This window comes from Falco punctatus, assembly GCF_963210335.1.
Source record: "Falco punctatus genome assembly, chromosome: Z".
NCBI classification, from domain to species: domain Eukaryota; kingdom Metazoa; phylum Chordata; class Aves; order Falconiformes; family Falconidae; genus Falco; species Falco punctatus.
This window is the reverse complement of record NC_137586.1, coordinates 29,918,336-30,044,176: the sequence shown is the minus strand read 5'-3', so window position 1 is coordinate 30,044,176 and position 125,841 is coordinate 29,918,336. Positions and strand designations below refer to the sequence as shown.

Genomic DNA, 125,841 nt, shown 5'->3' with positions numbered 1-125,841 from the left:
TTCCACCTTAAAAACCAACAATAACAAAAAAACCCAGTGGAAGAAGTATTTAGGGATTCAGCATTGTATGTTATCTCTAGTTTGAAGTGAATACTATGCATTCTTGTTGCAGATGTGACAGTCTGGGAGCTGGTTACTCATATAAGCAATACAAACAGGATCCAAAGACTCGTACATGCTGACGATAATGACTGACAAACCAAGAGGTGGTTTTATGGTGGTGTTTTTTCCTTTTGTTGTGACTGGATGCCATGGCAATTGGAGGTATAAATAGGCAGATAGTTTAGATGGATAGAAACATTGGCTCTTTATGGTGTAAAATGTCAGTTCAGCTGAAGAATTTTCTGCACTTCAGCATAATGCTTGCATAACACATTTATCTACCCATGAGATCAACACTTTATTTTTAATGAACCAGACTTGGTCTCCTGAGGAGGAGCAATTCCTCGTGGTTTTTAGAATGTTTCCAGGGACAACCCCATAATGTCAGAACCCCAATATATTTTATGAGGGAAGAAGCTCCCAGTAAGACCCTTGAAAGAGAAAAGCTCCCTCAGAGTAGGTTGGAACTGTCAGGTTTGAGGATTTGCTGACAGAATTTCAGCAAAGTGCTAGATAGAAATATTAAACCTGTCGTTTTTCATCAGTAATGTCCTAAAGGGAAATTCCATCTATGAGGCCTGTTCACAGGAGAGTTTACGTCCTGTCTAATGAACTGAAAAAAATGGATTTGTTTCTGTATTTTAATTTGTTGTGTTAGCTGTAAAGTTAAATCATATTAATCGTTTACTGTGTTTGTGAGAGCTGTAGTACCTTAGGTAATTAATCACCCTGGAGTTATTGCTACTCTCTGTGCAATAAGTGCAATATTTAACACGTTGATGAGACCAGACACAGCCTTGCTCCCTGCCTTAGTGAATTCAGCAAAATGGTTAAAAAACATGACCTTGCAGTTTACGCAGCTGCAAGTGGTATGTGAAAACAGGAGTGTACCTGTGGGTAGGCAGGGAACAGCCAGCTTTGGACATGACTTGGCATGGCTGAGCTGTGGGGCAGATCTGCATCTTGGTGATGTAGCTGAGCAAAGGCTTAGTTAGGTTCCCAGGTGTGAGGCTGAGTGTGTCCTGGCACACTGAGCTGAGCAATTCAAATTGCCCTTTTGCTAACCCTTTTCACTCAGCTTCTCTAGAGAAATTCGCTTCAGTTCCAGACTAAAAGCCCACATCTGACCCCAAACCCCTGTTGTCCATTGAGTGTTGATGCAGCTCTGGGTTGAGCTGCCAGTCACCATGAATGGGCTTGATTGGGAAGGTCTTGCCCCTGCCCATAGCTGCCATCACCTGCCTTGTGTATTATCCCCTGGAGGAAAATCTGCCCTGAGTGTAAGGTCCATTTTAAGGAATATTGGACTGAAGGAATGGTAACTTCTCCAGTCAGACAGGTTGATTGGCCAAGTACGAATGACCCAGTTATAATGTACAAACAAGATTGTACTGCTGAAGAGAGGGATCAATGGGAGAAATGGGGAGCAAAGCAGGATAATGATGGAAAATGGAGACATGGAGGTAAGCCACTTTTCCCGAAAAGGTATCTGATAACGTTGCTTGATGATTCCATGATAAAGATCATGGAGAAGCAGAAGCAGTAGCAAACATGGTGCAAAAATTTCAAGGTGCACCAGAGATTTATCCAGCCAGAAAAAGAATGCAAGCTGCAGAACATGTCAAAAATATGCTAATAACGAATCTAATCCTGAGCTAGGAAGTTGACTGTGGGGATATTTTCCATTTCAAAGACTCCAGATAGATTATGCTGCTACAGCACTGAGCGACAGATGCAAACATCTGCTAATGATAGCAGACCATCTCTCAGGTTAGGTGGAGACCTTTCCAACCAGGAAAGCTGACACTGGAGGAGTAGTCAAAACACTGTTAAAAGAAATTGTACCCAGATAGGGAGTCCCCGAGGCAATAGATTGAGAGAGGGACACATTTTACTTCTAGGTTGATTGGCTAACTGTATAAAACATGGAATCTCTGTACCTCATACCATGCCCAGTCATCAGGACAAGTAGAACTTACTCTATGGGATGTCTGAAATGCTCCACAACAACCCCTAGGGATAACTTCTGCAGAAATTCTCTTTGGAAATCTTTTGGCTGTACTAGGAACTTCTATTCCTCCAAAGACCAGTCTGTTGCATGGAGATGAACAGGTAACACGCTATGTGCTACATTGCAGACCGTTTGAGAAGCATAGAAAGAGAGCTCAATGGTATCAGCCTACCCTGCCCAAAATACAGGTACATAATATACAACCACGAGACAATGTATTAATAAAGATTATATGCCACAACACCAAATCGGAACCCAGATGAGAGGGCCCACATACTATACTGTTATGTTGCTATTTTGCTGTTAAACTTGCAGGTAAATAAAACTGAATCCATCATCCCCAGGTTAAGCATGTAATAGATTGAAGTACAACATGGCAGAACATGGAACTCCAGCAGGAAGATAAAGGGTACCACATGGTTGTTTCTGAGGGTTGCTTTTACAAGTGAATGCTTGGCCACAAGTAACTGAAACTCCTGCTAAAAGACAATGGTAGGGGTATAAGAACTCTGACTGAAAAAAACATGCAGTGGCCATTGTCTCAAGCTTGTGTTAAGTATACTAGAATTGTGGGAACATACTCTAACAGAAGAAATTTGAATCTTTCCACCATGGTCATGCACAGAAATAAAGTATACTTGGGTAATGAATGGAGCTGGGTTAGAAATGATACATGTTAATAAAGTTCTCTGACTTTGGGGAGCGGCATGAGAAGAGACTAAAATAGGATGTCAAATCATCAATAGCTCTACCCATGAGAAAGCAACTGAGATTTCTGATGTAACATTACATCAAACACTGAAGATACAAAATGTTGTGAATCTACTACCGACTTATATAGGTATGAATCATACGATACTACAGAAACTATTACAACATTAAAAATTACAAGAATTGTTAGAAAAAGTTTGAGAAAATGGAATGAAAACTGGTTACACTACACCATGATACCGAAGTAATCCACCATGTAATAGAAAGGGTATAAAAGGAAAGGGAGCATCACTGGTGGGAAGCCCTTTTTGGTTGGTTCCCCATAGCAACTGGAATACGTAATCACGTTAGATCCCACAGTGTTAGTGTTAGGATTAACCTTGTTACTCTTAATTTTAGTGATCATACTCTGTGTAAAGCTTCTGAAATTAATGTTGAAATTAGAAAGATTATACCAACTGTGTTTGAATTATTAGCAGAGAAGCTTAATAAAAACAGGGAGGAGACTTAAGGAATCTTGGACCGAAACTCTGGAGTTAACTGCTCAGCATTAATAGCTAAATTTACTGAAGCCTTAGGCCACAAGGTGTGAACTTTCACCCAGATAAACTGAAACTTTTGCCTACTTAAGTAAAAGAAGTCCCCAGAGCTGTTTCATGCTAGGAGATAAGCAAGCAAGGGAGGCCACTACCCCTGTCAGCAGAAGCTGCAACCTTAGTGATAAGAGAAGGAATGGCCTAGAGACAATGATGAGACCCAATGAAGAACAAGGAGACCCCAGACCCTAATATTATTATTGGACCAAACTGTTGCGTGAGGGGTGGGGAAACTTAGATTGTAAGGGTATAACTGCCCAGGGATGTCTTTGTTGGGGTTCCCTACCTGCAGGCACCCAGTTTAAGCTGCATCTTGCTGCTGTACCAAATTACTAAATTAATTAAGACTCCTCCTGAGTCTGTGTTATGGGATACCTAGAGTGGAGAAACTTCTCTAACAGCAGCCTGCTGCTGTCTTCATGGAGCAGCTGCTTCCTGCTGTGCATGCAACTGCATGCGAGTGCACACATCTGGGTGTGTAATGGATGGGGACAGGCAGAGCTGAGGGCTCACATATGCCCTGACTGCTGGTCTGTGCAGGCCTGAAGTAAATCAACCTATCATTTCTCAGACACTCTAAGCTAGGGGTGAGGCAGCTGATGTGCTCTCATGTGGACCATAATGTCCACATGAAGGAATTCTGCATTTCTTGTTCGTTAGGAGTGGCTAAATAGGTGATGGCTTTCAGCCTAGGGAGGAGATGTCTGAGGTGGTGGGGTGATGATAAGATTGTGCGTGGTGCAGTGACAGTAAGTGTGGGATGCTCAGAGATTTTTCCAGAGTTATGGGCAGCAAATGAAACTGCAGAAATTCCCCTTTGCACAACAGCTTGTAAGGCTTGTTGTGGTTTAACCCCAGCCAGCAACTAAGCACCACACAGCTGTTTGCTCACTAATCCCCCCAGCAGGATGGGGGGAAGAGAACTGGAAGGGTCGGAAGGTTAAAAGTGAGAAAAGCCATGGGTTGAGATAAGAACAGTTTAATAATAATAATAATAATAATAATAATAATAATAATAATAATAATAATAATGGTAGTAATAGTAATTATAGTAACTATAGTAATAACAATAATAATAAAATTATAACAAGAATAAAAATATGAAAAGGAAAATAACAATGAGAGAGAAATTAAACCCAAGAAAGAGAAGCGATGCAAATGAAAACAATTGCTCACCACCAACAGACTAATGCCCAGCCAGTTCCAAAGCAGCAAGGCCCCCAGCCAACCTTCCCTCTAGTTTTATTGCTGAGCATGCTGATGTCACCTGGTACAGCATATCCCTTTCGCCAGTTGGGGACAGCTGTCCTGGCTGTGCCCCATCCCAGCTTCTTGTGTACCCCCAGCCCACTTGCTCGTGGGGTGGGGTGAAGAGAAGAAAAGGCCTTGACACTGCATAAGTCCTGCTCAGCATGAACTAAACCATCTCTGTATTATCAACTCTTTCCAGTACAAATCTGAAACATAGCCCCGTACTAGCTACTATGAAGAAAATCAACTCTACCCCAGCCAAAAGCAGCACAGCTGTGAAGCCCCAAAGATGCTGCGGATGCTAAAGTTTTCATGGCTTACAAATGGGACTAGATGAATTCTTAGAATAAAACATGAAAGATGTTATAAAGGAAGACACTGTATTTGAGTGAGAAAGTCCTTGACTTATCAATCTGTAAAGATTAGTTGAGTATTCTGGCAAAGTATGGCTACATGATGACCTTAAATTCTCCCTAGACACCCACTGGTGGCTGCTGCCAGGGACCAAACAGTGGGTTAGGTGGATCTCTGGTGTGCCCTGGTACAACCAATGTTGTGTGAAGACGTTGTCTGTCTGCTACACAGCTTGCTTGTGATCTGCTCATAGACAGGTGGTTATGAGGGCAGAAACAGTCTTGCTGTTCTGTATTGATAAAATCAAGGGGATTTGGGTAAATGTTTGGAGTTCTTAGGTGTGACACAATACAAATAACAATGTTCAGAGAAACAATAAGTAGCTGAGAGCTGCAGCACATGCATTCTTCTGTAGTTGGTACTCATGCAATAGTGCCAGCTTCATTTCTGTTCTGATGACTTTTGAATATACAGTATGCTGTGATCCCATGCTCAGCAACAGCATCATGTGAAGGGTTATAAAGAGTTAGTTTAAACAGAAAATAGCACATATTTCTCTGCTAAGAAAGCATTTTATGGCCTGCACAAGTTAAAATTGTCCTAAGGCTGGTAGCCTGCAGCTGCTATGGGCTGAGAAATGGGAAGGTAAGGGAACCCCTTTGCCTTTGCCTTTGCCTTTGCCTTTGCCTTTGCCTTTGCCTTTGCCTTTGCCTTTGCCTTTGCCTTTGCCTTTGCCTTTGCCTTTGCCTTTGCCTGGTAAAACTGATTTTACACCTGAGGATTGCTCCCTGGGTCAGAAATGATGTTTTACAGGCATGTCTGGAATAGGAACTACAGAACGTAATTGTGAGAATGCAACTTGTACTTGTTACAGCATTTATCAGTTGTTGCACTGAGAACAGTTCTCCCAAATGGTTTTAAAACACACCATTAGGTAAAACATCTGCAGATGTGTAAAACCTAAGCTATGCAGCAGTCCAGAAAAATGAAGCACAATGTCTTGCATTATCCTAGTGTGCCATCTTGTCAGTTACTGTGCGTACCTGTGATTCAACAGCCAAGATGGGTTACTCTCACAGGAGCTGGCTATCATGAGACTCCAGATGGCCCTTCCTCCTTCTTGCAGCCTATGACCTAAATATGTAACAACTCATTCACCATCACACTGAGAATCTGTTACTAGAATGACACAATGAAATGAACTGCTGGAGAAACAAAAGACAGTTTGGGGACTTTTGCATAATGTTCCCCTCTGAATTTCAGTTTTTAAAAAAAGAAGAGGTATTTTTCAGCACACTTCATGGTAAGAAATAAGTAATTGACAAGAGGGTGTGCCTTCATCACTCTACACCTGAAAAATAGCAGTGGCTGTTGTCCAGGAATGAAATTCACTCTTGAGCAAAGAGCCAGTTTATCAGCCTGCACTCCCACCATAAAGTAATTTTTATCCAGCTCACTCTATCCAAATTATGGCTTAAAGAGCAAAATAAGTGTTGGATTTTTTGACTGATGAGATATGGGAGAAAAGGCAGAAAATATTTCAAAAAGCAAAATTGAAAAAAGTAGAGTGTTCAGTGCCTGCCCTCGCAGGTGCACGCTTGTCATTTGTGTGCCTCAGGGTGAGAAGGAATCAGAAGTGCTTTTGATTTACTGTATTTGATTTTACTTCTGAGAGTAGCAATCTGTTCAGGGACTCAAACTGTGGTGGTGGAAGTATGCCTGACTTTGGTTTTACATTCATGAAGGATTCAGAGAAGAGAACAATACAATACTCATCCTAGCAGTCCCACTCACAATGTCCTCCTACAATTATCTGCTTGGTACAGGATTGCAAATGCAGTAATTCTTGAGCTAAAATGTTTCTCAATCATAACTAATGCCTTCTTGGGCCAAAATATTAAATTCTTCCATGTAATATGTAATCAGGAGAGTGAATACTGACAGGGAATGTAGGGCATAGGATAAGCTGAAGAACTTTTGTGACTGATGTAGTGCTCAGCAATCTTTGGATAAATCATTAAAAATGAATAATAAAGTAGTTGAAGAGAATAAGGGTTCCAATAAATGTTGATGTATCAGTTGGAGGAGCTCAGCTCTGACATCTTTTCCTCAACTCTCCTTTCCTCTGAGAAAGGATTTTTTTGGCTGTGAATAGTGTGGTGGAAAGTCTTTGAATGTCTGCACATTTTTTTAGCTCCCTTGAGAACTGCGTGGATGTGCAAAATTTGACATTATCAGGCTTTTGTCATTTCAGCATCCAAGTTTGAATCAACAGTTCCATAAATGAGAGGTTAGTACAGGAATTATGGCACACTTTATAGCCCTTTTTCTCTCAGGGCAGCTAAATGACTGCGAGTCGTTCAAATCTGGTTTCTGTGAAGTATAAAAATATGATGCCATTAAACCTCATTAATGAACTGCTGAGAACCACACTCCACAGTAACCAACATCTCCATTTTTCCAGGCAGTAAATCAGCACTACTCCATTAAGTGTAATGGGATCAAGCTAATTTACACCAACTGAGGATATCATCCAGTAAACTTGGGCTCCCACAGTCTATGGATTGCTTCATTCATCACAGAATCACAGCTGTCTCCAGGTGGCAGAGAGCACCTATTCAGCTCCTTCAGCTGCACAATAAAGCCAAGTAAAGCAGGAAATGAATAAGAACATGAGGCTCTTGTGGGACTGTACAGCACGTGTACCTTTTCTGAGCATCGTATGAAGTCTGGCCAGGGTGCTCATGATCCAGCCACTGCTCTTGGGGGTGGGGGGAAACAGTTCAAAATCTCTGTAGGATCTTAAGTTATATATAATGCAATTGTATATCTAACAATTACAGAACAACATAGGTACTGGATTAGGCTACTTGTGTAGTTTTTGAAATCTGACAGAAATTGAGCATAGAATATAAGAGATTTTTAAATGCGTTATTTCAACTTTTCTCCCAGTTATAAACCTGAAACAAAGGATAGAGTTAAAACTCCAGCTGAATGAAGCAGGCATTTCTCATTGGGCTTTTTGTTCCGTTGTAATTTATTAATACTCAGAAGAGAAACAAAGAGTAGTACACAATTGATATAAATAGCAATTACTTCTGCTGAATTAGGGTACTTTGTACGTTAGACAGTATTTCTACTTCTGGCCCTATAGTGGGGCTTCTGCTTTAAAGATCAGCAGCACTGCCCTGAAGGAGGAAGCCTTAATGGAATTCAGAGGCCTTTGTATAGACCATCTAAACATCTGTGAAAAACTAAAAATACAAACATTTGCCAACGAAAAATTTGCCTTTTTCTTCCACTCTCTGTTAAGTTCCAGAAACCAGATCTTAACAGAGCTGTTGACACCCCTGTGCCCACTCTCACCTTTATGGGACAGCTGGTACCCACTGCTTTGCACATTCAGGGTAATAGGAGATACCACCTGAGCTGTAGGCACCATAAGTAAGCAAAAATGAGCAAACTGAGCATTCTCAGGCCATGTATTTGGTATTGGTTTCATAGAATGGTGATAACCATTGGGAAGGTAGTTAACAGAATGAGGAGAGGTCCAGGCTGTGGGGAGAAAAAAAGTGTTTTCTTTCTTTCCCTCATTTTTCAAAAAATATCAAGGTGTCTAATGTTGGAAGAGTTTTGAAGGTTGAGATTTTCAAGCAGAAGGAAAAGAATCCTGAGAAAAGGATGGGGTGGGCATAAGATGTCCATCTGTGCGGATTTCGACTAGGCAGTTCTTGGGTCAAAGAATGAAGAGGTGGAGCAGTTGGTACCTACAAAATCAAGCTTGTCCAAGGAGGGTCTAAAAGAACTTTACAGACAACAGTAGCAGGGGAAACAGAAAACAAGTAAGGAACAATGCAATAAAAATAAGCCATTAAGAAAATACTATGTGGCATACAGCGTCTGTGACCTTAGTATATCCCCAGAAAGCTTAACAAATCTTATGTTCTTAAGCCTACGTAAGCAAATCTACTCTAAGCTCCAGGCACTCCATCACAAAAGGGAAAAGAGGATCTTGCTGTACCCGCAGGTAGGAGTCTTGGTTAAACAGCAGATGACTGGAAGACACATTCTCAAACAAGTACCCAGATATTAGCTTATTACCAGTTCTGCTCATTAAAATTAGCTGCATAAATCCAAATATGGAAAATCCATTGTATGATTGTGCTCTGGACTTATTTGGCCTGGAGCTGAAAAATGTTTTTCCAACTTCTATTTCTCTTGCTTCCTTCTATACCATGGCTGCTTTCGTTGCCATTTCCCCTGTTACTTTTTGACCAAACATACACTGACTTAGGCCTATATACTCTTTAAAAATTACCAGAAGTCTGCAAAACTTCAGGGGCACTATAGTCATCATCATGTTTTTGTTGGGGGAAGGCAGGTAAGGGAAATCCTAACACAAATGCCCAGCTCTCCACCTCTCCCCCTGCTTTGGGAGTCCTTTAGTACTGTTCAGGTCTCTGGCTCTTGGAACAATGTCTGAAGGCTTAGGTCTGTGGCTCTAAGGATTGTGATATGCAGTCCAGTTAATAGATCTAGTCCTGTGTATGGAAAGCATAGCTGTTACGATAATAAACCAAGATTTTTCTTCAAGAGTGTTATGACTGTTTTGCCTGAATGTTATTTATTACATTACACTGTTCCCAGTGGACTGGAAATTTTTTAGTGTAGAATAACTTGTCTTCTTCCTATCCATTATTTAGTACAATGCAGCCCTTAGTTTTATGGCAGCTTTGGGCTATGCTAAAATATCAGTAACATCAAAATAAAGATGACATTCTCATATTCCCTTTCTCTGCTAATGTGCAATAGATACTACGTTGTCAGCCTGCCCTAACTACCTAATTATTGTTTTCTGCCTTTGAAAGAGACCCTTCAAACTTACAGACTTCAGACATGCCCCAAATAAAATCATACAGTGGCGACACAAGCCACACAACATTAAAGTGGCAGGATGTGACTATAGCCAGTTGAATACCAATCATTTTTATCAAGGAGGATTGTAATGATTCATGCTGAATTGGATAGGAAAAGCATCTGTGCCCTCCTACAAGGTGTCTAGGGATATAATATCATTTTCTATTAACAGGAATTCCAGTGTGATTTCTGAGCTCAGGCTGAAATTTCCTCTACTTGCTGTGGGTGTAAAAGTTGAATTCTGACCCTGGTCGCTGGGACAGGAGTTTCCTGCTGGCTTGCCTTCTGCATACCTTTCTCAGATGTGCATTTCTCATGTGAGATCTTCCATTCAATGGCTGTTCGGACATATTATTTAAACTAATTAAAGCATAAAACGACTGGCAAGACAGGGACATGTGGAAGAGAGGAAAATGTACATCCTGTGTGTTCCAGTTCTCTGTTAGTTGCTAGTGGGAATAGAAATGACCAACAGCTGCTCAGTGATTAGCCGGTACCCTAAAGCAACAGACTTTTCAGCCCACAAGTTCTGTTTTAGGTTTTATCACTAGAGCAGATCTAGCCTGAACTCATGACATTAGCACCTAAGGTTTCATGCAGCCACTGGTGCTCAGATTCTCACTACCATTTCCACCAGTTTGAACTACAACAGTTCAACCACCACTTCTGGTACCCAGCTCTACTGCCCTTACTGACAGTCACCAGTGTGTGAAGACTACCCTCTGTGAGGCTAGACACACTGGAGATGTGGTGCAGGTTTACAATCATTATTTATTTTTATTTTTACACAGCAGTTACAAAGAAAGTCCAATAGATACATAGATAAATCGGACTGATTGATCGATTTTGGCAAGAAAGATAGGTATTGACTTCAGTAGCTGTATAGGTATGTGGTAAGCAAAGCTGCTCAATAACTTTAAAAACAGATCTATACAAATGCTGTATGGTATTTGTTTTCTTCGGCAGCCAAAGGCTGTGACCTTAGACTAGAGTCAGCCATAACATTCATTAGGACCCTAGACAGCCTTGCAGGCGATGCATCCATAAAACTATGTTTCAAGATCAGAAGTGTTGTTAATCATCAGCTTTTATACTGTGATAGCACCTAGAAGAAACTCAGCTAAGCAGTAGGTGTTCTCTGTACTTTTACATTGGTAAATTATCTAGGGATATATCAACATATTTAAACTCTGTATGTAAATAGCTGTAAAACTATGCTCTACAGAGGATGAATGGTTTAGATGACTCACTATAAGCTCTGGAAATCTCTGTTGCTTTTTTGTGCTTCGGTTTTTACTGTGGTCAGTGGTGGAGAAAAAATATTATTATTATTGCTACTTTTGTGGTTTGGCCATCACTGTGACAAATAAGTTAGCAGTCTTATTTCTTTTGTCTGTGAATGTGCTTCAACACTCCAGCATTCAACAGAAGGTGCACTAATGGGCACTCCCAGCAGAGATCCCAAAGATCTGGCTGCCAAAGCACATCATTAGAGCAACGAGATGAAGTTTGTGACACAGGAAATGACTAGTTTTTTCAGCTACAACTTGATTTTTTTACCAGCCTTAAATTCTCTTTGAAGGAAAATGTCTTCTTAGACAAGAAATTACAGCCTGCAGAAAACACCTACTCGCAAGTTGATTTTTTAATTAAAGGCTACATTCCCTGAAAGCCACTGTCATGTTGGTCAGACTGGAAATGAGAGAACATGGAAAGTATGGCTGAAAGGCTGGGGAAGAGTAGAAGTAATTAACGGTAATAAAGGTTTCTGAAAGGCCTGGAATTACATGGACAAGCCATGGTTTAGCAATAGGCCAAAAAAGTCAGAGGTTCATCATTTGTAGGAATGATGAAAACCTGAGGAAGTTTAATTCATTAAGACAACCACCTTAAAAGCTGTCCTGGGTGTACAAGCATGTCAGACTGTGTGTAATTTTCCCCAGTCAACTACCTGCCAGACAGAAAGGCAGAAGACCAAACCGCCACCAAGGGCAGGGTTATTACTTCCTTGCCTGCTAAAGGTAATAATGTTCCTTGCGTCTAATTGAAAGAGATGTGGCAGAGGTTTGAAATCTCACCGCTTGCACTGTGCTTTCTCAGGTAATCCATGGGGATCACTGGATTTCCCTGAGCAGCTGTGGGAAACAGATGTGCGTCTCCTAGGTCCCCTGCCTGCAGGTGGAAACAGCATGGAGAGCCCTAAGACCTACAGGTGTGCCTGCAGGGGGGTCACCCAGGTGGTGTTATATCCTGCCTCTGCCTAGTGGTGTGCCAGGCTCCAAGCCCTTCATTTCATCTCTGTGACTTTCCAGGGTCATTTTAAATGAACCTAATGAAATCGCCTGAAATTACACTGGCTGTGTGGAGTCACTCATGGGAATTTATATTTCATACCCTGTTGGGCGCCACATCACTGAGTGTGGTGCTAACACAACCAATGCTGCCATCATGTTTGTGTCTTTAATGGCATGCTTGGCTGGTTGTTCGGTAATTGGTCTTTTTCACCAGATATCATAGTAATTAAAAAATAATAATGCTGGAAGATTTATGGCTCATGTGGTCAATAATAGTTGCATTCACAGATTCAGACCTCTCCCACACTGCTGCTGAAGGGCTGAGGGCCACTGAAGCCCCAAAGCTGAGATTGTGTGTAAGAGTACTGTGATGAACCAAAGATCTACATATTCTCTCTAATCGTTCCCTCATGATGGGTTTATTTGATTCTTTTTCCTGTCATGTAATTAAGTGGATAAATCAGTCTGGACCCCTGTATTTCAGGCTTATTTTCGTTGAACATATTTATTAATTTGGCCAGTTCAGGGCAGGATTAATAAAACACAACTGAACTAAACAGCAACTCCAGGGACCACAAATAGTTTTGCACCAGTTTAGCTGAACTGGCATGTTTTTGTATGTGGAAACCCATCACACACACTTCCCCACCTGTCAAGGGACACCCACCCTGCTCTGTGAGGAGGAGAGCAGAACCAAGGCCTGCCTGAGGGATTCAGATTTGCAGTATTAAAACAACTCATAGACTTTCTGCTTCAATGTCCTCTTTGCAATCTTTGAATTATTGAGCAGGAAACTACCTGGAGAGTCTGGTTTTTATTCAGCTTTGTGGCACAGTGCTTGGCCTCAATCATCAACAGTTACAGGACCCAAAAACTTTCTGTCACACAAGTGAAATCTCAGTTTAGTGACATGGGGCCTTTTCAGTTTGTCTTAAGACAGACATACAATGACAAGAGAATTGTACTGGTATAGAATAAGCACATGAATAAAAATCTATGAGTATAGGAACAATGATCCTGTTCTAATTAGATAAAACAATAATTGAATACGTTTAAAACACATCCTATAATTAAAATAGTAGAAAGTGAAATAAGATTGCTTCCTTATTGCAGTTAGCTGTTGGGGATTCCTATGCCATAGAAACAGAAACAATTTTTTTTTTTCGGTCATGGGAAAGAAACCCTATATGTTAATTTCTATATAGATAAAATATTTTTGAACACATGGTCTGTGGTGGAAAAGGAGGTGAAAAAACTCTGATAAGGATCTATCCTCTGACGCAGAATTAAGCCTACAGCTTAATACTCAAGTGTAAGAGCTAGTTGTTCAGAGGAATTATTATAGGCTGCCCGGTAGCATTAGGTGCCACTATGAGCCTGGGAAAAGTCATAACCTGAAAGACAGCAGAAATGCTAAACTGGAAACTTACTGTCGTGTCCTGATTTTCTTTCCCCTCTTTCTTAAGGAGGAAAAGAGGACATTAATGTAATATAAAAGAGCAAATTAAAAAGGGCCAGATTGAGAAAAACCTAGTTCCAGCTGGTCTAACAACACTAATCCACTCGTGTATTTGGCTCCCCTTAAATGGAGAACTCAGCCTTGCTTCTGAGTGTGACATAATCACTCTGTGTGGGTGCACATGGAGAGGGCACACAGTTAACATTTTGGAAGCGATATCAAGCTGCAATGTCTTGATTTTTTTCGACAGCTGGAACATAACATTGCCTTTTAGGTAGATTTTCTTGCATTTAATTTGTTGGATTAACATAACTAAAATGGTGGTCATAGGCCAGAGGAACATTGTCTCTTTGTCTTTATGTCTTTATTGGCTTGCCCTCTGACAATATGCTATTTCACTGTCTGCCAGCTGGGTGACAGGCTGCCAGATTGAGCTTTGTCATGTTGTCCTCTATGGTAGACACAATGATGTGTCATAAGCAAACCATCCATGATGTCATGGTTTTACCCTCTGGTGGGTGTATGGCACAGAAAATAAAAGCTGTAAACCAGCTATTTTTCTGTGCAAATTTCCTTGCTCCTGCTGGTGGCTTATGCTCTTATATTTATTATTTTTCTTCCATTAGGTGTTTAAACTCTGTTACATGACAAAAATCAAATCATATCCTTTTCTTAAATCAATCACATGCTGTTCTGTTTCACCAGTCTTGATATTCAGGTATAAGATTTTTTTGGAAGCCCTGAACTAACGTGGCCCTTCCTGCTTGTTTAGCTGACATAGCCTCAAAATCAGCTCATGTCTCACAATAATACTAGAAAGACAACAGAGTGTCTGAATACATCAGAAGATAAAATGTTTCTTCCATAGACTTTTTTTTTTTTTTGTAAGTAACATCAATAATTTTACCCAAATATTTAAAACCATGAAGATGTCATCTTTCACTCATGGCAGGTTGAATTTTAGATTGTCACTGTTTAAATATGTCATATGTGTTTTCTTTGCATAATTTCAAATAAGAGAATCCCTTCCAGCATTTGACACCATGTGCAAACAATAGAGTGTTCAGCCCAAAAAAGGGAGGAAAATTTGTTTCTTAAAGGCGGATCAAAATTTCTCTTGAAGCTGAGGGATATTCTAAACTCAGGGTGTGACCTCAAAGCTTCACTGGTTTCTTAAGCTGATGTAATTGTGGCAAAGTGCATCAAATCAAGAAGATTAAATTGTTATGCAATAAATATACACTCCAGCCTTTTACAGCATCATAGCCATTTCCCACCAGGACAAAGACTGTGTTGTATCCTGCACACAGCAGTCAACAAGCTACCTGGCAACTAAGTAAGATGGGAAATATTTTCTGTAAAATGTAACTGATTCATTTTAATAATTTCTTCATAACCATTATCATTTAGACTATTCTGATCCTGGAGACTTCTCTTCTGTAAAACATGGCCTGCTGAGCTCAGTTGACTGCTACTTGCAGGCTATTACTGTAGCTGTAAAGCTACTATGAGGCAACCAAATTCCATCCCCAGGGTTCCAGGTTTTCTGAGGATGTTTGAGGTATGGCTGTGCTCCAGACTCCAGGCAAACATACCACACGTGTAGGGTCTCAGACATGGAAAATAATATTCTTATGCTGTTATGTCAATATAATAGAAATGCCATCTAACTCTGAAGTAAGTTCCATTAAAAATATTCCTAATACATGATATTCTTTCTTATAATCTGTGACATTCCGTTTTCCCCTTTATCCAGAGCAAATAACTTTGTTTTGATTTTGTTGAAAACGAGTCAAACTTTCACAAACAAATAGAAAAAAATTTTTGTTCCACCAAAGTGTACACAATGCTACACGTAACATTGGTTGTCAAGCCTGGGTACAATCACACTTGTATCTTAGAGTATGTGCCTCTCCTTTTTTAGTTGCATGAAGTGAATTTTAATTAATTGTAGCTAGGATGGGAATGAAAACAATGTGACAAAATCTGTACCTTGTTTTACATCAGGCAAGCCCTTCTGTTTTGCCTCTTGTACAGTCACTTGTCTGTACACAAAAGATAGAAGAAGTTGGTCAGAGTTTAGCACTGTTTGACTACCATTTGACATGCCCATTAAATTACTGCACAAAGCGGACAACAATGCAGATTCAAGCCCCAAGGCCTGTGTTAACTTGACTGCATAAGTGGGTCTCCAAGTTTAAAAATAGTTGAACAAAAGAGCCACCAGGGAGTGATTAAGATTTATTTGGGTGCTGGAGCACACAGCTGCTGCAGGGAGGAGGGAGGGAGACTGCACGGCATGTATCCTCAGGGCTCGCCTGCGCTTGGCACAGGTCCCGGCTGCGAGGGAAGGAACTGAGTGACTGAACAACCTTTGTGCATCTCTGCTTCCTCAGGGCTGGCCTAATCCCCCAGCGTGAACCAGATCAGTCCCACTGACATACCACTCAGTGCAGGGTTTGCCAGGCTGCAGCTGTGCTCCAGTTAAGGTTGTCTCCTGCCACACCACCCTTCAAGTTTGTTTGGTTCTCCTGTGGGCAGATCTGTGGTCCTTTCGCATTACTGCAGCAGGACAGGAGGTCAGCGGTTAGATGAGGAGTGGACTTCCATCTTTCTGGTAAGTATTATGTATTCACCACGACAACCTGAATGCTCAGCACTGTTTTTGAAAGTGAAAAAAAAAAGCCTTTGATTGCTTCGCTATCATCAACAATACAGGGTTGACCTAGCCTACAGCAGAAGGGTGTCTCTTGCTTCCTACATTACTCATTATCCCAGGCTGCTCATGTTTGCTAATGACCTAAGAAGCCTGTTCAGAAGACAGAGTAACCCTCAAGTATTTAAAAATGAAGGGATCATAAGGACGGTATTAACACAGAAGCAAAACACTTCATTGGAACCGTTTCAAAAATGACTAGTTGTGGTAGAAATGTGCCTACTCTCGGGGAGTAGGCAGTGCAGGATTTGAATTAAGATAGGCAGAATGAAAATTACTATATTCCAAGTCAGGAACCCATTCACATGTTCAATAGTATAGCTTTAGCAAAGAGCTAATGAATTGCTGATTGTTTTTTTTTTAATGTCACCAGTTTTCTAATAACAGGTTTTATTCAACTATCCACTTAACAACAGATGGGCAGGCTGGTGCAGCTTCTACACCAGCGCCCTTTGTCCTTAAGATAAAATAGTATAGTGATACCAGTTGCGTTAATTTGATTTTTACTTGGGTTTGGAATGAATAAGCTTATCAGCACAAGACACTTCCTTGTTTTCTCCTTCAACTTACACTTTTGATAAAATCTCCACTCCTATGGGACAAAGATGGTTTAGCACTATAATAACGTAAAGGTCACAATCAGAGCAATGTATCATGATTTTGTGAAATTTAAGAGGAATCTTGATTTTTAAAAATGTTCTTAGTGGCATAGTATTATAAAACTGAACAGAAACATCTGCAGGTCAGCAATGCTACATTCTTAAGGTCTTTGCTCATACTGTTAGTTTGCTGCTTTTGAAAATGCACTTATGATGAAATTTCCGTGTAACCTGAACAGATGACCGGTTGCAGAGCTACTGACTGAGGCTGTGGGTTATCAGAAAATTAAAGTATTAAGCATGAAAACATATACTCAAAAGCCTCACTGAGCCACGTCCTGAAGTACATTTACTTTCATTAAAAGCATTATGTTAGTTGTGCCAAAGAGTAACACTTTCTTTCCCACTTTGGTGGCTGACTTCTGCATTTGGGTCCATAACTGTTTTCAAAGAATGATGCTTTCTTTTGTGGCCCTGCACCAGGAAGACTTAATGACTCATTGCTAAAAGAAACTAACACCTTAATGATATGTTGATCAAGAAACGAGTAATAAAGTCTGATCTAAGTTGTGAACTGTGAGATACATACAAAAAAAAAACCTTCAAAGTTCTTGAGGGTGTGAGTAATGCAGCACTGCTGCAGACCACTCTGAGGTCATGGCAACACTACCTCTGGATCTTCAAAGCTTGCCACACAAGGCCCTGAACAACCTGATTCAATTTTGAAATGAGCCCTGCTCTGAGCAGGAGGCTGTACTAGATGACCTCCAAGGATTTTTCAGTGGTTCTCTTTTTGAAAACCAGCTAATGACACATATTTTCTGTTTGCTTTTCACATTACTTTCAAACTTGCTGTCCACGTCTCAGACCAGTGTAGCACATCTTGTGTTTTTAATTTATGTAGTTGGGTTAAACTTCATATATATGTAATTTCTGTTTGCTTGCTCATTAAGCACTGCATGCTTAATGCAAAATCTTACAACTAGCAGTGAAGTAAATGTCTTTAAGGTGCACATCACCTACACTGCCTCCTGGAAAAAAACACATCAGTAGAATGACAAAAAGAAGTCACCTCCAGTCTTTGCTAAAATTTAGTGAAATGATGGCATTGGGCATCTTTAAGTGAAATCTGCTTACACATGCGTGCTTGTGTGTATGAGTGCATATGTGTGTGTGCACGCATACTCTCCTAGACCTTTGCAAGCTCTATTTAATACTCACAACGGCCCTGTGACTTGTTACAAGTGGAAAACTTGAGGCAGACAAAAGAGATTTACCCTAAATGAAACAGGAAAGAAAACAGAAGAATGAGTGGAATACCTTTTCCACTTACTTACCACAAGACTATTTAATAGTCTTTCATATGTACCTAGTCTGAAAGCAGCTGTAACTCCTTACGAAGCACGAGACTATTATCTAGTCATACCTCTGTGTTCCATGAAGCTTAAACAATTGAACATGTTGTACTGGAGCACAGAAACTGAAGTGTGAGGGGATCCTCTGACAATACATCTCTGTAGCTAACTGTGTCAGCTTGTGTGCTTAAGAAGATAAATTGCTGAGCGAGGCATTTTCTTCGGTGCCAGTCTGAGGATTTCTGTGACATTTGCACATTTGTTTCCTTTCTCAAGAACACTGTACAGAGTAAATTGAACTCTTTGTTGGTATACTTGTCTGTGTACTTCTTGTAAAAGCAAACTGTAGTTCTAAGCAAGTCAAGCTATAAATTTATCAAGCTGAAAACAGACATTGATTTGGTTTCCTTCCTATTTGTACCACATAAAAAGCACAAAAATTAATTAAAGCATTGGGAATGCATATTTCCTGCTACTGACTGGTTACGGCCTTCTTAATCCTCATCGTTTTAATAGCTGAGCTGTGCTTAGCTGGTCTTCTGGACTTTCATTCATAGTCAAACTACAGAATAGCAATCCCTTTTTCCTATTCTCCATGTACTTATTGCAGCTCATAAAGTAACAGTGTGTACTGAGAAGGATCCCCTGGAAGACAAATTAATGTGGCAGCTTCACCTTTGACTTAAACTGATTTTATGCTCTAGTTTGTAATGTACTCCTCCATTTTTAATACTCATTTCTGAAAATCTTAAATAATACAGGATGTCTTCCTGCCTGCTTATTATTCTTTGTTCCTTTGTTTCAATAGATGGGTGAGGGACCCTGTGCTCCCCTCAGAGGAGGGCTGGAGCTTTTCCATAAGCCCCAGGCACTCTGGCAGGGACTCATCCTTCAAATAGCACCTCTGGATGTTGCTGCAGGCCTTATGGAGGCCTCCCAGACTTTTTGTGCTTTTTGGTTGCCCTACCTTCTGCAACATGAGCAGTGAGGCATTTGTATGTCTTGCTTACTCTTGGATTTACCCATGCAGTTGCTTTTGATTGGTGTGGATTTGGGTCAGGTTCCTTCCTGTGATCTATGGCCAACACAAAAGAGGTTGAAAGTTTATCTAGGGGTATGACAAAAACGAACTTGGGAGATAGCCCAGAGCACCACCACACAGTGCATTCAGCACTCTGCAGTTGTTGCCCACAACAGGCTCTTCAACACAGGGGAACTCAGGGTTGCTCATTCTTCTTTGGCTACCCACCTTGTACTCCTGTCCTACAGACCTTCTTTCAGAGCATCAAGAGTCTTCTAAAAAAACTAAAAGGGGCAGTGCAAGTAAAGTGGAAGCTGCCACATGTCTAGGTGCACCGGAGGCACTGGCATATTCTTTACTGATGATTAGCTTCCCCATGCCAGACCCCTGACTCAGCCCCATCTCCTGAGGCAGAGTGTGAAGCTTCGCTTCCTCCCTACAGGGAAAACAGAATGGTCTCACTGAAAAGAATGAACTGACTTACACAAGCTGTGGTTATTTCAACTCTTCACTGATTCATTAATGTGAATGTTAAGCCTTAAATGACCAGGCTGGCTCTTGACTTCCTCCCATTCTGAAATAATATAAAGGCAGATTCATTTTCCCAGTTGTCCCTACAGTACCATGTAAAGATGTGCCACACAGTGCTTGTTAAATTAACTAACTCCTACTGAAGTGTCAGACAATGAGAAGAAAAACAAAATAAATGTCAGGTCTAATTATTTATGCTGATTTATTTCACAGCTTCTTGCAGAGGCCTTACTCTGAAGTGGGACCTTTTAAGTACTTAACATAGATGAAAGTGTTGAGGTAGCTCCTAGTGAAAGTCATGTCTGAGTTAACTATGTTTATACATACAGCACTAAACAGTGCCCTGCTAGAGATTCTCAGTGGTCAACGAGGGACCTTCACCTGGTGGCATCTAAGGGGGAATGCCTGTTGCTCACATGTGACCTTTGAACTACAAAGACAGCTAACAAGACTTCAGCAGTTGGTGGCTATGTGTATCTGGCACCTAAGATGATTAAAAATGGCTTTTTTGAATGGTTTTTCTCTCAAGTGTATGTACTGTATCAAATATGCAGTTCTCATGACACCATTTGAATTATGCTCTGTAAATAAGCAGCTTTACAGTTTTTCCTTCTCTGCGTTCATTTACATAAATTACACCAGCAGCAGAGGCTGCCAAAGAAGAAAAAGGGCTATGCAGTGCTAGCTATTTCTCTATGTGTAGGTCATTTTACAATCTATCAAGTATCCACTTCCATTCAAGCAATTGTTCAAACTCTGTTTCTGAAGCAAGATAATACATACATTACAATTACAAAACTATCAAGTTTCACCTCGTAGCAGGAAATTTATAATGTGTAGGGATCACCTTCCCAATTACTTTGTCCTGTTCTTCAACCAGAAAAGAGTGGGGGGCAGTGGGCTGGATGTTGTTTAATTAAAGAATAACCAAAGTTTCTTCTTGGAAAATCAGAATGACTAAGTTGCTCCTGCATCAATAATTGCACATGTAATTTGAATTTTTGTACTGGAGCTTTTTTAAGTGTCATTATTTGAAAAAAGTTCATGGGGTGAACTACTTTTACCACTAGAGGCACAAACAGTAAGTCAGAAACAGTATTTGTCACTTAAACAGTGGGAATGCTTTCACCAGGGAGTAAACAAGTTTCAAGCTTCACTGAACTTGCAGACTGCAAGAGCCTGAAGCAGAAATACATACTGAAGTATAAACTTCTTGAGATCTTCGTTTCAGTGGGAATTGGAGAAAAATGTTTTGTTATTCATCTGATTCTTCTAATGCTCTGCAGAGATTATGCTTTCCAGTGACTCTACATCAGGTGACAAGTTCCTTGAGCACCAGGTCTTTTAGCCACTGAGAAGCCATGATTCTACCTTGGTAAAGTTTTCTTTACTGGGCCCGTTCGACCACCAGAAATAGGATTGAAGGAAACTCCACTGACATAAATGGACTAGTACCAACCAACATAGATAACCAAGATGTTGAATGAACTTAAACTTGCTGCCAATGATCGGAGTGCTCAAATGACTGGGCCTTCATCTAGGCCTTCTCTGCAAAGGTGGTAGGAGTATTTGCTGCTGCCTGCCCTCCGTTTTTTCCACCATAGGAACTCTCATCTACAGGTGTAATATCTACCTCCATTTTGAGAAAAATGTGTATTTATTGTCAAAAGAGCAACATTTTGCATGGTTAATAAATGGCTCAGACCTGTGGGCTCGGGGCTTCACCCCGTCCGGGTGCAAAACCCACCCAGGCTGGAGAAGGCTCAGCCTCTCTGGGCCCTGTCCCCGCCGCTGGATTGTCCTCATGGGGAAAAAGCTTCTCCTCATCTCCAGACTAAGCCTCTCATTTTTTGACTTGTGCCGCTGCCTCCACCCTCCAACCATGCACCACTGTGAAAAGTCCAGTAGTCTCCTCCATCTCCTCCAGCTGGTGCCAGGGATGTTGCTGGGTGCCCCCAAAGTTGTCTATTCTACCAGCTGAACCAGCCCTAGCCCCACAGCCTCTCGTCCCAGGCCAAAGCCTCTACCCAGGGCCATCTTGCTGGCTGTTTGCTGAACTTGGCCACGTTTATCAACATCCTTCCTCTTTGGAGGCCCTAAACCAGATGCTATGCCCCGTTGTAGTCTGATGAGCACTGAGTGGAGGAGACAGTCCCTGCTCTCCCCTGGCTTTCAGGGCTCTGCCTCCTGGTACCACCACCACAGGCACTGTCCCTTGTTGCTGCCTGGCCTCAGGCTCTGCCTTCCCAGGGCAGGGCTTGGCCTTTGCCCTTACGGAATTCCATTGGATCCATTCAGCCTCTCCTCCCACCTGTCCAAGCCCCCTCTCCCACCCATCCCCCGCCCACCCCTCCAAGACAGCAGCTCTGTCTTTGAGTCTATTCAGTGGTTCTGCCCCCACCATCTATTTGGTGTCCTCTACAAACTTGATGACCATGACTTCCATGTGGTTCTCCAGGTTCCTGATAAAGATGTTGAACAGAACTCATCCCTGGATAGACCCTGTAGCACCCTGCTTGTTACCCACCTCCAGGTAGAGAACAACCTCTTGAGCACAACCCTGCAACCCCAAGTATCCAACCAGTTTTTACCCATCGATTTCCTCCCATGCAGGTTTTAACGTCCTAGTTTGGACAGAAGCATATCATGAAAGACTGCGCTGAAGACCTAAAGGCAAGCAGATTGGTAGGGTACGATCAGCTCTTGTCTGTTTCTGATTCGTCCATCAGTGTGTGTGGAGTTGCTTCATATGACTGAATACATTCATCAAACTTTAGGACAGTGATAGCAGTACCTGGGCATGAGGGGATGAGTAGCTAAAGCCCAAGTTAAGAACATTAAAGCTTTTTGTAACAGCCCCTCACCAAATAAGTTACTTATATTTCTAGGTCTCCATGAGACACAGCCTTCTAAGCACCTTTTCAATGCAGGCCTGCAAGGAATGAACAACCTTTTAAAGCACATACTCTTAGTACTAAGTTCATCAGTTAAAACTGCAGCCACAAGACATTATGCAACTACCAAAGCACAGGCTATCTTTCTTCAATTAAAAAGTCTTAATTTAAATGGACAGGTGAGTTTTTATATATTTAATGACCAAGAAAAGGAATAATCAATCAGTTGGCCAAGCAAAACCATCACTTCTCACTTGTACACGTCCACAAAAAGAACCTTAGCAAGCAGCACTGCTTCTGGATTGTTACAGTGTTCGCTGTATTCAATGACAGCCTTTCCAAGGGACTTTTCAACAATAAATACTTCTCATTGGAAGGAAACAACTGTTGTGGATGTTAAGTTAATCCTTTCAAGCTGACATCCAACTACTTGAGCTTTAAGTCTATACACTGACAGTACAGGAAAACATTTCCATTTCCATGTATTTTGAAGTTTGACTGCAAGAAGGCATGTCTACAGAAGGTTGGGAAAAACGACCTGAAAACTGCTTAGTTTTTCCATAGAGAACATCTCCATAGCAAAAAAAAAGTCTACTAAATATTTTTATTTTTACCAGTCATTTGTCTTGATTTAGCGCCTAGTGTTTCCTATGTTAAAGCAATTCATTATAGACCAAAGACTGTCTTAGTTAAGTCAACCTTCAGTAACCTGCTCAAGCTGTGGTGCTTGTTCTTTTCCGTGTATGATACGAATGATCTTGTGTTGCTTGACAGAGGTGCGTATGTGTCCTGACCAGTGCTGTGTGAGGGAGAATGACAACCATCATACTTTCCCCAGGAGTCTTTATTTTGGATGTTCAACAACCTAGATATTCAACAGCCTTAACTGTGATTTCAAAGCCTGTCTCTCCCCCTGCTCTTAAGACTTTTTCATTTGATATGGGCAAATTACAAAGCTTTTTCAGGAAAAGAAAAAAAAAAGTGAAAACCAGCAAGCCAGGAATGCATTAAGTTGGCTTCTGCCCTACAGCAGAGCAGACCTCTTCAAGCACTTTCTTCCAATAAGTGACAATACCAACACTGTTGTGAGCCAGCTCAAAGGAGTCATAGGAGCATGTTTCTTCAGACATGCTGTGGCTATCTATAGAAGGCCTTCACTTGCATCCATGGTTCCAGAGGGATGAGTGCTTCTGCAGCTGTAAGCTTCTTTCCTTTGTCTGAGGTCTCCCATCCTTTTTCTTCCAGTCAGTCCTTGTCTCTATCCCTTTTCCCTATTCTAGCAAGATTCAGCACTTACATAAAAATAGATAGATGGATCTTCACTGTTTCAGCAAAGATCTGATGGGGGGTGCAGGAAAATACATCCATAAAAAACGGGAGCAAATACAAGCTGGTTTGGGAAAAGGCACGCTGCAGCTATTTGTAGAGGCAAGAGGTGCAGAAGGGGAAGAAGTGAATCAATCACACAAGCAACTTCAATTCTCTTTATGTCCATTTTCCTCTGTTTTTACTGGCATCATAGATATTTTACATTATTGCTTGTAGTGGGATTGCATGGCAAGGTTTTGGTACCAGGGGGGCTACAGGGGCAGCTTATGAAAGAAGGTGCCAGAAGCTTCCCCCATGTCCAATGGAGCCAGTGCCAGCCAACTCAGATGGACCCACCACCGGTCAAGGCTCAGCTAATCAGCAACAGTGATAGCACCCCTGGGATAGCATATTAAGAAGGGGGAAAAAAAAATATCTGTGCACCAGCAGGAAAGAGGAGTGAGACTATGTGAGAGCAACAACTCTGAAGACACCAGGCAGGCTGTCCCCCTCAGCCTACGGAGGTCCACAGCGGAGCAGATATCTACACGCAGCCCTTGAAGGATCCCACACCAGAGCAGGTGGATGCCCAATGGAGGCTGTGACCTGTGGGAAGCCCACACTGGAGCCAGTTTGCTGGCAAGGCTTGTGACCCCTTGGAGGACCCACGCTGGAACAGTCTTCCTGAAGGACAGCACCCTGTGGAAGGGACTCGCCCTAGAGCAGTGTGTGGAGAACTGCAGCCCATATGAAGGGCTCACACTGGAGAAGTTCATGGAGAACTGTCCCCTGTAGGAGCAACCCCACACTAGAGTAGGGGAAGAGTGTGAGGAGGAAGGAGCAGCAGAAACAATGTGTGATGAACTGACCATAACCCCCATCATTCCCCTGCACTGCTCAGGGAGAGGAGGTAGAGAAATCAGAAATAAGTTAAGTCCAGGAAGAAGCATGGGAACATGGGTTTATTCTGATGTGAATGATGATAAATTAAACTAATTTCCCCATGCTGAGCCTAGTTTTCCCATGATAGTAATTGCCGAGTGACCTCCCTGTCCTCATCTTGACCCATGAGCCTTTCCTTATATTTTCTTCCTGCTGTCTGGTTGAGGAGTGGAGTGATAGAGTGGCTTGGTGGACACCTGGCATCCAGCCAAGGTCAACCCACCACACTGCTTAAAGGCAGATCAAACAGGTGGCAGAAAAGAATGTGGGAACATAAGGACAGTATTAATAGAAATTTGAATATTTGTAAGGGGGAGAAGGCCAGTTTCAAAACTGGATTTGCACTCACATTGGCTAGCAGACAGTCAACAGAAATAGGCAGTATTTAGAACCAGAGGGCTTTGCATTCAGTTGGGAACAAAAATTAAAGTGCTACCTTGAATACTAATTCAAGAACCAACTAAAGCCATATATATGCATCTATTAGCAGCAAGTTCTTGAGGAGGAATATAAAGCCAATTTAACAGTGAAACCTGACCAAACATGTTGTTAATGTCCGATGTTCTGGGAGCCTATGAGACTGCAGCAGAGGAGCTGAGACAAGGATAATCTTTGAGGATTCATTTAGTGGTCACCAGCACAGCCACAGGCTGCTGCAGGAGTGCTCAGTACAGCTATACCACCTTCATTAGATGCTGAAAGAGTCCCATAACAGAGCAATAAAACAGAATCAAACACTTGCAGATAGCAGGGAAAAAAGTTGTTCAAAGATAGTAAGGCACTTTGTTGGAATGTGTTTTTACAGGAGGAATCCCTGACTACTCTCCAGGCCTGCTGTGGAAGTGAACAATGATTTCACAATACAAAAATGAAGAGGGGCAGGGCAGAATAAACCTAGTGAGACTAAGAGCTAAACAATATCTACAGCTAAGTACAGGCCATCTTATATCATCTCCTGCCTTTGCCTGATGTCCCACAGTCCTCCTCCCTCCTGCTATTTGAAAAGAGAGAAGTTTTACCTGGTAAAGCATTAAGTCTCCTATAGACTACAAAACCTACTTGTGTGCCAAGGTACTATTCTGACAGCTTTGTCAGTACATTGGACTAAAGTCGGAAAACAAGTTCCTAGAGTGCAGAGTTTCTGTAAGAACTAAAACAGGTTCCCAAAACAGATATAAGTTGCTACTTCAACCAAACATTACCCTCAGGAAGAAGTCGTTTTGTCTACTCCATATGCCACTTGGTATGATGAATGAACTTCAACAAAAAAGTAGAACTGTTCATCTTCTGTATTAAGATTAAGAAGGCAGAGCATTTTGCCTGTATTTAGCTGCCATGCAATTTCATAACCAACAAACTGACTACAAATTGGCTTAGGTTTTTGTGGATAACTGGCTAGCTGAAAAAGTTCACATAGACCTAGTCCAGCTGGCTGGACAAAAATGCACATCGCTCTCAGCTTATCTGAAGTAAAGCAAAAATACACCGTCTTTGGCTGTTCTTGTTACACAATAACAGGAAGATTTTGGTGGGAAAAGAATGTTGCAGGTGGGAACAGATAACGACAGACAAGAAACTAGGGGCGGGCTTGGTATTTAGGCAACTAACCAATAATGAGCTTAACTTTTGTAATATGTATGAGCTAATTATAACAAGGCATAAAAGGTGACTGTAAGAGACAATAAACGAAGTCTGCTGATCACTCATATTGAGTGACTGTGTCTTCCCTCCGTTCCGACAGGTTTTGTCACATTTCAACACAAATGCTTTGTAGTATCAGAGTTAGACATCTAACAGAAAAAGGTCAATTGTATCTAATAGCTAATAATCCTTACATGTTAGGCTGATATCAAAGGCACTTTATCCCAGAAAGTACTCAGCAAAAAAACAGTATTCTTGGACAGAAACCTTAGAGGACTCCTTACATCCTAATCTTTGCAAGACATTTTAGTCCACATGCATTCCAGATACTGGAAATGTCTACATGCAGTCAACAGTTGCCAAGGAAAGCTGGCTAGAAGCTTCAGCTCCCCAAGGAGTAGGCAAGCTTGCTAGAAACAACTTATTTTAAATCTGCAGAAGTTGGCAGCTGTCCTCATCTGTCAAGAAATGAGTCCACAATACACAGAAGACCATTAAGAGAGCAGACCCCAGCTGTAGCTATAATGAGAACAGGCATTAGAACCAAGCCCAGGAACTGATCCAAGTTCTGACTTGATTCTTATTGTTACTATTTTAGAGACATGATTGATTGAGAATGATTTAACAAGTCATCACTAAAGCATAGCTAGGAGTTTTCACTTCTTCCAAACTATGTCTTAGCCTTGTACCTTCATCCATTCAGAAGTAATTGTTTCTTCACCTTGAAGGGGAAAGGATTAGCAACAGTGAAGTAGCACCTCCTGCTACAGTAGTTATGGGCTGGCAATTCAAGGTGAAGATCAGTGTCAGTGGATAAACACAATTTTATTCCAGAAAAGTGTCTTGTCATTAAGGAAACTATTATGACTACAGAAGCTACCTTTTACTCAGTTGGAGACTACCAAGTAGTTATGCCAAACAGACTAAATGATTCTGCTTTCTTTACTCCAAACTTGATCACATAGCAAGGTGCCTTAAGACCACAAAAACTCTAAGTTAATTTGGTCTTAATCATTCCCTATTGCATGAATGAACTGTACATGTCCAGTAGACAAGGAACATACTTGGTGCTACTAAGATTAGCACTCCAGTAGTACAGCAGTTAACAGTTACCACTGAGATGAGTATCATCTTCCCAGATGCAGAACAGCTGTACAATTTATTTTTCACTCCTGTGGTCACCCAAGTGAAAGGCTCCAGCACTCGAAGTGATGAGTATCTTACAACCATTACAGTGAACTGAGTTCCCACAGGGAAGTAAATGCTGGTGCTTATTGCAGGGGACTTCTGTCATTACAGACACAGCAACAAGGGGCTTTTCAGCTTCAGGAGCAGGCTGCCATGTCACAGCTCTGCTATTCCTTTTGTACAGGTGTAACAACTATTAGGATCCAACTTGCACTGCCATTGCCACTGCTAACAGCTCAACACCACTCTGAGCTTGTGTGTAACATCCTTTGCATGGACATTACACTTACCTGGCAGACAGTGCTTTGACCTGCCTCCACATAGCATCTGTCTATGATACCTCCTAAGAGCTTGCAACAGTGGTTGAGTATTTGTAGCCACTGTCAACCCTAACTTAAAGACTCCAGTTGGACTCGTATGAAAGGAGAGACCCATTCAGTCCAATACCCTGCGACTATTAGTCTCAAGTACAAACCTCAGTCACCTGGCAGGTCAGTACTGTCTTCGCTGTCTGGAGTACTGCTGAAATAACTTACGAAATAGTTAGTGTTCTGACTGGCAGTAGTAGTGTAGCCCACTAAAGTTTCCAACTTAGAAGATACTGTATTTTACTTCAGTGCTAACATAGAGACCAACACTTTTAACAGTTTGATTTGGTTTTTTTATTTTTCCCCTCTGCACTCAAGATTTACAGTGGTTTCTTTAAAAGCATTCATACCTGTATACCTCTAAGAGGTAACAGATAGGATTGGAACAATCATACATACAAAATTACTTATGTTTACAAATTTTTGGCAATCATAGCAACCCGTTTTTTCCTATTGCCATTGCCCCAATCATTAAAAATAGTGTACAATTTACATTTGAACTATTTCAAAGTGCTTGATAGTGATTTTCCAAGAATAATATTTACAAGTGGCCTATAAACATATGTACAGGTGTTACAAGTTGTGGCTGGAATATGGCTTTCTATGGAAAGTGCTTTATATTTGGTCAGTGATGTTACTGACAAAATGGTAACCACCAAAAGCTGAATTGTTGTGGACCGGTATTTACACAATTTGTCATTAAGTGTATAAAATAGTTATTTACATAAGTGTTCCATACATACAGAAAGTGTCTTCTTTCTTCCAAGAATGGAGGAAGTCTTTCAGCCACAAACCTGGTTACTATCCCCAAAGAGTGTGAAACACAAGTAAACCGGAAAAGATTGCTGATCCAGTGCTCATGCCATGTCATCATCTGTGCTTACAACAGATATCTGTACAAAGTAAATGTAAATTAGCTACAATTGTACTAGTAAGAGAGAAGAAACAATGCATATCATCACTACACAGCAGTTTGAAGCAGGAGCTAGTTCTGCAGACTAGTGACCACATTCAGCACCAATTACTGTCACAGGTATAGGACAGGAGTCACCTACTACAACTTCACCCTTTATTAAAAGGACAAGTTATCAGCTAATTCAGCCCAATGGTTTGGCTGCGGTTAGCAGCTTTTAAGAGCAGAGACCTCTCCTAAACTAAAGTCAGGTTTCATTTGGCATTCTTTATACCTGCTCTAAGGATTAACCTGAAGCCTCAAACATGTCAATACATTTACTTACTGCAGGGTAGGTGTGTCCTACTGAACCGCTGTGCCTTCCAATATCAATTGTGAGGTCCTCCTCTGTAGTTTTCAGGTAGACAGGATTATCAAAATTCATGCTTTTCATGTTCTTGTGCTGCCAGTTACGCCACATGAAGTAGCCAGCCACTGTAGTTACCAGCAGCAATACTTTAGGGAGAGAAACAGATTTCAAATAAGGAATAAGGTCAAGTCAAGCTCCTGACTCAGAGTTTCTAAGAATGGGACAAGCCACAAAGGCCAGTGAATGCTTTACTCACAGGCAGGAAGAAGAGACCAAGCTGCTGATGTTCCTCCAGCTGCAGGTATTTCAGAGGGACCAGTGATGTTTAATCCTGTATGAGAATTTGTAGTGAGCTTGCTTACTGACAGGCTGGCAGACTTTGACCATAACAAGCACTTCCCAAGCCCAGAAGCTGCTATCACGTATTAGCTTCACAGTTACACACTGCAAGAACAGCCTAACTGGCTTTATCCTATACTAGTAGGAAGCTTTATTGCTTTGCCTTCTCTGAGCACTCATGGGATTTCATGGAACCAATAGGTTCCACACTGTCATAAGTGAACTAATTCTGTTTATCACATGCTCCGGTTGTTGTATTTATACTACAGATATGACCTGGCCTGTGTTTTCTACTCGCATGCAAAGGAAAAAACTTCAAGTAGGCTAGCAGGTCAGTTTGCATTTAATTTCTCTAATGTTCAGCAGTCTGAGTTTTGGGACCAGTACCTCCAGGAACTAGTCCAACAGTTGGAGATTTTTCTGTTGTGCTGGTATCTTTAGCCTCAGTGTAAGCCACAGTTGTTCCAGTACCTGAAACTAATTATAGATCAAGAACCCAATTAATCCTGAAGTTCCACAATGGCTTAGCTATGACAGCCATGGTAGTGAATGTTTAGCAGATAGCAAAATGATCATGCAGGTTGTTAGCTTTACTGGAAACACTGACAGTTATTTCACTAGCACACCCTCAGCTGAAGGTTTTTGATCAACAAATTGCAAGAACAAGGCTAGATAGTTAATCAGGCATGAATTACAGGTATTTATAGAATCATGACAAGAGTAAGCCACCCCATTGCTCCAGGTTTTCTGAGTGAGATTTTAGTTTCCCCAAATTTAATGATTAGGTAGTCCTTGATCCCTATAGCAACCCTTTAGAGCAGCCAACTGAGGACATCGTTCTTGCACTCAGTGCTCTAACTGTGGCAGTCAGAATCAACATGCAACATAGTGAGTGGCACCTTGGAGTTTCTAGTTTCGCTCCACTAAACAAATAAGCCTCCCATATAATCAGTGCTGAGGATAATAGCAGCAGTGTGTTTGTTTGGACCACAAAAGGAGGTCCAAACAGACTTTCTTGGCCAGCAAGATTAGCCTATCAGCTTTTCAACACTATTTATACACTGTAGAGTCATGTTAGTTTATACCCCTTGTGTTACAGGAAAGGGACCCAGTACGTTTTGTGCATGTGCTCGCTGTCTGCAGAAAGCCAAGGAGGTACAAGATCCTGTTGCAAATGGTGGTGATGCAGAAGCCAAGCATGGACTTTGAATAGCACCTGCGGACTTTGACGGCCAGTTTAATGATGACAACTCATGCACAGCTGTCTACCGTATCTGCCTCCAACAAGTTCAGTACCCCTACTCCTTCCCCATCCATCCTGGAAAAGGTCTCAGTCATAGAATCATAGAATCAATTATGTTGGAAAAGACCTTTAAGATTGAGTCCAACCATTAACTGAGGACAGCTCTTTGCATGTCATTCATTACTGATGCAGAAAGGAGGTATTCTTGGATTATCAATAACAAATTTAAAAGCTTCAGTTATTACTAAAATGGAGCAGCAGTGAGAGTGCCACAAACAGCAATTTACAACTGAACCCTGATTCAAAGTTACTATACCTGCACATCTCAGACCATCCTCCTGCAACAAGTACCCTACAGGACATACACAGGTGTACTTTGGAGAGTTTTCATTTATCTGAGGAGCAGGCAGGCACAGGTAGCTACAGCCTCCATTTGCCATGTTCTCTTCACACCAGTTCCTGCCTGTTGGTACAGCAATTAACAGGAATAAACCTTTGTGCTGCAGGTGTATAGCATGATTATTTGCTCAGTCATTGTCATAGCAGAGTTACTTGTCTCTGCAGGTTATAGATTTGCACCTGTTTCACCCAAGAGCAATTGCAACTAGACCTTCTCTCAACCCCAGTGGGGGTGCCTAAGTTAGAAGCTCCAACCACTCTAAGCAGAAGTGGGCAGCTATACAGGGGAAGGATACTACTTGCCAGCACCCGAGCACAGCGGGCTCCTTGCAAGTATACAGTGACATAACTAAGTTGCATTAGAGTTACCTGAAGGCTGAACAAGTTCATGATACACAATGATGTCCTGTGCATCATTGAGGTTGTTTACTAAAGTAACCAATTCAGATCCAGTAAATTTGTTGGCACCGTAGACTGCCTCGTTCTCTCCATCAATCCAGTACACACGGTCCTAGAACACACGAGTTATTGCATACCGTTATCTCTGTGTCACCATCAGCACCATAATTGCTAGCCATGTACTAGCAAGAAGAGGATCTTTGACAATTACTACAGGAAGTCATTCTTACCTCAAATATTGTTAGAGCAAGAGGATGAGGAAGGAACATATGAGACTTCAGCACAATTCTACGGTCCTGGCCATTGAAGTCAACGCTTGACAGCATATGTAGTTTAGAATCAAGCCAGTACAGACGGCTTTTTACAAGATCTAGAGGAAAAAATCCTAAACATATACTCTCTACATGGAAAAAGCCTCCCAAAGCCTCCTGCAAAAGTTGAAACACCCACAGGTTCAAGGATAGTTGCAGCGTTGCCCTAGTTTCTTACCATACCAGGATGCAGAAGGCTGCCTAAGTGGCCTGTGCCTCAATATAGAGCAATGCAAGAAAAGTTACCATTTCAGAATCTGAAAAGTGCTATCTGTGCCTGTTGCAGTGCCTCCAGGCATGCAGGAGCTTCCTTCAAAGAACTATTTTCAGCTTCTGAGAATGGGATGACCTTGGCTTTTGCAGCAAACAAATTGCTTAAGCTCCAGAATACCTCTGGCACAGAGACAAGTTCAACATACCTAGAGCAATTCCATTAGGCCATTGGATTTCTGTTGTCACAAGCTGCTGTCTGTCAAATCCATTCATTCCTGCTTTTTCAATTTTTGCTGGCTCACCCCAGTCTGACCAGTACATAAAGCTGTGAAGCAGAATTTATGTTGTATGATGCACTATAGTACTGTGTAGTACCACTCTTAATTATGACCAATAACTAACAAAGGCTACCTAAGTCAGTTATCAGGACATGGCATAGCTGGCAGGTCCACTCTTAAGACAACCAGGACAAGTACTCACCCAGAGAGAGGATCTACAGCAATAGAAGCTGGCTCTCTCAGCTCAGAGAGAAACAAAACCTTTCTTTTTGTGCCGTCTAGGCTAGCCACTGAAATGGTCTTTGCAGCTGAGTCAGACCAGTAGATGTTCTTATAAACCCAGTCAACAGCAATTCCTGCAGGGCTGTGTATGCCATCCAGGATTCTGACGTGTGTTCCAACCTTATCACGGGTATCAACAGAGGCACTGGAAGACAAGAATTACTTGCTTTCAATCCTTTCCTCCACAGATACTATGAGTTGGTATGCCTCAGCAAATAATGCACACATCTCAGGCAGACAGTGTTGAAGAGCACTTGAGACTTTCCACAGAGTGCCTTTTGTACAACTGTAGCGGCAGTTACTAGGAAGTGCAACAGGCATACATACTGCAGGTTATGGGAACTTGCATCTACTGTACTTTGCCTTTAGGACCTCAGGAATCTAGTTCATCACCAGAGCCTAGAGAATTATCTTGGGCAAAAATGTGGGATGGTTTAGGGGAGCACACTAGGGTTCAGAAGCAGAGTTCATTTACCTGAAGATTGCTTTTTGGCTGAAGTCAGCCCAGTAAAGTTTTTGCTCAGCAATATCAGCATCTAGAGCCACAGTGTTTCTTAGCTGCTCTACTAGCTGAATGTATTCTTTCCTTTCAAGACCAATCTTCCTGATATCCCGGCGATTGGTGAAAACTAGACATGGTTCTTTCCCTGTGAAAAGAGTATAAGTGTTATCTGTACTTGTAGACATGCAGTCACATATTATTCTCTTATGAGAAGTTTATTTAAGAGTACTGGCCATTCCACACCTGCTAGTGGATGCTGACAGAAGTCTTGGCTGTACCATACCTCATCCCCTCCTCCCTCCACAGCTTTATGGGGAGGGTCCTCACGCCCAGGGAGCGGACACAAGCAGTTATGTCAGCCAGCTTTAAGTATCATATCATGGCATCATTCAAAGTGTTACGAGTATTCAGGTCTGTACAAGTTACTGATAGCAGCATAACAACTAGTGTCAAAACCACAAACACATAAACATCACTTGTACATCACTAAGTACATCACTTGCTACCTCATTTTGAAGTGGGGATATGGAAGTCTTATGCCAGTACTCACCCACTGCCTTGCACACCCCAGTAGCAAGATCCATCTGATAGCCACGGCTACATTCACATTTGTAGCCCCCTTTCAGGTTGATACAGATTTGACTACAGATACCAGGGTTCTGACATTCATTGATATCTGTAAAGACAATAACTTAATTTGTTTTCATCTCCAATACCGTCAGTAGGGTCCATGTTAACCTATTAATACTTGCCTCCGCAGGTTCTCTTGTCTATAAGCTCAAACCCAGCTGGACAGTCACAGTCATAGCCAATAACAAGATCTCTGCAGATATGAGAGCATCCACCATTGTTCACCAGACATTCATTTATGCCTAGAAGAAAAGAATTGGCCACTTCTGAGACATATTTAAAGTCTCAGTCATGGAGTGCTTTACCAGACACCCACCCATTTTCTAATGATGCCTGCCACATCAAGTGCTAGAGTAGTTTATCAGAAGTCACATGCAATAGACCCTCCTCAAAATCATAGTAAGCTCACAGCTCAAATACTTGTGTTACAAGCTGGCAGCAGCAAAGATTGCGGCTTCTGGATGTTTCAGAGTTTCTAATACCTTCATGTGCCTTCTGGCCACTGAGATGTTATCCCAATAGCCAGCTTGGCTTGGATAAAACCAGCCTATCAAGAGGTTGCTCTTGGTTGTATGTTTGCCACCAAGGAAGTGCAGATGGGCATTCTAGACTGACATCTGATAGCTCAGATGCAGTATCCAAGTATGTCTAGTGGTCAGCATTGTGTAATGATTTTGTTCACTTACTGCACTCCTGGAGGGGCTCATCACTCCAGTCCTTGCAGTCTCTCTGACTGTTACACACTTTATTGACATCTATACATTCTCCACTTCTGCACTTGAACTTGCCAGGTCCAGAGCACTGAATAACTGAGGTAATGAAGACTGTGAGGGCAACTACCAGCTTCAACTGATATTCTGCAAAGACTTTATTCTTGCTTAGCTCTACACTTACCATTGTTACAATTTGCTTCATCAGTACCATCCAGACAGTCTCTCACACCATTGCACTGTCTGCTGCTATGGATGCAGTTCCCATCTTCACATCTGAACTGGTCTGGTCTGCAGGTCCGAGAAGCTGAGGACACAGCCATTATAGACTTAAAACTCATGAGGTCTGCTGAAGGAAAGAAAATAAAATAGGAGCCAAACAGCACCTCCTAGAGGAGGGATCAAGCTAACTTACGGCAGTTGATTTCATCACTTCCATCCTTGCAGTCAGGATCTCCATCACAGCGCCACTTTTTGTGGATACATTCACCAGAGCTGCATTGCACCTCATTAGCCGAGCACTTCACAGGAGGTGCAGGCTGGCGGCCACACTGCTCTAGGGATTCATCTGAGTAGTCAGAGCAGTCAGCATCATCGTCACACACCCAGCTGATGGGAATGCAAGTGGAGCTCTTGCACTGGAACTCATTAACTCCACAGGTAGGAGGAGCACACTCCAACTCATCACTGCCATCGCTGCAGTCATCTTGACCATTGCAGACAAAGCTCTTGGAAATACATTGCCCACTGCTGCATGTGAACTCCCCTGGACTACAAGTCACATTGCCTGGAGTAATAGGAGTAAGAGATTAGCAGATTATCACAAGAAGGCAAGTTTGTATGAAGGTGTTCTGCTTTGCAGGTTCTTCACCAGATGTTAACTGACAGAAGATCAGCATCCTGTATGAGGCTTTAGGAGAGCCTAACCAACGACCTACAGGACACTGGGGCCCCACACACTGTCCTCTGTGCATTTGGGTGTTATGAGTGAGAGGCATCAGTTTTGAGCTACTGAGTGAAAACAACCTCCTTCTGAAGCAGCTAGGCTGTTCCACTTCAGAGCGCGAGCCTTTCAGAAAACAGGCTCAAACCCTGTGAACCAGAGACAGAAGGTAAGAGAATTGCTAACTCTAGAGTACAGACTAAGATCAAGGTAGCCAGATGGTCAGCATGCACTGTAGTTTGAAATTGAAGTGTTTTGTGCTGGTCCCCAGGACAGCAGTGGCCCATTTGCCTGGGCCAGTGGGGATAACAAATCAAGATCTTGCACCAGTTGATCCTGTGGTATTAAGCACACCCACACAACTTACACCAGTAAAAATTATGCTGGTTTAATAGCACTGTAGCTAGCAGCTCAGTATGCCTAGGCTGATAGTTTTATCAGCTTCATTAGAAACACTGTCTGTAGGTTTACTTGTCAGATTAAGGCATTTCCTTGCTGAGTAAGGCAGCAACTCTAGACACTTAGCAGAAGTCTGAAGATCTGTGTCTCATTAGCCCACCCAGGTAAGGTGGCTCTGATTGAAGCCTGTCCTGTAGCTTTGGTTACAGCAAATTTGTATCAGGACACCTCAACCTCTACATACACAAGCTTATTAGAACAAGCGAGGAATGCTGCCCTTGAATGCTGGTAATGGCAGCTTTACTTGCTTACCTGGCTAAAGTTGTCCACCAACACCTGAAACCTAGCTTCCCTACTCTGCACTTTCAGAAAAGTGCACAGAATACTCCAGGATAAGGCTGTAAAGCAGATCAGCTGCGCCACTGGCTACAAGTGACTACTACATTTTAAGAAGACCATTTGTTTTAATGTATGCAGCAACTACAGTTACCTGTTGAGAAAGTCTGCAGAGAACAAGTTCTGATGGTTGCCTGACACATGACTAAGCCTATGGCTATTATGAAAATTAACTATAGAGACTAGAGACAGATATTGAATAGCTCATATTGCTGTATTCTTAACTTAGCAGGATAGAGGAGTGTTAGAACAAGTCCGCCTTAAGTGGGCTGCAATACAAGATGAATTGGAATTAAGGAGATACTGATACTATGAGAAATTTATCTTCCCAGGTATACTGCCCAGCTAGCTTCTTTCCAGACAAGTCAATTTCAAATAGAGTTATGCAGCCACCATTTCTTCCCTTACCACAATTCTCTTCATCTTCTCCACTGTCACAGTCTTTTTCACCATCACATTTCCAGGACACTGGGATACACTGGGTTGACTGAGGACCACAGCTGATTTCATTTACCCGGCATGTTCTCATATCTATTGAAAAAAGTTTAAGTTCAATTTAAGAGCTCCTGATCTTGGGTTTTAGCAGTTGTCCAGAAAATTGAGACTGAAAGGCTTCAGCTCTGGACAAAGTTGCTGTTAACTAGATGCCAGCATCCATCTAAGTTGATGGGTTGATCATGGAAGAGGTTACACCAGTTTGCAGTGTTCAGTAAAAAAAATGCTTCCAGCTCCTAATAGATTAGTATTTTTAAAGTATCATTGTATGGTAGTTTTGTGATTGCATTCCATTTACACTGTAGAAGCTTGAGCTATAACATGTAGTAGTAGGCAGGAGTAATGCCAAAGTGCAGTAGGGCTTCGGGCTGAAGTATTCCTCAGTGTGGATCCTATTGATCCAGAGAAATGAAGCTTCACAGATCTATACTCCTCGATTAGCTACCACAATGAAGACTGGGGCTGCTAACTGTGAGACCTCACAGTCAAGCCTCTGCACTTCTGCCTCCCGCCCCCCAGCATGTAGTCAGTCAGTTCCTACACAGCTCTGGTTATCTTGCAAAGTAGTTGTCTTGGAAGAAAGTGATCACTTCGTGAACAAGCCACAGCAATGGTCAGGCCTGCCACGTTGTGCTTGCTGCTTCTGACTGCCAGTAAAACCTTGTACTTGCTATCTGTTACCAGATACAACCACAGAGTCCCCACTGAATCTTTAAGTAGCAAAAAGTCTTGTCAAGATCCCGATGTGGCCAGAGCCAAGCTAGCACTTAGGAAGGTGCTCTCCAAGACAATTTCATCTTTCCTTTAGGAGGGGAGCCAGGCTGCAATCAGGCAAGAAGTCAAAGCTCTCCACCCTACAGGCTTGCTTGCACCAACAGGCCAGGCTCACTTACGGCATAGTACAGCACTCTCGTCAGATCCATCCTCGCAATCTGGATCTCCATCACACTGCCATCTGTTAGGCACACACTGACCACTGACGCACACAAAGTCAGATTCAGCACATGTCTTCTTCACTGCAAGGGAAAAGGACAACCCTGTATTTAAAGACCAAAGTTTAGCTTGTTTGTTGCAGCTAGAGATAAGCTGCCTTGCCCTAGGAAAGTGATGTTATGTCCTTGGTTCTTGGATGTCTGGTGTCATTCTCCACCAGTCTAACGAGCGCTGTTTAATGCTTTCTAGGAAGTTATACTGTGCACAGAGCAAGACTTATATTCCTGTAAGCAGGCAATGAAGGACTGCTGTTGTTAAGGGAGACCATGCTGCTAGAATAACTGCTGCTTTGAACACCCTTGAGCTAAAGTAACGTCTATTGACATTGATATTCAGATTTTGAACTCTTGAGACTATTATCAAAGCATTTGATTTGTGATTACAGAAACACAGTATTATGTAACCCTAAAGTAACAGTTTAGGCCTGCTTGAGCAGACTGGCAGTTTGGCTACACCAGTGTTGGATATTGAGTCTGTTTTGCCTCATCTCTAAGTACATCTAGTCATCCATCTTGGCCTCTATGACTGCTTAAAGCAAGAGCTGGCAGGCAAAGCTAGACTTAGTGTTTATAGGAGACTCAGCAGACTCACTGTCACACATAAAACAGGGTATTTAACCATGGAATAGCCAACAGCTAAGTGCTGATAGCAGACGGTTTCTACCACATGTTTAGGCAACTGAGAACAGGCTTACATCCTGTTCTTGACAGTCACCGACCTCACAAGTAAAGATTTTTGGTTTTTCTCTTTTTTCTTTTCTCTCAGTCATCAATTTGAGGATATTTTCATAGCACTCTGAAAAATTCAACTGCCTCAGATAGATAAAAGGCATCAAGATAGTCCTCCATTTGTTCTGCAAAATTTGTCATCTACTTTGCATTCTGTCAGAAGTGCTGTATGAGATAAGCATCTCTCCAGCTATCCACTGTTAAGCCCACTCTGCCAACTAGCAAGTACTACTACAGAGGTATTATTTTGATAACTTACCACAAGCATTCTCATCACTGCCATCTGAACAGTCTTCATCACCATCACATTTCCAGAGTAAAGGAATACAGCGTCCATTACTACATGGGAATTGGGATTCCTCACATTCTGTTCTTGCACCTTCAATGAAAAAAGGAACCTAAGCCTTGATGCTGTTTAACAATACTTTCTTGCCTTCCCCCACTGGTGATCAAGAAGTACCCAGCTCAAACAGCGTAACATCAGCATAAAATCAGATTGGAGCTCCAGATCTTTTTAGTCATCTTATTCAATCACACAAGTAGAGTCAGAAGCTTCCCCTCAGAGTACAAAGTGCAGAGCGTAAGCACTGTGACAGTCCACCTGCCAGACAACAGTAAACCAGCCTCAGTGCTCTTCTTACTGAGTCTTCCTTTTCAAGGCAGGGTCAAGATTGCAAGGCAGAGGGGTGTGTGCACAGAATGACTTCTGCTGTCTAGCACCTAGCACTGCATTCTAAAAACTCTCCAAACTTTAAGCAAGCTGGGTTTAAACTTGGCTAATATCAAGCTGGATTAGCCTTTCAGTAGTCTGCTGCTAACACATCACAGCAGAATCCCCAAGATGTCTGTGAAGATAGCTTAGATATCTGCTCTGTAGTTGAACAAGTTCTCATTATTGAAGTTTTCATTATTTAAGTTACTCCTCAAACAAGGGCACCCAGAGACACTCCATAGTATACACAGAAGTGTGATTACTTAACTGGATCTTGCTTATTAAATCTAGATCAAGTGCGATGCTAAGTGAACAAGATAGTTTATCATTTCCTTCTGGAATCAAGTCTGTTGTCTCACAACTGTTAACTCCTGGTTTGATAGTATGCCTGAGTATGGTATTGCTTTCTGCAGTGCTTAGAGCTGGAGTGCACTTTCCAGAGTATCTTCCACTCTAAAACTGTATGACCCCATCCCTCAAGGGAACCTACTTTGTCTTGAAGTTGTGTTATAATCGTAACTAAAAGCAGCAGCCTGCTTGTTCAGCAGCTAAGCCAGAGCTGTTCCATGTAATGCATGCAGGCAAGTGTGCAAGATCAAGCATTAGTATCGGCTGCACATGTCTACAGCATGATGCAAGACTTTGCTTCCTCCTTGGTTTATTGCATCATTTAGTGGAGGTACTTTGTCTTGGCATTCCAGGGCTCACAAAGGGCATCAAATTTTAGTAGACCGTTACTTGTTGTATCTTTTGTGTATGACACACAATATGCAAGGCAGTTTCCAAGTGGAAGGAAGCTATTCAGCCATTTCACATTGTACTGGCTACCCATCAGGCACTAGGCAATGGCAAACCCTGGACAGAGTACAATCAAGAACATGGGCAATTTTACCTGCTGATTGTCTCAAGTAAACTCATGCTAGAAGTGAAGGATTTGAAACAGCACCTTACTGAGCTCTGCTGAGGTTTTAGCCATCTTACTGTTGAGTAAAACACTAGGTCACTTGTCAGAGTAAAGCTGTAACAATTTGTTTCACAGGAACTTGTTCAAAGGGTGCCAAAAAACTGAACATCAGCTTTTGCAGACTGTCTTTCTAGCCCTTCTTTCCTTTCCAGAATGGGAGTTACAACAGCATGCACTTTATAGTAGCATGATTTTTGTAAAGCTACTGCAGTTTGGTCAAAATCTGTCAAACAAGTAGCTTGTCTTATGCTAGAAGGCACACACCAGCCAGCTTAGAGAGCGTGCAGAAGCCACAGCTATCAGCTTGCTCTGAGCCAGACATCACCCTGTTGTCCAGTAACCTCTAACAGAACTAGCCCTCTACTTGCCAGCCCTGGTCATGTGTTATGCCAGTTACTACTGTAACCAACCTAAAATATGCAACAACTGACTCCTCCTAGTTTTGAGACATTCTCATCCAGGCTTTCAGACTAAGAACAGTCAACCTTTCCCAAAATAGCATACTAGAGATATTAGACTGAGTCTGCCACTCAGGAGATCCCAAAATAACTCCACAGGCCTTAGTTCTCTATTTCAAGCTAGAATAACCAGAAAAGGCTTGCTAAGCCTGCCTAGCACATAGTGACTTACAAACGTAGTATCACTTTGACCAAATGCTGCAGGAAAGGTACACACAAGGCTAAATGAAACTGTAATTGAGCCCAGAGTAACAAGCTATAAAACTGTACAATTACAGTCCTCACAAGCCATTCCAGGAAGGTTTCATCGCTTCTGCAGCTGATAGCAAGTGAAATGTCAGAGCAACTGCTTTTGTTAGCCCACAAACAAGTAAAGAACTGACAGGACCCACCACCCACACAGGTGCACAAAGGTAAAGGTCATCATCTGTTGCTACTCCTGAAGATGTCTGTCAAACTCCAAAGGCCATTTGGAGTGAGGTCCAGTTAAGATGACAGTTGGTTCCAACAAGAAACTAACTCCCCTGTCTTACACCAAGCACAGTTCTGCAATGCCAGGTAACCATTTAGTCATGAAACTACCAGTCTAATCCACTGCTATTTGAAGCAACAGTCATACCTCAGTTGCAGCTTCAGTCACTAGACACTTCATGATTTTTACATCAGCACCAATTATCCACTAATTCAAAGCTTCCCTTCATGTGTTACCGATAGGCCAGAAACACCTTCACACTTTTCTCCTTGGGATAAAGGCTTAGGCAAAAGGTGTAGAGGAACCAGTAACTTCACAGCCTGAGATTTCTAACACATACGATCACACTATTCCCCAGGTGACTACTTACTAGAAGTTGTCTCATGAGCACCAGCGTGTGCAGGGTGAAGGAACACAGTTACAACGACTACCCAAGTTAAACTAGCTTTCTCCATACCTCTGCTGTCACTGGTTGTCTCAGCCCCTTAGGCAAGTTGCCCGATTACTTGTCTGGGCAGTGTCGAACATGTGACACTTGCACACTGTCATTTGACACCAGGTCCCAGAAAGTTTGCAACAGTGATTGGGAAACCCTGTGAGAGCGCTCATACAGGAACTAGCCTAGATTCCCCCTAGACCCTGTCAATTCCAACTACTAGCAGGAGAGAGCTGGTGAGGCCACCAACTCAAATTGAGGATAGAAACAGACTAGGTGGAGTTCCCTCACTGCGTATCTATCCTGACTTCAAACTACAGTGCACTTGGACTTCCAGCGCCAGCCAGCTTGGTCCTTCATACTACAGCTGTTTAATCACATTGTGGACCAGACGTGGGGGCAATCTACATGACTGGGAACTGAGGAGTGACTAGGCAGCATTTCCCCTCTTTCTCCTTGTATGAGGATTGACTGGATGCAACAAAGCCCTGGTTGTCCTCTACCTGACAGACCCAGCACCTGAAGCACTGCACACAGTTAGACTACAGGGTCCAACCACCTTTGAGCCCACTTCACCAGCACAGCCAAGATCTGATGCTTATGTCCACTTTTTAGGGCACTAGTCATGAGATTAAGAGCCATACAACAATGCAGACATCAGTTGCCCACCTCCCACCTAGTAGCCCGGATCTCGGTTCCTGAAGGAAGAACAGAGTTAGCCAACTGATTAACCACCTCCACTCAAAAGTAAAATATTTTTAATTGCTCATCCACCTGGCTCAACGTGCAGGTCCCTCTGCCACAGGGGGCACAGCTCCTACGCTAGGAGGCGAGCTCGAGTTGCCAGGAGCAGCGCTACCAGCCCGAGCGCAGCCCGGAGGAGGGACCCGGCGCTGGCCAGGCGCAACCTTGCCACCAGGTGGAGATTCCTTACGGTGGTTACACCGGCCCTGAAGGAGAGATATGCCAATGCTGCTGGATGCCACAATGCCAAAGTTGCACAGTAGTTTGACAGCACCCTGAGCGCCGCAGGCTTGCCAAGCGCTCCTCTTCCCTCCTCCTCGACAAAGCCCCCTCCCCTCGGCAGAAGGCATCGCGCAGGAAGCCGACCCTCCCGCAGCACCCGCGTCGCCCCCGGGCGAGGTGCCCCCAGGGCGGGGAGGGACGGCCGGGCGGGGGCTCAGGCCCACCCTCACGGGCCTGCGCGCCGCCTGGGCCTCGGCGGGGAAGGCGGCACCTCCCCCGGCGAAGAGGGGCGGCGGGGCAGACCCCGGCAGCAGCGGCCCCCTGTCCCCAGCCGGGAGCCCGGGCCCGGCCCAGCCGCCCCTCCGCGGAGCCTCGCTTCCCCCCGGCGCGGCGGGCAAGCAGCCCAAGAGACAAAATAAATAAATAAATAAATAAAATTAAATAAAAAAAGGTAATGGGAGAAGAAATCATTGCGGGGGGCAGCGGCGGGGGCACAGCCCCGGCGGTGCGCGCCCCGGCCTCCCCGGCCCCCACACTCACCCTCGGCGGCGGCGCACAGGCAGCTGAGGGTGAACAGCAGGCACAGCCGCCAGCAGCACAGGACCACCCGCCGCCTCCCTCCGCGCCCGGGGCCGCCGCTAGCCGCCGCGGCGCTCGTGTCTTCGCGCTGCCCGTCCGACCGCATTGCCGCGCTGAGGACGGAGAGAGGGTGGAGAGGCGGGCAGGGCTGGCGCCGCGCTCCGAGCTGCGATGAGGCGAGGAGGGAGACGAACACATGCGCGGGGGGAGGGTGTCCCCGCGGCGCTCTTATACCAGCCGCCCGGCCGCCCTGCGCGGCCGCTGGTGACTCACGGCGCCGCGCCGGGCCCCGGTTGGCTCGCCAGCGCCGCCCGCCCCCGCTTCCTCCGCCGCGGCACCTGCGGCCGTGCCGCACACAGGGACGGCTCGGCTCGGCGCGGCACGGTGAGTGGCGCTGCGACCGGGCGGCGCGGGGCGGTGCGGTGCCGCCGGCAGAGCCCACCAGGCTCCCCCTTGCTGGCCTGCCTTCGGCGGTGTGGGGGGCGGTGCGGCCCCGTTGCTAGCCCCCGCGCCCGGGCGGCCGTGCGGAGCAGCCTCGGCGGGGGGGAGCGGTGGTGGCGGAGCGCTGCGCGGGGCGGGGTGCGGCGCCGCTTTGTTTCACCCGCTCCCTCGAAGGGCCGGTGCCGCCGTGCGCGCCCCGCCGCGGGGAGGGGGCGTTGCGGGGCACCGCGTTGCGGGGCCGCCGGCCGGGGCGGCACGGCGAGGTGTGCCACAGCGCGGTGCGGGCGGCTGTCGCCGAAGGAGCGTTGCTCCCCCGCGGTGCCCCGCCGCCCCACGCCTGCGTGCCGGTTTTTCCCTTCCTCCGTAGCAGAACTTGACTTAAAAACGAAGCAGCCGCAGCTCTTGAAGAAGAAAATCACTACTTCTGCATTCTCCAATCAGTCATCGTAGTTAATTAGTAATTGTACAAAATCATATGCTGAGATCGTATAATTACAAGCTTAACCTTTTATTTTAAGGAAGAGAATTGGTAGTTTTCTTCCGTATTTATAGCGTTTTGAACATCCAATTACATCCTGGTGAAATAAAGAAAAGAAGGGTTGGTGAAATCCAAATTTGGTTTTGTTCACAAGGCGCACTTAGGATTTACAATTGAGGCTCAGTGATCCACTGCTCTTTTTAATTTACTTTCATAGACTTGCTATTTTGTGATAATATCATGTGTTGTGCTGTTAATACTGTAGTGGAGACAGCAAGTCACTCCATCCAGAAATGCTGAAAAAGCAGGTTGCTGTTTCTTTCCTTGGAAATGGAGTCTTAAGTTTTTAGCCTAATGTTTTAAGTCTTTTTCAGTAATGGGGATGATTCCTCCAATGAAGCAAATATATGTGAGACTCTGTATTTCCTAAATGTCATAACAGTATTTCTTTATATGTTATTTGCAGAGGGAAGCCCTCTTTGAATCACATCCAGTTGTGTTGTGACTCCACTGAAGACAAATCATACCACCGCGTGAATAACTTCGGAGTGGATTATCTCTTGTAGCTCACGTAACGAATGAGCATCCAGGTCATCCAAATGGGCACAGCTGATGTATCAGAGACTTGTTAAAAAAGTCAAGATTTTATTTCGTGTAACTGAAATACATCTGGGAATGATATTTCTGATATGTGTGTAAATGTGAAGAGAGCAGTTCCTAGTGTTTGCCTCCCCACAGCCCCTTGACCTTACGGCCTCAGGGGCAGTGGGAGGACTCTGCTTTCCCAGCCTGCCTGGTATGTGGTGCTAGAGCTACAGCATTGTTCTTGCAAACTATGCTGCTTCAAGCAAGAAAAATCTCTTGTGTACAAGGGGGTTGACTGGGGTCCTCAGGAAGATGGCTTAGTGTAAGTGGTACACTGAAAACATCATTCTCCTTGCAGATCTTCAGCATGACATACTGCCTTCAGTCGGGTGCTCACTGTTGCATGGTCTGCTGTGCTTTGGTCTGGACAGCATTTTCACAAATGTCCTGTTGTCATTACAGAAATATTTTATAAGCCATATACTGAGTGCAGCAGTACATGAGAAGACTCCAGTCATGCAGAAATACAAGGTTGGACATAACTTAGTGTATGCTGGTAGTTGATGGTCTTATTTGTTTGTCTATGGAAGATAACAGATTTACTGAAGGGAGGAAAAGTAGTCTGTCCCCTGCATTATCACTGCTCCATGAGCACCTACACCTGGCTTTGTGATGGGGAAGCAACTTTCTATCTTGGATGTACCTAGCTCTTTGCCTGCCTAGAGGTTTCAATTCCAAAACAGAACACGCTATGAAAAAATTTTTGGCATTTCAACTAAGTTAAAATGCGTAAGTAAGTAAGTACATGAGTCTGATCATCCAGAGGCTCTGGTGGAATCTCCAGAAAAGGATCTCAGACAGGAAAGGACTTTTCCTTCCTTAGCACCATCCTTACAGGAACTCTATTTAAGAAAAAGGCAAGTAGCCTGTCAGCCCCTACAAGGAGATCCCTGGGAGGCATGAGCCATCTGCACGGAGGTTTCATGCCTTTACAGCAGCCATAGTCTTGCAAAGGCTTGCTTCATGTGGCAATGGGAAGGTGTCTGGAGGGATCTGCAGTATGTGTTACAAATTGCCATGTCACTGTTCATACACAATATGAACAAATACAAGAATACAAGCCAGAATAGATCTGTACAGGAGAACTGAAATAAAATTGTGTGTTTCTGTTGGAAATATGTGCACTTGGGACAATAGCAGTCCTACTGTGTTCATGATAATAACATAGGAGCAAAGCATCCAGGAGCATCTAATGTTTAGGAAAGGTGCTGAATTTTGTAGGGAACGTGACCTGGCTTTTGTAACTTAAGTCCTTTCATCATCAGCCTAGGAAATGCATTAACATTTGCTTTGTTTCTGTGTGTGACCCTCTGTCACCTTTGGTTTTTTCCATGTCTGCTTGAGTTGAACTTCAGCTGTGGGGAAGTCAGGAAGCTGCAGACAGAGGGTGGATGAGAAACTGGGCAACCTCAGGGAGTGCAGAGAAGGAGTGTAATGAGAAGGCTGGGATTGCCACCTCGGGTAAGCAAGTTCCCATAGTCAAGAACAATCTCAAAGAGTGCGCCTGGCGCTGCCCTCAGAACTGGTCTATTCTATGCCCTCCAGAACAGGTCCATCTCCTGTTACTATTTTCATTAATGTATATTTGTAGTAATGTTGTCAAATATGTATTATAAATATGTATATATTATGTGAAGGGTACAGGGCTTGTGTTTCCAAAACCCCTTAGGCATTATGGAGGAGTAGGTTCTAACTAACCAGGCTGGCTGAGACACTAGAGAAAAAGATTCCTAAACCATGTTTCTAACGGTGTCTTCTTCTATTGTACTGAGGAGTCACTGGGATTCAGTGGAGTTTCACCAGATATGAAGGTTTGTTGCAGATTTCTCATTTGTGATAATAGGACGTGCCATCTTTCTGAGGGTATTCTGCAGAACAATCTGTGTGTGCACGAAGAACTGTAAAATGTCAAGTGGTATATGGTACTAAATATTATGCGTAATAGCTTTATTGCTGCTGTTTTTAGAGAAGTCGCCATCCTGTTTTCTGACCCATAACTGATGAATATTCTTCAATGTCTAGTGCTATTCCCTTGACAAGAGCTGGAAAAGATTGCCAAGAAGCTAACTGAACCAGTTAGGCATTGCCTTTGCCTTAGAAATGACACGAGTAACAAGAAATGGCATCTTATTACCTTTCCTTTTGGGAATTGTGGTGGATACTGGGACCTCAGAGACTTCCCAACATCAATCCCCCTGATAATGCATTTGAATTTATAATAGGTTTGGACCCTTTGGGATAATTAATTTACTCTGTTGGTTTTAGAGTGTAAAGTCAACTTACAAGAGAAAATAAAGAACAGAAAGGACCTTTTGGAGTACACATAGTATGAATTCAGTGTGTTTTGTGTTCCTTTCTCTTTTCACCCTAAAGACTGTAGCCTCCATTTCTAAGTGAGTTCCTGAAGCACTGGGATTACTAATTCACCTTCAGGTCCTAAATCGATGGGACTTCTGCCTCCAGCTCTTCTGGTGAAGGACCTGAAGTGAGGATATGTCTACAGTATGCAACTTAATCTATTAAAGAAAAGGAAAGCCTCATGAGTAGAAAAAGCAGCAGATACATATCATGGGATAGCATCCTGCCTTAGGATCACTTGCAAAAATATTTTCTTCATTATGTCCTGCCATCAAAGACATTAGCTGCTTATGAGATCATTGCATGCCTGAACTAACAGTAACGGAAGAAGGTGTACACATGGCTGTATTTTGGAAGTGCAGAGCCAGGATCTGTATTACTGACTTCAGAGGAGTTGTACAGAGCATGAGAGAAACAGAATGCATCCTTTGGGAATAATTTAAAATAGGTAGGTGCATGAATCCTTCTGATCCATGTGATTGTGTGGCTGTATCTAAGGGACAAATTTGGCTTCTTTTTTAAAAAAAAAAAAATTCCCAGTGCATCTCTGCAAACTGTATGAAGGTTCATATTGTTGTTAAAAGTGCTACCCATGTCATGTTGTGTTTTGCCTGCAGTTTTAGGGGAAAAAAAAGAAACATCTTTACACTAATAAAGTACCTTTCCTATCTTATCCTCAGGATACCTAACAAACAGAAATTAAGACTCACAAAAAAGGTCCCCTTACCCTTCCTATCATCATCATCTGAGTTGTAAAAGTGAGGCAGAGACAACTGGTATCTCACTGGTGATTTTAATATAAATTTTTACAGTATTTCTTTTCATTAGTGATACAAGAAAGATAGTTCATCTCTGAAAGAGGTTAGAAAATACTTGTCTCTTTTGGATGTATTCTTCACAGTAGAAAAATCATTGGATAAAATTCTTGATGTGCCAACATCAATTGGAATTTGCTGCTGGTTTCTGTCAGGACAGGATTTCCTCCCCTCTGCTACAAATTAGTCCATTTTCTTTGTATAGTCACTTAGTAATGGGGATCCCCTGTTTGTGAGGATTTAGCATCTGTGATATGAGCATGAATGTATTTTATTTTGTGTTACAATATTGGAAGACATCACAATAGTTAAAGTCATGTTAGGATCAGAACCTAGAAGTATTTAATTTGTTTTCAAAACCTAAATCCATGTTTCATTGTGATACTGTTGCATATGGGAGAGTTGTAAGTCATGCATTGGAACCAAAACTTCTGCTATGCTTTTTATTGATTTATTCATTTATTTATTTATTTCAGTAATACTTGATAAAACTTCAGTTGTGGTGGAAAAAGACCTTCCATTTCTGTCAGATGCGAGACAGAATGTGGCTTCAAAACATAGCCTTGCCCATTTTGCAACAGTGTTGCTACTTCCACTTTTTTATGTTTATCTTTAGAAATGAGATACTCTTTAGAATATCATACCCTCATGTGACATTAACTCTATATGCTTAGTAATAAGCAAATATAAATTGATCTTGCTGATATGGCAAAATTTATTTTCAGTATACGTAGGCTGGAATACATTCTGATGAGTTTCTCCTGTGAGACTTGTATCTGTTAACACAAACATGTATTAAAATTCCTCCAGAAGAACATGTTTGTAAAGTTTTCTGGTGGAAAAAGAGGAATATGAAGTTTGTTTGCTTTTTTTTTAATGTACATTCATGATTAACAGTGTATATGTTCTCCTTTGTGGAAGTACACATGCATATCGGGAAATCTGACATTTGTGTTCCAAAAACTCTATAAAGTGGAGGAGGCTGTTAATATTTGTGGTGTTCTTTGCAAAGGAGGAAAAATGGCAGTGTGTGTTAAAATAAGGAATATGATTAACTGGATGGGTTAAAACTTCGGATTGTAGTGTTGTGCCTGTACAGCATCGGAGATAGGATGGGGAACAGAAAGAAATGTTACTGGAAATCTTGGAGTGGGCCGTAATGTTCTTGCATACTAGCAGAGAAGTTTTTAATCAGATACTGAAATGATAAGGGTGTCACTGCAGATGTGTGAAAAATACTACTTTCCCTCACATGAACAAGTAAGCAGATGATCTGGAACATTTTGGAAGCATTCAGATTTGGAGGGTAATGTGGAAACAGAATACAGCGTATTAGCCTGGGTATAGAAATTTCTGATTACATTCTGGATTTGCAATAAAAGTAACAAATGTGGTAGAAAAACATACCTCTGTTAGAAGGGTAAGCAGCTGAGAGCCATCGCCCTGTTCTGGGCAGAGAGGCTGTGAAGCTTGGTTGGTCAGAAAAAGCATAAGCTAAGGACATAGTGAGAGAGCTGCCCTGGGCTCATCAGTTATGTGGAGTAGCAGGGGGTTGGGTTTTCTGTCCCCCATGGTTGCTACATAAATGATCTGTTGTCACACTCTGTATTGCCTACTCATGTTTTAAATACAAATTTCATTTTTCATTCCTAAGGGTGTTGTAAACTCTTGCCGTTTTCATTAACTAGCCCTTCGTCTTTCCCATATGTTTGAGTTTCACAGCCTTTTTTCGAATGCTGTCATTTGGGAGGAAGTGAAATATTCGACAGGCAAATGGTCAAGCTCTTCTCTGGTGCAGAGGTGGTGTTTGGCCAGCAGTGGCAGATGGATTTACAAACTGAGGAAATGCAGTCTAACAGCACTTCCTTTAGATTTTAAATTACATTGAAATTGATCAGTACTGATGTCTTTGCATTTATATGCAAGCTAATATTGTTCTGCATGCTGGAATATTGTTAGGTTTTGCTTGCAAAGAAATTGTTTCCATGAAATGAAATGACGCCATGAAATACAGTTTCGGTATCCAGTTCAAGAATATAATACAATGTGTCTGTCTATAGCAATATATAGACTCTTAACTTTCATTCTGCTGATTGAAAATCGGCTTTCTTAGGCCTGGGCTATCTTAGGACATACCTGGATAGCATAGATACAAATACATTTATTCTTGCAAGGTCATTATTTCCTTGTTACAACTGTTTTCAAAAGGGAAAGTATCTTTTTATAAGGAACAGAAGACTGGAAGGAAAGGCTAAGTCTAGTCTAGTCTTGTCTTGTGCTAAGTCATAAGTAAACCATAAACTGATCGTGCATCATGTTGCAACCCTTTAGAGCATTGCTTGCTCTTGATTGTTGTTGATTTCCTGTTTCATTTTGCAATGATGTCTATGGTAAACCTTATCAAGAGTACCCTGATGTCTTGTTCCTGGGTTACCTAGTTATCTTCTGATTTCTGCACAGAATTTATATACACTCATTTTGTTTCTGTAATTATTTTTAGACTGAGAGATTCTTAGCAACAGTGCTTGACATTCTTCCTTGTCCTGTCTCATCCCCCTTTTTTTCCAAGCTAAAGTAGCCAAAGTCTTTCAGGCATTTCATTGGTGATAAATGATCCCTCTCACCATTGTGGTTGGCATCATCAGCCCCTCTCCCAGCCTGAATCCACCTTTCCTGGGCTTGACTGAACAGAAAGGTAGGTGGTGCCACGGGGTGCAAAGAGCTCCACAGGAGGTCTCATCCCAGCCTTTTGTGCAGACATTAAGCTGACATTAATACTCCCTTTGCTAGAAATATCTTGACTGATACCCTGTGTGCTCTTTTTCCAGCTGCATCAGATGATGTTGTGGTCTCTGTTTTAAGTATCCACGTACCCTAAATATTTAACTTGAGGTGTAAGATTAGCTGTATAATCAAAGAGGAAAGAAAGACATTTCTGCAAGGTCATTCACAGACATTTAAGCAATTTCTATTATTTAGTTCAGTATGTCAGTTTTCTATTAAGTGTGCTGTCAAACTTCATGTCCTAAATTTTGCTAACCCCTTCCTAATTTCTGTGGCTACATTGTTGGTGATGATATTAAATAAGATTGGTCCCATGGCTGATCACAGATGAACTCCCTTAGTAACCTCCTGATGTTTGGGTTTTTTCCAACATTAGTCCTCATGTTCCCTTTAAAGCATCTGTTACCCGTCTGGCAACCCTTGTACAAATTGCCAGCATTTAGTGCTTAACTAATAGTTTCCTGCGCTGGACTCAGTCAGATGTTTTGATCTATGTAGTTTGTCGAAAAATTCAGATGATTTATGGAAAGAAGGACTCAGTTTAGCTGGGCACAATCTAATTTTGGTAAATCCACATTGTATTTTCTCCCATTTTCCAAGTGCATTGAAGTTTATGGTGTCTTCTCTTTCATATTTGTCCTAAAACTTTATATATTATTGAAGTCAGACTAGAGGCCTGACTGGCTGAACAGGTTGAGAAACTTCTTCCCTTTTCTTTCTAAAAGACAGTATTCATTCTATTCTCCTATAGCATGTATCCTAGGATAGTCTGTCTACTCCACTGCAAAGTCTTTGGAGTTTCGCCTCTATTTCATTTTGATAATTCTTGTTCTGTATCCTTTTTTCTTTTGACCATCGTACCCTTGACTGTATAGTCATTATTTCTGTTGAAAATTGAATCAAGTGTTAATTTAGTTATAGAGTTATACTTAGAGGATCTTTTAATCTTGTATCATTTGAATACGTATGCAATGCACTTTCTTTTTTCTTTATTAATACATTTGGTAAGAATTTGAAGGAATTCCAGACTCTTAGATTCTCTAGTTCTCTGTTTGTTTTTTGTTTTTTTTTAAATGATCTTTTACAGTAGATGACTTAATTCTGTCTGTTATTTCATGTGGTTTAAAGTGAGTTGGCCCATCGTCATTCACACCAGATCTTACCATATCTGATGTGGAAAACTTAATGGAAAACAAACTTTAAACTCAAACACAGCGGTATGGGTTCATTGGCTACTTAGTGAAGATACACCCGTGACTCACACAGGAGTAGCCAGAACTGACAGCTATCAGTAGTATTTGTTCTCTGTGTATCGGAAGTTCAAGTCTTCCCTAATAATATACTGTCCTGACACTTGTTTCTCCCTTGTAACACGGTAGAGCTGTGCCTGTCTCGCCATTTGTGGTGGCCTGTAGCAGACTCCAACTCTGTCCCATTAGAGCCCTCCTTTTCCAGACTGATAGAGATCTCTTTTTTTCCCTGAAGTCTATCAGATCATTAATATGCAAAACTACTACACTTTATAACCATTATTTCATTTTACCTGAGTGCTTTAAAATACAGGCAGGTATCCTTTCAAAGCTGTGTTTTTGTCATGATTGCTCTTCTGTCTGTTACTCCTTGGAGATCCATTTTGTCATGATCTCTGTAGTTAGCATTAGTCATTTCAGCACCAATATAACATAGCATCTCCTGATAATAGAAGATAAATCTTATTTGCATATAATGAATGATTCCTTAGGCTTTTCAACTCTAGCTACATTGTCTGGATTTTTGTAAGAATATTGCTGTGAAGATATTGAACATCAGCACAGGAGAGCTAGGTTCAATTTATGGCTTGGTTGTGTCAAATTTCTTTCAAATGTTTCTGTGCAGCTCAGTTTTTCTATGCCTTCTGCCCAATAAAATGGAGATAAAAATGTTTCCCTGTGTCAAAAGGCATTTCCAGGAGGTATACTTACTAATGATTGGCAAGTGCTTAAGTGATTTAGTAGTAAATACTGTGGAAATAGAGATAGTCTATAGCCTGCAGTACATCCATCCTCAAGTGACTGGATGGTTGAATCTTCAGAACAGCAGTTAGTAGATTGTCAGTTTTTTTAGAAAATGAAAATTTAGATTTTTTTTTTAAATGCCAACAATTTTGTACAATAAATTATCCATGCTTTTCCTAATTTTTACCATTACTGCAGCTTTTGGCTTTTTATCAGGAAAATATGCTCCATTATTTAAAATTTGAATTGATATTGATTTATGTGAAAGGGAATCACTGTCAACCAGAGTAAATGTTTTAATAGTTTCTATTATGAGATCTGGCTTTCAGGCTGATAATCTCATTATTATTTACTAATTTAATAAGGATTGCATGCTTTTGTGTTTCTTAGGGTATGACTGAAGAAAACTGTAATAGTTTAGACATGCTGAGAATACTCAGAGCTTTGCTCCTACACTGCAAAGTTTAGGATGTGTGATTTCCTGTTTGAAAATAAGGTTGCCTGTGCCCTTTGAATCAGTCTTACTGTCACATAAAACACACCCACCTTTTCCCAGGTGATAGTATTGAAATAATGAGACTGGTTCATATAGCTCTGAGGTTGCTGCATTTGGAATGATGAATGCAATTGAGTCCCCATAATGTAAAAATTATTTTAAAGATGGAGAAGATACAAAGCCAGTAATGAATAATGATAGCAAAGTAAGACATACTGCAGAAAAAGACACTGAAAGAACTGTATTAAATGGAGGACTCAGGAGATTTTAAAGTTACAGACTATAAATAATTGCAGAGATAATAGTATAAATGAAAGAAGGGAATTATCCACATTCTCAGAAGAAGGAAAGAAAGGTGCAATGGCCTCAAGCTGAAACAGGAAAGTCTCAAGTCATTAAGAAAGCGTTTCTTATAATGAGAGTAATGGGCTGGTGAACGGGAGGGCAGTGCAGCGTAACTGCAGATGGGCTACCGAGGTTGTGGGCATTCCTGCAGAGTGGAGCTGGACAGATTAGGTGACATAGATGAGCTTCTCCAGCTGCTAGTCATTTCAAGAGCTTGCAAAAGTCAGCCTGTTTCTCTACATCATCTTCGTAAAATCTCTCGTCCTTCTACAGCTGCCAGTCACATTCTTCCAATGGGATATCATACTGAAATTTGTCTTTGCAGCCAGGATTGTGAGTCCCAGTAGCTTCAGTGAAATGAGGGTCAATCTCATTGCGTTTTCCATTGTGATTATGTGCGTTTTCTGTGCTGTTTTGCCAGCATGTCCCACGTCTCTCTGACTGCTGTTTACTCAGCCTTTGTGAACAGGTTCTTATTATCACCTTTATTGTCGTGTTCAAGTGCACTGCTTATCTTACATGTAAACATCACTGGTGCTGGTGGCAAGTTGCCAAAGGACCCCCTTCAGTTGAGAAGGTATGTCTTGTTATGAGATTTCAGCTATAGGCAGTGGCTGAAGCCAGCATGCAAAAAAGGTCCAGTATGACCCTATCCAGTTTCCTCTTCCTATATACGTCATTCTGTTTGTTGCCTCTCTGTCTTTAGCGACACCATCTTTTTCAGACTAATTCCAGCAGGTGTATACAGCTATGGCGTTTATCTAGGCTTTACTTAGGCTATTGAGGGGGAAAAAAAAAAGAGGGTCATGGCCTACTTGCACATGGCTTGGATATGGCAGAAGTCTCTGTAGTGTTATGACATTCCAGGGAAAACCACAAAAAAAACCCATGGGGAAAACTCCTGTATCCTTTGTACTATCAGGTTAGGAATTGGAAAAGTGTAACAGCTTGTCTAGGTCCTCATTAGTGCCAGTAACCAAGAGCAACCACCCCTGTTTTTTGTTTGGTGTTTTTGCTAGGTAGTCATTCCTGTGATGGGAAAAAGCCAGGTTGTGCATGCTTCAACATCTTGCATGTCATGCACTAATCTCCATGCTGTATATGGGTGTCACCAAGAGACCGGTACTTGATAGTTTGCCCTTGTTCTTCATGGTTGTTGCACTGCTCTGAACAAGTAATAAGACTTGTGAGACTGCTTGCTTTTAACCTGAAAGTTAGCACAGAGGCAGTGTAAGGCTCTAAATAAGCAGTGCCAGTGAAAAACTACAACCTGGGAACATAACTGTTTAACTACAAAATGGGAATGTGACCAGCTTTGGTGCTGCGTGCTGCTGTATAGCTGGAGCTGGAAGGCCCACCTGCAGGGTTCAGATCAGAACAAGATTCAGCCTTTTGTCAGCAGGCTGTTGGTGGCTGCAGGTCTGGTCTGTTACTTATTTATTTTGCAGGGAGAGAGTTCTTTGGTACCTAGTGACACGATGTGCTCCACAGATATCAATAATTCAAGCCCTGTGACAGTTCTGTGAAAGAACTTGTGCAGATGAGCCTGAGGAACAGCCACAGGACTGGTTCAGCAGGAAGGCAATTGACATGTTAAACTGTCCTGGTTGTTTACCCACTTCTTGCTGCCTCACTGCACCATGGAGTCCCTAGCGGGTTTTATTTGTTTCCACTTCTAAATGGAGTTATTATCTCAGAAGGTGGTTCTGGACGATTGATCCCCAGGAGCTGTGCATCTGAGGGAGAAAGCCTTGGAGCTAAAAAAGTGTAAGCACCCAAACCTTCCCAGACCCTCAGGCTTGTCAGGCTGGAGCAGGTCTGCATTTCAGGGACAACCCCCTGCCCTGAGCAGTGCAGGGAAGAGGGGTGAATTTCTCCTGTGCCAACTGGAATGACACTTCCTAACTGAGCTCCTGTCTAAGCTTTGCCTAGGTCAGAGTTTCAACCTTTTAAGGAAATATCGATATGAGTACTTAATGACAGGGTCCAGATTCTGTATTTGTTCCTTAAGTAGAATCATCTTGCTGTTCACTCTGAAAGTTAAAGAGTTTTATTTGTCTAACTTCAGGCCTCTGGTTCAGCAAATGCATCTAGTTTTTGCTTTCCACCTGTCTTAACTGTGAGCAGTAACAATTCTTAGAGGCAGCATCTTGCCAAAGGCACACCTGGTGGTTGCCTGGGTATAGCTAGCTGCTGCGGTTCTGCTTTTAGTACAGCTATAAATGAAGCAACAGACTTTCTTCCCAGGCTTCAGTTTTGTTGGAGGCTATTAATTAGCTTTACATTAGCAGCTGGGGGAGTACCTGTATGGTCACTTTGCTGATTAGTTTCGCTCTTATTTTTGAGGAGTTAACTAATATTTCAGTGTGTTACTTTAACAAAAAGAATTTATACTATCCATGAATTCAATCATTGGTCAGTGTTGCAAATGTACATTGGTAAGTAACTATATATCTGCCTGTGTAGGGGAGGTATATAACACTCTGTGTGTATTGTATAATCTGGGGTGGGATCATCCGAAGTGAAAAGAAAGCTTCAGAAAATAAATGTAAAGGTACAATGTAGCTGCTCCTTAGAAACCTGAAGTACAATGATGTAAATGGGCAGATAATTGTCTTACCACTATGCCAGGGTTAACTCTTGTTATTATATTATAGCAGCTTTCATTATTACTAATTATTATTAGTCATTAATACTGATTATAGTAGTAAATAAAATCGTAGAGTCTTCACCTGATTTTTTATGCGTTCCAGTGAGCCTCTTATCAGACTTGGGGGTGAGCAAAGGCTGATGTTAGCATTTGCCTTTATAAGTCAGCATCTGGCTAAGTACAACTGGAGTAAGTAGTTTAAGGCAGACATACAGAAAAAACTGGGCTAGAATGGCCCCTCCAGAGTCATCTGATCCCCCTCCTACCTCTAGGGAAAGCTCAGATATTCCGATGTCACTTTTGACAGATGTTTGTCTAATGTGTTTTTAACACCCTCCAACAATGGAGACTCCAGGCCTTCTCCTGTAGCAGCAAGACATTGTTGACTCTTCAGTTTGTAATCTACACTTTACTTCCTGATATTAAAAATGTATTAACTTTATTGGGAGGAATTTAACAGTATGCTAAGGATGCTACATCTGTCGTATCATTTGGACAAGAACAGGAGGCTGTGGGTGTATTTTTTCAAATTTAAATTACGTAGCTTTATTCTTGGTTAAACAAGCCAGATGCTTACAGCATGCTTATCTAATGTATGAAGAAATTTTCAAGGACACTTAGCAGAGGTGAAAAGTTCAGTTGCAGCTGTTCTGTGAGGCAGAAGCAGTCCTAGGATTATGCACAAATTCACCATATGAACTGATCCAAATATAACTAGGCAAAAACATCACATCAGAAGTCAAAGGATCTGAGCCTTGTGAATAAAATGCCCAGTGTACACACTGCCAACAGGGCTGCTTGCACATAAAAGTCACGGCACAGGCGAGTGATGAAATCTACTCTCTGCTAGCCAGAGGGCAGAAGGCAGAGAGCAGGATGGCAGCCAGCAGCTCGCTGGCTCTCATGTGTGCTCAGGCAGTGAAGCCTGTCCCCATGCTTGCCCCACTTCAGCATCCGACTGCTGCAGGGGAATGAGCCAGACCCCTCCCAGGCTCCTGCCCATCCCTTGTGTCTGTTGCCAAGGTAGAGTTTTCCATCAAATGATAATTTTGCACCAGTGGATTACAGAGCAATAACAAAGTCCTACGCCTATACTAGGGACCTCTGCAATCTCTAGGTGATTATTTTCAAGTGGTTAATCCATGTGGCAGCAGATAAGACTTCTGTACTGCAGTTTCCCACTGCACTGCATCACAGGGCAGAGAGCTGGCACAGCATATGAACATCTTTCTTCCTCCTCAGTCCAACCTTTTCGAGGTAGTATCTCCAGCAAGTTCATGTGGGAAGGCAGGATTTCTGTCATTGAGACATAAGCATCCTAAACTGCGTGTGCAGGGGCAATGTGGTAATACTGCATTCACAGCTGAATTAATTTCTGCACAAGAGTCTTCCCTGTCCTCTTTCCCAGTGGTGACCCTCACACATCTGATTTGAAAGACCAGACTGGGTAAGGTTTTACAGAGTCTGCCTCGTGAGAAAGATGCCTGAGATTGTTGTCTTCAGTGTTAATGTAAGAAGGAAACACTTACCTGAGTGATATGGAGAAATAGTGTGAAATGGGGACAATGGACATCGATTGTGATTGTATATGTCTGCTCAAGGAATGTGGGTATGGTGACTAGTCATGGGTGCGGTGTCTGGTCACATAGGCACACAGCTCTGAGGAGACAACTACAGTTTTGAGGAGACGCCTGCCCCTCTTCCTCTAACAAAGGGGAGACGGGGAGACGCCTGCCCTTCTTCCTCTAACAAAGGGACTATTTAAAAGAGAATGAGAAATGGATGAGAGACATTCAAATGCTATCTAGAGGGAGGGAGTGCTAAGTCTCCTTGCTGGAGAAGATCGGATGGTCACAAGGACATGAATCACCTCTCCTGATAAGCTAATTAACATACGAAGCGGGGTTTAGGTAACGAATATGTATAGGCGTTAATTGAATATTCATTTGTTTTTATTGTATAAATGTGGGATGGTTCCTCACTTCGGGTATGCACGCTTGTGGAGGAGCGATCCCCCGTGCATCTGCGCGCAATAAACATACCTACTTTATAACTTTCGAGTTATAGAGTCTAATCATTAGTGCTTGCTGTTTTAAAGCATATGATTTCTTTACACTCACATTCATTAGAAGGCTTGATACAAAGGTATAGCATTCTCCTTCCACCTAAATTCCCTGATTTGAATTGTTATCAGCAGCAGAATTGCGCAGGAAGGTACATGTTAGGAGAACAATAGTGCCATTATGACCTACTAACATTGTAATCTAATTTGAGTTAAAAAAAAGACCTACATATTAACATCCAGCATAACTGAATGTATTTTTATAGTACAGAAACAGCAATCCGTGACAGTTTTTAAAGAAATTTGTGTTTGAATATTATTTAGATTTCCATTTCTGACTGGTACAGTGTTTCAGTTGAATGAATGTTTCTCACCTGTACTGCTTAGCCAAGCTGTGTTTTGTTTTGGTTTTTTTTTGGTTGTTATTTAAATGTTAAAAAATTTGAAAAGTGTATGATCTTGAAAACAGCTTGTTAATTAAGGAACAGTTCCCCACTCTTGTTTCTTGAAACACTGATGACACAGAAGCACCTTAATTTACTCATAATGCCCTAGATTAAGGATAATGGTGTAACTTAGTGATCAGTCGTGGCCTATATCACAAGCTGAGCAGCTCACAGTCTCCCATCAGGGCAGTGATGGGAGGTGTGATGTTCTGTTACCCCAGCTTTACAGGCTGAGGGATCTTGAGGCACAAGAGATTAAACAACCTTCCCAATGTCATGGCAGGACCTCTACGACAGAGGAAAGAGTTTGTGTAGCAGCAGTTAAGATCCTTTCTCTGTGAGTGATACAGCTAGAACCCTATAAAGAGCTGGTGTGTGTTCCCATATGGACCAGATTAGCCGTACTGCATATGAAAATCATGGCCATAAAGCATTTTTTGCTAATGGAGTATGCTGCACTGGTATAATCAGAGTTACATTAGCATTAATTTCTTGCCATCAAACTCAGCAAAACTCTGCAAATTTTGCAAGAAGAAAAAAGGTGGTTTATGTGTACATTTAGGCCCAGCTTTTACCCTGCTTGAAGGTGGTGGGAATCCCTTCATTTACATAGTGAGGCTTTGATTTTCTCAGATTTCACTGTGTTCCTGTTGAAGATACCTCCTGTGGGCATATTTAAGTGAGTTAGGGTACAGTTATCCAGGGGGAGTTTAAAGGATCAAGTTTAAGTTGCTTGTTCAACTCTCACTACAGCCACTTATGTTCCTGAGTCACGTAGGCAGTTTAAAACCACTTCTTGCTCCTTCTAATGAAAACCTGAATACTGATCTCAGTTATATATACAGTGTGGTAGCTGGTACTTGCTGCCATTCACAGAGGGGGAAAATATCGATTGTTTCTCTTCTGCTATTGGATTTTGGGTAACTGAGCTGTTTACTGCAGGCAACTGCAATCAGCCATTAACTTTAGTTGCTTAATTAACTAATTTGAAAGTTTCTAATTTAATTGTACCAGTTGATATGCTTAAATACTTTTTTTTGTGTCAGTGAAGTCTTTCCAGTTGTTCAAAGACACAATAAGACTGGTACCTCATAACATAGTTTTCCTTTCACAGTGGCCACCTTGTAAGTCATACTTCCTGATTCAATTTTAAATAAGCTGTTACGAAAACCAAGAAGGCTGCAAGATATGTAATGACAAATAATACAGGCAATTTCAAAAAGAAAGAAGAAACTGCTTGTGACCAAGTATGTATGAAATTAAATAGGTCCTAGAATCCTGTATTAAAGCTGGTCTCACCTAACATTAGGTAGATGTTACACAGTAAAAGCACAAAATTATTTCAGAACTTAGAAAAGTCGTTGATTTCCTTTCTGAGATACTACGTGTTTGTTGTACATGCTTACTTCTCAAAGGGAAATGTAACATTCATCCAGCATGCAGATTTGCCAGACACACCTAAGTTGTCAGAGTAAGTGCGTAACGTACATGGTGTGCTTATACCTCACCTGAAATACTGCACTTAAATTTCTACCTTACTTATATGATAGTGGGCCTAATTCTCCCTCCCTGTCTTGAGCTGATTTTTAGATTTGTCTTTCCTGCTCAAAGTACTGTCTAATATCTAATAACAGCTGTCATTTTCTGCTCTGCACCACTTTGTATAGTCTATTGTTCTTATGTATAGGCATAGCATGGTCTTGCTTTTCAATTTTTTTTTCTACACTTATTCTTCTTCTTGTTTGCGTAACCTTACATGGTTTCAGAGATATGGAGCGTTAGGGCATCCAGCTTTGTCAATAGTTTTAGACGGGAGAGAGAAAGTGGGGGGAGAGAGTGAGAGAACAGCGTTAAGTTCTAATTGTATACATAAAACAATGCAAGTAATAAAAATACTTGCTTTTGTGTCAAAGGTGGTGTGTAAATAATTACACGAGCCCAGCTGAAGTACCCATAAGAACTGGATAAAACCATTAATGGCCAGGTCAGAAAATATATTAATCTTTATTGGTGCTGAACTTTGATTGAAGTAATGTGAACTAAACCACTTGTTAACTATGGCATGTGGTCAAAATGTTTATAGGTTTATCGATGTCTTTAAAAGACAAGCTTAACTGAACAACACTTCCACGGTGCATAGGTTTCTTGAACAAGGAGCATGGCCTAACTTCAGCTTTGTGAGACATGGCAGTAACAAAATGGGAAGACACATAATGGCATCTCTTATGCCTTGCAAAACAAAGGTAATTAGAGGAATATTCCTCAAACCATATGGACGTGGGTGGTTCCAGCAAGGGACAGTCAAATTGATCCTAGGATTAGGAATAAACAATGCCAGAAGATGACTGAATAGCTTGTACAATGCAGAAGTTTCCCATTTCCTCAGAAGGGAAGGTTAAGTGAAATACAGTGCATATATGTTGAAATCTAGAATAGAGGTTTTGCACATATTCAGATCTTCTGGAGAGAAGCTGTAGCCTTCGGTCTGATGATACTGTGAATATCTAATGGTTTTTTGCACTCATATGTGAATTTCCTCTGCATGCATTCAGCTGCCTGGACACAAGCCAGCTCCAGTTCAAAAGCATGTTTGTGAAGCCCAGCCCAGATCGTTCTCCCACTGAGCGCTGTTTATGAGCTCCAGCACAGTGTCACCCTAACAAGGTCACAAGGTTTTTCAGTTTGGAGCTGGCTGGAGGCCCATAAGATTGGTGTGCAGGCAAAGGGAGCTCATATCTGCTTGTTCTACCTTGTTTATGTGCATCCTGTAAGAGCGTACCAGCATCCATTGTAACACTGAAGTTAAGAAAAGGAACAGCATGCTCTGGAGTTCTTTTGAACAAAATGGCTTTAGCTAAGCAAATTTGTAAATTTACTTGTGGACTGGGTCATTCAAATAGTTTTAAAGGCCTTGAAAAAGAAGGCTACTGGGTTTTTCTTAAAAGCACATTAACACATATTTAAGGTAGTGCTGTGCCAGCTTTGTCCAGCATGGCAGGCACACCTGACCTGAAGGACAGTTTTACCCCCTTGCTGCTCACCAGTTGCTTTGTCAGCTGCAGTCCAGGCTGCTCCAAAAGGGGTAGACAGAACCATGCCTGCCGCTGCGCTTGGCTGCTCATCCCCATGGCTTCCCATTGCAGGCATGAGTTTTGCAAAGCCGCATGGAGAGCTGGGCTGGTGGGCCAACCTGGCTAAATCCCAGTCATCTCACTGTTGCTAGCTTTCAGCTGAGCAGCTTCCCAGATCCAGCTCACTGTGTGGCCATGGGAGCGATGGCACTGGCAGAAAGGGGTGACTGGCTGTGGGCAGGGAGGAGGGCGTGAGACCACTCCTTCGGTGCAGCACTGGTTCTCACCATGCTGCCTCTACAACTGTTGGCGTGCACTGCCTGCCACCCTTTAAGTATGCCTATACGGCTCAACATCAAACTAATAAGCCTCTCCTGGGGCCCATCATAGCTCAGGTGATGTGGGCACTGCTTCTGAGTCCCAGCCTGGCTTACACTGGAACCAGGCATGGATTTGCAACAAATAGGAGTAACTGAAATCTAGGCTTAAGTACCACCACAATTTATACTGACAATATCTGTGTGCTACTTTATATATATATATATACACACACACTTAATTTTATGAAACAGATGTGATTGGTTTTTTTCCCTCATGTTGCTTTTCCTGTGCTGAAGTCCTGATAGATGTATTAGGCCCACCACAGAAACTGAACCTTGAGTAACATGGTATCAGAGAGTGAAATCTTTGGAATGGAAATTACTTTGATATTTCCCTGATGTATTAGCAGGAAATGTTTTTTCTCAGATCACCTTAAAAAAGTAAAAAAGTGGAGTGTATCCAAGATTCGACTTTTAGGACAGGACATTGCAGAAGAGAATGGAAGACTGATTAATGTGAAGCAGCTCCACATGTTCCAGCTTTCATGCCTCATCAGTGCCTTTTCTGATAGCCTTAAATTTTGACAACTGTTGATTGGTGGAAGTAAAAAATGAGGAAGTATAAAATAATTTGATTTTGTTTCAAGGGATGGTCTGTCAAAACCAGCCTTAATGACAAACTGTGACTATGGTTTCTTAGTAGTTACAAAAAAAGTCTGCTCTCCAATGTAGGATAATCTGCTAAACATACTATGACGGGCATTTTAGGCAAAATGTATGGTTATATTTCACAGTTACTACTGTGGAATAGCATTTAGTTCTTCAGTAAGAAGTATCCCTTGAGGAGCAGAAGGTGAAACGACTGGAATTCACATAGTTTTAAGTTACACAGTTTTCTATAAATAGAGTGCCTATTAAAATGAAAAAATAGAGCACCTATTAAATCTGCCATGGATTTCAGTGGGAACAGAAGTGGGTCATAGGTCTGCATAGAAACTGAAAAAAATAATGAAATTATGCATGGCAGTGCCAGCTCAGTGCCCCAGTTTCTCCATCAGGTTTTGTACTGTTCTTTTTCCACATAGATTTGAGTTCCTGCAGTGACTCTTGATCTAATAGTGTTCGTATTTGTAATATGTTTCAACAAAAAGGCATGATTAGCCTTGTGTTCTGGATATTGGCTTGTCTCTGTGGGCAACTTTTTTCAGCTCTTATTATTTGTGTCTTACCCACAAGCATAGAAGCTGCATAGTAACCAGCCCTCACTGACAAGGTTACCTTACATTACTGCAGCACAGTAAAGGTGGCAAAAGGCAAGCATTTTAGTTCTGTCAAATTCCGTTTACAGCTTTTACATTATCAAGGTCCTTTGTGTTGCCGGTGCAGTGTAGAGGGGCCATGGGGAGATGGAATACTCGTGCCTACATCTGAATCAGTGGAGGAGGAGGAACAGGATTAGCAGCTGACCACAGTACCTAAGATACTGAGTAAACAAAGACCCAGATGTTAGGCTGAGACATCAAACCCAGGCAATGTCTATCCAACAGTGAGCCAGGCTCCCAGCATTTTCCATGTGCTACAGTCCAGCAGAGGCATCTGTTACAAAGCAAAACTCTCTGCACAGAGTCCACTTTTGCTGCTCACTTAGGTGACTTTTTATCATTATATCTGGAGCAATAAATCATCAATAAACATTTGTGTTGCAACCAGAAGCACAGGTTCTGTTTGTTGTACATACAGCCTACAAACAAAATAAAATGGGTTAAGGGCTGAAACAATGTTATATTCTCCACTAAGAATGTTCGGTTTTGATTAATCAAAACTATTGGAAATCATGAAAGCCTGTTATGAAATCTGAAAATATTCTTATTTCTATAGAATTTTTAAATATACACGGTTCTGGTGATCACCTACAGGTGTGACTGCTGTGATTGCTTGGTAGAAAAGGGCTATCCATAACTGAAGCAAAATATACCTAACATTTTAGATTACCAAAAGGCCTCACAGAAAAGTTGTTATTTCTGAATTAGTACCTAGGATATAATATTGTGAACCTAAAGATATGAATGACATTAAAAAGTGGTGTTGCCTTGGGAATATAAAACCATATGACTTGGAATTCCAGATCAGATTATTGATTCCAGTCATCATTAGCAGTTATAATGAATATTTTAGTTTTAAAAGACAGCTGCTGTTGTCTGCATCTAACCAATTGTGCAACAGAAGTACAGTGCAGAGAATATTCCTTCCATGAGTGATTGATCCATTTATGACAATAAATGAGATTTTATTATCCTTATCTTGCTGCTTGCGTGAACAATTTGAAGTCTGCAGTTTTCTTTTATCTCTTCTGAGTAGCAGAGATGTGCTGACTGGAACACATTAGTGGGAGAAAAATAAGTGAAATGTAAACAAACCTATCTTGAGTGCTGTTGTTTAATATCTAGATATGAACAGAAATACCTCCTGACAAATGTGTGGGGCCTGTTTCAGTTCATCAATATGTGAAATCTCCCACCCAGCTCCTGAGCATTAGGCTATATTCAACAGAGGAGCCAAGAGGTGAACAGAACACTGACCCTCTCCCCAACCCTTGTAAGTACTCATGAACATAAGAATATAAAATACTTCCTCATTCAGATTTTTAAGTTCACAGTTCTCTTGTATTTCTTTGCTGCAGTCAATTTCCTAGTGATTTTTAATGGCCTGGAGCTGTGGGTATGTTAGCAAAGTTCATCTATAAGCCAGTGGTACTGGACATTCCAGTTGGTTTCTCTAACCACAGAAATGTATTAGACTAGGAAAAAAATGTGGAAAAGCAAAGATGGAAACGTGGGAATGGAAATTCTCCTTTGCATTTGAAGGTGTAGTGTGCTACATGCTTAGCAGCAAGTAGCCTGTTATTTGATGGCTTAGCTTAAACTCTGAAATGCTTCCATCTCCTGTATCCCATATTTCAGTTCTCTGTGATTTTTAATTTTGCTAAATTCTGACAGGTGGAATTTTGCAGAGTTTGCTGCAACATAGCTTGTCTCTTTGCCTGCAGAGTTTGGTGATGTCTCACTGTGCACTGTGTCAGTGAAGAACCTTCTGCCTGCTCTCAGAGAGACCACGGCTGGTGTGACTCCTCTGCTAGATGCAAAGTGATGACAATCTCCAAAACCCCATGTGTTTCAGAGAAGGGAAACATCTTTACCCTCTTGGCAAAAAGGTCAAAAGCCACAAAGGATCTTCCCAGGATCCCATTTGTCACCAAGTGGTGAAATTCTTTGTTGTACTGTAGGATCTAGGATATGTTCTCAACGCAGTCATGTAATTTCTATTGATCTAGCAACACTCTCCACGTGTGTTGTTGCTTCAGTAGCTGATAACTTGGTGTACTGTTGTGCTGGATCTGGCTGGGATGGAGCTCCTAGCAGCCTATATAGTGCTGTGTTTTGCATTTGTGGCTAGGCAGAGTTGGTAACACATTAAGTGGTAATACTCCAGTGTTTTGGCTATTGCTGACCAGTGGTTGCAGTGTCAAGGCTTTCTTTTCAAACCACTTCTCCTCTGCCAAGGCCAGTAGGTTGTGTGTGGGCAAGAGGTTGGGATTGGGCCCAGCTGGGACAGCTGACACAAACTGAACAAAGGGACATTCCATACCATATGATGTCTTGCTTAGCAATAAAAGCTGAGGGAAAAGAAGAGGATGCAGGAGCATTTCTTGTTACGGCATTTGTCTTCCCAAGCAATCATTATGGGTGCTAAGGCCATGCTTTCCAGGAAGTGGCTGGACATCTGCCTGCTGATGGGAAGTAGCAAGTAAATTCCTCTTCTTGCTTTGCTTTCATGCACAGCTTTTGCTTTTGTTATTAAACTACCTTTATCTCAACCTAGGATCTTTTCCATCTTAACTTTGCCCTCTCTCCTGTTGAGAATGGAGAGTGAGAGAGCAAGTGAGTGGGTGTCTCGCATCCAGCCAAGGTCAACCCACTAAAATTGTCTTGCATAAGACTGTATTTTAAGATGGGACCAGCCTGACCAATCTCTATGAGCATATTTGACACACTTAGTTGTAGAAAACTCAGCTCATTCTCCTGATGTAGGTACTCGGGCATTAGGGTAGCTTTTGTTCATTCAGATCATCAGTACGGGACTAGGATTATCTCAATGTGAAGCCCTTCTGCGTAGAATGTATTTACAAAGAAATGCAAATTTTTCAATAGATGGTGATCCACAGCTTGCAAAATAAAAGATCAAGGATTTGACATACATTTAAGAGAGTATCATGATTCAGGCTTTCCATTTTTCTTTTCCACAGTTCATGTCTTCACAGTGACTCAGAGGCCCAGGAGCTGTTAACAAAGTCAATAATCAGGAGGGTTGCTCACTCTGCACTGGCAGATGAGATTATGTCAATATGAAACTCAGCTTCAGACAGTATTTCCTGCGAAGGATTGGAAGTAGGATACTGTGAAAATCCACATGAAGGAACAATTAATGTGAGGTGAGTAACAACAGTTTGTCTCGTTTGTTGCAGGGAAGACAATGTGTGAGAAAGCAAGGTAAAATACTGGTGGATATTATGAATAAATGCAACTCTCCAGACAGCCCTTTCTTGAACAGCACAGTCCTGATTCACTCAACCATATTAAATTATAATTAGTCATGTCCCAAACTCAGCACAGACTTGCTGAATAGGCTGTTTATATAAGATCCCTGTAGCAGACTTAGGAGACATGGCATAGGAAATGAATGCTAGTATAAAAAAATCAAACAGTTTCTCCCATAAGAATCTGTAGCACAGCTAAAGTCTTGAGGCCAAAACCAGCTATATGTAGATGCAAGAGTCATATGCTATTTAAAGACAGAACTTGGATAATTTCTGTGGCTGAATATGGCATCACCCTGTACAAAAGCTACTGCAGTGACCAAAAGATGCAGCATGAAATCTAGCCTCACAGAAATGAGTGGAAGCCTTGCCATGCATTTGACAGGATTGTAATTTTATTAATCATTATGGCTAGCAGAAGCTGGTGGAGCAAGGGAGTGCAATCTCTTTGAGATCAGCCTGCAAGGTATGAGTACACACCCAACCAACTTTTGCAGGGTGTCACAAACAGTGACATGCAGTTGCTTCCAGTAAAAAAGATAGCAAGCAACCTCTGCTTTACGAGGAACAGGTGGTAAGATTTTGTAGCTCAATGTTTGTGAGTCTCCAGACTGGAGCATGAAAACTTTGCCTGTAAAAACCACATTTTGGAACTTTTTCCCAGAGTCTGGTAAGTATCAGGACTGGGTATTTAGCTGGAATTAGACTTCTTGCTTAGAAGTGTTCTTTGACATTTCTTGAGGAAATTTGTGTTAGGGACATTTAAAAACCAAAGCATTCAAGCGAGTGGCTTAACTTTTTTCCCAACTGAATGGGTAATTCAAGCATGCTCGTGTCTGCAGTCACGAATCTTCCTGTTCTGCTTTTATAGAGCACCTTACATTGGGAACTGTGTGCAAGAGTAGAGCTGATGTGTGTTATGATAATACAAATAGTAAATACAGGAATAATCATCAGCAGATGGGGTCCCCACGCAGCTTTTGCTGAGGAGTCTGTAAGAATATCACCCCAGTGCAGCAGGCCACACAATAAGGGATGAGGGAGCAGTCAGGATTCTTATAATTGAAATTAACTGTATGTTGTTTCAATTAATTGTTCCAATTAGTCTCTCTTTTTTTTTCAGTTATGCCTTTCTGTAACCGTGTCATCTGGGATGCTGTGAGAAATTGAAAATGCCCTAATGGTCAGATGCTCATCAATTAAAGAACTTTCTGTTTCTAATTAGCTCCCTGAGAAGAATTCATTGTAGGAATGAAAAATTTTATAGGTGCACTGAGTGAGGCGTTGTTTTTATTACAAGACTGATTTTCCTTTCAATGAGAGCATTATTTCTGTTGCCAAAAATTATTTTTAAAAAGCCTTAATAGAGAAGAAAAGAAGGAAACAGCTGGTTTGTTTCTATCTAGCAGACTTGTTCTTGTGAGCTATTTATCATAATTAATTAGTAGCTAGGGTGCAAACAACACAACAGCTTTAAGCCCCTTCCCCCCACCCCAACCCCCCCAAAAAAATAAAATTCCAAAATAATAATCCAAATTAAAACTGCCAAAGCTACTTTTTATGAAGTCAGATCAAGAGGTACTGTTTCAGTTTTTTAGCCAATGAGACATTTCCTGTCAAAGACTGAGAAAAAGTGGTTGGATTCTAGATCTGATTAAAATATTTCTGAGCTTATGTTGTTGGTTGTTGGGTTTTTTAAATGGAAAACTGAAGTCTAAGATGCAGTTTCAGAAGTTTTATTTTTCCCCAGTTGTGATGTGCACTGGAAGTTCACACAGTACCAAGAACAGTTGCTAGCAGTTGTTTCCCCTGAGGCTGTAAATGCAAAAGAACAGAAAACTCCGCCTAAAAGCATGGCCTAACAGATGCTTTCTGCCACAGCCTGTAAGCATCTCCAAATCCAGGTGTAAGTATCACACTGCTCTGATATGCTAAGATTCAAAGAGACCAGTTTTTCAAATTTTTAAGTGTGGCACACAGCCTGCACGTTAAGCCAGACCTCCAAAGCCTACATGCTAAGCAAATGCCTCCGGTTTGAGAGCTTATTCACAAATGGAGCTATTTGTGACTATGTCTAGGGTTAGGCAGTGCGTAAATATAACCTGTGAATGGACGCACCTTCCTACACAACCTCCAGAGAGCAGAGCTGCCCAAGAAGCTGTGCTTTTTTTTCTGCTTACCCTCCACTAGGAATGCTGAGACAGATCTCCAAAGTTATTTAGTTGTGGTGTTGCTTCAGCTACGATGATCCAAGGACATTTTGTCACATAGAGGTGACAAGACTTAGGGAAATGCACCATCTTATATATCAGCTATATTATGTGGTACAAACGGATGGCACATGATGCCTTCATCAGCCATTTTCATCCTCATCAAACATATTTTAGCAGTACGACCTAACTCAAATCTTTAGTCTTCTTGTCTCATTTCTGATCTTTGCTTAAGAGAATAACTTTACAGTAATCACCACAGATTTGAGCAAGGGATTAATTTATCTCTCTGTATATATATGTAGGTATATAGGTGTGTATATGTAACTATAAACACATATATAAATATATATGCACATTTCTGTATTTTAATTAAGTTATAAGACAACTTCCATTGCAGCCTTTGCTTATGATTTCCACGTAAAAAATCTGCAGTTAACCAAAATGCTGAATGAAGTGAGGCTTATAACTTTTTTAGGATTCTCTGTCCTAAACCTTGTTTGTCAAAGGTTTCTCACACTTTTGGAACCTCTAAGTAAAAATAGGTTAAGCACCTGAAACAGTCCATTTTTGCATCTAATCAAATTCATCATCTTTTCCACAGCATCTCTATGATCATAAACTTAGGGTTTTTCAATGCCTCTGTACTGATAATATGACCCGTTTAATGACATCTAGCATTGACACAGCAGGGGCATCAAAATCAGGATTTTCATAGATTATCCACTAAATAAAACGTTTTTATACTTTTGTACCTCTAACATAATGGTTGTTCAAATGCTTGTACCTTCTTACTCATTCAGATGAAAAGAATAGAGCAGAGCAACTTACTCAAAATGCTCAAAAGCTGTAATACAAATTTCCCTCAAGTCCTGTCCTACCAGTGAAGAGATCTATGTAACCAACAATGCTTGATACAAAAATTAACCCCATCTCCTTTTCTTACAATTTACTTTCATGTGTTCTTGGGGGAGCAAGGAAGATTATATTAGAACAAAGCAGCATTTGGCAAATGATAAATCATGGCTTCTCAAAAGCCAGTCATGCATTTCTCTGTTTGCACAGTATTCCTGGAATGACAGTACAATGGCCCTGTCCATAAGCAGTATGCAAGTTCACAATAGCCTGAACTCCTAGACCATACATTCCTGCTGCCTCTTTTGTGCTAGCATTAGCTGCTACGTGGCTGTGTTGTGAAAATGAAGCTTTTCGGGTTTTGTGGGATAAATGTTCTGCAACATTATTGAGCATTCCACATTGCTTTGGCTTATACTGATTGTGAAACCTACCATTAGTTGGGGGGGTGTGTGTGAAAAAAAGAAGCATTTATCAGTACAGTAAACCCATATTTACAATGTCCTTCATCCTCCATTCTGCATAGATAAAATGGACCAGCCAAAAGTAAATCAGTCAGAAAGGCACATGAATCGCCTAGGTTATAAAGGCAAGCTGTTACTCTCTGCCTCCTCCTCCATTTCCAACACCACCTCACTTAACTGAATTGCCATTGAAATGTGTGTTTCCTGCTAGCAGTTCTCAAGTGTCTTTTTGTCATGTTCATTCTCTGTTTAATGGCTATTTCTTCTTTTTCTTAATATTGAGCTCCTTAAATTCCTACGCTGTCTATAGCTTCCATTTCCACTGCATAAAATAGGACAGCACAGCGGCTTTTTGAAGGATGAAAGAACTCCACCATTTGCTTTTATCAGCCGGCATACCCTGGTAAAGAGTTTCTGGTGCTGCGTAATACTGAACTTCAAAATCTTTGACATACTGGGTTTTGCAGATGGATGACTAGACTGTATGCATGGTGGCAGTAAAAAGAAAGCAGAGAGCTTACATCCTTCACTGTAATTAATATAGCAATAAGATTCTGGATGTTGTTTCTAGTACCTTGATATATTTATTTAATGTTGAGGTTATTTGTATTTTTCATTAGGCTCCTCTTTCTTGTACAGAGAGGATTAAAAGCTAGAAAACATGATGTGTCTCAAAATAAGCCTGATTTTGTTCTGTTTTTACATAAGCTCAGACATGGCCACTGTCCTGTTTTGAATGAATTGTGAAGTGTCTGCAGTAATTTTTTTTTACAGAAAGAAATGCCCAGGGCATGCCAAGCCGGGTATGTTCTGGATCAAATATCCATGCACTGAGCTATCAAAGACCCCTCCCACTGGTGTACACCAAATGGTTCACTACATGCAAAATGCAATTTGTATACGCATGGCAGTTTTTTGAGTGTGCTGCTGCAGAGCTCTTCATCCCAGATGGTCAACAATTTTTACATTCTTTGGCTCGAGCTATTGTTTCAAGATTACCTGTTGCCCCTTTCTGCAAGGTTCTGTCCCCTGGGGACATCCTGTCCCCAGATGTCTCATGGGCAGTTCTTCTCCAGTCCATGTAAAGCCTGTGTTGGAGTCAAAATCTCAGCTTCGCAAGGAAGGCTGGAGACAGTCCAGGAGCTAAGGAGCAGCTTCAGGGAGCAACAGAGCTGGAGAAGCTGGGTCCTTGGGCACAAGGACTGAATGAAGTAATGCCACAAGGATCTTCCTTTCTTGGGCAAGGGAACTGGAGATCCTGGAGGCAGGAATGATGAGATGGACTTCTAACTGCTCTGTGGGGGAAAAGGGTGTGCTTCTTACCTGGAGGAGTCTTTTGCTGGCTGGCAATACACCTTTAATGCAGGTCCCTGATGAGACTGTAGCCAGAGTGATTGCAGGGTCTGAATCCCCTTCCCTGCAAAGTGTTTTGACAAACTTTACAGCTACAGTCTCAATCTTTTGTGTAAGAACATGCCTTAGATTCAAAAAGTCACTTTTGGCTAAAGTTACCAAATAAAATCTTAGATGTTATAAAATTATTTTGTTTACGGTAACAAATTGCAATCCATATTACAGGTTGCCTCCATTCTTATTTTTCCTTAGGATTCTGGGGATCAAATTCTGATCTCAGGTAGCTGAAATCTTGTTTTCCCTTATAGACAACCCACAGAGAACAGGATGTCTTGGGACCACCAGACTGGACTAATTAGCCAACTATATGCATACTTCCTGAAGGAGTTTTCTTCAGGTTTTTTTTGTGGAGGAGGTCTTGTCCAAACCAGAGGACACTGGTGAGCACACTCTTCATCCATCCATCCACTAGTAAGAGTATTGTGTCATGCAATTCCAGAAACCTGTTCTGACAGATTATAAAATTTGGCAAGTGATTGTAATGTACTTTAACAGCCTCTAATATGTCAAAGGGAAGCAGAAGCCAAGATTTAAAGTTATTTAACCCATAGTCTCAAGATATTCATCATTAAAATAAATGTCGAATACTGCCAGTCACAGCTAAAAAACAGAGATGAGTTGACTTCACAGCTTCTCTTTCCAGGGCAGAACTTTTGGGAGGTATTTCTCTGGGCTTAAACCTTGCCTACCACACAGCAAACGTTGTTGTTGCTATTATTATTACTGCCATGATCATCAGCATCATTACTGGTAAACAAAACTCCAACATGTAGATCTGCTATTTATGGCTATTTTCTTGAGGATTTTGAGACAGATGTTATGTGCGGTGTGCTGCAGCCTTCATTTATCTCAAATTGCCATGTCAAGTGTTCTGTTTTTTGAGGACCACTTCCTAGGGATGCCAATGGTAGAAGAACAAAAATCAAAGGGTGCCTCTGTCTTTTATAGGAGAGGTAACTGGACTGGCACTGGAGACTCTCTGACAAGCAGTAGTCAAATGTAAGCTTGCAAGGCACCCATGCTAATGGCATACATAACTTTTAGACTGCAGGAAAATGTGACTTGTGCAGTAGGTGATATAAGATATAGCCTGTGTGTTTCTACGTGTAGTAAGCTATAAAATAACAGTCTCATCATGCAAGTCCAGACTGTTCACTCCTAGCTTCTCAGACCAGATCCTGGGCTTCCTTGACCTGAGGTGAGAGGAGACTATGATCAGGAGAGCAACCATTGCTGTCACTGCTTAACAGCTGCTGATTATTAGTATTAGGGCTTCTCTCACATTTGCCAAGAGCTAAGGACAACTCCACCAGAAGTCTGGATAGAGAAGGAGTAAAACAGAAGAAGGAATTTATCCTGCTTCTCTGCTGTCATCCCGTGTATGCGAAGGAAACCACAGCTGCATCTGGGGCTTTTCTGCATAAGTGTATGAGCAGCTGAGCTGCTGACTGCAGGTTAGTGTACTTGAAAGGAGAATCAGACAGCAAATAAGTTTATTCAAATACTTTAAGAAGACACCCTGTATCTTCAAATCTTTATCTGGAGTTTTTTTACTGTGATATACAATCTATTTAGTGATGGCCTGCCTGTTAAAGCAGTCATGGCCAATGATTATTTCTAGTATGAGCCAAAATATAGTTCTTCATTTTCCATTTTGTAAGGTTTACACTACATAGATAGCTTGTAATATATTTCTTACTGATAGGAAAAATTAATTCAGTAAATAAGTACTTCTCCAGAACAAATGGACCTATGGGTATTCTCCAGGTATATGGTTCACTTTACTGCTGATCAAGTCATAGCATCTGCATTTGCCTCATGTACTGGCACTTCTAAGCAACTAGAGCATGGCTTGGTGTCTACATTATACAGCTTCTCCTGCAAGGTCTCTTCAATGGATACCCAAAAAGCACTTGAGAATGTGGTTGAGAGTGATTGATCAACATTCCTGTCTCCCTTGTGTTTTTAGGAACTCTGTGTTCAATTCTTTAGCTACAGACATTAGGGATCCAAGGAATTTTGGAGACAGCAGTTTTTCTGGATCTGAGACAGATGTCAAGGCCCACGTTGATAGTAGATGCTACTCAGTGAATACTTCCATCTTTAGATTTAATTTTTCTTCTTTAATGCTGCAAAGGGAAGTGGTGTTTCCAGCACTTCAAGCAGCCATGATCCTCACCCCACTAGTTTATACTGCTGAGACCACCAGCCACTCAAGACCTCTTCAGCCCAAGGATTTAAATTGCAGCTGATGGATGAGCCATCTTTGTTTAACAGGAATGACCACAGTAGTATTAACTACTCTGCTAAGAAAGATTGGAGCCTGTACCGAGGTGTTTGATTCTCCATAGGAAAGATCCTTTCTGATTTCAGTGATAGATAGGGATATAGACAAAAAGTGTGTCAAAATAAGCAGAAATCTAGGAATGGTCTTTGCTATTATTAAGCTTTTTGCTTCTGGAAAGGAAGAGAGGTGGTCCTTAGCACTCACTGAAGGGTGTCTCCCTGCAGCTAAATGAAGGTGCTGTTACAGTGTTGTGCTGGTTTATCTGTACCAGGTATTTTAAGATAGCACAGATTAAAAAAAGCAAAGCAGACCCAGTGGCATGCACCGTCCTGTGTGCTAGCAACTTGATCGTAAGCTGTTCAGGGAACCAGGCTGTTAATTCTGTTCAAGCTATAGCCCATTAAGTTGCCTGCTAACTGCCTAAATAATAGCACAGGTTAGCTGTAAATGTTCTTAATTTCCTTTGGGAATGAATAACAACATATCTGAGATTTGGCCTTGTGGAGGGACTACAACTCAGCTACATCTAACAGGATCTGCTTTGCTTCTACTTCAGATAAATTCATTTGTTATGCAGACAATTTCTCAAAATTAGCTGTTGTTTGTCATGTATTCATGACTGTACAGGAGGAGATGTAGTTGAAAGTCCACTTCGTCTTTAATTAAACTGAAGGATTAAATGTTTTATATTAATTATTGACAGTAAACTCCAAAGGATGTGGTGGAGGAAGTAGTATTTCCAGTACATTTCACACTTTGCTTTCTTGTTGCAGCACAGTGATGCAATTACCTTCTTGTAACACTTGGACAGAGATTGGTTATCTGCTTGGAACCATCCACAACACCTTTAAAGATGATGTGCTCTGCTCTTGTATTACTCTGCCTCATGGGTGCATAGTGCAGTGTTTGATACTTGCAAACAAGAGGATGTCCTCCGGGCACAGTAGCCAAGGGAGATGATTTTCATGTATAAACATCTGACTCTGTTATAAGCTTCACAGCTAATGGAGAACCTAGAGCCCATTCCAAATAAACCAGCAAATCTATTGCATGGGGCCAATGGCTCAGGAGTAGTCATGGGCATGTCCTCCTAGATGCTGAGTGCCCTTGCTTTGCAGATCACAGCACCCATCAACTGACACTGGTTTATATGAGAGAAGAGCTGTGGCTCCGCTTCAGACTGCTGCATTCGTACTTGTGAAAATCTGCCGTGGAGTTTCAAAAAGTGAGGTGTTTTTTCTTTAAAAAAAATATTCTTGTGTCGCTAGTCCAAAATAATTCCTTTCCAAGTTCAGAGGTGTCTGCCACTGTGTGGGCAAATCCACACACGCTTTGGAAAAGGTTACAAAATCTCTGAGGATAAGGTGCTGTTAATTTAGACAAAATATCCCCAGCACCACCAAAGCAGAGAAGTTTTGTCTGAATTTCTGAAGATTTCCTAAAAACTGTGTGACTCTGTATTTAACTGTTGTTTTGTAGTACCTTGTGCTAGACCTGAGTCCTCTCATGTGAGCATTTTTTTCTTGGTTTTGGTTGTCATGTGCCTGAATGGAGCCCCGTTGCCTCAGGGAAGTCTTTATCCAAATGGTGGGCTGGAAACTGGTTTCTTAGGGTATGGCTGTTTGCAGACTGTTTAGTCCACACATGAGCTGTGTGAAGTACGAGGAGCAGAACTGTAACCTGTCTTCTGAAAATGACTGGGGTTCAGTGGGTAAAATGAGCAGGGCCTTACTTTACTCATCACAGCCTGAGAAATGGGGAAGCTTGCCACAACCTGCATCCAGCCTTCGGTACAGTGAATTAGGGTAATCCAGCTCAGAAATGATGATGCCTGGGTCATTGTGACCATTGCTTATCTGGGGAGAAGGGATGACTCCTGCTCAGCTGGAGGTGATAAAAGGCCTTCTTCCAGGCTTAGTACAAAAATCCTGAGGGCTTAACTTGATGCACTTTTGAGAGATGCAGCGTGGAGGATAAGGCCAGTTATTCAGCTAATTCTTCAAAGGATTTTTACTCCCTAATCACCACTAACTCAGCCATACTGGCTTCTCTTGAGATCCACCTCGGAGGCATGCTGATGCCCTGAAGGAGATCACTGGTGGTGAACAGACTTTCAGTGTTTGCTGGCTGTAGCCATGGATCCTGTTGAATTCCATTATTGAAAGGCCTGAAGCAGCCCTGGATGTGCTCTCTCTGGGACCTGTCTTTTGGTCGTTGCACAGGAGGACAGTATATGCCTACATGACAGCTACACTGCTTGAAATCTGGGTTATGTTCTCAGGCAAGCTGTTGGTCATCTGCACGGAGCTGAGAAGACAGTCACAGCCAGCAGCAAATTGATGTTCCCCAGAGGAAAGGAGGAGAACTAAGGCTATTAATGCCTAACTCACTCTTGTTGCAGCTGCTCCAGGGGCTGAGCATCTCTATTACTACCCTGACACAGCTTGTGGAAAACCACTAGTAAATCCAACATTACAGGCTGTAAGATAATTTTCCATGCTGTCAAGGGTGTGTGGACCCTCCCAACTCCTCTAAAGTATCTTCTTCCATAAGTGCTTGCCACTCACCACTCACCTCCTAGTCCCCCAATAGCTGCTCTCCTTGGTCAGCCTGTGGAGGTTCAGGAGGAGTCCTGTGTATATCCAGACCACTGTTATGCTGCTACCATTGCAAGGTGTATTGTGTTCATTGCTATCGGCCTCTATCACAGTATGTTGTTTTTCAGCATGTATTTACTGGACAGCCATTTTCTCTTCTCCAAGAAGCACCATTTTCTGTCCTTAATCAAAGCTCTGGGAATGAAAACAGCAGTTCTGCCATGTACCATTTCCACTTTTCCCATTGAGGGTTTGGGAGCATAGAGCTAGAGGTGGTTTGCCTCATTTCTGAGCAATAATAGCTTTATTAGCCAACCCTGGACAAAGAAAAGGGTGATACACACAGACTTAATCATAGAAATTAAGATATTTCTGTAACAAAATTTGGTTTCTAAAGCTTTACACAAAAAAATTCTCATAACCTCATGCAGCAAACCGGTATAGTAAGGGGAATGCCTTTTCAATTAAATACACTAAATCCTTTCTCAAACATTTAACATAGCAATCAGTGTATTTTGAAGAAACACTGCATATTCCTTTTGCTGAAAGCACATCATCTGTTCATCTTCTAGCTGCAGACAGTGAACGAGACAGTGAAACAGATCTGATGGTTTTAACACAGTGTATTGATTTGGACAATTCCAGTATGCTTGGAAAAGGGGCATGGTTTTATTCTGCATACAGATGTTTCCTATAGCAGGCAGCAGAAACATCCTAAGTGTGCAGTGTGATTATCCAACAGGAAAATCTCTTGGGGTTCTAAAACCAGGCTTTTGCTATTTGGCAAATGTGGAAAAAAATAACAAGGGCCAATTCTCACCTTAAAAGTAATGGGAAGAGAAGAGGAGGAAATTAGGCAGTTTTCCCTTTGATGCTATAGTCAGGTGCAAATGTATACTTTAGGAAGTATCTTTCCGGTTAAGTTCCACAAAAACTATATGGGATCTCTCTGTATAGAGGTAATGCATGCACCATAAGAGTTACTGCTTATGCAAAGGAAAATAATGTCAACATAAAACAATTGGAATGAGAGATGGTACATATAACAAGTTACATTTTTTACATTCTTCCTTTAGTTCCACTTGCTTTATTTTGTAGAAGACACGAGTTGCTTTTAATTCTCCATAATATTTAACACAGCAGTACTCCTCCCAGTCAACAGAAGATAATTGATACAAAAGAACTTGTTGTATGGATAACTGAGAAACAGATAAGTTAATGAAAATACTCTTAACTTCTGTTAAAGGGTATGACATTTATTTTAAGCATCTTGAATGGTGCTGAGTATGTTCAGTAAGGACCTATGTGTCAACACAATATGATCTGGGTGGATTCCTGTGGAAATCAGTTAAGGGACAGTTTGTTTTCTTCAAGTGATTCTTTAGTAAGACACCATCTGGTTGGAAACCTTTGATAAACATCAGTAAGCACAGCTAAAATTCTAATTCATAACAATCTTTGCATTTGTTCAATATCCTTGAGACAGAACAGGCATAAATGGGCATTTTCAACATTACAGGTCAAGGAATGGGTTGTCTTTCTTTAGTATGGTTGAACAAATGCAGCTTTTGCATGTAACCAATGTGTTAGTGAATTACACTAGTTTGAAAATACAGAAGTGTACAAATGCATTGATTAGTTTTATCCCATTCAGAGTCTGATTGCTTTCAATAACACTATTACAAAGGAATTTTATGACTATTGATCAGGGCATGTGGCATGCTTCCTAAACTGGGAAAGGGAAAGTGTAAAAAACCATACGGGACTGGGAAAAATTTGGAAAGATGTAGAAAAGGATGCTTCCTTTCAGAGAGAAAGAAGCTCTGCCTGTTCTTGACAAGGTTGTTCTCTGTGCAGTATGTTTATGTGTGTATTTATGCTTGACAAGGCAGGACATGGCAGACCACAAATAACAAAGCAATATTCTTTGGGAGCAAATAACGTGTGAAGCTCATGGTATGGTACTGGGTGCTGTTTCTTGGGCTGAGTGAACTTTCTGCACTGAATAAGTTTTCTTATTTCAGTTCTTTTGTGTGCTATTTTTTTTCTTTCTTGGTTGACAATATGGTTTCAAAGCGGAATCTTCAGTGATTTTTGAAGTCATTCTTAAAAGACTGATAAGGTAGAATAATTAATTAGTCACAGTGGCTCTTGACATTTCAAGATAAGTCTGGCCTGCTTAACAAGGAAGACATGATGCAGGAACTATAGACTTGATTAAAGAAAGACTTAGGACTATCAGAGATGAACAGGTCATTTTGGTGATTATGTAAATGTTGCTTACAGAAGTTCTGTCTGAGTAGGATAGTGTATCAGAATGATGCTTTCTCCCAGAAATCTGGGGTGGGAGAAGAGGAAAAACAAAGGAGGATGTCAGCTCCATAAAACAAATGACTACTCTTAAAGAGCAGTTGAATAACAAAGAGTATATGCTGAGTGATGTAAGCTTAGTTGCCGCTATCAAGAAAGGTGCTCAGTATAGAGCGGACTGACCTGGATTTCCCTGCTTCTGTAAAGGAAAGGAAAATACAGACTGAGTCCTGGTGTACTGAGTTTTTAAGGTAATGTCCTCCCTCCCTGCTTCCCTGTGAAGTCACAGAACTGTTTTTTGAAAAAGCATGCCACAAAGTGCATCAGATCTCTTCAGGATTTAAAGATACTCAGCTGCCCTCATGCAGTTCACCCTGACCTAGTGAGCCAAACAGAATCTCCTATCACTACACCAGCAGTGCTGCTCCCTGAGCCTGCCTGGGGACAGATGGTGTGCTCTTCCATGAGATAGCAGAGCCCAAGGTATTCATATCTTTTCATGGGCTCTCTCCATGAGGCTGAAGGAAAGCTGCACACCTGCTTCCAGACTCTGTGATCCAGTTTTTTTCTTAGTCACTGCCTTTCTTCCCTCCACAGATATAGGCATCACCTATTTGATCTGGGAAAGCAGGTTACAGCATTGACCAATTCACTCCCTAAAGTAATTCCTTTTCAGGAAAGCTAAGGCAAATCAGCTGAGGGTGTGAAGATAAAGTACTGAATTAAACCATGTTATACGGCAGTGGAAGCTCCCATTCAGGTGGAACATTATCATATTGCAGTGGCTTTCTCCTGTTCAGGGCAAGGATAATTTACTATGATCAAAGAAGCAACTGTACAGGAGGGAATGGGAGCCCTCACACAAGGTGAAGAATTAATTATATTAGTTTATACTCTGAACTGATATGCTTCTACAGTCCTTGTGTGGCAAACTCACACTAAATTCCACAAAGAAGTCTGGTTGAGTTTTTAGATTATTACTTTTGATAGTGATGCATTTTAAAAAGGCAAAAAAGGCAAACATTTTAAAAATGCAGTGTCACCTGCTTGATTTGGGTGCCTGCGTCAGGCACTTCATTGCATCCCAGTTTTCATCTTTAGTCCCTATCCCCACATCAAATCATTCTACAGGAGTCTTGGAGAAAGACGGTCCTGAGCTGGCACAGGGACCCTTTTGACATGAAAACATACACTTTGAGTGCAAGAGCTTTGTGTGACCTTCTCATCTGGTTCATTTTACTGTACAGCCTAGTTGCTGTTGCGTGTCATGTCACAGATTTCCCATTCTTTTGAGTTCAGCCTGCAGCAGATTAATGGAGCTACGGCAGCGTGGAGATAGAAGGCCTCTAACTGCACCCTTTTTGCAAAGTGATTGTCCTCTATTTTGGTGATTTGAGCCACCAAATCCCAGGTTTTCCCCCCAGAGGTTTTCCTCCCAGCCCCTGCCTGCCACTCCCCCCACCCCCCCTTTTTTATTTTTATCCCGGTCCTCTAAGGCTAGAAATTACATCCACATGCACATGGTCCACATAAGGCAGCTAAATAAGGAAAGCCTGCTAGCAGGAGGATCAACCTTGCTGTGCAAGGTGTCCAGCTTTCCCTGGGAAGCATTTAGTCATTCACAGATTGAAAACCCCTGCAAAAAACCCAGTGGCACAGTAAACGCCTCTGGTTCGCCTTTAGCATCTGCTTTATTTGATAAGAGGTTTGTTTACATGGTTTAATATCTTTAATTAATCTGCATTGTTGCTGAACTGCTGCTGTAGTTTGTATTACAATTGTTCTTTGAGATAGGTAACCAAATACATTTTCTTTAAGCTTTGTTTTACGGCCAAGTTTCACAACCCCCTGTGCAAAAATACTGGCTTTTGATTTGGCCTAGCAGGTATTCCTGTGACCAGTCTGACCAGCTGTCTTCCTTCTCTTTCTTTTGTGTTCACAGATGAAATTTATCTCACTGAAACAAATGCTGCCAAGTGGTTGGTATTAATAATACATTGAAAGCTGCAGCCACATCTGATATTTTCTCCTACTCTTGAGGAAAGGGATTATTGTAAACCTTGAATGTTACTTTTGTTCCTCCAGTTGCAGTGATCTTGAGGGCTCTTGAGGTACTCGAGGAAAGCTTAGAGGAATGTAAGTGGGCTTTTCTAATATCAAAAACATCGTACTTTTTCAGTTAGTTCTAAAGGGGCATGTCTCCTGCTCAGATATAAAAGGTCTGGACTGACATGCTACCTAGTGGATTAAAAATGGATACCACTTTCAGTTTAAATTAGCCAGCATTATACCCATTTGTTTCCTCTGATGTCTTTTTATTGTTAGGTTTTTATCCCTGGGTCATACTTAAAGGGGTCAAAAGATGGAGGTTTTTCATCTCACCCTGATAGTGGAGGTCAGCTAGGCTCTGAACATGCTTTTTTGCTCTCTAAATTTTGTTCCTGCTTTGAACACCTGGGTCATTGAGGCAACGAGAGCTAAACTACTCTACTGGGGTCCCAGGAACCTTGGCACTGCTCTGAGCTCCTGCAGTCCAGGACCAGAAGCAAGGTGTCTTCCTCCCTGTCCCTGTGGGGGATATTTAGGAGTAGTGGTGTGTACTCAGCTTGGAGCTGTACAGAGACAGCCAATAGGACATGGCATGCGTGAGTATATGAAATGCTACCCATCTCTGTTGGACCCAGCTTTACTGGATGGCCTAACAGCCTGCACAGCAAATGAGGGACCAATGCATTTGTCCTAGGATCTTTTCCCAGTGTCATACCTTTTTTTGGTAACACAGACAGGCGCAGTTAGTTACAACAGGAAAAGTTCAGGGTATCTTCTCCCTCACTCGTACTAGACCAAACCTGTTAGCGCTCTCTTCTGGCAGCTGGAAGATCTGGCTGTGAACTGGTATCAAGAGCTGTGCTCTAAGCCAAGTTACACAATATCCTTTTTCCATTCTCTCTGGCAGCAATCCCATGCTTAAGCCACCATGGTCAGCCTCAGAGAGTTAATTTGAAAGATTTTAAGCTGCTTCCTATTCAACACGTGTCTTTTAACATGCCATGTTTTTGAACAAGATCTCATTGTATGTTTTGCTTTATTTTCCGTTTTCTTTTGTTGTTACCTATTTCCTTCCCTCTCACTGAATTGGTAAATGTGATGAATACTAGTATCTACTGTGCATGTCCTTGTGTTTCTTTTCCAGCCTATGATGCACATGTTGCACCAGGTGCTGGATCTCATATGCTTCCTGGTACATCTGATGTAAGTCTTCATGAGACAAAAGCACTTACATAGGTAATTATCTTGGGTTTGCATTTCTTTTTTCAATTTTCAATCCATTTGACAGTACTCACTTCCAAAGCTGTTTCTGTGTAGAGCACTTTGTAAATTCTGGCACAGCAAGAATCAAAATCTAAATGAGATCTGTTATGGCCAAAGGAAATCCATCCCAGAAGGTAGGCAATGTGCAGGGTGGTAGTTGGTTTTAATGGCATTAGATGTTTCATTAGGCTAACACATTCACACCTGACATTGCAGGCTGACTCTGTGGAAACTAGTAAGTCACTGAAATCCACATTAAAGGAGTGAATGGACCATTGGTTATTTTTATATATATCAGACATCAGCATCTCAGAAATATCTGCACCTGCATTCTGGGGAGATCTGCAAAAGTAATCTATGCTTCCTACAGTGGGAAAAATTGTAATCAGTGACTGAGAGTCAGCAAACTCCTTTGAAGTTCAAATAAATCTTTATGTTCAGTTGGTTACACTGGTGCATTTATGGGCTGGTGTTTGACCGTGACAGTGGTCTCAAGCATGATTTTGTAGAATCATAGAAACATTTAGGTTGGAAAAGACCCTTAAGGTCATCGAGTCCAACTGTTAACCCAGGACTGCCAAGTCCATCATTAAACCGTGTCCCTAAGTACTGAATCTACAAATTTTTTCAAGACCTCCAGAGATGGTGATTCTACCACCTCTCTGGGCAGCCTGTTCCAATGCTTGACCACCCTTTCAGTGATGAAATTTTTCCTAATATCCAATCTAAACCTCCCCTGGCACAACCTGAGGCCATTTCCTCTGTCCTGTCACTTGTTATCTGTGGGAAGAGACCGATCCCCACCTGCCCACACCCTCCTTTTGGGTAGAGAGCAGTGAGGTCACCCCTGAGCCTCCTCCTCTCCAGACAAAACAGCCCCAGTTCCCTCAGCTGCTCCTCGCAAGCCTTGTGCTCCAGACCCTTCCCCAGCCCCTTGCCCTTCCCTGGACACGCTGCAGCCCCTCTACGTCCCTCCTGCAGTGAGGGGCCCAAACCTGAACACAGGGTTCGAGGTGCAGCCTCACCAGTGCCCAGTGCAGGGGGACAGTCCCTTCCCTTGCCCTGCTGGCCACACTGCTTCTGACACCAGCCAGGGTGCTGCTGGCCTCCTTGGCCACCTGGGCACCCTGCTGGCTCATGCCCAGCCGGCTGCCGACCAGCACCCCCAGGCCCTTTCCCACCAGGCCCTTTCCAGCCGCTCTGCCCCAGCCTGTAGCGCTGTGTGGGGCTGGTGTGACCCAGCTGCAGGACCCGGCACGGAGCCTTCTTGAACCTCATCCAGCTGGCCTCGGCCCATCGGTCCGGCATGTCCAGACCCCTCTGCAGAGCCTCCTGCCCTCCTGCAGATCAACACTCCTGCCCAGCTTGGTGTCCTCTGCAAACTTACTGAGGGTGCACTTGATGCCCTCATCCAGATTGTTGATAAAGTTATTATACAGCATGATCCCATTGATTTGATGGCTTTTGATGTAATGGAATACCAACCAAAAGAAACCTGAAACTGTATGTTTAGTAAGATTATTTCTTTTCTTGTTTTAATTGCGTCTATTGCACTTACAACACTGTTGCACAGAGTTTCTTATATATACATTGATTAAAACCTGCTCTTGAGTCTCTCTACAGGTTTAACTGGAGGTACCTGCTGGATCCCAGTAGGAAGATTTCTGAAACAGTCAATGTTCCCCATACCTTGTTCTATCTTTTATAATATATCTCCCCTATGAATGAGGCCAATTTTGATTGTGTGTGTGATTTTTTTTGTGTGTGGATGTGCTGCATGCACGTTCAGAGTATGTTACAGAAGGGCAAAGGAAACCTGAGGGTGACAGGTGTAAATGGTGAGTGGGTTCCTTGGTCTGGGGACCACACGCTGGGAGGTGGTTGTGGAAGTGAAGGGTGTGAAACAAGCTGATGTGATAATGGAAGGAGAGATTAGCAGTGAGAATGGAACTTGTGTAGGGAGAATAACACGTAAACTAGAGAGATGAGACAAGGAAAGGAGATAGTGAGCTAAATGTCTATTAGACATTAGCTTGGGGATAGAAGACTGAATGGGATAGGAGTGAGTTAGGAGAAGCTAGAAAGCTCAAAGAAAAACGAATCCTAGTGTTGGAAGGAGGTGGTTTGGGAAGAGTGAGTTTTGGCATGGTGGGGAATAGAGGAATGTATGTGCTGATGCATTTGCACTGTCAAATGACAGGAGTTCTTAAAGTTTAGGAGCACCAAATCTGCTGCTGGGGAGTTAAGAGGAAGTACTGTTCTACCAAGAAGTGTTCTGTTCCCCACTACACCCCACTGCTATGATAAAGAAATGTGAGTTCTTCACACACATTGTTCAATAGAATATGCATCCAATTGTGACAACACAATTTTTAGTGATCCCCAAACAGTTTGCTAGAGGGAGACAGATTTTAAAGGAAAATGCTGTGAATTTCATGAAGATGGAAGACAGAAGGAAAATCAAAGTAACTTGCAGACTATCATTTTGCTACACTGTTCAGTGCTTACCATACTTCTGCCTGCAGAAAGAGACTCCACAAGGCCAGGGATCTTCTCAAGTCGCTTTGAAGATGTAAGTGGCTTATGAACCTTGTGCTGGGTCTTTGCACACAAGTATATTTTAGCCTTAAAGCATAACTTGTGCTGGAGTGAAGCACGAGTGTTAAAGCTGCGTTTTGGCACTAAGGTGTGTTCTGTTTTCTGATCTGAGCAATCAGGGTTGCCAGGAAGCTGGAGCTGCCAGTGATGACTTGTGCAGAGATCACCCCTTTGGCCAGGCCTTTGCTTACTAATGAGATCATCTCTGTAGCAAGACAAGAACACTTAACATCTCGTGGAATTAATACAACCACCAAATTTTACAATGATGCAGGTTAAGTATCAAGCTGATAAATGTCACTTGTGTTCCTGTAAATTAATAGAAAGGGTAGGCTTATTAAATCATCTTCAGGAAGGCAAAGTATAACAAGGAGATTCAGGGTTTTTTTTTTTACACTTAACTCTAAAATAGCCGTAAAGTAGATTATACAAGTCAGTGCCAAAAATATTGGATTATAAAATGGCATTAGATTTTTATATCTGGTGCCTTTTACTGTCTCTGCTGAAAGATTCTGTAAGGCATTCCAGAGCAGATTTCCCATGAAACAGAAAACTGGATCTGATAAGCACACTTTTGACTATAAAATACATTAAGACTTACCCCTTTCTATAATCCTCCTTTAAAAGAAGTTGTCCTCATTAACAGTAACAAAAGCATTAAAGAGAGAAAAATAGGACCTTGAAAATGGCCCAGGGTGAAAACTTGAGATAAAGAAGGAATAGGAACAATTTATATGTATTGTGCGTATGCTGTGTAATGTTCCTTTCCTGTTTACACCTGGGGGCAGGTGTAAGTACAGTGCCTCATCAAAATACAGTGAAACTACTGAACTCAAGTGTGTAGGTAGTAGATGTTGAGACATCCTAGCACTGAACAGCATAGGATGTAATTTTTTTCATTTGAAACCATGCTGAGAGAACTTTTGCTATTAAAGCCATGTTACCTCTGAGCAGCTTGGGAGACAATAATAGCATTGATTCAAGTGTTTAACATTCAATTTCTCTGATTTTTTATCTGTAAAAATGGTGGTACAGGAGATGGATGCATTTCTGACACAATTTAGAAGGTTGAACTGAGCTAGCAAAAGCATACTGTACTCCTGTGCATATTTATCAAGAAAGATCAACTCAACTGATTCATGTAAAGAGAGGTTGAAATGAATTTGATCAAATGGAACAAGTACTGAAAAATGCATGACCAGCAACTGCCACTGGGCAAGCACCCTGTCAGATACTGTAGATGATCTCTGCAAAATGGGCTGAATCTTGTTCTCCCTGGTAACAGGTATCCAAATATATTGGTAGAGTAAGCAATGATGATAAAAATCACTCAAAAGCAACTTTTTTTTTTTCCAATAGGCTTGTCAATATGTAGCAAATGCTTAGAAGAACCTGCTCTGTTTCAGCTGCACTGCTGGGTCACTTCATCACAGAGAGAAACACTCAAATATACTAAACTGACAATCCATAATTCTGTGCTGGTATGGCTGGAAAAAAACAAAATATACATGGACCTAATTCCCAATGTCTTTGCAGGATTCTTGAATTGTTTCAGGCAGTGTAAGGGCACCTTAGTATTCATGGATAATCAATCCTGGAATACCTGAGAAAACATAAAATTGTTTTTCTTTAGAACAATTGTATTACATATTGCTTCTATAGATCTTAAATAAACAGACCACTGATGGCTCTACAGAACAGTTTCACTTGAAAAAAGTAATAGTTCTTGCAAATTAAAATGAGCAAACCCTAACTGGACCAGCTGAATTTTCCCTAAGATAATGTGGATTCAATGAAACATAGAGAAAATGAAACAAATTTCTATGGCAATAACAGCATGGAAATTGTTCTGAATATAGGACAGCATGGCTGAGTTTTCTTCAAAAACTGTGATTTTTGCACATTCTTCTATGCAAATATTGTCAACATATCAACATTATGACTGCAATTAGATAAACAAGACAGGAATTGGGATACCTCTGAACATGGGGTTATATACCAAGTCAACTTTACATGTGAAACTAGCTTTGCATGATAACTTTGCAAAGAAATTTAATTCTCATGTTAAGATGAATGCATGCACCTCTACAAGTCTGTTAAGAAAATCCTATGATTTAGAATAACTATAAATACTACACAGAATCTCCATACCTTATACTGACACTTCGAATATGCTATATGTGCATAAAGTCACTCAGATAGCTTGCTTTCAGATCTTCCAATAGTTAATTATCATAACCTCAGGCTGGATATGACTCCAGGTATTAAAAAGAAGATAAGCAATCCATGTTGATGCTTTTGTGCACTCTTCATCACTGTTTCCTGGCATTTGTATTTTTTATCTACTTACTCATACAGATACGAGCTAGAGTCTCTTCCTGAAAGATTCAATAAGAGCATGCTAAGCTGTAGAACTTCAGTACAGCTACAGAGTCTCCTGCATGCAAATGCTAATCAAAGTCTGAGCTTCTGTGAAAAATTTTAAGTAGAACAAAACAAGAGTAAGATTCTCAGTGTTTACTTCTGGCTGCATAAAAGCAGTGTTCCTGTGTTGGTGCATTGTAGTAAATACCTGATATGGAGCTATAAATTTAATTCAAATTAAGGTAGAGAAGTTCAACAGCATGGTGAGTCAGCAAGTATTCAGTTCCCTGTTCAAGTGCCTAGTTATCCTCTGCACCTTAAGGACTCTGATTCTAACACTTCTGAATTTTTCTACAGTGATATTTTGACAGCATAAACAAATACAATTTTATGATATTGACTTCGTGTATTAAGATCTTCTCTGGGCACTTTGACTCAGCGCATTAGACACTTATCCTGGAGTAATGGTCTCAATCAATGTTGCAGGTGTGGCACTCAGAATGGCTTTTGCAGGCCCTCACGCTAATATGTTGGAATGGTTCACTCCTACTGTATCCACATCCATTTATGTACATAGATAAAATGATGTCAGTTCATATATCTAGACTTTCAAGTTAGAGCTGAGCATTGCAGAGGGAATGGGCAATAACTCTGAAATGCTTCAAGTGGAGAAAAATGGTCAAATGCATTAAGAATTAAGGAATACAGAGAAATATTGGAATTTTTAATATCTTAGGCATCCTACAGAAAACCCAAGCTTCTTCATTACTTTGCTGCTTTTGTTTGCTGCTCCTTTCTCTGCGCCCTTCCTCTCCTCTACACTTAAACTGTGGGTGAAAACCAGCAAGGAGCAGACGGTCAGCTATCTCTGGTGACCAGAGTGCTGGTGCCTCTAACTTGTGTTTAATGGAACCTAGTGACTGAAGGGATTGAACCTGACAACCTCAACTTCTAACAGTTCATATCCAGCCTCTATTGACAGTGGTAGAAAGTCATTCCTGCTGATGGCTTTTCAGTAGCCAGAGAGAAATTATCAAATACTGTTAGCCTATTCCTTGTGACTAAATGGCTTGTGAGTAAAACCACCATCGTGGAGATTAACCCATAGGCAGACTTCAAGGCTTGAGAATGGAGAACAGAAAATTGCACTGGTGCTTTGAAAGCTGCTCATTTAGGTCAGGAATGAAATGTACAGTGAGGAGAATAAAGACGACCTGTCTCTTGTTTCAAACATTCCTTATAGACAATACATTCAACTAAAAGGGCAAAGGAAACCCCTCCCCCCTGCTTCAAATAGTCTAGCTTGCACGTACAGTGAGAAATGGCACGAAAAAAGCAATGAACTGCATAAGCTGGTAATTGCTACTTCTGTACTTAAGAAAAAATACTAGGATAGCAAGCTGTGTTTGTAATCATGGTTTGCAGATATTTACATACCTAAACATGTATGGTAGAAATAGTCCTTTGAAACAGAATTGTTGGGTCTGTGTGGTTTGTGTATCCCCACCCCAAAGGTGTCCTTGCCAACCTGCAAGAGTTCATTATGTCTGTAACACTGAGACATACCTGCTAAAATCAGTGCCACCTTGTGCCCAGCACCCGATCACATGCTACCCAGACAATACATGTCCTGAAGCATTTACAGTGACTAGAGATAGAAGATAAACAGATCATCATCTACACAGCAGGGAATTAAGACACAAATTTCAGTCAGGCTTAAAATTTTTTTTGGAGGATGCCAAAATCAGGTGCTGAAAACGCTTAAGTAAGCAAAAAAATCTTTTTCTTCCCTCTCATACAACCAGAAGACCTAAGGTTGGTAGCACTATTGAGACAAATCTGTGTGAGTATTGTAATAGAAATTTTAAGACTGGCATGAATGGGCCCAGGAATGGACACAGCAGGAACAAACAGCAGGAAATGGGCTATACTGATGGCATATGTTGGTTGATGGCACCTAGATTAGCATGTCATTGGCACACCAGCAGCAGTAGGTGCACCTTCTCAGGGCACACAGTGTGGGAAGGACAGCCTAAAAGAAGGAAGACCCTACTTCTGGGCTAGAATAAAGACTCAAGCCATTTAAAGATCATATCAAAAGGCAGAAAACAGAGGAGGAACCATAAAAAACCAGGTAAATATGAAGAATGGTGAGCAAATCCTAATGATCCACAGACATGGAACAGGTGGGAGAGACAATCAGCTTGCAATGGGTACAGAAGAGCAGACCAAACACTGTTACATGGTTTCCAAACTCAGGGAAATCCAGGACGGAGGAGGAGGACTCTATACTGGCCACCCCTCACCCTCCATGTCATTTTAAGGAGTAATTTGCAGACACTGGGATACAAGCACTTCAGTGTCTGGCTGCTGGGCAAGTCACTGCACTGCATTTTTTTTGCTGGAAATGGATATGAGAGTAAAATCACTTATGCTTCAGTTTTATTCTAAAAAACCTCACCATTGCCCTCTTTAAGGTCTCATGTTGAGATTTTCTACTTGACTACTGCAGTATAACACCATTTCTTGCATGCAAGATCTTGATTTTGCCTGTTCTATATGTAAGTCTGCACGTAACCTCGCAAAGACTTTGCTTTTGCCAGAGGACAGCAGTGAAAACCAGCCTTCCTGGCCATGAATCAGTTAGATGAATGCAAGACTCTGCTCCCTATGTTTTCCAGTAACCCTAGAAAGCCACATGCCATTTCTGAGTGTGAAGCATTTGAAATCCTGTCATGCCTGGACAGCCCTGGAATTCTTGGAGGTAAATCTTGGGGTAATCTTTGCTACAAAAGCACTTTGTCTAGTTTGGCAGGTTTATTCCAAAGCAATTGACTATTAATTTGAAAATTTTCGTTACATACAGGGCTGGAATGAATTCCTGTCTTCATCTCCCTGGATAGTACTTTAAAGACAAAACAGCTTCTCATCAGAATATTTTGCTCCCTAGTTTCAAGGCAGCTGATTGTTCAGGATGGCTTCTTTTAATTTTGTGTGGGGAAATACTGTGTTCTAAGAGCTGGTCAGCTCTCCAAAGCTAAAACTAGGCTTCTAGCAGGTGGAAGTGCTCTTGCTGCCTTGTCCTAAAACAAGCCAAATGCTGCACTTTTTGCAGGGGAAAGAATGAAACTTCTCTGCAGTTGGGCCAGGAGCAATCTTTGCTGTAATAATCTTTGCCAAGGTAATAATAGTAATGTATAGAACGTTATGCCTGCAGATATTACCCCAGGGGTGTTCTTGGGAATCTGCTGTGGTAGGTAAGCTGTATTAAAAACTAGTTATTCCAAGAAACAGCATCTTGTCTGTAAAAGGATTTCTAGATAAATGTCTTTTGTTGCCATCTTTACCACCCACTCCTGACACACATACTTTGCATTTATATTGCATCTTTTTATGTTCAGCCTTGTTATTTCAGCTCTGACAAAGGCCCTTGGGTGGGCGCGGAGCTGTATGAACATGCTGAGCTGACCTGCACGTTCACTGACCCATGTCATTTATGCAGTAAAGCAGAAAGTCTGTGGAAAAGCAGGTACCCACATGCTTTTCCCACGTTGAAACAAGCTGCTGTTGTGAGAGTGAAAGGGTGTAGCTTCAGCTCCAGCTTTGAAAGCCTGTGGCAGATTTTGGTCCCCCCTCACCAATTTATGTGTTTCCGTTTTGGAAGTGGGAGGGAGGTCTACATACCATTTTGTAACTGCAGGAAATACTGCCTGGGCAGCTTCAAGGTCTGTCCTGCACGGCTGCCTGATCCAAATTCTGGTGCACTCCAACTGAAAAGCCAAACGTGGGCAGCCCTTGCTGGTTCAGAGGTCAGTAGGTAAGGGGAGAGACCATGGTCTAGGCCCTTGACTTAGAACAAGGGATTTATCATTAGATCCTGTCCCTGATACACTCTCATCTCTTGGTTATTTAATCTCCTGGTGATGACTCCTACTTCAGAAAACAGGTATTGCCTCCGCTTCAGCTGAAGTGTTACACAGTGTACAGGGCTTTTCTGCTTAATCTGGCCCTTTGAAAGCCTCTGTGCAGATGTAACAGGATGTGTGTCCTTACCCTCTAGTCCATAGCATGCACTTCTGTCACGGTGCAATTTGTCTAACCTTGTTATGAAAAACTGTGGTGCTTGTATGGCCCTGGCCTGGAAAGACTGCTGCCAGGAGAAAAGCTAATGCTCTCTCCTGCCTGTCTTTATAAACATCAGGACAGTGCTGTGCTCAGGGGTAATTTCTAGGGTTGTGCACACACTGCTTTATAGGTTGTTTTAGGTGAGGAAATTCTTGGGTTTTTTTGTAGAAGATAGACTTCAGTACTTTATTCTGGTGCCCAAAATAACCCCCTGTCATCCAAACGGGCTTTATTTCTAGATATATAAACCACTATCTGTCATAACCAGCCAGTATTGTTAGTGTATTCCATTTGCTCAGAAACCATGCTGAAATTCACTGGAATTGCTTGCCATGGGTCTTCCCCCCTTCTTCTCATTATAGCTTGTCATATTAAATCAGTTTAGCCAAAGATTTTCAGATCTGCTTGTAGGATTATACATGTACACAATAAGACAGAAGCTTGCATACTTGGGTTTTTTAAGATAAAAGGAAGATGCTACGCCGCATACAAATGCCTTGTTTGTCCTCCAGCACTTATTTTGCTTTTAAAATAGCATCTTGGGTTCTGAATTCTAAACCCCCCTGCTCTAGGCAGAACCAAGGATTGCTCTTACAGACCTGTCCTCTGGCCAGCCTCCTATGGCAAGAGTCAAAGGACAGTTCATGGTCATTAGTTTGATGGGAAAAAAAAAAGAAAGGCAAAAGTCTGCAGAGATTATAAGGGCTTTTTTCTTTTTGATTGGACTCAACATAGATGTAGTGAAAGATTGTAAGCTTAAAGCTTCGCCCCACCCACCCCCACCCCAACCCTGCTGCACTGGTGGGGATCTTATAAGGTCCTGCATTCTCCTTGATGTATGTATTGTCAGCTGTATAACAATAAATGCAATAGTGTACAGGCCTGGAAGGAGAAAGATAATGGGAAGGGAAAACTGGAAGGTGACGTGCAAAAACTCTGCAAAAATTGCAAATCTTTTATGGAACTATAGTGAGCCCTAAAACCAGTTCCTATGCATCAAAGAAAAATATCCAGTGATATCTGGTATATCCACATCTAGCTGCTCAGCAGGAACAGAATAGGCTATTTACCTTTACATGGTACCTACACACTATTCTTAAATGTAACCAAGCAATTTCAAGAGATCACTTGTGAGATCAGGACTGGAAATAAACTGAGACTTGTAATGTACTTGATCTAGGAAAGCTAATTGCTTTAACTGCAATTTAAATGTTACAGGCTGCACACCTCAGTTAATCACCTGCTTTGTAAATGTGTCTCTTGCAAGGAACTCTGATGGTCCAGAACAATGTGTTTTTTTGAACATGTTGAAAATCATGGCAGGTGTACTTGTTACCTGCCAGCAGAGCAGACCGTAGTGGTTACACAAACATCCGAGTTCATAACAATTTAATTTTGTGTTATATGCATTCCTACCCATTCCATATGTCAGCAACCCATAATCTTAGGGTACCTTTGAGGAGGCACATGCTGAATAATTCACCAGCTTATCTCTTTCTCCTTAAACACTTAACCCACCGTTCTACTGCCACTAAAATAATTGTATCAGGACTCAGTCCTCCATGGTCTAAACTCATCTGTGCTGCTTGGCAGCTCATGCAACATTAAATGTACAGACAATTGCTAGTGTCAAGATTTAGCATGCTGTACTTTTTACAGCCAGAGCAAAGATGACTCTCAGGGTGCCAGACTGAAGAGCAGGCATACTGCAAAGTCTTCAATTAACAAAGTATGGGATATGGCAGGAGTCTAGCTTTGATTTAATCACCAATTTTGAAATGTGGCATTCTCATGCAGTGATTTGCAGTTGGGAGTCAGATCAGGTTAGTTCTGATAGACTTTGATAGCCACATTTTTTTTTATTTTTTTTTTTAACACTGAATCAGGAAGACTGCTTTCGCTTTGTCTGCCCTACCGTAAACAACTAGTGTCTTAGATGACTAGGTTTTGTCTCCATAAACTTTCCTACAGAGAGGGAAGGAGGAGGATGAGCATATTGTTAGCCCTTCCTTGCACAGTACTCTGAGCTGCAGAATGACCTTCACTACAAGAGCACGGGGCAGATGAGCAATTCAAGTTTACTGCTGTCCAAATAATAGCTGTGAAGGTGGTTAGTGACAGGAAGGATGTAAGCGTTTAAATGACAGCAGTGAACAAAATAGGTATTTTAAGTCAGGTGGGTAAATTGCCTTTCTAATTTTCTAGTTTTAGTTGGATTGCCTTTGAAGCATACTGCCTATAAATGCACAACCATGTTTCTCTGAAGACTGTGCTAGCCTGCACCCTGATCCAAAAGAAAGCGTTTTCCTAGTGGCTCTTCCTTTCATGGGAAGAGTCTTGTGGCTATGTACTGGGCTATGACTGCTTGAGTGTGGGGTCAGCTTTGGCACTATCTGACTGTGAGTTTTGACAAACCATTGCGTCTCTGCCTTGCACACAGAATGCAGGACCTACTTGTCACTCCCTCCACTTCCATGTTACGCTGCTTGCTAGAAACTGTACTGTAGTGACAGGAACAGTGGGCTGACCTCTGCATATGGCTTCTAGCCCTGCTGTCATCTTCTTACCACAGAAAACCTAGCATTACATATCAAATCTAAAATGTGTAATATTTCTGTGCTTGAAGAGTAATGTGGGCAATGAAGCCCTTATCTTATGTTCCTAAAATATCTCAAGGACATGCTGCCATTTTGTATAAATATATTAAGGTACAGCCACGAAATCAATTTTAATATTCATGCTACATAATGCATGCTTAGTTTTGAAAACTTCTGTCTTCCACCTAGGCTGTTGCATGATGTTTTTAAAGTGCCAGTGCCTGGAACAAAGCTAACTTCTGTGGACTAAAAGTGTAACTGCTTTCTTAAAACTTTGAAAACATATTGAAAGTCATATTGAAAAGAAAATACGTGACACAGACACTGAGCACTGCTGAGAAACTGCACACAGAATTGAATCAGTGCTCTGCTGTTTCTTGCTTTGGGTTTGCAGAGATAATTTTTGTAGTGTATTAAACCCAGAAGGATGCACCTGCAAATGCAATGCAAGCAAGACTCATACCCAATCAGCAACTGCTTTGAAGACAGCTGTTTAAAGCAAAAGAGGTAAGAAAGCCTGAGACAGTTAAGAAAGCAGGAGATATTAGGACTTAACTTCATGAGGAACTTTGAACTTTACCTCTGTTCAAAAATGTTGATAATAATCCTGATCATACCTAAATACTGTGACTCTTCCTTGTCAAAACTTGTTTACTAGGACTTTTACTATTCTCCATGAAGAGTGAATTCCCATATTAAAAGACTAATCTTTTCTAACATACAAAATATAAACAACCAACGTAAGTATGTCTACATGTCCTATCCATCTAGGCTTCATTTTATTGTGGCATACACCAATGACCTGGTTTCAGAGCAAGCTAAAGCAAGTAATGATTGGATCTAAGGTTGTGGCATGACACCTAAAAACAGAGCAAGAGAAGCAGCAGGGTGTTTTTTTTCTGTTCAGTCTCTAACCTGGTTAAGATGTTTTCTCTTGAATGTGTCAGTCTGACAAAGATTGGCTTAGATAAGCTACAGTTCAGCTAACATGAAATAAGAGGGTGATAACGAGGCAGAGGAAACTCTGATCAGCAGAATACTGCTTTCTATGTGCTTGCCACCAACCTCCTGGGAAGCATTATTACTGCATAGCTCAAACCGTGAGGATTTCTTCCCTAAATATTAACTCCCCACCTATCAGGACCATATCAGTTTCCATTCTATGGGCCTCAGACAGTACTTGCTCATATAGGTGGTGGAATGTTTTCTAAGCATGTATTTAATTATCAGTGTGTTATCTTGTTCATAAACAAGACTATTTCATATTTGCTCATGCCAAGAGGTTCATTACTCATAGACTTACTACATTTAATAATAAAATAGCCTTTCATAATAGAATGCCATCTCCTGAGAGACTGAAGTTTTGTAAAGTCCTGTATTTTGTTCTCCTGGAGAATAACTCATCCAAGAACAAGCTAAGCTTCACTGTTTTTGACAATGGATGAGATCAGTGCCTGATGGGTATGCTAACGCAGACATTAAATAATAGAAATTGTGGATTAGACACTAAAAGCAGCCTGTGGATGTTGTTTAGCATTTTAATGCAATAAGTGGTTTCCTGGCAATCAAGCTACATTTACTAACAGTCTTTAAATAGCTAAACACGCTCTTTCTAAAAAAGGTGTTAAAAGCTGAGAAGTTCAAACATCTTTTTTCCCCCAGATTATATATGAAGAATAACAAATTTCTTGTTGAGATGGATTGAGCTTGTACCAGGAACTAGTGAACAAGAGCTGAAACTTTGAACTGCCTGGAACATCTGTTATGATATGAAACTTAAGCCTAGAAACAAGGTTTCTGGATTAAATCCATATATTACAAAGCCACAGGACTGGATAAACCATCAATACACTGTCTCAGCAAAATCTCATTTACATCTATGGCACTTGCACTGTTGAGCAGTGAGCAAAAGACTTTTTTTGTGTAAATGTCAGGAGCAGTCTCATGACAGAATGAGGCAAATCAGTTGTACTACGTGGACAGACACCCTGTAATGTGCCATGCTTCTTGCTAATGCCTGTTAGACGGAGGGAAGGTACTCTAGAACTTCCTTATATTTAAACCTTCAACAGAAACAGACCACACTGAAAAGTGAAATTAGGCTGAAAGACTCTGGCATATAAATGAGACTTGAATGCTTAGAGATTAAGTCCCCTGTCCGTCAGTGTCAGTCTGTCTGTACACATTCTGATGGGTCCAGACAACACTGGGCAGAGGTGTAGGATGATCCAATGTCAGGTATCACAGAATACTGACTAAAGAAAAGCTGTGTGCCAGCATTCCTGATTTCAGACTATGTTAAACTACAGCCTGTGACAGAAGCTAGGAATCTATGTGAAGTGGCTTTGGTACAGAATTTCTCCTTTTGGATGCCCTTGTCTGACAAGCAGTGGTATCAAGTCATGCATTTGGCATAGGTCTTTTGTGGTTTTCACTGATTTCAACCACATAACTACCAGACATTGCTAGCACTCTAAAAGACAGCGTGGTGTGAACTAGTGAATTGAACTTCTGGCAGATGTACAAGCCAGATTTAAAATAGTTCTGTATTTGGAAACTGCATGAGCCACTGAGTTGTTTTCAACTCTTGGTTTATGATGTGGTGTGCAGTGCAGTCCTCACGTGGGGAATAGGAGCTGCTCAGCACCCACTGGTGACTCCCACTGGTCAGGGAGATTTTCCCAGGTGGTATCTAAACCTCTTCACAATAATCAGAGTGGAAGTCCTGCCATCAGCTTAAATGGAAGTAGAGGACATATCCTTATAGCAACATGGATTCAGAAGGCCTTTCTTTTTGTTCTCTGGGGTATGGTGTGCTGGAAGGGCTTTTGGTCATGCCGGTTGGTGGATCCTAACTGACACTTGGTGTGGAAAGATGGTGATGAATTGTTGTTCCCCTTCCTTCAGTTAAACTCCTTGAATTTCATGAACAAAAGATGGAATTTGATATTAACTTGTCCTGGACTAAAAGCCTACAATCAAATGCCCATTTTACAGTCAGTTGAAGTACTTTGGTTTCTCCACTGAAGCACAGGAGAATTTCTGCCTATATATCAACTCTGACATTTGGAGCAGTGATTTTATATTCTCCTGTATTCAAGACTTACTGGTGTGGGCAAAAGATAAAAAAAAATGGCACAACCTTTTGTTGACATAGGCCAACAGCAACCTGCTAGCACTCCTGGTAAGTCCTGCTTGGACGATCAATTTTATAACCATATGGTTTATTTTAGTAGAAGGATCTATTGCTACTAGGGAAGAAGATACTTCCCAGAACACTGAGGTTTCAGAGAGAGAGAGAGATAATCTAGAATATTAGCTTCACATACTTTCTTCCTGTTTGCCTGGAGCCCCTAAATGAACTTGGCTTTTCTGGAAGATTTGGGACAGGGGAGAGAACTATTGCTTTTCCTTTAAGCTATCTAATGGTTGCTAATAGAATCTGGCTGACTCCCTCCTGAATTGCAGTAATTATGGTTGAGTTTGCTACATCATTCCCATGTGGCTGGTTCCATTACAACACTATCTTAAGACCAAACACTGCAGAAAAACAAGCCTTTTTGAAGACATGTTCAAAGAAGATGAGGTCATAAGCTTTTCCTTCTTTCTTAAACAGCTGCTTGAAATAGTAGCATTTTTTATTTTTCCATGATACTTAATATCAGTTAAGTTTAGTTTCAGTGCCCCAAAGATGCACTGAAGCTTACTATTACACTTGCAACTAACTCATCTGACTTGTTACTGAGATTTGCTGTGCTGTGTGAAAGGAGAAAGGTGGTTGTAACATACAGTGCCATGGTAAGAAGAAGGTATTTACAGCAGCTGGTATGTACTCCTGATGTACTTTGAAGCACAATTTCTAAATCCGAGACAAATAGAAAAGTGAAAGGAATATGAAAGGGGCAAGGTACAGCCATGGCCTTGCAGAAGAAAATGCTCTTGTTAGTGTGGATGTAACATGTGTGTCTTGCAGGTACTACTCTTCTGGTCTTGCGTTATAGGACTCTACGTTAGATGTGGGTTACACCAAAGTAGAAACAAATTTTTGTAGGATCATACTCCTTTTCCTGCCATTCATTAAAGCGACAGAGTAAAATGAGGTCAGATGACTTCTAATTCTGGAGAAGATATTCCCCGAAATATTTTAAGCTGTCAAGGGCTAGTCTGTCAGATCTCTGAACTGGAAATGCTTCTGTAGTGCTCAACTGCTCAGCCTCAAGGTGTCTATGAAGGATAAAGCTGCCATTCCACTCCTATCCCAATGTTTTGCCTAATGGCAACTAAGCCATCATATTAAAGCTACATGAATTCAAGAAGTCCATGAATAGTTCCACAGGAAGAATTGCTGCATTACAGCTGTGCTTCCATACACGTTAGATTTGAGATATAATGAAAGAGTTTTGAGAGCATATTGCTATACTCAGCCAAGCGGAGAATTCATCTTTTAAATACATCTGACTGGAATATAACAGGCTAGTGAAATAATTTCATCGGTTGCAAGTACACATTTTTTGTAGCATCATAGCCTCAAGGCTGATGCTTTAGATTATGATGTCAGATGTTCTTTCCACACCCATCAGGAAGATACCTAATTGAAAATATATTTTTTACACAACATGGGTTGTTCAACATGGGACATTTCATAGATCAACTCATGCAAAATTAATGGACACAGGAAAAAAAAGTTTAAGGTTTTGCCAGTGTTGATCTAACTTTGCCTTTTGGCTTTCCTAGGAGCCTAGTACTAATTTCAAACCACTTTTCCCTTTTTCTAGCTTTGTCTTTTGTATTTTAAGAGATAGAATCACAGAATCATGGAATCATTTAGGCTGGAAAAGACCTTTAAAACCATCAAGTCCAACTGTTCAGTCCATCACTGAACATGTCCCTAAGTGCCAAATCTACAGGTTTTTCAAGACCTCCAGAGATGGTGATTCTACCACCTCTCTGGGCAGCCTGTTCCAATGCTTGACCACCCTTTCAGTGATGAAATTTTTCCTAATATCCAATCTAAACCTCCCCTGGCACAACCTGAGGCCATTTCCTCTGTCCTGTCACTTGTTATCTGTGGGAAGAGACCGATCCCCACCTGCCCACACCCTCCTTTTGGGTAGAGAGCAGTGAGGTCACCCCTGAGCCTCCTCCTCTCCAGACAAAACAGCCCCAGTTCCCTCAGCTGCTCCTCGCAAGCCTTGTGCTCCAGACCCTTCCCCAGCCCCTTGCCCTTCCCTGGACACGCTGCAGCCCCTCTACGTCCCTCCTGCAGTGAGGGGCCCAAACCTGAACACAGGGTTCGAGGTGCAGCCTCACCAGTGCCCAGTGCAGGGGGACAGTCCCTTCCCTTGCCCTGCTGGCCACACTGCTTCTGACACCAGCCAGGGTGCTGCTGGCCTCCTTGGCCACCTGGGCACCCTGCTGGCTCATGCCCAGCCGGCTGCCGACCAGCACCCCCAGGCCCTTTCCCACCAGGCCCTTTCCAGCCGCTCTGCCCCAGCCTGTAGCGCTGTGTGGGGCTGGTGTGACCCAGCTGCAGGACCCGGCACGGAGCCTTCTTGAACCTCATCCAGCTGGCCTCGGCCCATCGGTCCGGCATGTCCAGATCCCTCTGCAGAGCCTTCCTGCCCTGTTTTGCTGATTGACTGGATACCATGCAAAAATGGATTCCAAATCAAATATAAGAATAAATGCAGTTTGTTATATTACAATATAATAAAGGAAAATAGCATGCAATATGATAAAAGGAAATGGTACTAGTTATTATGCACAGTATGATGAAAGAACAATAGGAGTGAAGCATTAAATCATTTCAGAGACTTAAAAAAGGATACATCACCAATTACCACCTTAACGTCATTCAGCCCCACACTTCAGCTGGGAAACCCGGTTGTAGTGGTGTCAGGAGTTTCTTGGTAACTGGGAAGTTCCTACACGGTGCATCCACCCATAGGTGAGGCTTCTGGCCCAGTCCCAGAGCTTGCCTGCCTTTATACTTTGTGAAAACCAAAGATAGTTTACATGTGTAGCATATGTAAACTTTTAAGTTTAGGTTAATTGCAGGCATGCACTATCTCATGATTCGTAAGGCTCACACATGCCAGGGACACTTGCCAGGTGCCCGAACATGGTGGAGTTACCATCATGACACAGCTGCACACAACATTATTCTGGATGGTCCTGCTCATATCTTGCTTGTTCAGGGGGCTAAGATAAACACCACTTGCTCACTGAAGTTGTCCTTGAGCTCCCTGAGCTCACTGTCCAGGTTGAATGATTCCTAATTAAAGACAAAGACTTTTTCATTAGCAGTAATCAATTTAATAAATTTCCACCACATACTCTCCAGCAGATCAAAACTCCTGCCCAACTTGGTGGCATCTCCAAACTTACTGAGGGTGCACTTGGTCTCCAGATCATTGATAGAGATATTAAACAGTGCTGAGTCCTGGGGAGCACCACTTGTGACCAGCCACCAGCTGGATGTGACTCCATTCACCACCACTCCTTGGGCTGAGACACGAAGCCAGTTTTTAACCCAGTGTACAGTGCACCTGTCCAAGCCATAAGCAGTTTCTCCAGGAGAATGCTGTGGGAGATGGTCTCAGAGGCTTTACTAAGGTCCAAGTAGACAACATCCACAGCCTTTCCCTCATGCACTAGCCAGGTCATCTTCCTGTAGAAGGAAATCAGGTTTGTCAAGCAGGACCTGCCTTTCATAAACCCATGCTGGCTGGGCCTGATCCCTGGGTTGTCCTGCATGTGCCTGTGATGGCACTCAGGTTGATCTGCTCCATATCCTTCCCCAGCACCACGGTCAGGCTGACAGGCCTGTAGTTCCCCAGATCCTCCTTCCTGCCCTTCTTGTAGATGGGCATCACACTGGCTAACCTCCAGTCTTCTGGGACCTCCCTGGTTTGCCAGAACTGTCGATAAATGACGGAAAGTAGCTCAGTGAGCTCTTCTGCCAGCTCCCTCAGTACCCTTGGATGGATCCCATCTGGCCCCATAGAATTGTGTGTCTAGATTCAGATGAATTCAGTTTAGTGAAATATTAATCAGCCAAGACAACCACTCTAGCTCGATATACAGAACCAAAGCAAATCACTGTGATATAATACAGTATTTCAAGGTTTACTTGCACCCTTAAATGAATACCAGTATTCTTGGAGAGTGCGGTAAGACTGAGTGCTTTGCTTCCCCTCTACGTCACAGTGTTGGTACTGGTCATCAGAGCTGAAGTAGCTCTCAGCCTATCAGATGTTCCTTATCACACAGTACCCCTATCACAATCAAGGAGAAAAAGTTCAGAAAAATAAATCTTCATTTTGTCAGATTGAATTATGCCTTGGATAATAAGGGAGGTGACAGAAATTCTTCAGCATCTAATGGAAAAATATTACTCACTGCAATCCAGAAGGATGAAGGCCATTTCCGCTTCATGTCTTCAAACCAGATAGCCATATGCTGCAATACAATCAATGTTCTCTGCATGTGACAATCCATCTAAGTATTTTGTGCTCCAAAAATATGAGGGTAGGGGGGATCCATCAGTGAATCTCTTCACGCATAAACCAACATTTTCTTACAAGCTTGCTATTGGCAGCAGCTCAGCAGAGAGCACAATGGTGAAAAATTTGTATTTCTAAACCACAGACCTTGTTCCTTACAGCTTTTGGTACTTTGTTAGCTGTGTGGCAGGGAGGAGTAGTCTCTACGTACCTTACAGCCTGCCAAGGTAATGCTCTGCTACAAGGCACTGCGCTGCTTCAAGCATTTTCTTCCACCAGCCAAGCAGTAGGCTTTATCCTCTGACTCATGTTGTCAGCTTTGTGCTTGATCATAAGATTTACAGGCTTACAACAGAGCTGTGCACCAGTCTTCTGGCATATAATTCTGTCCAGCTCACACAAACAAAACTGATGGTTTTGCAAGTGCCATTCTCAATGGAAGTCAAGTATCTAGGGCCTTCCTCTCATCTGTTTTGTTTTGTTTTGTTTTGTTTGGTTTGGTTTGGTTTGGTTTTGTTTTGTTTCTAAACAATAGGGAATAAAGACAAAAGCAGCAAATTCCATTTTAGTATAGACCTACTGTATGACCAGTGTTGGCTCAGTGAAATATTTCTCAGAAAACTTCCTTACTAAAGTTGAAGGACTGAAAAAATTAACATCTAATACTTTGGTTCATTGATATTAAAAAAATGAAGCAATAATTTTGCAATTATTGCAAAATAAGCAATAAAAAAGGCAAAATAAGCAATAAAAAAAGCAAAATAAGCAATAAAAAAGGCAAAAAATCCCCTCACCTTTGAGCAAGGTGTCAGTACAGGTTGAGACCCAGTACTATCTTTTCTATTTCCAGTAACAACAAGAGTGCTAGTGAAGGAGTAGTTAGGGACCACAAAATATCCTCCAAGCTCAAAAGGCAATTACTCTGTCTTATCAGTGATTAATTTTGAGGAGGATTAATAGTTGTTGTTGCATGTCTCTTTTAACGCAGATGAATTTCTACCTGAACCTGTAGACAGAATTATGCACTGCTGTCAGGCTGCATTGACTCCAGCAGGTGCAAGAGATTGCAGGCACTGAAGTCCCAAGGACTTTGCCCCTTAAAGCTAAGAAATACACATTGGCAAAAGCACAGAAAACTGCTTCCTAAATCTCTTTGAATGCATAAAGAACATCTGCTGGTGTGTGTAGTAAGAGGTACTGTATAGAAAGTCAATCTCAAAATCAGAGGACAATCACCACTTTGAAGAACTGGGCTTGTAGTGAAAATTTTCCATGAATGTTTCTTCCCTTACTTCAAGGAAGGCAGTAGGGAGGGAGAGGGAGAAGCAGGAAATCTGAGAAGAATGCACTGCACATTTTTTCATCTTGATATTTTAGAAAACATATTTTTTCAGATGTTAATACAGATTTCGTTGCTTGTAAATCGCTCCTTCATATGGTTTATGATTTCTGTGATATGGCTTATAAATAACTGATGAAGTAGTTCAAGGAAAGCCACAAAAATTACTTAAAAGGATGTCATCAAAATGTATGTTACCTTTAAGGTTTTTTCCTAGCTTTGAATATTTAATTACTTCATTTTCCCTGTTTCTTACCTGAAAAATAGCTCCACCATGCAGCTAAGGTGTTGATCCTTTTAAAAACAGAGCACATTAGAATCTTGCTTATCTTAGAATGTCAGCATTTCTGGGAATTTATGAAATAGCATGCAAAAAGTATTCTTGAATTTTTATTAGATACTATAAACCAAAGCCCACCATGCTTTGTGGACTATTGAAATCAGTTTTAAAGGTGGTCTGTATATGGTTTGAATGAGACTTCCAGACTCTAAAAGTATGCCAGTGCTGATTTCCAGGTCTGGAAAATGGGAAGAGATGGAGTCTATTTTTGTAGAATTCCAGAAGGACACCTATTTCTTTTTCTCTGTACTGTTTTTGATTTGGTGAGTTAAAAGTTCAGAACTCCCCATGTCTTTTCCTAGAGAGAGAGGAGGAATTGATGCTGAGTGATCAAGTACATCTGATACCCTACTTACCTAAGTGAAAAATGTATGCCATTTACAGTTTTGGAGCATAAGTCATGAAATTATGGGGGACCATTTTCTTGCTTGCAACCATGAATGTCTTTCAGCTAGCATTCAGTTCAAAACTTCATTTGGCTTTTCCTCAGTCCACAAGGTGACCTCCTTTTTGTCTTCTCCCAGATCTTTCCATTGCTTTGGATTTATGATCCAAAGATCTGCAGTCCAACCAGTGCTGTTGTTTATATATGTATTTGCCATTGCTAGTCTCTAAGGAAACCCTTTAGATCACATGATTCAATTTTCTTTCAAGCATTATCATGTGTCAGTAGCTTATATTCTAAAGTGCCTTGATGTTTTATTTGAATAATTGTGATTATTTATAATTTTGTAACTAAAACTATATCCAAGCTGCTAAGAATTTAAGACAGACCGCAGCAATAACATTCTGCTTTACAAAGTGGTGGTATAAGTATGCTCACCAGGTGATGAGACAGGATGATCCAGTAAAAGGACGTGATCTTGTATTTACAACTGATTTCTCCTGTATCAGCCTGTCTCCTTGCTCTTGCTGCATAATACAACATAGCATTTACTTTGGTCCTGGAATAAACATGACTTCCTCAAATGGCATTTGATGTGCTGCGAGGTGAGTAGAAAGTGGCAGTTTTGTTACAGCCATGTAAGGTGAAGGGATCTTCCCGCCACAGAAACCAAAGCTGAAGTAATAAGATAAAGGTAATTTGCACTGTAGAGGCACTAAAACCTTATTCATTCAAAGATATTAAGATAAGGGTAATACTTTCCAGTCAAGGGTCTAGCAGTTTTCAAAGATCTATAGCTATACATCTTTTCTCAAAGGTATATTGTCAAACTGGTATATACATAATAAGCATTGTACAATACAGCAATTAGAAAGACTAGAAATAAAGTTTATAGAGGAGAAAAATGTAATTACAAAGTTCCCTGGATATCTTTGGAAAAAAGAGAGAAGTACACATACATAAACCTTAGTTTAAGTCTATAGATGAGTTTATTAGTCACCATGATCCTCTATGTTGGCAAGACAACAAATCCTTAACAATGGCTGAGGACAAATCAAGCTGTAATCATAAATTTCCCATTTAGGTATCTTTCAAAAAAAAATAATATCCTTGCATTATCAATTTATCATCAGCTTTAGGGAACATACCTTAGTGATCTGGTTTTAAGATGTGCTTAGCCTTGGTATTCAGTTGGAAAGCAATTGAACGTTTTAAGATTTCTCATAAAGATGGAAATCAAACAGCTTTCTTAGATGGTATGCCAATCTCTACAAAACATTTCATGGAGAATGTGACCAGTCTAGAGCAAGAGGTATCTTAGGATCTTTACTGTTGCACTTTATCATCCTAGAGTAACACAGATGTCTGGAAAAGCATGGAGCCTTGGGTGCTTCAGTCCAGATTGAATTGCATTGAAACAATTCACGCTGTGATCCAAAACCTGTTGAGGTCAATGGAGAGATTCCCATTCATTTTCAGCAGCTTTTTAATAAGAGCCTTAAAGCTGGCTGTTTTGCTGGCTTAGGCAGACCATGAAACCTAAGTATGCATTTCTCAGAAGAGCTGGAGAACACTGAAACTGGCCTGTTCCCTGCAGCTATACTGAGGATTATGCCTGATTGGCAAAGCTTTCCAGAACATTTAATCTTAAAAATTAATTTGATGGTGCTGCTCAGCACAGGGTAAACACAGCAGCAAAATGTTCTGCAGTATTTATTCACATTTTAAATGGATGGTTGTCAACAGCATTTTCTTTCTCTTTGTTTACCTTTTTGATAAATCATTCTAGTGAACAAGTTTGCTAGCTGGAAGGGGCTGCTGATACAGCAAACCTTAAATTGGTTGCACTCTTCAGTTTATTAGCACTGAAGTCCGTGCATGCTATAGTTAAAGGTGCAGCTGCAGTTTGCATGGTTGTGCACAGTCTGGTTTTGTACTGTCAGCTGTGCTGAGTGGTCTATTTCTCCAGCAGATCACGACATGCGGTATAGCCATTTCAGATTGAGTTGTCTTTGTATCCTATTAAACATAAGGCTGGCACAGCTTTGTCTCGTGGAGTGACTGCCTGGTATAGCTCCCGCTATTGGCAAAATATAGGAAGATGCACCACTTCAACACCTACAAGTTGCAGGGAATTTATGTTTGGTACAGAAAATGCACGTCAATGGGTTTTAAATGCAGTGCCCAGTGGCACCAGGGGAAGTATGAAGGTAGACCGAGTACCTAATTTGTTAATACTCAGTTTACTGAGTCCTTAAAATAATTTCAGATGACACAACAGTTGGTATCTAAGTTTCTTTCAAAGTAAAGACCCTGCTACATACATCCATCACTTTCTTTAGAGGTTTTTTCTTTCTCTGAACAATAAAGCCATGCAATGATAGTTCAGAGGATGACACCAATTGTCTATTGTGAGAGGAAACAGGATGAGTCTGTGATTAATTATCTGGATTTTACATTTTGGACTTTAGAGGTCTGGGCTCTTTTTTTTTTTCCCATTGCTTTTCTGACTGACTTCTAAGAAATCACTCAATCTTCTGCCATAGTTCTCTACTGTGAAACAGGAAGAATCTCCTGATTTTAGGGTGGAATTTGAAGATTAATTTGTTACTACCTGCCATGAAATCAGTTACATTAGGAAAGAGCAGATCAAAATCAAGAAATTGAAAATCTTGCTAAAACAAGGTTTTTTGATACTGTGGTGCCATTGTTCATTTTGCAATAGTTAAGACAACACAGAAGAACACTCACTGTACCCAGGTTTATACACATTTCTGGAAATCTGGGGAAAGAGCTATCACTCCCAGTGGGTAGTTTGCAGGAGGCACAGCCTCCGTGGGAACTTGTGATTGTTTATACTTGTAGTCTGCAATCATTTATGGTCAGAAAGAAGCTGTTCCGGAAAGTCAGTCCTCCTAGCACACCACCCAGAGAAATAGGAAAATAAAGTGGATTTAGTGCACACATTTTCAGCTTTAAAACATCATCCACTGTGAAGGATGTGATTCTTTCTGTATGATCCCCATGGGTAGCATGACAAGACAGCAAACAGGGTACAGCTGAAGGTATTAACTCTGTCCTCACGTACTTGTCCAGGATAGCTCATCTACACAACCACAAAATATCTGCAAGTATTAAGGATACATGAATATTTAGTACATAGAAGTTTGTAAAATTTTCAGTACTCATCAAGACAAGACACTATACTCACAAAACCTGTAAATCAGACAAGCCTCATGAAAGCACAGGTTAGGGTTACCGCTCCTCCAAGTAGTGGTATGTCCCCAGCAGGATATTGCGGCTGGCATGCATGCTGACCTGTCTCCCCCTTCATGATACTGCTGGGCAGATGCGTGCCTGATGCAATTTTAGCTGCATTCTTTAATGTCAGCTTTCCATTTGGATCACAAATAAAGTAGAATACTGTGACTGAAACTGCAGACAGCAACTTCCAGGTTTTTTAATGAATGTTTACCATCCTTCTGTTGGGAGTAAGACATGAAGAGAGACGTCACTTACCCTGAGGCCAAGCAAACCCACCCACCCCTCCCCCATGCCTGAAATCAGGTATTAGGTATTAAATATTAGCGACGTAGCAATCGTTATTACCAAATGTGGGCAGAAAATAGAAAATATGGTAAAAACATTCAAACATATCATTGAAGTCCAGAGAAGGTTGTTTTTTCCTTTGTTTTTGAAGTTTCCTGTTAGCCATTGCAGGTTCTTTCAAACATATCACTGGAGAACGGAGGAAAAAGTGGGAAAGGAGTTGTACACATTTTCCTTTCTTTTTTTAGAACACAAATACTGAGATGCTACACTCATTTTAAATTACCTAGCACAGCTGAATACATTTATGTTCTGCTGGTGCACTATATTTGCATTATGTATTATATGTTCATCTAAGCCTTTTTCAGTCCTGTTAAATAAACTCCCCCAAAACACTGCTAACACCAGAAGTGACAAAGTACCACTGGCTGTCCAGAAAAAAGCTTACAAGATGCATTCTGACTTGAATCTTTAGGGCTTTCCATCTGCTCTACTTCCTGTTGTAAAATTCTTAGTAAGAAAATTTGAAAGGCACAAATATACTGTGCTTTATATAAAAAAATCTGTGGTATTGTAATTCTCAAACATTCAGGACGCTCTCTGCTTTCTGCTCCATGAGCTATTTACAACTTTATATATACAGTTCATGATGCTGAATTTATTCTTCCCCGAAGAAAATCTTGTTTAGAATGGGGTGGCCTGATAGTTCAGTAAAAGGACAATTGCATCTTGCTCTGAAACTGTGAAGTCCTAGAAAATGCCCCTATACCAGAACAGGTCAGCATGTTCCTGGGAGCAACTTACAGCAAATAACGTCTCCTGCAATAAGGCTCATGTCTGAATGCTATGGTTAGTGTTTCATAAAGAGGCTAGGGGAGGAGGTAGGGAAATGCCACTCCTGTGACCTCTACAGAATTTTTTTTTCTAATCATTTCTGGCAGGCCACACTGATGTGTGATGGCGAGCCCCGGTGTCTGCACCCTTCCCACATGCTGTAGGCTGAAAGCCAGAGCCTCACTGCAGCTGGACCCCCTCCCTCAGCTCAGCACCTCCCCACAGCCCCAGCTGTAAGGAGTGCCTTGGTCACCACCACCCCCAGTGAAGAGCATCACCCCCAGCAGGGCTCTGTTCTGCAGAAATCTGGGTCACTTTTGCCAATTGCTTCAGCTTGGCTCTGGTCATACATCTTAGTGGCTTTGGATTTGCCACTGACATGCTGCGTCCCACAGCTTTGTTTTCCTCTGTGTTCAGCTTCCCACCAGTGGCTGCAGCACCACGTCCCACCCAGTTGCACCTGGATGTCACCTGCTTCTGGGGAAGTTTAGGCAGCCCCACCACCCCACACTGGTAGTGCTGGGGGAACCGCACCACCATGGAGAAGGGCAGACCACCTCTGCTTTGCAGAACAGTTAGTGAGGCCTTGTATGTACTTGGATACAGCCCCACACATCCTCCCAGCTCAGGTGGGACAGCGACTCTGTGGAAGCTTTTACAGGACACTGACTTTAACCCTGCTTCTAGCAAAGCCAGCAGCGGAACTGATGATGACTTCAGTACCTGCAGAGCTGAATCTACTGTAAAGGAGTGTGCAGCAGGCAAAACAGGTTCAAAGTGCACAGCAAGCTCCCATAAAGAAGCATCCTTCTTTCATAAACTTGGGAGAGGATATAACTCCTACATGAATGGAAGGAGATGGGTCATAAATTTCTGGGAATCAACCAGTTCTTGTATGGTAGAAATACTTTGAAAGTATATGATTTCATTAAAAAGATTAAATCTATCCCAAGTTTCCAGGAGAAGCAGTATTTCATTTTGGCCTTACTCAGCCACCCTGTGTGGCTTTAAGGGTGTAGGCATGTTAATATATGCTGATTAAAAGCTGTCTCCAAGAAAAGACAAGCAGTAATAAGCCTCCTCACATTCATTTTCTTACCCAGTCTGTCTTGGAGTGCTGTGAGTAGCACTGAGCAAAACCAGATGAAATCGACATATCTGTCACTCTCCCCATCCCTGGACCAGCAGATTCAGAAAGAGCTCAGCTATTTAAATACACACAGTGCTTTAGCATCATACAAACACAAACACCTCCTCATCTTTGTTTCTGAGCAAAGAGGGCTGGACTCATAACATAATCCAGCAGATGATGTTTTAGTGTGGACTGCATGGAGAGAAAACTCCTTGCTTCCGTCACTTCTCTGGCATGTTAAACCAAGCTTGTCTGGGATTAATTTGAGTACTGGGTCTGGCTGTCTCTTGTATTAGCATCCTCAGCAGACCAATAAATACTTTAATTCAAAAAAACGATTCAGGCTAGTGGTTCTGGCTGCTTTCATTGGAACGACTTCCACCAAACAGCAACAGAGCTTGGGGTGGGCCTCTGGCTTTCCAAGAGACAGCAGTCTGGTGCCGACCACATGCTGGCTGTTGCAGAGCCCATTTATTACCACCAGTGCTACCTGCAAATCAACAGCACTAATTCCTGTGTGTGACCAGAAATACACAGCACAGAACAGTGACTACAAGGCACAGAGGAGTCAAACATCCTGGTCTTCCAGCTACTGCTGGGCAACTGCTGATAAAGCGTATTTTTAAACACTAACCTTTCAGTATAACTCCTTAACAAGAAAAAGCTGTCAAAGCTGTCCTTCTTTCTGTTTGTTCCTAAAGATGTACATGTTAGTAGAGAGATTATTATGCCTACAGCAGACTCTTAAACTCTTTGAAGCCACAATGTTTTATTTTTTTGAAAGCCACTGGGTAGCATTGAATAGCAACCATTATCCAGAAAAATTGTTTTTCACCAGTGTCTGACCTTGTAATCCATCCATCCCAAAAGGTTCATTTGTGCTTTTATTATCTCGGTAGCCTCATTTGGGTGTGAATGCAAAGGTGACATTCCTTTGACTTTGTCAGTGACTCAATAGTACTGTCTTTGGGGAAAAAAACCCAAGTTTTTGTGAATTTGGCTCCATCATTTTTATCCTCAGCTAGTTTCTGCATAGATCTACAGGGACTTGGAGACTTCCAGAGGAAATCAAGAATTTTAGGATAAAAGTTTAAAAAATCAGTGAAAAAATTAGAAAGGTCTATCTTCAGGTTATTTCTGCTGTTGAACTACGGTAGGGTGAATAAGTGCTGGTGACACACAAACACACTTGTCTAGAACAACCTGAAATACTGCCAACCAGAAAGCTTATCACTGGTGCTGTTGCAGGGCAGCAGTCAGAACTAAACCAGCTCCTAGCTGCTGGTACTTGACTGTGCATCCTGACTGTGAGAATAGGAAGGCTTCCAGCTCCCAGGGCTGACAAGATGTAGTCCAAATGAAGCATACAAAGTCAGTGACAGGTAGATAGTGGCACCCAAAAATGTAGCTGAGACTGGAAACAGCAATTCCCTTTTTACATCCAGAATGTTAAATGCCAACACACATTTAAAGGAGGGCATGATAACATGCAAAAAGTCACTGAAATTACTATGGAGAGTGCTAGCAGCTGATGTAGTAGGGAAGACTCCTTCATGCCCTGTCATCCTTCAAAAGCACGAAAATTCAAGTGACTTTTTGAAGTCTCTGTGCAGAAGATTTTCCCAAGGCATTTTGATTGCTATGGCTGTTAATCCACATCACGGGAGGACAGAGAAACAGATTAGTGCAGCAGGATGAATTGTATGTTTTTTGTAGCTATACATCTTCTCCGATCTCACCTGACCAGTTGCGAAGGCACGTGATGACACAGCTTGTTGCCAGAAGACGGACAGATATGCGCTTATTCCAGGGCTGAGCCTTTCAGAGAACTGGATATTAGCTCAGTAAAAGGGGCAGGTCCCAGAGGCCAAAGGCTCTTGCAATGAGTGTGTGTCCCCTTCCCTTCAGCAAAGGAGTGTGGGGAATCACAGGTGAGGCAGGTGCTTTCACTTTGCACGCTGTTGTAACCCTCGGCAGCAATTTGCAGATGAGAAGGTCTTGGTGTGTGGCTTAGAAATGTCTGTGCAAAGCAACGATCAGCAGTCTGAATGCAGCAAGCAAAGGAACTGGAGCTTTGCTGCATTTGCCTGCAGGAGACAGTAACGGGGGCACCAATAGTACTGCTGCAGCCAGAACTCATTCATTCGGTGCTTCATGCTGTGCAGATGCATGTTTAAGAGCCACTTTAGTTTCACAGTCACTCAAAAGTCCTCATTGTGTAGTTTATAACATAATCTTAAGCTGCCATCTTGATACCTCTTATCGCATATCCTCTGGGTGATATTAAAATCGAAGACCCCTTTCAGGATTTTTTGGCTGCTTTAATCACATTAAAAAAACCCTTAAATATTCAGATAATGTCAGTATTGCTTTTTCTTTTCCTTGTTTAGACTTCATAATGTTTTCTAATGCTGTCTAGCAGTAGTAAAAATATCCAGGTTAACCACACGTTTTCTTTATACAGAACCATGGACGTGAGCTTAAATGTATGTCTGCAGGAGGATTTCATTTAAGATTTGGGTAGTGAAAAGTGGAATGTTTGCCCTCTGCGAAGGTCAAAATACAGGTGTCGTCTTGCCAAATATAGAGAACCCATAAACAGAACTGCATAGACATTATAGCCTACATTGTGTTTATCTGCAAGTTTAAAAGCAACATTATGTATCAAAACTGTGTTTTTCAGCCCTTATGCAGTGTTGCATTCTGCCCGTGTGAGTGAGCAGTGGATACATGTGGAGCTCTGCCTGGGCACAGGAAAGCCACCTGGGAGCTTATGGGTTAGAGGACAGACCAGTGGGGGTGATACTGCAACGGGTGTCCGCTACAAAGACAACCTGCTCAGGAGGAATAACTAGAGGAGGGACATCTCAAACGGGAAGAAGCCTTATATTCAGAGGACCTGAGACACTGAACTACCCTGGTATCTGGAGTGGCAACATAGCAGGGCACAAGCAGTCCAAAAAAGTTTCTGAAGTGTGATGACAACACATGTGGTTGGGAAGCCAAGCAGGAAAGATGCTTTGCTGGACCTCACATTTGCAAACAAGGAAGAACTAGTCAGAGATGTGAAGACTGGGGCAGCCTTGGCTGCAGTGAGCATGAGATGGTAGAGGTCAGGATCCTGAGAAAGACTAACACAGCAAACAGGAGGATCGTAGCCCTGGACTTCTGGACAGCAGACTGTAACCCCTCCAGAGATCTGCTTGGAAGAAGGAAGAACCCCATGGGAAACAGCCCTGGAGAGAAAAGGAGTCCAGGAAAGCAACTTGATTTTCAGGGATCACCTCCTCCAAGCTCAAGAATGGTCCGCGCCAACAAGCAGAAACCAAGCAAAGGGGGCAGGAGGCCAACGTGGATGAGCAAGGAGCTCCCAGTTAGACTTGGGCATAAAAAGGAGGTAGACAGGAGATGGAAGACAGGGTCAGGACCTAGAAAGAGTAAAGAGATGCTGTCTGAATGTGGAAGCATCTGTTCAGGAAAGCCAAGCTCACTTGAAGTTTAATCTAGCAGGGGATATGACGGTAAAAAAGGAAGAGTTCTACAGGGTCATCAGGAATAAAGGGCATCCTAGACAAAATGTGACCACATGGAGCCCAGATTTGATGGCAAAGAATACAGAAAAGGCCAAGTTGCTCTGTGCTGTGTTTGCCTCATCCTTCAGGAACCCCAGGTCCCTGAGTCCAAGGGGAAAGTCCAGGACCATGTGGACTTGCCTTTCCTTGAGGACAATCAAGTTAGGAGCATTAAACAAACTGGACTTACACAAATACACGGGATCTGACGGGATGCACTGAGTGCTGAGGGAGCTGTCTGATGTCATTGATTGTGGAGTCTCCACCAGTGGAGGAATGCAAAATCCAGCTGAACATAGCTTTCAGCAACCTGCTTGACCTGACCCTGCTTTGAGCAGGGAAGGTGGACTAGATGTCCTCTAGACAAGGTCCATTCCATCTCCAACCATTCTGTGGTCCTGTAGAGGCAGAGTAAACAGTGCTCCAGCTTCTCAGCCTGCCACAGCTGGCTTAATGGGAGGGAGCATGTTTCTCTCAGGCAGGGCTGCTGAGCTAGTCTTCTTCCATTCCATTTCCATCATGCAGCCAGGGAGGTCTCCTAAAGAAGATAATGAAGAGCATTCAACAAGGTTAAGAAAACAAATTCCCTGAATTTCTGGCACAGGCCATGGAAGCAGAGATACATCAAGATCTTTTTATATAAGCATTTGTGCTTAGGAGTGTAACCCAACTATTAAATGACAGGAGTGAGGAAGAAACCTCCCCACTGGGCTGTTTTCTCCATAATTAGCAATTACTGGGGCTTCTGCACTTTCCTTTGAAGCACCCCACAACTGGGTGCTGGCACTCAGCCAGGGAAAGGATGCTGAGATACTGCTAATTTATGAAGCACAGGAAATACCAAATTACCTTTATTAGTTTTAATCTAGGTTTAAAGACTGACTATCCTAGAGGCAAGCCCTTAAGTGTCATCTGAAAAAAAAATCGTGTAAATTGAGCTTGTTCCAAATTTGAAAGTGTTTAAGAAGTTTTCCTATGTTTTCTAATATGTACATTAAGTTGGAAATGAAAATGCTCTCCTTTTCATCCACTGTTCCTCCCACTTCATTGTTGAATTTATGCAAATATGTCCAGCATGCTTCTGTTGCTCTATTCCCTTACTCTCCAACCTCTCATCTTCTCCTCACCTTGTCTTTTTGGGAAGGGGTGGAATTGTGAGCTTCTAGGTCTCCCACAGCATATGGGTTACACGAGCAGGCTCCTCAGACACTGCCTTACACCACTGTCATGACAGCCAATGCCCCGGCTATTTGGAGTGAAGGCAGAGGGAAATGCATATTTCTTTCCATACAAGTCACAGACCTTGAGTATTCTAAAGCCAGCAACGACAGAGTTAAACAAGATTGTGAAAGCAGGTTTTTCAGAGCCCAGACTACATTTGCAGCTTGAAAGCATACTGTAGCTTTGAGGAAAGTTTTTCATTATTGGACAGGATCCAGCATCTCGCCATCTATGTTACAGTTTGCTCAAAGGCAGGCAGATTATGAAGAAATAGCAGCCACATCTGTGGCAGCTACATTTATCCCATCTGCTTTTTATTTTATCAACTGGGAAAGTAAAATCCTAGTCATCACACAAGACAGTTTTATAAGGATTAGTGCAAATAATTTGGCACTGAAAAAACATACACATAAATGTTTTTCCTTCTGGATGAAACATTTTAAAATTACATTTTGAATGTATTTAATTACAGTTACAAGCTTTCACCATTTATTCCAAGTCATTATAGTGCTTATAAGCTTCATCCAAGTGGTTCTGTGCCTCCCTTGCCCGAATAATTTTTGGAGCAGGTTACTAAAAGATGTTACCACACAGCGGTCTTTAATATGGCACGGGTCTGGATGCCCCCATTTTACCTTTGCTCAGGTCAATGCCATTAGTGCCACCAGGTGAAGGTAGGAGGTTGGTGTAAATGTGGAGAGTAAGAAGGAACAGCGAACAGGAGAAGCAGAGGGACAGAAGATACAGCTCCACAACAATTTTTTTTCTGTCACTGATATGTGTCCAGGGTATCACTGGTAACCACATCATGCAGTACTGTCTATAAAACAGCCAGGCACTTCCCTGTGATCTCATTATGTGATTAACCTAAGCACAAATAACCTCACTTGTCTAGAAGGTAGAAACCTTTCCTTTCTGGTTTAGCTCTGCAGGCACTGCACATTTGTTCCCATGCCAACACCGGTTAATTGATTTCTTCTCCCTCTTTTTTTGTTCAGCTCTCCTCCTTCTTTCCTGTGTATTTCTCTAAAGAAGTCATAAGCTCAAACAAAACAAGGGGTTTACTATAATAAACAAGTCAATGTTGTTTATGTCTCCTCTTCCTAATAATTTTGCAAATCCTGTCCTATACCTTTTTCAGTTCAGGTAAACCTTTCTTAAGCATGGGCAACAAGAAATTTGCATAGTGTGCTGAGGAAATGTTGCCAATGCCTTGTATAATGACGTTAATATGTTCTTATATCTACTGGAATTGATTCATGCATCAGAGAGTTGCTGATCTCCCCAGGCACAGAGAAACTGCATCTTTGGGACAAAAGCACAGTGTGTTCAGTTCTTACTTGCTGTGTCCTGCATGGAGTACATTTGAAAGCCCTTTCAAAAGGATGCTAGTGTTACTGTCCCCAGTTTACAAAGGCAATTCAGACAATGAAATAACTTGCCCAAAGCCATAGAGCAGGCTGATAACTAAAATTAAGTGAAGACTATGTGTGCCTTGACCAGTAAATGCTTTGTCTTCTAGGTCACACATGTCAAAGAGAGATCAGACAGGCATTTCTAATCTAAGGACTAGAAAAAATAAGGTGAAATCTTGTAACTGAGGAGGACAGAACATCTTTTCTATGGATAAAACAGAAAGTGAACCCTGTATGAAATTCTGTTGACTTCTCATCCATATGACTTTTGAAAAAAAAAACCAGGAAACATGCCAGAGCATAGCATTGCTTTACAGTCACATTGGGTCGTTCCTTCGCAGAGTACAGGCTATCCTTGCCAGGTCAGAAATTATTTCCAGCTTGCAAGCAGACAACTAGCTCTGTTACGGGCCCAAGTAATATTGCATAGCCCTGATTCTGCAAGACTTAAATTTTTTACTTTATCCACCATGATTAACAGCAGCTGCTTACATGGCTTTTCATTAAGTACTCAAATGAGTCTTTGAAATATTTCATCAAATTCATTGGGAGCTGAAAAATGAGAAGCCTCTGAGTTTGGGACATCTGTCCCAACCCGCTATTCTCCACTAGGTTTCTTAAAATGTTGTTATTGACACCTTTCTCTGAAACAAAAAAAAAGCACATCCACCTGGTGCATCAGCCACTCCTCACATTTTTGTGTCTTCTGCAGACATGCTGAGGATCATTCTGTCCCATCTTTCTTGTCATTAAAGAAGATGGTAAACAGGATTGGAACCATTATTGCCATGGAGGGAAACCCTTGTGACTGGCCTCCAGCTGGGCTTAATGCCACTTATGACAGCCCTTTAGGTCTGCTCATTCAAAACACCTCACCATTTACTTATCTAACCCACACTTCACCAGTTTGTCTATAAGGATGTTATAGGATACAGCATCAGACATCTAGCCAAGTCCAGAACAACATATGCACTCCTCTTCTCATGTCCATTGAGCAAGTCACTTCATTGTAGAAAACCATCAGGTTGGTCAGGCATGATTTCCCCTCCATAAATCCATGCCAAGCACTCCTGGTCACCTTATCTGTAAATGGCTTCTGGGATTACTTGCCCCATTGCATCATGGACAAAGTGTAGGTCCAATTCTTAAAAATGGTTCCTAACCTGACTGTCCTCCACTGAGTGTGGACTGCCTTAGGAGCCTGGAATACCTGAGGGTGTTGTATTGGTAAAGAGAGAGAGGAGGAGGGTATTAAGAACTTCAGCCCTCTCCACATCTTTCTCCACCAAGGGCCCTGCCCTATTTAGCAGTGGGGCCATGATTTCCCTAGTCTGCCTTTTGCTGCTGCTATTCCTGTAGAAACCTTTCTTGTTGCACTTCACATGTCTTTCCAGATTCAACACCAGGTGAGCTTTGGCATTCCTGAACAGATGCTTCCATGTTCAGACAGCATCTATTTTTCCTAGGTCCCCTGACCCTACTTCCATCTCCTGTCCACCTCCTTTTTATGCCCAAGTCTAACTGGGAGCTCCTTGCTCATCCACGTTGGCCTCCTGCCCCCTTTGCTTGGTTTCTGCTTGTTGGCGTGGACCATTCTTGAGCTTGGAGGAGGTGATCCCTGAAAATCAAGTTGCTTTCCTGGACTCCTTTTCTCTCCAGGGCTGTTTCCCATGGGATTCTTCCTTCTTCCAAGCAGATCTCTGGAGGGGTTACAGTCTGCTGTCCAGAAGTCCAGGGCTACGATCCTCCTGTTTGCTGTGTTAGTCTTTCTCAGGATCCTGACCTCTACCATCTCATGCTCACTGCAGCCAAGGCAGCCATGAATCCTCATATCCCCAGCTAGTTCCTCCTTGTTTGTAAGCATGAGGTCCAACTAAGCACCTCTTTTCTTGGCTCTTTGATCACCTCTGACAGGAAGTTGTTTAATCTTGCACTGGAAATGTCTTGAATTTCAGGTCTATTGCTCAAAAATTGTAAGTAAAGAACACTTCACTTTGGAGATAATAGCTTGTAGTTTCATGGATGTAAGTGTCTGCTAATTGGATAAATGCTGGACTCAACCTAAAATACACATCTGTAGTTTTTTCTTGCTGCACAAATCAGGCTTGGATACAGGGTTGAGGATTACAGTGACTTATTCCTCAAACAAAATTGGCACAGATGTCAGTTCTTCCACTCCATCAAGCAGTGGAATGACAGTTCAGTTTGTCAGCATGTTGTCTGTTTTAGGAACAAGACATATATTCTACTGGACTGTGAATTACAGAAAAAGGTAAATACAGCTTTGCATTTTTGAAACATGTTTAATGCATAGATTTGTGAATCTGTATCCAATGACATGGACCTTAAACTTACATTTGTACTGTGTTAATTTGCCATCTTATTTTACTACATCTAATTTGCTGTTTACACTTGGTTTTTTTGCTTTTTCCACTAGTAACTCCGCTGTGAGGAAGACTTTCGTAGTGTATCCATGAAAGATGTTATTATCTTTCATAACATCTTTCAGGGATGGTCTCTGAAATGGAACTAATTCTTGCTCCGCTTCCTACTTAATTTTTAACTTACATTAATAGTTGAAGAGATTTTCTTTGTTTTGGTTTGGGGCTTTTGGGGACAGGCAGGGGGGATTATGTGACTTTTGTATATAAACCAGAATGGAGGGATTCTAAAATAATTTTGTCTGCCAGTCTGTATTTAATAAGCAAGTTTACCTGGGATATGGGGTGAGGTCTTTTTTATTTCAGTTAATGCAGAACCACCATGTAGGATGGGGCATTACCCTTTTACCATCATTAGCTCTGCTGTCTTGACTTACTGAAAAGTTCTGGTTGGAGGAGGAAAAGAAAGGAACATGAGTGCAGAAGAGGGGAGACAGGAATGCTGTAGTGCATCCCACAAGTCATCAAGAAATCAACACGTACAGTACTACTGCTGTAGGCTTGGAGCATGGTCTTAATGCTGTGATAGATCCAGCCTTATGACACAAGTGACAGCTGCTTGGGGAACAGTCCCTGCTAGTATTGTCTTCTCACAAAAAAATCTTTCATCCTGTTGGCAGAAATGCCTTGAATCATGAGGGCTGCAGTGAACAATGCAGCTTTTGCTGCCCAGCAAGCCTTCAAGAAGTATTTTGTTCTCCATTTTCTACCAGATTTCCCAGTCTTGCTCCTTTGGCATGTTGCCAACTTCTGCTATAAAGTAAATCAGTTCTGTGCCTGTTCTTAGACAGAAGGTGACACTTGCTAAGTTTAAAAAGCTCTATAACTGTAAAATGCTTCTTTATTACTACACATGCACAACAAAAGAGTCCAACATCTAAACCCTTTTCCAAGCAAGTAAGTTTTTTAGCATAGGAAAGTTAAACACAATTTCCATTTTCTCAGCTCCAGTTAAGTCCAGTGTATTCAAACTTGGAGCAAAGTGTATGTACTGATACACCCATTTGACTTGTGTGACAGATACCTTGACAACTTATATTTTACCAATACATTTTATTTTATTGATAAATTATTTGGTTAATAAGTTAAAAATTCTAGAATTAGTGTCTTTACTTGCATATTTAAAGAGACGCTGTAGTGTTTTCTTTCAGAAGAAGGTACGTGGAAGGCAGTGAAAAAAAGAACAGATGTAAGGTAAAGGTGACCTCTATGTTAAGTCTTTACTATTCAAGGCGGGTATGGAAATAAAACAAAATTATGTTGTTCCTGGAAAAACCTGGGACAGTGAGGAGTGGCTTGTTTATCTGTGCTAACTAGTTGCCTGCTGCAGTGTTGAGACTGAAGCTGTCAGCCATAGGAAATGCTTCAGAAGTTGATTGTACGTGTAAGATCTCACGGGAATATAGTTCAGCCACCACCATGCTGAAGTGGGTCCGTTCTGTCTCTCTTTACTGTGCTTTCAGTCAACTCTCAGCATGCTTTACAGAATTCATATGGAGATGGGAAGTGCGTAGAAATCACAGCATAAAACGATTTTTTCTGGAGTTCTGGAAATTAAAACCAGCTACAGGTTATGATATATATATTCAAGACACTAATACTGCTTGCTCCTGGCTAGGTGTTGATTGTGTAAAGAATCAAATCTGTGTTGTCTTTTCTCTCCAGGATAGAACTACCCCATGACAAAGCTAGTAGAGTCCCGCATGACTGTTTCACAGAGCCATAGCTTTATCAGTGATGACAGAACTGAGAAAAAGGTGTATTTCATACATACAGTTCTTAACAATTTATTCAAGTTCTTTAAGATCTATCCAGACTTAGCCCTCTTTTCTGACATATTAACTTCTATAGTGAAGAACACAACTGAAAACAGAGAGGCAGCTGCAGTCACTATCCTGCATACTTCCCCATACTCTGACAGGAGCTCTGTCCTCCAGCTCTCCTAACTGGCATCTCTTCCACAGCAATACGACTCACTGTCATGGAGCATGACAGGGTTTCCAATAAAATGCATTTCATCTCTTTCTCTGGGAGATGGATAACTTAAATGCTTCAGTGCAAGTACCCCTGCCTATTGACATTTAATATGACCTTCATGCTGTACTCATTTCTGCAAGAAGAGTTTAAAGGTCAGGGAAAGCAGCAAGCATGGTTGAGCAAGCAGATGAGAGCACCTTTACATCAGTAAAAACAGATATCAGGCAATTTGTAACAGAAGTAGTGCATAATTAGCCCTTCTGTGAATAAGGACAGGTCTATCAGCTTCTAGAAGATATTTATAGACAGAAATTAAGTTTAATAGCTAAGAGTTTTTAAAAACAAGGAGTCCTAACATGGTCCTGGTACAAGTTGTGCACCTGGACAAGCATCTTATTCCTCTACCAAAATCAAACGGAAATATTTCAGGAGTTTTGGTACTTAATTGCACTGCATCCAATTTAAACAGCAGGCGGAACTGCCTAAAAGCTGATAGAGACCTAACAGATAAAGTTCATTTGATGCCAGATTACACTAGGTCACGGAAAGTGGAGTTGAATTTAATGGACTTGACCCAGGTTGGACTCTATGATCTTTATGGGTCCTTTACTTGAGATATTCTATGAATCTATGATTCTAAATTCAAACTAAGGGAAGATTTCATTGCAGAACAATTGCATTCAGGAAATCAAAACCAGTGCAGAGATTTTTTTGCAGAACTGCTTTCCTTGTTTCTCTGTGCTTGTTTCTAGAGGACTTCTGATCCAAACCTTTGGAAAATATTTTCCTTAGAACATGGATTTTCTTCTTGGAATGCAGTGGAGCTGGAAGACAGCACGCAAGAATTTGCATTTGGCTTTGCATTGTCCAGACCAGATGACTGAATTGAAAAGGAATTAAAGTTTTATATCTCTTAGCTTGAACTTTACATGCAGATAATGTGTGGGATGTTTGAGACTCTTATTACAAAGCCGGGGGGTTTCAGCTGGGAGTACATCAACTTGAAAAGATGACCTTATTTGTGCCTTTACCAAAGCACTTTTGTGAAATACAGATATTTGTAGGAAATATAGTCAAATGAAGATGCTTTGTGGATTAAAAATTTCTGACCTGCTTGTCTGGCCACATTGTATATCTTGTGTTATTTTCCATGAGTGCAGAGGATCTCTACACATTCTGCCAAGGTTAGCTGGGTGGGTTGTGTAAGCCAACTTAAATGGACCATTTCTGCTGGTTAGTCTTGAATTATGGCCTCAATTGTGTCACTCTTTCAGGGAACAAAGGTACGGTTATCCCATCTTTAAGAAGAGAGAGAGAGAGAGAGAGAGCACAGTTATGTTTCAGGTTCTTTCCATCAAAGTTTCCATCAACCGATAATACAAAAGGCAAAAAATATGGACATAGTGTATGTGGTCATAGTACTGAAGTGTTCTTGATCTGATAGTCCTGCTTGCATTTTTTGACATTCACATTTTTACTCCCAATGAAGCATGAGATTCTTTAATCCTTTTGGTACTTACTAGTGTTTTCACATGTAGTAATGAAAGGTAGATTAAACATTTTCAATATAAAATAAAAGATAGGACTTAGGGTATATCTCTAACATTGCTTGTCTGATCACAAGCACATATGATATAGCTTCACATTACCAGCCCATTTTAAAAATGTATCTAGATTTTAACAAAGCTTATCCAGACCTTGCCCTGTCAATCATTATTCCTCCAAATAATTTTCAACGTTTTAAAGTCCAATTAAGTCTTCTTCTTTTCTGTGTTCTAGATAGTCCAAGTAGAGCAGCACTTGTAATGTTTTAGTTTGGATGTGCACACCAAACTGCGGCATGCTGACTTTTTCCTACATTTTCTATGAGGATTAGAAAACTTCAGGATAAAAATACTGTTTTACTTTAGGTGTAGCTGAAGTATTAAGGACAACAGAGCAGTCACAATTTATCATTATCAAATATATCTGTGAAGTAAACGCTGAACTGAAATGGCAGTGTTTGTGTGTCATTGTATTCTGAAGAACCATAGACCCACACAAGTGGTGGGACTTCACATCTCCTGCCAGCCATTTTAATGTACAAAAGAGGAGACTAACTCCATATAATTCCAAATTAAGAGACATGGTCAGAAAATCAACTTTTACATTATTATTCTTGAAATTGATTCAGAACTCCTCAATCATAAAGCCAAATTATCAATGCATTGCTCTGTTATGACCCCTTGAAGAGAGGATGGGGCAACCCAGCATTTGCACTGATAGAGTTCTGGTGTGGGTTTAAATCCTCCCATTAGACATGCTCATCTCCATTTTCATACTGCTTAGATCGGTGTGTAAGTACTGAATGCACTACTTTAGCACTACTAAAACCAGCAACTTGCTTATCTGCATTTATGTTGTAGTGTATCCACCAGTTGCATGAAGCTTGCTACTGCTTACTTTAGCACAAAAGTGACCACAACACACAGTTTAGTTGGTCGGCCATTGTATTATTTAGCATATTGACCTACTGCCTATGTATCCAGTATGACTGATGCCTGTAATATGAAATTAACCAGAACACTTAGTCCAGTCTGAAATGTCTTGTTCATTTCTCTTTACATTTCATGGGTATGTTCTTCTTTCCTTTTGGCTTTTGGACATGATCCTTTTCCCCAACACACATATGTTGAAGTCAGAGTGAACAAGTCCCATGCTTTCATTTTAAAAGGCAGTTTGATACTACCCCAGGGAACCTTCAAGTTTTTGCACTGTACCCACTCACCTTAAGACTGGGCAGCTGTGTCGTGCAGCAGAGGCAGAATCAAGGCAGGAGTGCTGCTGGTATATTTACCGCTGTCTGTATTCCTGCAGCTCAAACCATCCTTTTCAATCACTACTAACAGATGGTGTCCCCTGTCACACCCCAACAGCTGTGTGTGCTGTGTCAGCTTTCAGGATAAAACTATCATGGATGAAGCCATCAGAATGATTACCTTAAAATATGTTTTACTATACTTTGATCTGGCATCTTGTGTACTGCATTTTTGTGTTTGACTTTCTAGCAAGCTCACCTTAAGCTGTGAAACTCAACTTTAAACTCATCATTTGCAAAACAGAAGCCTAGAGCTCAGAAACCTATTAAAGATGGTACCAAGTGCCCTTGCAATGCCACTTGCCACTTCTCTCATCACTCTTGGATGCCAGTCCAATAGGTTGTCCCAAGTTTCTGCAAATGATCCCTTTGCCATCCTTCACACTAAGATGTTTTTGGGACAGCCAAACAAATCCACAACTGACCTGACTGGTGCTTCAACAGGAAGGTTGGACTGAGTGACCTCCAGACACATTTCTATGTACTACCTCCGAGGTACATAGACACAGAACACAGTGTCTGTGGATGGAGATTTTCTGTTTGTTAGTTATTGCTTCTCAGAACAGACAGCACTTATTGTTTAGGTTTCCTATTGCATGATATCAAAATGGCTGACTGACTGCTCTGGCCTTGTGCTGTGAAATTGCCCCCTTGAGCAGAACTAGCAGATAGCTGCAGTATGTTGGAGACATGCTTAAGCATGTTGTGCCTCAAAAGATGAAGAAAGTTATGTTCATTGTGATCATGAAGACATAGACAAAAAGATTAATAGGCTATTCAGAAAGAACCTGAGCAAACCACTGTAACAGGAATTGCATGAAACAGAAGATGACAAATAAGGATTAAAGTAAGACATTCTGTATAATTATCATGTTGTCTGCAGTACTCCACAGAACTGCAGAACCACTGCAGAGAGAAAAAAAAGACAAAGAGACACATGTGCAGAAAAAGGTGTGTTCTGCAAAACAAGTTCAGACAACCCTTAAAAATGAATGGTTGAGACTACAGAGAAAGAAGCAATCTGTGACAGTTGTATAGCATGTGTGGAAATGGAGAAGAATGCCTTTCAGACCAGTACTAATGCAACAAAGATCATGTAGAGTAGGTGAGACTAGAGTGCCTTGACTTGCATATCGTAATACTGGGACTCGGAGGACAGCAGGTAATAAGTTCTATCAACTTAATTTTAAAAGAAAAATCGTCAACAGTACCAAAAGATGGAGGTTTTCTTTAGAGCAAATAACTTATAGGAATAGAAGTGTGGAGAGCAAACTAAGCATTAGTTCTAAGTTAGCTTTTATTTAAAGAGTCCTTAAGGCAAAATTCTTGTTGCCTAGCAGCAGTGTGTCCCCTTGTAACATAATTTGGTAAACGTAGGAGACAGTCTCCAATGTCCTACTCACTGTAGCCTTACTTTAAGTGACCACACACTTTATTTATTTGATAGATGTCTTGTGGTTGCTATGGCTAAGCCCTGAAATATTTCCCAGATGTCTTAGTGATGTCCCAGTATCAGAAAACCTATGTGCTGCAACTTCTTTGAAAGTTATCAGGTTCATGTTGATTATGATTCATTGTTTAACATATCCTGGAATATTTTCCTTCCCTATTAAATGTTTCTATAGAATATGTTGTACACTAACCTTTCTGGAGGTAATGACGAAGTTACTTTATATTCAGTCTATGTTAGCATTAGCTTGCAAAATGAATGGCTGATTGACGTTTAGCAGCAAATTCATGCAAGACTATATTCTTTTCTCCATCTTTGATATCTTGTTATCTGCAACTGGATAGAGCTGGACAACAATGGAAGACTTCTCACATAGGTAAACCGAGGCCAATTTTTTCAGCAGAACAATCCCTGAAATAACTTTGGCAATGTAACAAGAGGTTTATCTACCCCAGCAACCTCCTTTCTGTATAGAACAGAGGCCCTGGACTTCTTTCTAGGGCCCCCTAACTACATTGAAATATGACATTAACTTACAGAGTTATTTAATGTTTCAAAAATACTTAAACCCAGTTTAATTTAATCCTAATCCATATTTACACTTCTGAGCTTTTCAGTTTTGTTCCACAAAAAGGTCCAGTCTTGGTATTTTAAATAAAGTTGTGTTCATCCTCACAATAAAATTTATAGAGATTGTTTTTCTGCTCTGTGAAAAAAATCCTGAGAATAAAGAACCAGACTAGCATGGGAAAAACATGGTCTAGTGAAATTCTTAGATAGAAACAGGCAGCAAGTCCAGCTTTAAAAAAAGTGTTTTGGTGATTCTTAGCGCTGCCAGCCACACATACCTATTTACATGGGTCTGAGTCCCATTTTCAAGACGTCTTTAGCTCTCCAAGGAGAATGTACAACCTCTAAACACGGCCATAGATCTTGATCTTATTACTGAAAGATAGGTATCTTAGGAGGCTTTCAGAAGATATGAGTAAATGCTTAGAGTGGTAAACCATGTAATCAGCCAAAGGTAACAACATGCACAGAAACTGCTGTACATTATAGACAACTTACATCTGATGAATTTTATAAGTATTATATGACTTTAAGTATTTGGTATTCACTAATAGCAGAAAACATATTTCCACACCATGTCTAAGAACCAGCAGAACAGTGGCTTTATAAGCCATTAAAACATATTTCCTCTAAATAATATTTAGAAGCAAAGCCACAGAAACCAGAAAGGTCAACCAAAGGGCTTGAGAGACCTTTCTGATGAAAGCTGCCCCTCCAAAGGCACTGTGGCTGTGGGCACAGACCTTGACAGGTTCAGCCCTTACAGCAGTTTCTGCAGAGACTGACCTTTTAACTGTGCTTCTCACTACTTAAGTGAACAAGACTGGGAACTTAGACATAGCTTTATGTGAAATGCTGGTGCTTATTTCACTGGCACAGATGTTGTTTAGCGTGGACTGAATGCTTTCTGCTGGAAAAAGAGAAAACACAGTATCCTGGTCCTCTTCATGCATGAACCCTAAATATTTGACTTGGTAGCATGTATGAGATTTACATCGCACGTTACTCTATGCTAAAGATAGAGCCATTCCTTATTGCCATAGTTTCCAGCTCTAGAGACCAAATTTAGCCACCCTGCTCTAACCTCACTAAGTTCAGTAAACTCTTCCTCCATGTACTCTAACCTTTCCTTTACAACACTGTGATCTGGGCATCCATTTAAGTAAAATGTACAATGGATGTCCTTTATCACTGACTTAATGACTAGAGCCATAGGTACAGTACTGTCTTATTTTATCATTATTTTTGGTAATTGT

General features: G+C 41.6%; 1 protein-coding gene and 1 long non-coding RNA gene across 8 annotated transcripts; one reads left to right on the top strand and one right to left on the bottom strand.

The window, feature by feature from the left end:
- Positions 1–28,528: 28,528 nt before the first annotated feature.
- VLDLR (very low density lipoprotein receptor) lies at positions 28,529–43,487 on the bottom strand. 2 transcript variants are annotated; one of them, XM_080371472.1, is made up of 19 exons: positions 43,329–43,487; positions 39,040–39,159; positions 37,953–38,075; positions 36,973–37,095; positions 35,242–35,613; positions 35,011–35,133; positions 34,803–34,925; positions 34,239–34,358; positions 34,037–34,162; positions 33,460–33,631; positions 32,905–33,129; positions 32,631–32,749; positions 32,131–32,270; positions 31,871–32,012; positions 31,419–31,565; positions 30,247–30,336; positions 29,777–29,851; positions 29,497–29,666; positions 28,529–29,151 (listed from the first exon to the last, which is right to left on the bottom strand). In XM_080371472.1, the coding sequence occupies exons 1-19, from the start codon at positions 43,471–43,473 to the stop codon at positions 29,116–29,118; spliced, it is 2,691 nt and encodes an 896-aa protein (XP_080227598.1). In that variant the 5' UTR covers positions 43,474–43,487; the 3' UTR covers positions 28,529–29,115. The 2 variants fall into 2 exon arrangements, with proteins under 2 accessions (XP_080227598.1, XP_080227599.1); XM_080371473.1 differs by lacking the exon at positions 30,247–30,336.
- A 133-nt stretch (positions 43,488–43,620) lies between these two features.
- Positions 43,621–125,389, top strand: LOC308056312. Of its 6 annotated transcripts, XR_013924773.1 has the most exons (5): positions 43,621–43,751; positions 44,753–47,737; positions 66,576–80,981; positions 81,088–81,138; positions 82,196–83,308. It is a non-coding gene; the product is annotated as an uncharacterized lncRNA (long non-coding RNA). The 6 variants fall into 6 exon arrangements; XR_013924770.1 differs by adding an exon at positions 83,938–125,389 and having other exon boundaries at positions 66,576–82,287; XR_013924771.1 differs by having other exon boundaries at positions 66,576–66,761; positions 72,057–83,308.
- Positions 125,390–125,841: the final 452 nt, after the last annotated feature.

Excerpts from the sequence above, each read along its gene's own strand:
- VLDLR (XM_080371472.1), bottom strand. The coding sequence starts at position 43,473 with ATGCGGTCGGACGGGCAGCGCGAAGACACGAGCGCCGCGGCGGCTAGC. Across the intron at positions 37,096-37,952 it reads CGAGAGTGCTGTACTATGCC|ATATGAGAACATGCCGGGTA; the intron begins GTAAGTGAGCCT and ends TTTTTTCAATAG. Across the intron at positions 35,134-35,241 it reads AAGTGATGAAATCAACTGCC|CTTCTCGGACCTGCAGACCA; the intron begins GTAAGTTAGCTT and ends CTGTGTCCTCAG.